The sequence below is a fragment of the Eptesicus fuscus genome, chromosome 4, assembly GCF_027574615.1.
Source record: "Eptesicus fuscus isolate TK198812 chromosome 4, DD_ASM_mEF_20220401, whole genome shotgun sequence".
Lineage (NCBI taxonomy): Eukaryota > Metazoa > Chordata > Mammalia > Chiroptera > Vespertilionidae > Eptesicus > Eptesicus fuscus.
The window spans coordinates 107,791,923-107,913,818 of NC_072476.1; the positions used below are offsets into that span (position 1 = coordinate 107,791,923).

General features: G+C 41.4%; 2 protein-coding genes across 4 annotated transcripts; both read left to right on the top strand.

Moving 5' to 3' along the window:
• The first annotated feature begins 37,783 nt into the window (after window positions 1-37,783).
• Window positions 37,784-80,192, top strand: RANBP3L (RAN binding protein 3 like). Its single transcript, XM_054714370.1, has 14 exons — window positions 37,784-37,874; window positions 54,511-54,569; window positions 55,372-55,411; window positions 56,585-56,662; window positions 59,606-59,677; window positions 59,997-60,124; window positions 64,493-64,596; window positions 65,418-65,502; window positions 70,514-70,616; window positions 70,968-71,098; window positions 72,868-72,988; window positions 75,044-75,186; window positions 79,105-79,294; window positions 80,084-80,192. Exons 1-14 carry the CDS (start codon window positions 37,784-37,786, stop codon window positions 80,125-80,127), a joined length of 1,389 nt encoding a protein of 462 aa, XP_054570345.1. The 3' UTR covers window positions 80,128-80,192.
• Window positions 80,193-85,929: 5,737 nt separating this feature from the next.
• Window positions 85,930-121,680, top strand: NADK2 (NAD kinase 2, mitochondrial). 3 transcript variants are annotated; one of them, XM_054715319.1, is made up of 13 exons: window positions 85,930-86,333; window positions 91,774-91,862; window positions 92,670-92,758; window positions 93,608-93,689; window positions 99,454-99,537; window positions 100,319-100,455; window positions 105,852-105,930; window positions 109,105-109,170; window positions 110,430-110,525; window positions 116,625-116,680; window positions 116,813-116,866; window positions 119,135-119,258; window positions 119,732-121,680. In XM_054715319.1, the coding sequence occupies exons 1-13, from the start codon at window positions 86,034-86,036 to the stop codon at window positions 119,868-119,870; spliced, it is 1,395 nt and encodes a 464-aa protein (XP_054571294.1). In that variant the 5' UTR covers window positions 85,930-86,033; the 3' UTR covers window positions 119,871-121,680. The 3 variants fall into 3 exon arrangements, with proteins under 3 accessions (XP_054571294.1, XP_054571295.1, XP_054571296.1); XM_054715321.1 differs by lacking the exon at window positions 85,930-86,333 and adding an exon at window positions 90,503-90,536; XM_054715320.1 differs by lacking the exon at window positions 109,105-109,170.
• The last annotated feature ends 216 nt before the right edge of the window (window positions 121,681-121,896 follow it).

Consider the following 121,896-nt stretch of genomic DNA (forward strand, 5'->3'; position numbering starts at 1 on the left):
TTTAGAACATTTCACCCCAAAGCCACAGAATATACATTCTTCTCAAGTGCACATGGGTCATTTTCAAAGATAGACCATATGCTGGGTCACAGGCAAAGTCTCTTCAAATTCAAGAAGATAGAAATTATATCAAGCGTCTTCTCAGATCACAGTGGCATTAAACTGGAAATCAACTACAATAAATACAATCCAAAGAAATCAAACACTTGGAGACTAAACAGCATGCTATTAAACCATGACTGGGTCACCAGAGAGATCAAGGAAGAAATAAAAAACATCATGGCAACAAATGACAATGAAAACACAACAATCCAAAATCTTTGGGATACAGCGAAAGCAGTCTTGAGAGGGAAGTTCATAGCTCTACAAGCCTATTGCAAAAAACAAGAATCAATGGTAATAAATTACTTAACCCTACAACTCAAAGAGCTAGAAAAAGAGCAGCAAGAAAAGCCCACTGTAACCAGAAGGAAGGAAATAACAAAGATCAGAGCGGAGATAAATGACATAGAGACCAAAGAAACAATACGAAAGATCAACAAAACCAAGAGCTGGTTCTTTGAAAGGATAAACAAGATTGATGGACCTCTAGCCAGGCTCACCAAGAAGCAAAGAGAGAGGACCCAAATAAACAAAATCAGAAATGAAAGAGGTGAAATAACAACAGACCCCGCTGAGATACAAAGGATTGTTACAAAATACTACGAACAACTCTATTCCAACAAACTGGACAACCTGGAGGAAATGGACATATTCCTAGAAAAATATAACCTTCCTAAAATCAATCAAGAAGAATCTAAAGAGCTCAATAGGCCAATAACTATGGACGAAATTGAAGCAGTCATCAAGAAGCTTCCGGCAAACAAAAGCCCGGGGCCTGATGGCTTCACAGGAGAGTTTTACCAAACATTCAAGGAAGAACTAAAACCTATCCTCCTCAGACTATTTCAAAAAATTCAAGAGGAAGGAACACTTCCAAGCTCCTTCTATGAAGCCAGCATCACCCTAATACCAAAACCAGATAAAGACAACACAATGAAAGAGAATTACAGGCCAATATCCCTCATGAACATAGATGCCAAAATCCTCAACAAAATTCTAGCAAATCGGCTCCAGCAGTACATCAGAAAGATCATACACCATGACCAAGTAGGATTTATCCCAGGAATGCAAGGATGGTATAATATCCGCAAATCAATAAACGTGATACATCACATAAACAAATTGAGAGATAAAAATCACATAGTCATATCAATTGATGCAGAAAAAGCATTTGACAAAATCCAACACCCTTTCTTGATAAAAACTCTCAACAAGGTGGGAATAGAAGGCTCATACCTCAACATAATAAAAGCTATATATGATAAACCCACAGCAAACATCATACTCAATGGACAAAAACTAAAAACATTTCCCCTAAGAACAGGAACAAGACAGGGATGCCCACTCTCACCACTCCTGTTTGACATAGTACTGGAAGTATTAGCCATTGCAATTAGACAAGAAGAAGAAATAAAAGGCATCCAAATTGGAAAAGAACAAGTAAAGCTGTCTTTATTTGCAGACGACATGATATTGTACATAAAAAATCCGAAAGACTCCGTCAAAAAACTAATAGACTTAATAAATGAATTTGGCAATGTAGCAGGATACAAAATTAACGCCAAGAAATCTATGGCCTTTCTATACACCAATAGTGAACTTACAGACAGAGAGACTAAAAAGGCAATTCCATTTACCATCGCACCAAAAAAATTAAGATACCTAGGAATAAACTTAACTAAGGAGGTAAAAGACCTATACACGGAAAACTACAGGACACTGAAAAAAGAGATAGAGGAAGACGTAAACAGATGGAAGAACATACCATGTTCATGGATTGGTAGAATCAACATCATTAAAATGTCCATACTACCCAAAGCAATCTATAGATTCAATGCACTCCCCATTAAAATACCAATGGCATATTTCACCGACCTTGAAAGAACTCTCCAAAAATTCATCTGGAATAAAAAAAGACCCCGAATAGCCACAGCAATCCTGCGAAAGAAGAATAAAGTAGGAGGGATCTCAATACCAGATTTCAAGCTGTATTACAAAGCCACTGTTCTCAAAACAGCCTGGTACTGGCACAAGAACAGACATATAGATCAGTGGAACAGAATAGAGAATCCAGATATTGACCCAAACCACTATGCTCAATTAATATTTGACAAAGGAGGCATGAACATACAATGGAGTCAAGACAGTCTCTTCAATAAATGGTGTTGGGAAAATTGGACAGATACATGCAAAAAAATGAAGCTTGATCACCAACTTACGCCATACACAAAAATAAACTCAAAATGGATACAGGACTTAAACATAAGACGGGAAACCATAAAAATACTAGAGGAATCCACAGGTAGCAAAATCTCAGACATATGCCAAAAGAAATTCTTCACTGACACTGCCCCTAGGGCAATGGAAGCTAAAGAGAAAATTAACAAATGGGACTACATCAAAATAAAAAGCTTTTTCACAGCAAAAGAAACCATTAACAAAACAACAAGAAGGCCTACTGCATGGGAGAACATATTTGCAAATGGCATCACTGATAAAGGTTTGATCTCCAACATCTACATGCAGCTTATACAACTTAATAAAAGGAAGATAAATGATCCAATAAAGAAATGGGCAACAGACCTAAATAGAAGCTTTTCAAAAGAAGACAGAAGGAAGGCCAAGAGACACATGAAAACATGCTCAACGTCACTAATTATCCGAGAGATGCAAATCAAAACAACAATGCGGTACCATCTCACACCTGTCAGAATGGCTATCATCAACAAATCAACAAACGACAAGTGTTGGCGAGGATGCGGAGAAAAAGGAACCCTCGTGCACTGCTGGTGGGAATGCAGACTGGTGCAGCCACTGTGGAGAACAGTATGGAGCTTCCTCAAAAAACTGAAAATGGAACTCCCATTTGACCCAGTAATCCCACTCCTGGGAATATATCCGAAGAAACTAGAAACACCAATCAGAAAGGATATATGCACCCCTATGTTCATAGCAGCACAATTCACCATAGCTAAGATTTGGAAACAGCCTAGGTGCCCGTCAGCAGATGACTGGATCAGAAAACTGTGGTACATCTACACAATGGAATACTATGCTGCCATAAAAAAGAAGGAATTCTCATCATTTGCAGCAACCTGGATGGAATTGGAGAACATTATGCTAAGTGAAATAAGCCAGTCAATGAAAGAAAAATACCACATGATCCCACTCATTTAGGGATAGTAAAGATCATTATAAAGTGATGAACAAAAAGATAGATACAGAGACAGTAAAGCATCAAACAGACTTTCAAATTACAGGGGGAAAGTTAGGGAGAGGTGGGGGAGTTATGAAATCAAATGAAGGTCTTGTATGCATGCATATAAGCATAAACAATGGACGCAAAACTCTGGGGGGGGAGGGCATGTGTGGGTGTGGGGTGGGGGGGGTAATGGTAAGATATGTACACATATAATACCTCAATAAAAAATATTTAAAAAAAAAAAAAAAAAAAAAGAAAATAAAATACTGCAAAAAAAAAAAAAAAAAAAAAAAAAAAAGAAAGAATGACCACCTCTCCAGGTTTCAGTTTGTCCTCCTGTAAATGAAGAGCAGAGAGGTGGAGTAACTCACCACATGTTATACAGCTTGAGAAGGCCCACTGAGGCCCATCCAAGGGCATTTACCCCAATAGAGACTGTCTTTAGTTAAAAGATATTTTGTTTATCGTGGATTTTTATATTAATTTTGAGTTTTAAAATATTGCATTCATTTATTATTTATCTTGATTACTGGGGCTTTTTATGGCACTTGCTCATGCTTTGCACTTGAGGCCATAGGGAAATTTCTGTAGGCTTACTTGAAATCAGCTTCCGATTCCCCTAATTCCTATTCCCATTAAAAAGCCTTTGGGATCTGTTCTTGAACCACTTCCCTTTGATGAACTGCAGGATAACCTAATGCTAAAGTGCAGATATTATGCAACCAGCCCAGGAGGTTGTGCTCTGTAACTGCGCCAGGCTCTTCCTTGAAAAACTTAGGGACTAAGTGACCTTTGACACATAGAACAAGACGTGAGCAACTACATTTGCTCTATGATTATCAAAATTTGTCTTGTGTCAAGATGAATTCCCAAACCCATATTCCTAGTGGCCTAAGGAATATGTCCTATCTGCCTCACCAATCAATCAAAGAGGACCTAGGCTATTAGCTGAGAGGTATCTATATATATAAAAGCCTAAGTGACCTTTACGCAGAATGACTGCTATGATGTAAACTGAGCAGTCAGGCAGGCAAATGTTTAGGGGAGAGTGGTCCTGGACTGTGAAAGGGGGAACCCTCCCCCCATGCATGAATTTTGTGCACCGGGCCTCTAGTCTAAAATAATAAAAGCGTAATATGCTAATTAGACCAGACATCCTTCCAGACAACCTTCCGGACGAAGCCAGGGCTGTAAGGGAAGCCCAGGTCCCGGGTTCCTACCGGTGGCTGGAGGGAAGCCCGGGTCCCGGGTTCCTTCCAGTGGCCATAGGGAAGCCTGGGTCCTGGGTGCCAGCGGCTGGAAGGAAGCCCAGGTCCCAGGTCCTGGGTGCCAGAGGGAAGCCAGTGCCAGCAGCCGGGGGAAGGAAGGCCTACTCTTGCACGAATTTTGTGCATTGGGCCTCTAATAAGGATATAGTCATTCATAGATTTTTAAAAACAAGTCTTCAGCAAGCACCTACTCCGTACAAAATATTGAAGATACAGCAATGAATAAGCCAAACCTGGGTACTGCCTTACAGAGGACTTTTAACAGCAACTTTATCAAGGTCAAGGATAATCTTAAATAACCAGAAATGAACTGATACCTAAGGTATCTTATAGGCAAAGTAAAGGGTATCTCAAATGCACAGTAAAGATAAAACTCTAGCTACTTGTCTAACGCAGAAAGATACAGAACATATGAGTGTGTTTTATATCAATTTGAGATTTTCAAGAGAGCCCTTAAATATCAATATCATTTAGGTCTGTGCAAGGAAGAGATAAAGTGTTTCCGTAACCAGGTCCTGCAGGGGACATTAGTCACCATCTGAAACAGTGCTTGCCAAGACCTGGAATGTACTCCACCACCTAGGTTAACATGGAACAGGGAAGATCTACCAAAATGTTGACTAAAGTCCATGATGAAAGCTCAATAAGTAAGATTATAGTTGCTGGAAATGACATGGAGAATGTATGACAATATGAAAACTGAAAGACAGCAAAAGGAAAAGATGTCTTCTTAAAACATCCTTTTGCATATAAAAAATGGAAAATCAAGTTTTGGATGTTAATTCTAAGAAAGAGACACTCAGACAGTACCTGCAGAGCATGTCTAATTGGTCAGAAAAGGGACACTAGTGAATCTGTTGTAAAGCTCTTTTCATTTATGCTGCAAGCTTCTAGATCTCACACTGAGATGTTGTAATAAAGTTCAGGGACAGGGGAAGAAAGGAAGAGCGTGTTAAAGGGGGACAGCACAACCTGTGGATTTTACTAAGAGCCTTTCCAGACCAATCCACATGGGCACAGTGGCTGTGTTTTAGAAAATATTTGTTGAGTACAAGAGTAGGCAATATCTGAGCCCTAAGAGATTTAGGAATCGTCCGTTCTTGTTAATAGTTAAAACAAAGAATGTGAAGGAAATAACTGGAAAATGTAACATGCGAATGGTGGGGGCCAAGCTTGAACACTTGAGTATCCCCAATGTTAAAGGTCAGGACAGAAGATAAGGAACCCATTGAAGGGGTAGAAAATGAATGGCCGAAGAGAACCAGCAGAGTGTATGGTCAGAGAAGCCAAGGAAGTAAGACTTTAGAAAAGGGATGCCTGGTTGAACACAGCTGAGAAGTGCAGCCAGCTGAGGACCATCGATTTGGCAATATTTGCTGGAGGAGTTTGGGTGGAATGGTGTGCGCATGACACAGATTGCAGGAGACTTAGGACTGACGGGGGGGAGAGGAGATGTGGACAGGATCAGTCGTTGCTTTACAGGATCTCAAAAAGGAACTCTACTCAGACATTGTTAATGAGTTTTTATTCCTGAAGAGCCTGGCTTGCTGAATGATAAAGGTTTATCTTCAGAACTGACCTGCCGGAACTGGCAGGGTAGGAAATAACCACACCTTGATTCTTTTGATTATTAAAAAACATTGTTTACTCCTTAAAGAAATAATGCCTTTAAAAATTTTCTTTATAGCAATTCTTGGCCTTCTCTATAGTGTAAAAGTTCCCCACAAGAATTCAAGGAAAATGAGTTGGCATCTCTTCCTTTGAAAAGCAAGCTTTGGGGGCAGGAAATGGTCTCTTGATCTGCTATACACAGACACTAGGTCCTATTTTACCATTGGGTAAACAGAGAAGATGACCAATGAGCTCCAGTTCTGCAGTGTGGTCAGAAGGCTTTGCCCAAAGACACACACATGAAATGTTGGAAGGCAAATCTTGCCTCTTATTAAATCAGAACCTCAAAGTTGTTCAAATAGATCAGCCATAAAAATGCCAAGAAAAATATTTCAATGATTATTGTTCTATTTCACAAAGCCCAGGGTCTTAGGCTGTCACAACATCCTAGTGTTTTCCAATGCGATCTCAGCTTCAAATCCTTTTCATGAACTAAATTGTTCACAATATAAACATATATCATGTTTTCAAAAAGCTGGACAAGAGTAGTTGAATCTGAATGAGACTGGGCCAAAGTTTCCTCCTTGCAATGCAAAATAGTTCAAAAATCCTAGCTCTAGAAAAGTGGTCCATGACCCTGGATGCATTTTAGGATCACCTGAAGACAAAGCCTAATTGCATGTAGGGATCCTGATTTAATCAGGTTAGGAGAAGAGCTCTGACATGGTATTTTTATAAGCACCCCAGATGATTCTGTTATGCAGTGAGGGCTAAGAACTGCTACCCCAGAGACTGTGAGAAGTTCCATTTTCTAAAGAAGAACCTACTTACAGCAAGATTATTGCCAAACCATCAGTCAGGGGATACTCAGCAGTTGGTTAATCAAATATCTTAGCTAATGAGGTTTGGTGAATATGGCACTCTGTGTAAGAGACTTGGAGGGATATATAAATTATTCTTCTCATCTTTGCTCTCAAAAGGCGATTAAGTCTTCCGTGGAAGGTAGAATGTATGATACAGAGCAAAATCTAAGAATCAAGAAGCCCTGGAGGATCTTACACTATCTTTTTTTTTTTTAATTGATTTTTTACAGAGAGGAAGAGAGAGGGATAGAGAGTTAGAAACATGGATGAGAGAGAAACATCGATCAGCTGCCTCTTGCACACCCCCTACTGGGGATGTGCCCGCAACCAAGGCACATGCCCTTGACCGGAATCGAACCTGGGACCCTTCAGTCCGCAGGCTGACGCTCTATCCACTGAGCCAAACCGGTTTCGGCACTTACACTATCTTGAAGTCAGTGTCATTTTTATGGATTAAAGATGACCACAAATTCTAGCCACTCCTCCCATCAAAAAGTGGTCTCTGTTTTCCTCTCCCTTTACATCTGGCCTTGTCACCTTCTTAGAACAATAAATGCAGCAGAATTGATACTGTGCTAGTTGTAGATCTAGGCTTTAAGGCCTAGATTTTAAGAAACTTGGCAGCTTCTGTCTTTGTTCCCTTGTAGTCTTCAGCCACCATGTAGAGTGTTCCAGCTACTGTGCAAAAAGAGGCCACCTGGAGAGAGAGATGCCTGGCGTTCCAGCCATTTGAACAAAGTGCTAGATACATGTTGAAATATAGCCTCGAAACCAGCATGTGAGGAAGCCCACGCTAGCCACGTGGAGAAGCCACGTGGAGAGCCAAGGCATGCTGGCCCATAGCCCCAGCTCTGTGGCCAGAGAAATACAGCCTCAGGACTAACAGGTAAAACCAGTGGAAGAATCATTCAGTCAACACAGAGCATCATGAGAAAATAAAGTTTTTAAGTCACTAAGATTTAGGGTTGTTTGTTACACAGCAATATATAACTGACACCGAAGCTGGTAACTAGAAGTGGGTTGTGGCCATAAAGAAAACCTAAAACATGTGGAGTTGGTTTTGTATCAGGTGGTAGGTTAGAAGCTGGAGGGATGGCAAGGAGACTATTGGAGGTTGGAAATTCTTGCTGTTGGAAACTGGAGAAAGCAGCATTTATATAATGTAGTGCCAAAATGTTTGATAGAAAATATTACTTCAGCTTACCGTCTATGTGTGTCACTAAATACAGTATATCCATCAGATAGGTTTATCTGATAGCTATGTACTTTCATAGAGTACGTAAAACATGCTTTCCTCATGTTCATGTGAAACCATCAAAGTACATTTAAAACAATAGCAAAACTCATAAAATATGTTGTGCACAAAAAAGTTGAACAATCAGTTCTAGCTGATATATGCCCAGTGTGCTTAGAGAAGCCAGTCGAGATGAATTAAGCAGCAACAGAAGATCAATGTTTTTTCCTGCTGCTCTAAAATTTTCCCCTAAGCAGTAGCCTCGCAGTGGAAAATCCCCAGCATGAAGGCTCATAGAGGAAGTGTGGCAAACATGTGCGGGCCACTAGATTTATCCTTAAATGGTGTGTTTCCATTAATAAATGGTTCTTGGAACAACAAAGAACCTGAGTATCCGAGCTACATAAAGAGCAAAGTATAGTTCAAAGGGATGATTGACACATTTTCTTGTATATTCTTAAGAGGCAAACAACAAACCACCCAATTGAATTTTTAAATCAAATAATTATTTTTTAGAAATGTACAGACTCCAAGAGGAAATAGACCCAGAGTGATTAAGTGATTTGCCCAAAATCACTGAGCCAGGTCCCAGCAGAGCCTGAGTTCAGACTGCCTCACCCTGTTCACCATTTAGTTAACAAATACTTACTGACTGCCTATGGTAAGTTGGAAACTGTTCTATGCAAAAGAGACAGAAATCCTTGACCCCATCAAACTGGCAAAGGCAGAGATAATGAAGGAATTAACAAAGTGAATTACGTAGTTTGATAGGTGGTGACAAAATAAAGCTAGAGCAGAGCAAGAGGAACTGGGAGGGCTGGCAGGCGTGACCGCGGAATGCAACTCTACATCGTGTGGTCAGGGCAGGCCTTGTTGAAAAGATCTGAAGGAGACAAGAAGTCAGCCATCGGGGTAGTTGTGTGGGATTCTCACTGGGTGGATTCTCTTGTTTCTAACTTGACCTTGGGAGAATTTAGTGCCTTCCTTCTTCAATAACACTGGAAGGCTCCACAAATGCCCACTTCTCCAAAGAGAGCCAGTCTCACCTCCCTCCAGACCCTCTGAATATATCCTGGTGGCAAAGGTCACAAATCAGATCTTCTGGTTTGCTCAAATCAATTTTGTCCAACACCTGAAAAGGTCCCCGCCGAGCCTGGCTGTTAATAATCTAGTGTCTCTCTTCTTGGCAGTCATAATGAAATGTCAGGGCTGGGCTTGGGGGTGATGACAACGAAGGCAAAAAGAAGATGCCATACGTTGGTCTCCTGAGGCACTGCCATGTGTAAATACTTCGTGTGCCTCTCCATTCCACACACCTGTGCTCTTCCTTTCCTCAGGACAGATAGCTGCTGTACTCATTATGGTTTTAGACCCATTTATGGTTATGGACTGGATTTAAAAAAGATTTTAGAGGTAACAGCTCCATTTCCTCAATTAGCAGATAAGGACATGGAAATCTATAGGCGTGCAAATATGAAAAATACATTCCTCCCATAGCTTGTTCCTTTGTGCCAGACAGTTTGGAGCATTTGAAGCGGAAGGAAATAGGTGGCAGCGACTTCAGTGCACCCTGCAAAGATGATCAGAATTACAGTATGAACATTTTTCAGCTCTGCGTTTAAACTGATCATTTCCAATTTCCTGAAAGAAAAACACACACCTAAAGTCAAAGGATTTTACTGACCGCCACATATCCTTTTGAGGAAAAATATAATATGGCTAATAGAAGTAGAAAAAAGTACTTGAATAGCCAGAGAGCCCCTTAGGGACACCTCAGTCCTTCTATTTGTGGAGGCCTAGAAAAGGGGGGGGGGGATTAATATGGGGTGTGACAGTTAACTTTATGTGTCAGCTTGACCCAGATAGTTGGTTAAACATCAGTCCAGAAGTTGCTGTGAAGGTATTTTTCTATGTGAGTAACATTTCAATCAGTAGACTTTGAATAAAGCAGATTATCCTCCATAATGTGACTGGACTTCATCTAATCAATAGAAGGTCTTAAGAAGAAAAGACTGAGGTCTCTCTGGGAAGAAGGAATTCGGCCTTCAGGCTGCCTACAGCCCCAAGCTGCAACATCAGTTCTCCCCTGGGTCTCCAGCCTGCCAGGCTGTCCTGAACAATGTAGATTTGCCAACTCCCACAATCACATCAACCAATTCCTTCTGTCTCTCGGTCTCGGTCTCTGTCTGTCTGTCTGTCTCTCTCTGTATATATCTATACTAATAAAAGAGTAATATGCTAATTAAGGCGGACATCTTCCAGATGTCCATCTGGACACAACCACAGCGGCTGCAAGGCCTGGGGCTCAGGCAGACGTGAGCCCCAGTGACTGCGAGGCCCAGGGCTCAGGCCTTGCAGTCGCTGTGGCCGGCAGTAGCAGCAGCAGCAGCAGCAGGGTGATTGGGGTGGTGCCTTCCCCTGATCAGCCCAGTCGCCTCCTGCAGAAGGAGGCCAGACTGCGGCTTAGGCCTGATCCTTGTGGGGAGCGGGCCTAAGCTGTCAGTAAGATATCCCCTGAGGTCTCCTGGACTGTGAGAGTGGGCAGGCTGGGCTGAGGGACCCGCCCCCCCCCCACCACCACAGTGCACAAATTTTCATGCACCAGGCCTCTAATGTGTGTGTGTGTGTGTGTGTGTGTGTGTGTGTGTGTGTGTGTGTGTGTTATTCTGCTTGATTCTGATGCTCCTTCTCCACTTCTGTCCTTGAGCTGTCATCTAGAACTGAGTACCTCCTAGGACATGGCTTCTCTTTTTCCCACCTCCAAAAATGTACTCTTAAAAGATATCCTTAGTGCCAAATTTAGCTTTCTTTCCTGGCCAGCCAAATTCTTGCTCACGTTGTAGAAGCGTGTGTGTCCATTGGCCATGCCCTCCTTGGAACCCTTTCCTGTCTACTTTCTGTACATTCTCCTGATTGTCTTTCTCTCTTTCCTTCATCAACTCTGGTTCCTCCTGTCCCCTGAAGCTAGGCAGATAGCCACAGAACCCAGCCTCTGCCCTCTGCCCTCTTCTCATACCATCTATATCTCTTTGTTTCCCTGTTTCCTCTCCCCCCGCCCTCTTCTGAGAGCTGAAGCCTCTCTCATAGATATGATTGTCATCACCTTCATGCTAATGATTCTGCCACTGCATATCCAGGTCTGTTCTCACTGCTGTCCTGTGCGCCACTCTTGGAAGTCTGGAGCTCAGCATATCTGAAATGAGGAATCACTTCCCCACTCAAAAGTGGTTTTTTCTCTCAATTTCTTCATCTCTGTAAAGAGTACATCTCTTCTAGTGACCCAGGGAGGCATTATTGAAGCCATATTTGATTCTTTGCTCTCCTTACCTTTCTCATCCCCTAAAAGAACAGTCCCTTGCCACGGGGCATGAGTAGCTTCTACCTGTGACTTGTTCTGTCCACTATTGGAGTGAAATCAACTGAGAGGGTATGACCTACCACTCCACTCTTTTCTCAGCTAGGATAAAGCTTTACTTCTTTGAAGAAAATAATTATTTTTAAAATTCCAGATGCCAACATCATCATTTTAATAAGATAAGCATCAATTTTATTTCTTTAAGCCAGGGATTTTCAACCTCTTTCCATTTCATGGCACACATAAAATAATTAGTAAAATTCAGTGGCATAACAAAAACTATAAATATTTTTGCCAATCTGACAAAAATAGGTTTAATTTTTATTTATTTACAAAAAAAACAACAGTAATTACCTACACTTTTTGCTCCAAAGTGACTTTATTAAAAAGCAGGTGTTCCACACCACCCCAGCCACTCCGGGCCTCTGGGCAGTGTGGGAAGGCGGAAAGGCGGCTAGGGGCCGGAGCGAAGGCGGTGCAGGCAGCCAGGGGAAGGAAGGCCCGTTCTTGCATGAATCTTCGTGCATTGGGCCTCTAGTACTTATATAAAGATTTCTGTTACCAAGAATTAACCAATCAGATGCAACTTTATTTTGTGATAAGAGCAATAAAATGCAACTCTGTCATATGACCTATATATTTATGGTTCAAGACAGGGCATTCACACTGGAGAACTACTGTTGTATTGGCTGTTGTAATTTTTTCATTTGACAATCTAAGGGAAAAAAGTCAGTACCCTGACTAAATCGTCAGGTATTGCATTTAAGAGTTTTAATTTTTTTTTGCTGCACACCAGTTGAAAATTGCTGCTTTAAGCCATTGTTTTCAAAATTTAAAATAATGCTGAGAGGTATTAAGCATGTAAATTATTACTTTCCATTTAAGAAATATTTGGCAATGCATCTAAAGAGTCATAAAAACATGTCTACCATTTGACATAATAATCAAAATTCTAAGAAAAGGAAAGGCTAGAATCCAAAGGTGTTCATTGTAGACCTACATAAAAATAGAAAGCAACCTGACAGTTAAATAAGAGAATGGCTTGGTAAATTATACACAGGAAATGATCAATTTCATTAGATATAATACAGCTATTAAAAGTGATCATTGGAAAAATAAGTAGCAACCTGGAAACATACAGAAAAAATCTATAAATTGTTTTTCTGCCATGATTACAACAAAGTTAAAATTAGGCATGTATTTTGCCAAGAACTGGAAATAAATGTGGAAAATAATTTATTTTAAGATGGTATAATCTGGATCATTTTTTAAATTTAGTTTTTATATTTTTATATTTCAAAAGGCATCACATAGGCAGTGGCTTTTTTACTTGTTTGACTATGACTCATGTTGAAGAATACATTTTACATCACCAATTAATGTGCCTGCCTTTACGCACGTGTGTGCGCGCGCACACGCACACACACACACACACACACACACACTCATGCAATTATGTATGTAAATTGTATTTCATTTACTATAAAATACATAATTTTTCACATTCAAACATCTGTAAAATCAGGATGTATGTTACAAGTGATGGTATCTTACACTTAAAATTGTCAGCCTTTTTCTCTTTCTTAGAGATTAATGAATGGTGTCTCTCATAATTAATGGTTTCAGATTTGATAAAACATGGCAACAAATAAGTTTCATGAAACAATTACCAAATATGACATATTGTGATATTTTCTCTTCTTTTCTGTTCTTTTTGTATCTTTAAAATTTTTTTTAATATTGGAAAAATTTTTAATGAAGTTTTACAACTCACTGATGCAGAAGTTGGCAAACTATAGTCATGAGCTAAGAGTGGTTTTTAAATACTTAGAGAAGAGAAAAATAAGAAGAATATTTTGTGATATACAACTATTCAATGACATTTTTAGTGTCATGGATTTTTCTTGGGACCCAGTCATCCATTTGTTTCTATATTGTCTATGATGATTCTTGCACAACAAAGGCAGATTTGAGTAGTTATGACAGAGACCACATGGACTTTTACAAAAAAAGTTTGCAGGCCCTGAACTAACAGGTGGCAATTCTGCACTTTAAATACTTCTGAGGTAGCAACAGGAACACAGAGGTGGAGCTCGAAATCGAATCCAAATTCTGGTTCCATCACTGTTACTCCCTTTGCATTTATAAATGTCTAAAATGCCCACCTGATAGTGCTACTGGGAGTTTTGTGCGACCATTTATCTAAAATGCTTGCCCCCTGGTAGATACCTGATAAATGTTAGATTTCCCCCTCTTTCCTTTTAAATGTTGCTTAAACTATGACCCCCACCCACCCACTCTCTCCCCATCAAGGTTGGTGATGATTACTCCCATGCCGTGACCCCCTTCCCAGGGGAGTCTTGAGGGCAAAGTCCAAAGGAGTCTTCTTTCACAAGTGTGAAATTTTTGATGTTTCACATTTTATCCTAAAAATTAAGGGGGACTTTTCCTTCCAAACCCATGCTTGTTTCAATATAGATGTAATTTTATATTGAACAAAATGGATACTCCTAGGAGATGTTCCATGTTTGCTTTGGGGCTTTGCACACATCTTGGCTCACCGCCATGCATCTATTTTCCTAGGTTTATGCAATGAGGTTTGTTATTATTTTAAGATCTTTTCCCCCCAGAACTCACCTTTGTCATTTCATCGTAGTTAAATAGACATGAAGAGAAACTGTCTTAAGGGCGGCTGTTGGAGTTGGGCCTCAGGATGGAAGGCATGAGTTTGTGGAGAGAATCATTAAAACCTAAGCTCAGTCCTGTTCTTGCAGGTGCAAAGCTGATTTTTTTCCAGAGTTCCCCGAAGCAGTTGGGATTAGCTGGACTTACTCAGCTGAGGAAGCTCACAAGAGACTCATGCTAGAGGCTAATTTAATAATTTGCAAAGAGTAATTACCAAGCACACTGGAACCGTATCATTGCTTTTTCTCCCTACAGGTAAAGTTATATGGAAAGCCAAATCATAGCCACAAGGCTGCTTGCCGAGCATGGAATCAGAGGAGTAGCTGAATGATCTTAACAGCGATTGCATCAAATTCAAAAGGCTTGGCATGCCCATCTCCCTACCAATCAATCCGAAATACTCATGTTCATCAGGCAGAGTCTCCTATACCCAGTACTACAGGTAACTGACACATCTTAATCTTTGGGGTTTTCCTCTTTCTTGATTCCATGCCAACTTGCCCCTTCTCTACCATATACATTTTTGTTTATTCATTCTTTCTTGAGATTTTAAGATAGTCTACAGTGATGTTTTTTAAAGTATAGCCCCAAGAATGACAAACTTGAAAGCTTTGGGGTTTATTCTGCACGTTGAGCATCTTTTATGTCTCAGAGCATCTCTCCGGACTAATAGAAGTAGAAAATGCTGGGCTTCCTTCTCTTCCTCTCACATTCGTTCAAGTCTTGATAACATTACAGGTTCTATTCCTACATTCAGTCTAAAGAAACACTCCTTTGTTAGAGTGACTTCTGCATGAGGATACTCTTACCTGGCTTATACTGAACCCATTTGCTTAAATTTCTTTCTTTTTTTAATTTAAATTCTTTATTGTTGAAAGTATTACATATGTCTCCTTTGTCCCCCATTGACCTCTTCCCAGCTGCTTCTGTCCCCCAGCACATGTCCCTGGCCCCCTACTGTCTGTGTCCATGGGTTATGCTTATATGCATGCATACAAGTCCTTTGGTTGATCTCTTGCCTCCCCACACCCACCACCACCCTCTCCTGCCTCCCCTCTGAGGCGTGACAGTTTGTTCGATGCTTCTATGTCTCTGGATCTATTTTGATTCATCAGTTTATGTTGTTCATTATATTCCACAAATGCATGGGATCATGTGATATTTATCTTTCCCTAACTGGCTTATTTCACTTAGCATAATGCTCTCCAGTTCCATCCATGCTGTTGCAAATGATAAGAATTCCTTCTTTTTTACAGCAGCATAGTATTCCATTATGTAGATGTACCACTGTTTTTTAATCCACTCATCTGCTGATAGGCACTTAGGCTGTTTCCGAATCTTAGCTATGGTAAATTGTGCTGCTATGAACATAGGGATGCATATATTCTTTCTGATCAGCATTTCTGATTTCTTGGGATATAGTCCTAGAAGTGGGATTACTGGGTCAAATGGGAGTTCCATTTTTTGTTTTTTGAGGAAACTCCGTACTGTTTTCCACAGTGGCTATACCAGTCTGCATTCCCATCAGCAGTGCACAAGGGTTCCTTTTTCTTCACATCCTCGCCAGCACTTGTCATTTGTTGATTTGTTGATGATAGCCATTCTGACAGGTGTGAGATGGTACCTCATTGTCATTTTGATTTGCATATCTTGGATGATTAGTAACTTTGAGCATGTTTTCATATGTCTCTTGGCCTTCTGTATATTCACTTTTGAAAAGTCTTTTTGGGTCTTTTGCCCATTTTTTGACTGGGTTGTTTATCTTCCTTTTGTTAAGTTGTATGAGTTCCCTATAAATTTTGGAGATTAAACCCTTATAGGATGTAACATTGGCAAATATGTTCTCCCATGCAGTGGGCTTTCTTGTTGTTTTCTTGATGGTTTCTTTTGCTGTGCAGAGCTTTTTATTTTGATGTAGTCCCATTTGTTTATTTTCTCCTTAGTTTCCATTGTCCTAGGAGCTGTATCAGTAAAGATATTGCTATGGACATATGTCTGAGATTTTACTGCCTATGGATTCTTCTAAGATACCTGACTGATACTGAATCCATTTGCTTAAATTTCTTTTTAAAAACAATATATTTTTATTGATTTCAGAGAGGAAGGAAGCAGGAAAAGGAGATGATAGAAACATTAATGATGAGAGAGAATCCTTGATCAGCTGCCTCCTGCATACCCCACACTGGGGATTGAGTTCACAACCCAGGCATGTGCCCTGACCGGGAATGGAACTGTGACCTCCTGGTTCATTGGTCGACGCTGAGCCATGCCAGCTGGGCCATTTGCTTAAATTTTTTAAATGTAATGGGGTCACCTAACATACTAACATTATATATATATATATAAAATGTTAGTATGTTAGGATTTTTTACTGGATTTTTTTTTAAAGAAGAGAAATATATATATGTGTGTGTATGTAATAACACATTTGAAAAATAAATTAGCTAAAGAAAGTATTACTCATATCCCACCATCCTAATTCAATCATGAGTAAAAGTCTAAGGATTTATTTGTATGCTCTTAAGATTTTTTTTTTCTCAGTAAGTTCATTTTTAAAATCTTAACTCAGTCATTTATTTAAAAATAATTAAAATCAAAAGTACTTAGTTTTTATTGTTTTGATATTCATGTCTTGCTTTAAAATCATCAATTTAGAAATAACTTCCAAGAGGTTGTCTAATCCTGTCCCATACATACACAGAATGTGGTGCTTAATCCTTCTGAAATATGGTCACCTGCTACCATTTCCAAAGACATGTCTGGGAAAGAGAAACACAGTTTACTGCCATTAGTTATTCTTTCTTGTGTCTGCCTATCTCCTCTCCACAGTGGTTACCTTCCTTCCTGAAGTGTTTGGAGAAAGGGGAGTATGTTTCAAACCTACATATCAGTGCAGCTTCTATGCTGTTCTCTGGCCCCTACCCACAGCTCCTAGGATCGCCTGGGGCCCCTGTTCGTTTCCCTATTGGTCAGTGCCTAGATTTCTAAGAAGCAGTACCAACTGACTTTTCCAGGGGGCAAGAGGTTGGTGGGGGGAGGCAGGTGGAGGAAACTATAATTTCTCTATTGTTATATAAGCAATTGAATTTTACTGGATTTTTTTTTTAAAGAAGAGAAATTTCAGTTCAGCACAAAACAATTTGAAATTTGCACATTTCCTTAGATATTACTCTCCTTATAAAACCACTGATTTCCATGTCCCTGGGAATTTCTCCAGCCAGGGCTGCTGCTATGCTGCTGGGAGCTGCCTCCCCTTTTCTTCTTTCCCTGGATGCCACCATGCTATTACCTTCTAGTGCAGAGCAGTTTATCCGTCTAAACCAGTGGTTCTCAACTGGGGACAACGTTGCCTCCCCTCTGCCAGGAGTCATTGTCAATGTCTGGAGACATTTTTGATTGTCATGGCTGAGCAGGGAGGTTCTGCTGGCATCTAGTGGGTAGAGGCCAGGGGTGCTGCTAAACACCCATGATGTACAGGACAGCCTCTCATAATAAAGGGTTATCCAGCCTAGAATGTCAGTAATGCAGGTGTTGAGAAACCCACATTGAATTCCAGCCCACCCCAACCACACTAGGACCAGGCATGTCTGCCAATCCAGATTCTGATGAAGGCCATCTGCTAATGATGGGCCATTGACGCTACGACTCCACCCGAGCACTATAACACCAGCACCATTCTTTAACATACCCTTATTCCATTTTTGAGTACAGTTACTCCGCCTACCAACTTTTAAAATGTGGAAACATTTGTACTTCTCTTCAGAAAAAGTCCCTGAAAATTGGAGACGTTTTCTTCCAGGTAGAATTCTGTCTACACTGCTCTTTTTGTATAAGGATAAACACTCCTTTTTTCTGAAGGCTTGCCCATGGATATACTGAGTTGAGGATGCTTTGGGGCAGGAAACCACAGGCCATGCCCACAGCTGGGTGCCGCTGCAGCTGCAGAAGTTGGGAGATGGGTGCTGTGGGGAGAAAAAGGCGGCGTATTTTTGTAGTTTCTTTTGCTTGGGATTGTGCACATCTCGTCACGATGCGTGCCTTATTGTATCATAGTTTCCTGGTTACCTATTTGACTCCCCAAATCCCTCTAACACACTCTCTTAGTCTGTAGGATCCTACAGGCCTTCCTAGCCCTTGGAGGACCCCCCACAGTTGTTTGCTGAATAAATACATGAATAATTGCTTGTAGAATCAGATAGAAATGACATATTATAGTCCAAGTTTAGGCTGAGGTGTAAAGAAGGACTTGCATTAACTGTGCAAACATGGGAAAGGTACACTATTGAAGTTCCAGTCGCATGAATGAGAAGTTTCACAATACTAATTTCTTTAGAGAGTAATTTTAAAAAGGTATTTCCATTTAATGTTCTTCCTCTGGTCCCATTTACTCAGAGAAACAAAACAACAAATTTTAAACACACACACACACACACACACACACACACACACACACATATATACTAGAGGCCCGGTGCATGAAAATTCAATTCATGTACTGGAGGGGGCGTCCCTCAGCCCAGCCTACCCCCTCTCACAGTCCAGGAGCCCTCAGGGGTGGGAGGCGACCCGGCAATCAGGGGAAGGCGATGCCCCATCACACCTCTGCTGCTGCCACTGCCACTGCTGGCAGCACAAGCCTCGGCCAGCCCTGGTTACCTGAGCCTCGGGTGGCCTGGGCTGATGGGCAGCCACCATCCGAGGCTTGCCTGCGCCTCGGGCCAGCCCTGAGCAGCTGTGAGGCTGAGGGGACTGGGGGACTCCAGAGGCAGGGGGGCTGAGGAGACTGGGGGACTCCTTGCTGTGCGCCTGCTGCCCCGGTGTGGCTGAGGGGACTGGGCGCTGCCATCTTGTGGCTGTGGGCACCACCATCTTTGAGGATGTGGCAGTCAATTAGCATATCCTCTCCTTATTGGCTGTGGGCGCTGCCATCTTTGCAATGGCATGAGGGTCAATTAGCATATTCCTTCATTATTAATATATATATACATACTTACATATTTGAACTGTATTTGGGACGAGTGAAGATTTCCAACTTGAGTGTGTATCAGAAATGCATGAGGAGCTATTAAAATACAGAGCTCCAGGCCCCGATGCTAGAGACTTTAAACAGTGTGATATGAGGCCCAAGAAACTGGTTATTTATTTATTTATTTAAAATATATTTTTATTCATTTCAGAGAGGAAGGGAAAGGGAGAGGGAGAGATAGAAACATCAATGATGAGAGGGAATCATTGATTGGCTGCCTCCTGCATGCCCCCTATTGGGGATTGAGCACACAGCTTGGGCATGTGCCCTGACCAGGAATTGAACCTGAGACCCTTCAGTCCGCAGGCTGACACTCTAGCCGCTGAGCAAAACCAGCCAGGGCAAAGCTGGCTTTTTAAAGAAACATCTTGTGATGCTGAAGTAGTTCGTTTCTGAAGCAGACAGTCTTTGTTCCAATAGCTCAGAAACGAAGGCATGCCTTGGCGCTACTGGAAGAGTCTTCTAAAAGAAACAACAACAACAACAACAACAACAACAACAATGCACATTCCCAGACCTCAGCCCAGCGGTGTTTGTTCTCAGTCAGCAGTAAAACATGGCTCCTAGGAGTGTGGCTGGAATTCCTCAGAGCCTTCCACCTGTGGTCTCCACCAGTCACGTTCTGGACGAGGGAGGGAGGAACTCCTTCCACAGGCTCATTCAAGTGGCTCAGAGTAGGCAAAGGGGCTGCAGAGGAGCAGTTCAGTACAATTCGATGTGAAGGCTCTCTAAGTGCCTGGCGGGCTTTGCAGAGAGGTGGCTGTCACTGCATGAATTTTACCTCATTTTATTTCAAACACAGGGCTTAATAAAATGTCCTGTTCACATTACTCTTATGTTCAAAGGCCATCGAGACGTTAAATGTAATGAAATGAAGAGGGGAGTGAAGAGTCAAAGGAAAGAGGGAAGTTTTCCTCCAGTAACGAGGCAAGGGCTGGTAGAAAGGAAGGTGCAGAGACATGGTAAAGGAAGTCCTAGAGAATGCCAGCGGGAGCCCAGATTGTCCGTGTTCTGGTCCCTCCCCCATGAGGCGTGGGCAATGCTCATCCAGCCCGAGTCCGGCTCATCCAGAGTTCACCTGCCAGACTCCTAAGAGACCTGGATCCTTCCACTTCGCAAGGTTCTCCAAGATAGGGAAGGTTAGGAACCCTTCCTAACTGAGATTCATTACTTATACTTTCTCCTCACACTCCTCTCCTAGCTTGAGCTCCAAAGAGCAGGCACTTTGTTTGGCTCACTGCTCTCCCCTCAGCTCTTTTAATTGCCCAAAGATGTAGTTCTTGATGTTTTGAATAAAAGAAGATGTAAACAAACAGCAAACCCAGCATCTCGGGTCTCACAGCCAGGAAGGAAAATGTTGTCCCAAGCAACAGGCCGTCGGTTCTCAGAGGGTCAGCTGGAAAAATAGTAGAAAGATGGTCTTCTAAGAAGCTTTTATTTTTCTTATTTCTGGTATCAACACACTTCATTTGATACAAACTGAATTCTGGTAATTATAGGTAAATTATATGAATGCATGTACAAGGTTAAAGGGACAAAAGTGGCAATACAAACCAAGGGCAGAGGAAAATAGCAAATCGCTTTATTAGAATGTCCTCATGTCTTTGAATTTGGACAAGGTAAACATCAAAATAATAATGTTATCTGAAAAGTGAACTTTATAAAATAAAAGTGAAAAAGTGATGGTTAATCCAAGTATTTTATCTTCTCACCAAAACATGGTGACTATGTGCGGTGATGGATGTGTTAATTAACTCAGTGGGAGAAATCCTTTCACAATACATCTGTATATTATGCTGTACATTTTAAGTACCTCACAATTTTATTTGTAAATTATATCTCAATAAAGCTGGAAAACAAACAAAAAACAAAGAGTTCATTTTCAGAGGTTATTATCTCTCCTAGAATGGGTTTTTAAGACTTCTTTGAGAAGGTGTGTAAGAAATTTTTTCAAATAAAATGCAAGTTTATTTGCTCAGAAATATTTTTGAGAAGACACCATTTGTGTAGCCCCCTTCTTCCAGCACTAAACATTTTCCATGCATCTCTGTATTTCCTGGTTTGGGTTAGCACCCAGAGAAAGATGAAGAAGAGGGAATGGCCCCTATCCCAAGAAGAGGGCAGCGGGCATTGCAAGCTGTGTAAAGATCCTTCTCTATTGTACAGTCTTTCTTACTTTATTATTTAGAATCCAATTCGTTACATTTTTCTGATAACAACAGCCATGCTGGAATATTATATAGGCTTGCAACATAAAACAAAGATAAAAATTGTGCTTATTTTTTCCAGGAAAAGAAAATGTCTTTAGAAAGTGCTCTTAAAGATGGTAAAGATGTAAGGAAAAACTATTAACTAAAAATGTTTGGTCATCAAAACGTAGCAGGTGGCGTATTAATGTGTGAACCACATACATTTGTGCTTTCTTTGTTAAGGAGCAAAAAGAACTTATATTTAAAAACGTATTTTTCCTGTAGAATTGACAATGTCGGTTTGTTATTGTTTTGCCATACAAATTAGTCAAAGTTAAATGCTATCCTAGACTTTGCTTCCAGAACTTTAAAGATTTCCATTCCTTCTTTTGGGAGAATTTGACCCTGGTTTGGCCAATAATGCTTCTGGATTTGAGTCCAAGAGCCAGCTAGGCCCATGAGGCTTCTGCTGAGATCCACAAGTATGATCTGTGTGAATCCCGAGGCGCTTTATCACGAGAACATTTGATGGAAGGCTTAGAACAGTTCCTGTGTCAGTTAAGAGCATAGGAGGAACGAGACCCCCAGACCACGTGGTATATTAACTGAAGACTGTAGCTCATCATGGCTGCCCTAAGCAGTCATCATTTCTGACAGAAGAATTAGATCTTGACTTCAGGTTCATAGCCTACATATAATCTCCTTAGGGATTTTAGTCTTCATAGATGTGATCATCATAAAGTAATGTAGAATGCACAGAGGGGGGACTAGGTCAAACATATTTCTCAGTATAGGTCTACCTTTGAAGCTACTGATTTTTTGGCTTTTCCATCAGATTTTACTATCTTTAGGATCTCTTAGCTTTGGTGAATACATCCTCCCCCTTCCTCCCACCAAGAGCATGAGTGAAAGAGAACATGACTCCAACAAGGATTTTTATCTCATTTCCAGATTTAGGAGGCAATTTGGAATACTAAATTTAGATATCAAAAAAGTGCAATTTTAAGAATTTCTTGTTGGCTTAAGAGAATCGGGTCAAAGTATTTTTAATTTTGATTTTCTGGTAATGTCTGCATGTATTTTATATTATCTACTACGCATATAATGGCTCCAGCCTTCTCTGTTTTCCCCATTCCCAGTGTCCAGCGCATAGTTGGTGCTCGGTTTATGCTTACTGAATGAGTGGATTTGGTGCCATAACCCAAGGACTGCTGGCCTGGCAGGTTCAGGAATTTTCCAGTGCAGTCTTCTTAATCGATTGGCTTCATTAAAGTAGAAACAGTGAGGCTAATTGGCCGTGACGCAGGCTAATTTCCCCAGGTTATTGATGTGGCTGTCACACACCCATTAGTTAGCAAGCTCTTGTGCAGGCACCTGAGGCAAAGGACCTAATCAGTTGGCAGGATTTGGACCTGGACAACACAGAGGGGAGAGAAGAAAGAAGGCAGCAGGAAGTGGTGAACCTGCCAGCATTTGGGAACACAGACATAACTGGCAAAGAATCGCTCAGGCAGACACCTGCCCTGTGGGTTACAACCCTGGCTGCTCACTAGACTCACTTGAATTGTTCTTATAACAAGTAGATGCTAAGCCCTCTCCTCAGAGATTTAGATCCAGTTGTTCTGAGGTGGGACAAGGAAATTGGAATATTTTTAAAGCTCTTAGGTAACTCCACTGCATGGTCAGGATTACAAATTATGTGTTAAGGCAAGAAATAAATAGTCCCCATCCTTCTACCTTTGCTGATCTCTCCCATTCAAAAGGTCGCTACTCTCCGGTAAGGTACTACCAGTAAGAGATCTGCATTGGAAAACTGCAAATCAGATGTCAGCAAATATGCAGCTCACTTCCTGCTGGTATTGGTGCCCTTTTACAAGCCCATATATATTCTACAGCAGGAAAATTCTCACACACAAGTTGTATTCTTGTGTCAGTAATGATTGAAAGAATTAAAAAATAAAATAATTATATTCAAAGTGTGTAAAATTTGGATGTATTTTTAAAAAATTAAATTAAAATAAATACAAACCAATATAAATAAAAATTTCCCTACATTTTTAAATAAGATTTCTCCTAAAGTATCTTGTTTATTAAAATTAAAAGGCAAACTACAAATTATAATATAAATTAATTTTTCATCAAATTTTAAATAAAAATTTTATTAAAACTAAAATTTTAATTAATTTTTAGAAAGGAGGATGGGGAGGTAGAATCAATTTTAATAATATATTTATATATTACACTTAACATGTAATATATAACAATATAAAGCATTTAATACAGCATCTTATTTAACTCACATATCCAAAATGTTATCATTTCAACACTTAATATTAATAAAATTAATGAGGATAAACTTTCCAAGGAAAATTAATCAGATAGCTAGTCTTCCTTCCTCCCTGACTTAAAAAACTATTTTTAAAAATGTATTTGGTTCTTAAAAGTTGAAAATATCTTTGCTTTGAGAAGACAGTGAAAAAGAGTGGGTAAGAGGTTCCGTCTATTTCTACTTTTTTTTTTCTCTCCTTTTAGACACTTGGAAATTTTCTCACAATATATTTGCAAATATTTACATAGGCATTGTAAATAAGCTAACCTTCTAGAAACTGCGGTCAACTGCTTATAACAGATTTGGCCCCATAAATCCTTTTGGACTCCCCCCTCCGCACCTAAGAAATGAGGTTTATAATGTGGCAATCTTTTCAGTGTAGGGAAACATACAATTTCATTCCTAAGAAACTTAAGGATCAGTATCCTAGAGGCACAGCTACCCCAAGGGTATGCAAGACCCAGACATATACTTTGTGTGGACCCTGTCCATCTAAGTAATTTGAGTCACCCAAAATTGGCATGTCAGCACAATGCCAGCAGCCCTATCTCGCACATTCTCATGTGCGAAATATGTGTTGGACGGTGTAAGCAGTCACTTAGTCTGCCACCTTCCGGAACCAGTGCCCGTAGGCCTGAGTCTAGAAGCTCCTGGAGGCATCTGGTTGAGCCACATGCCAGGCGGAGAACAGACACTAAGGTTCTGTGCTGGGTGCAGGACGCCATGCCCAGAGGACACTGCCATCCCGAGAGACCTAGACATTGTGGAGGAAGGCACTGCGAAGCGAGCCTCTCTCCCTGCGCCCCCTCAGCCAGGTCGAAGGAAGGTACTATGCCAAGGACCTAGTTAGTAAGTCCCTTTTGGTGGGGGCATCCAGGTGGATGGACAAACATCAAGGAGGACTGGCAGAAAGATCGCTGATCTTAGGTTAGAAGAGAACCCTCTGTTTTTTGTTATACTTCATTCGCCCCAACGGTATTTCTCATGCGTCATGGACCAGGCATTACAGTAGGTGCTGAGATGAGCAGTGGCGAGTGAGCGAGCTCTCAAGGAGTTTGCAGAGGGTGGGGCCAAGCATCGGAAAGCTTTAAAATTCCCCAAAGGATTCTAATGCCGCCAGGGGTGAGAACTACTGACAAGTGACCCTGGGCGAATGAACGTCTCTGCTTCTGTTCTCCACGGTCTCTCATCTACCCCGAGCCCCTGGGGCAGGCTCTGGCCCAGGAATGTTTGGTCCGTGAGTTCCTTCTGCACTGACGTGTACAGGGACTCTTACGTGCCACTACGAAACCATCCACGGACGGTCCACCAGCGGGCTGTGGGCCAGGCTGCACATCACATTGGGGGCTGTAGACGTCACTTCTTTATGACTGTTGGGACTTTTTTTTTTCTCCTACAGCATAACACCAAGTTGACTCCAAAGCCAGTGAGGCGGCTTCCCAAACCACAAAGATATTTTTTTCATAACATAATACCTCACCTGAAACTATTATACAAGCAAATCACTGGCACATTCTGTTAGAAAATTCAGCTATCTTAATTTTCTGTCAGCCTTTTGGAACTTAAGTGAATAAGTATCTTTAAACTAAAAAATACTTGCCTACTTCTAAACTCAAAATGAAGCTTATAAAGTTGGTTTCAAATGAGCTTCAAAGAGGGAAAACCATGTGTTTTTACCTACTAGTTTTTTAACAGTTCCTACCTACATACTTAACTCTAGTTCGTAATTCAAATCGCCTTAAATAAAATTATTATTTCTTATGCCAAGCCTGGCCGGCTCTCTGAAATGTACTGCAGATAATTCCACTTGATATCGGCTATGTTTGTGATTTATCAGGGCTGCCAAATGCTGACTACACAAATCGTGCTGGTTGGCTCCCCATGGGGTTCTCCTCTTGAGTTCCTACTGGGCAGCTCTCTCCATCTTTCCATCAGATTTAGTTCATGCCTTTTGTGCTTTGTGCATGCAGTTGTAAGTAGTATTTTATTTACAACTTTATAAATCATCAAATGACATAATTTTAAACACACAGTTAATAGCCCATAAAAATAAAATCAGGAAAAGAGAAAGCAAACATCTGTTTTGGGGAGTCACTATCATTTTTAATATTCTTCTCTTTCTTATTGATTGATTGGTTGATTGGTTGGTTGGTTGATTGATTGGGGTGGTTTCTAATGACGCTCTCTCATGCAGCTGGAAAATCCCCACAGCTGAACGGCTGGCTGACTCGGCCACAGAGCTGTGAAAGGCTCTGCACAGAGAGAAAAGGGGAATGTGAGGCAAGTCCAGGGAGAAGGAAGCCCTCCTTCTTTCCTGCTTGGTAGCAGCGGGTTTTAAAAGATGTCCTCAAAGGAAAGTTCTGCTGGGAGTTCTGGGCTCTGCTGTTGATGTGCATGTCAGCATTTGGCTCAGATAGGACTGTGGGTGTGTTTTCATGAATTTGTTCTTCCAATGAAGCTCATTGCTGGCAGTCTCTGTGCTCCACACTTGGACCCAGAGTTGAATGAGACATGATCCCTGTCCTCAGAAACTCCTCATGTCCTCATGTTGAGGCCCCTGCAGTCCACAGGCAAGAAGAATGAATAGGCAAGAGAAAGGCAATTTGCCCAGGAATGTTCACTCTATGGAGAGTTGGCTCAACCTACACAAATCACAACAGAGTATAAATCAGAGTATGTTCGAGCTGACACAGTACTCTTAACTCCTCTCTTCCTCACCACCCAGTATCCCCACTTCCAACTCACTATATATGTGTGCATATGTGTGTGTGTGTGTGTGTGTGTGTGTGTGTGTATGTAAAAAATATATATATTTGTTCTGAGTATATGTATACTTATATATCTAAGTATACATACAAAAGTATTATATGTGTTTATATAATGTACACCAAGTATACATATATACACTAAGTATAAGTATATATGTTAGTGGAAAGAAATATATATTCTAAGTTAGTGCTTACTATGCATGGAAAGATCTAAACATCTAAATGGCTTGTGCCCGGCATTGACCGTATCCAATGTAGACTGCATATTCATAAGAGGTATTATTGTACTCATTTTGTGTGATACAGAAACAGAAGCTGGAAGGTGGCAGGCTGCTCAAGGTCATACAGCTAGCAAGGGCGAAGCTCAGGTTCCAGCAGGCCTGCTGATTTCAGAGCTCTTCCAATTCAACCGTCTCGATCTCACCGAAATGAAATGAAAGTCTATCTTTGCTTCTTGGGTCAGTAGCATTTTTTTATTTCTCTTTATTTTAGATGTCAATCACTTATTTAAGATCATCTAGTTTACTTTTCCCAAATAATTTTTCAAAAATATTTGAATGCAATTTTTTTGCCCACTTGGAGCAGAAATTTCCCAGTTTGGGAACAATCTGCTAGGATCTAAGCATGCCACAAAAGGGTTATTTCATTACGGTCCCACTGAGAAAATAAGAAAGAAACCATAGCATTCTTCTTTCTCCCTTCCTTCCTTCCCTTTCTCCTTCTTTTCTTTTTTATTATCTCCTTTCATTTCTTTTCTTCATTCCAAATTTAAAAGCTGTATTAGGCCCAGTGTACTCAGATCTTAGTGAGAAGAAGCATGCCTATAGATAATTATCAGGAAATAGAATATGTACCATAATAGAAATATATTCAAAATACTGGGCAGTTTCCGCCCAGAAGAGGGTGTGATTAAATTTATCCTGAAGAGGGTGGGGCCAGGGAATCTTTCACACAAAAGACTCCCGACTGGATTGTTGAAGGATGAATAGGCAAGAGAAGGGGCAATGTGGGACGAGAGCACGGGATTTGAAAAGCCTGGGAGCGTCTTCATTGGCTACAGTTTCCTACATTAGTGACCGCTACATACAAAATTAGGAAGAGGAACCGAGATGTGGAAAGGTCAGAGGTGAACAAGTATTGCATTGCTATTGGCCACGTGTGTGCTGTTTCCTGAGACACGCATCCTGCTGCTCTCAGCGTTGTTGCCGTGACAGGTGGGCAGCTGCAGGGATGGTGCCTGGCCAATCGGTGCTGATGGAATGATTTCTCGCTCCTGGAAATCATGATACTCAATGCTTCATTTTTATCAGGAGCATTTCTGTTTGTTATAAAGGCCGTTCTGTGTGGTACAAATGAGAGCAAGGCTGTATGGCAGAGCGTTGGTTTTCTCACAAATATCTAGTGCAAGGAGAATGGGGTCTTCCTGGTGAGCAAGACCAATCCCTTACGATGGGGATGAAGCCCGTCTCCCCCGAAGCTCGTGGCTGCACAGATCAGTGTTCTGTCCACAAAGAAGGTGGAGTGGTTGTTGGGCAGCACTCTACAATGTCTGCTACAAAGTGAAAGAGAGTGTGAAGGGAGTATCTGATTGACATTTGCAGTTTGCACAGATGAGGCATCTGTGTACTAATGAAGTAGGAGCATTACATATTTTCTCTCTTCTTTAGCAAAAATACACATTATCATAGGTCACATATGATGCTTTGCAGAGAACTTTTTATTAGTTTTTGCTTTGTTTTACTGTATGTTTATCTATAATCTTCAAAACAGTGCTTTGTAAATATTAATGCTATTAAATTTCTACTCATCATCTACAAATTTGCCTTAATTTATTCAATATCTGAATACCTACAGAAGGCAAAATATTTATTTCCTGGTAAAGGTAGTCTTTTTTAAAAAATGGTAAATAGAAATGTTTCCTTTGGACAACAAAATAGAAGCCACCAGGGTTCTGAGATGACATCAGATAGAGCCAGCTCTCCAGTTTGGACCACTTGCTCATCTCTGGACTATTATTCGAGGAAGAAAGAAATTTCATCTCCTTTGAGGCACTGTGGTTGCATCTATTGATACAACATCCTATCCTAACTAGTAGACTTGTTGCCTTTTTTTGCAGGGAGCAGGGAGCAAATCTTTCAATCCTGTCATCAGAACCTGAAATTTAGAACTTAATATAAAATCTACAGGTCTTTTTTGTCTAGCAGTTGACCATTGTTTAGGCCAAAATCACATGTTGGCGCATTACCACTGCCCCTTTGGCATTGCTTCTGTCTCTACACTTCCTGGCTATGTGACTGGAGGCTTCTACGTCTGGGCCGCATGCTTTCCCTCCACCACAGGCACAACAGTATTCGCAGGGAGGTGGAGAGAGGACCCCTGGCCAACATTTGAAAAGAGGGGGAAAGGTAGATTGGGGGCTCTCTGTGTCATTTATTTGGTACTTTATAAAGAGACTAATTTACTGGGAGAAGATACTATAGAGCATCTAGCTTCTCAAATCAAGGAAGTAATAGATCATGGCAGATGGAAAGGTATCCTACAAATAGAGGACTGTTGAGTGGATTCGATGAATTAATATGTGTAAGTGGTAAACACACACTTAACGTTGGTACTAGCAATGCAGCTTGCTCAAGGTCACAGCTAGTAAGTGGAGGAGTAGATGAACCTCCTAGACTGACCCTTCCATGTCTCAACTTGTTCTTGCATTTTTGTCTGCCATTTTGCTCTGTATTCTTGAAATTTCCTTGATTTTACCTTCTATAGGACTAATTCTATCTTTAATCATGTTCACTATTCAGTTCAATTTTTTAATGAATTTTTTCTTTATTTGGCAATCATATTTTTACTTTCCAAATTTTTTTTCTAGTGCCCTGGTAGCTCTTTCTTATCACAGCCACCTATTCTTCTATTGTGGATGTAATATTCTTTCTGTCTCTGAGCACATTAAGATGATTATTTTTTAAAGGTTTTTGTGTTGTTGTTGTTGTGTGTTTTTTTGGTTTTCTGGTTATTTCTATTTTCTCCAGGGTCATCAGTTCTGTTTGTTCATCCTGTTCCTTTCCTTCTATTGGTCTTCCTCAAATATCTGATCATCTTGCATTTGCCATTCCTATGTATGAGTTAACATTTAGGTCGATTTGGATGAGCAGTTAGCATGAGTGCCCTCTGCAGCTGGGTGGGTCTTTCCCCCAGGAAGCAGGCTTCTCCTGATGGCTGACTGTGTGCCTTGTGTAAGTGCCCTGGCTGTGCCGACAGACTTCACTTTGGGGCTCATGGATATAGAACAGACAGGCAGCCTGAAGACAGCCTCCAGTTACCACCAAAGAGGACCTGACTTTGGCTATGGAAGGCTCTTGTGTATTTCTTTCCTGAGCATCAAGGTTCCTCTCCAGTCTCTCTCCATGTGAATTCCCATCTAGGAGGTGGGAGGGAAGTAGTCACAGGCATTGCAGCTCCCTTTTTCTTTCTCATTTCCTTTTAAAAGCCTTTCCAGGCAGATAATTCGCTTTTTTAAAGGATTCTTGTAGGGACTTATCCTGTGGATAAACACTGCTGTTCCCTAGGTGTGTTTTTTCCTTAATATCTGGTGCTTGCCCATGCTGCCTCTACTTACTGATTCCAAACTTCTTCCCTTACTATGGTTTATCTCACTCTTATTGTTCAGATTCCATCTCCTTTTTATCTTCTTGTAAGTTTTCATAAATTTTTGTCCAATGATGGTAGATACATAACTTCCTAAAGTACATTGTCCATATTTTTATTTATATCTGTACAACCTTTCATACATTTGAATAGATTTGGAAGTGTATGCTCAGCCTATTATTTTGGTTAGTCTTTCCTATAAGTAATTTAAAAATACCTTTTCTTTGTTGCCTTCTTTAAGTTTCGATTTAGGATTAACGCTTTATACAGGCTTATTTTGAAAAGCCGACAATGAAGAAGTATATGTTTGCTGATGTAGCTAATATGTGTAATATACAGAAAAAGGGAGCAGAAAAACACACTAATTAGACAAAATTAGTTTTATCTAATTGTGCCAATAACATTTAAATCTAGATGTCAGAGTTCCTGGGAGAACTTCAAGCTCTCACTAAGTGAGAAATAATTCAAAGGATCAGAAGTGGAAGGTTGATTCTTTCTGGATTTACCCTGTACCACTCTCATATGGTCACCCCGCTGGACCCCTGAGACAGTGCGAGGGACCCTGTATTCTGAGCCTTCTAGCTTCAAGCTCAGCCACTCTGAGTCCTCATGGAACAACGAGGAGTGGCTTCAATGGCCCTGCTGCTGATGCAACTGTTCAAGGAGCCCTCCGGCTGTTCCAGGATTTCCCACTGCAGCCCCCTGAGTGCTCTTGTTATTTTTTGAAGCTGAAGATCAACGTCTGAACTCCAAAATCTGATCCGCAAATGCCAGTTATGAATATCAGGGAGATCAGGTGTAGTGTAGGGGGGTAGGGGTGTGGGGTGTGGGTGGGAAGCAAGAAGTGCTCATAGATCTGTGGGTTGGGAGGCAAGAAGTGGTTGTAGTTCTGCAATAAGAAGTTAGTTGATATTTATTGAATATTGTGGGAGGCCTCTGTGGGGATACAGAGTCATACATGTGGGGATACAAAGAGCTCATCAATACTTTTTTCTTCAATGCCACATCAAGGAGCTGGATTAAAAACTCGTGTTCATCCTTGAAAATACAACCTGTTGTGGACTGAATGTTTGTGTCCCCCAAAATTCATATGTTCAAAATCTGGTGGTATTAGGAGGTGGGGCCTTTGAGAGGTGATCAGGTCACGAGGAGGGAGCCCTCATGAATGGAATTAGTGCCCTTGTAAAAGGGACCCCAGGGAGCTCCTCACCTCTTCCCGCCATGTGAGAACACAGCGAGAAGTCAGCAGCTGCAACCCAGGCGAGGAGCCTCACCAGAACCCCACCACGCTGGCCCCTGGTCTCAGATCCCCACCTCCAGGACCGTGAGGAATAAATTTCTGCTGTTGATGAGCCACTCAGCCTGTGGTACTTTGTTACAGCAGCCTAAAGGAAGACACAGCTAATTGTACGTTTAGAACTAGAAATAATAAAATAGTGATACAGTTGTAGAAATATGGTATAGAAGGGACCCTCTGTAGAGTTCAGAGGTAATAAGTAAATCGTCTGCTTGGTTCTTTCGAAAAAGTGTGCCGTCCTGACGTCAGTCCCTTCCTCATCACCACGGGTCTCGCCTAGCCGTCATGCCCACCCACAGCAGGTGTTTGAGAGCCTGCCTCCGTGCAAGTCGCTCTGTTTGTTCATACATTGTATTCAGGTACTGCCCCACACATACATTGTGACTGTTCACATTTCTCTCTTCCTCTACATGTTATAATATATGAAGTAAAAAATAATAAAATAGGGGATTTGAAGAGTTTCGCCACATCCTAATAAATCTAGCACATTGCCGATTCCTTATCTTTTCAATTAGATTCATTAAAAGTAATTATATTTCAAAACATTTTAGCATGGAAAGTTAAGTATATATGTAAAAGTAGACATGAACATATGATAAATTCCATGAACTCATCACTCAAGTTTAATAATTATTGATCTATGGTGAATCTTATTTCATCTATACCCTCTGTATCTTCCTCACTCAAATTATTTTGAAGGCAATTCCATATATAGAACAATTTCATTTTTAATGTGTAAAAATTACGTTATACTCCACCTAATTAACATAAAAGAAAATGAGAGAGAGAGAGAGAAGGAAGAAAGGAAGGAAGCGGGGGAGGGAGGGAGGAAGGGCGGAAGGAAGGAACTACTGAGAGAAGAAGATATGAGGGAGGTAGAAAAGGAGAAAAGTAGTTTGGTTATTATTTTATTCCTGCAAGTGCAAATTCAGCTCAAGTAACAAAAGTTTGATCAGGTGCAAGCTAATTTGCTTTATTTTGGAAGTGATCCCAGCTCATAAGTATTTATCTTTAGCGTTCAGTTCCGCTGCAATCCCACTGACCCCAAGGCCTGTGTACTTCCAACACTTTTCGGTGGAATTCAGGCTCTTTAGCATCATTTGATCCCACCCAGATGGTGCACATTATGGAAACAGAACCACTGAACTCTGGGTTTCCTCGCCACTTAAACAAAATCAAACACCACATTTTTCTGACCTTTGGTTTGATTTGGTCTTGTTTTCATTTTATCCAAAAGGCTTCAATAAAGATAGAAAAATGTAAAGCTGCAGAGATGAACTACCTGCGCACAGCCATGAACGAATTTTACCCGTAGGAGAATAAGCAGGTAACTTTCCTATGGTCTCAGGTACAGATAATCCTTTCCTCATATTGCAAATACAAGACCCCATTCTCCTGGGCGTTGGATGAAAAGACAAGGGTTTAACTTGCAAGGCTATTTTACTACCTGACCTTGGACTCTGCTGACCTGTGAGGGCCCTGTGGCAGGCAAACCTGAGGCTCATCTGCAAGAAAGGGCCAACGTTAGTTTGAACGGCCAGTGTTTATGGAGTGAGGCAATATTTCTGATACCCAAGACCACAATGTTGGTCTGCACCGAATTAAAGGTCAAGGGCAGCAATTCAGATAGGGAGCCCCTTTGATAAGTACGCAGTTGATGCTGTGCCGGCGCAGCCTCCTGCGTCCAGGGAGCAGGCGTTCCAGCAGAACAGTCTCTAATAGAACCATTTGCATCTCCTATGTTTTACAATCAGCAGAGAGAATGTGGGAGAGAAGGAAGCACCCTGACCAAGGAAACCAGTGCAATCTCTTTGACATCACAGAGTTGATAAGGGAAGAAGCCTGGCTTTAATAGGATGCTAATTATTTTTCAGTCAAATTGCAAGTAAAAATGCCAAAATATTACTCACTTGTTTCTTAACACAACCAGACTTCACCTTCTTTTTTTTTTTTTTTATATATATATTTTATTGATTTTTTACAGAGAGGAAGAGAGAGGGATAGAGAGCTAGAAACATCGATGAGAGAGAAACATCGATCAGCTGCCTCTTGCACACCCCCTACTGGGGATGTGCCCGCAACCAAGGTACATGCCCTTGACCGGAATCGAACCTGGGACCCTTGAGTCCGAAGGCTGACGCTCTATCCACTGAGCCAAACCGGTTTCGGCTAAACTTCACCTTCTTTAGCATCATTTGGTCCTGCCCAGATGGTGGGTTTTATTTATAAGTAAAAAGCACAGTGCACTGTGCACGCTGAGCTACTAACTTGGTGGTGTTCCTGCAAAGGCAGGGCCATGGCTTATTCTAGCTGGTACTTCCTATGGCTGATGCAGCGGATGTTATTTTATAGCTCTTATAACATACTGCCTTCAGCTACACTGGCTTATTCCCAGAGCAGAAGAGTGACTCAACATGCAAGGTAAGACCTCAGCAGTCTCCTTGATTCAAGTCGTCAGTCACAGGGCCACTGTCCAGGGATGACTCAGTGATGTACAACCGTGGCACTGGAGGGACCAGGCAGCAAGCCTGCCCCGGAAGCCTCTCTCTGCCCTGCCGTGGCGACACTGGAAACTGCTTTGGGAAGATGTAATGAATGAAATAGGGGAGCAAACCAGATCTGCTTAAGCAGGTTATGCTTGTTTACCTTGACAAGAGGACTTTCAAAATATACAGGCCCTGGCTGGTTTGACTCAGTGGATGGAGCATCGGCCTGCAGACTGCAGGGTCCCAGGTTCAATTCCAGTCAAGGGCACATGCCTGGGTTGCAGGCTCGATCCCCAGTAGGGGGCATGCAGGAGGCAGCCGATCCATGATTCTCTCTCATCATTGATGTTTCTATCTCTCTCTCCATCTCCCTTCCTTTCTGAAATCAATAAAAATATATTTAAATATATATTCCACCTAAAAAAGTCAAAATTAGAGAAACAGAGAGGAGAGTGGTGGTTACCAGGGGTTGGAAGGTGGGAGAAATGGGGAGTTATTGGCCAAAGTGTACAAACTTCCAGTTATAAGGTTAACTAATTTGGGGCTTGACTGTATAGGATGGTGTTTATAGCTAATAATGCTGTGCCATATACGCAAATGTTGCTAAAAGAGTAGATCTTAAACATTCTCATCACAAAAAAGAAATGGTAACCATGTGATGGGATGGGGAGGGTAGTGAACGCTATGGTGGTGATCATCTTGCAATGTAAATGTATCAAATCAACACTGCGCCCCTCAATTATACATCGATAAATCTTAGGGGAGGGAGAGTTAAGTTTTAAAAAGAGAGAATGTATACAGTTCAGGCCTCAGACTGTGCAGTGGGGTCTCAGGAATCTCTGTCTTGACTATGTTCCCAGCGTAAGTCCAGTACTCAGCCAGATTTGAGAATTGAGGGCCTAGATTTTCAAATACGCTCCCAAATCTTACTTAGATTTTTAGTTGTAAATCTATTTCTTTCTTCTCAGTCTCTAGTCAGTGACAAAGCAGAATAGTCTTTCCTTTCACAGGTCTTCATATTCATAGAATGAGTGTTGAGTAACTTCTCTCATTGCTTACCAAAGATGTGTTTTATTTGACAAAGGAAGACACAACCCCGAGAGATGCTAAGTACCTGGTTCCGGGTCACACAGTGCAGTGCCAGGAGTGCCAGAAAGCTGGCTGTTTTAGCCTCTGTGGCCTGTACCATTCCATTTCCTCCCTTCCCCCCACTAGCTTTACATCCATGGGTGAGAAAGAAAAGTGGGGCATCTTTGGAAAATCAGACACAAATTAGGGTACATGTAGATATTAATCCTTAAGCAACATTTTTTTTTTCCAGAGAGGAATGCACAGAGTGAAAAAGACTAAGAGATCAACCAGATACAATGTGTGGACCCTTGGATTCCAATTTGAACAAAATGTAAAAATTAAAAAAAAAATTATGAGGCATCAGAAAAATAACACCAGCTGGATATTTAATAGCATTAAGGAATCATGTTTAAGGACTTAAAAGATGACAATGTTAGCATGGTCCTGTTTTTCAAAGTCCTTGCGTTTTAGAATTACATATTGAGAATGTAATGATGTCTGGGATGCTTCACTGCCAAGGGTGAAGTGAGGGGAAAGTGACTGTGATGAAACACTGATTCAAAACCACATTGTCCCGTGAGTCTATGATGATTGAGTCCAAGTGATGGGTGCATGAGGCTTATGGTGGTATTCTCTCTACCAATTCACACACATATAAAAATTCTCATAGAACACTTTAATCCGTTTCTCTCAAGGGCTGGCTTGCAGCTTTGTGGGTTATTTGCTTTACCTGCATAGCAGTAGGCTCATTAGCGAGGCCCACAATTGAATAGAATATTGATAGCTGTGTCCCATTCGGGGAGAAAATGCCTCGGCCTTCCACCAGGACCCCTGTGAAGCAGGAGCTCAATCCCAGCCACTGAAAGCAGGAGCCGTGGTTCCCTAGTCATAGGAATCTCAAAGTAGCCACAGACTTCTATAGCCTGTTACACTGCGAGGGGCCTAAAACTGCTATAGACAGACCATTAAAATAATAAAAGCAGTTTAATAAATCATTAAAAATTTTATGAAAGAGCAATCACATATTTCTTAAGAGTTCTCATAGCTCAGAGTATACCTGGGAAATCGTTAACGCCCCAGAGTAAAGTGAGGATGCCCACATGATCAGGCTAGGAGGTACATTTCTAGTTAGGGCAGTGGTCGGCAAACCGTGGCTCGCGAGCCACATGTGGCTCTTTGGCCCCTTAAGTGGCTCTTCCACAAAATACCATGGCCTGGGTGAGTCTATTTTGAAGAAGTGGCGTTAGAAGAAGTTTAAGTTTAAAAAATTTGGCTCTCAAAAGAAATTTCAATCGTTGTGCTGTTGATATTTGGCTCTGTTGACTAATGAGTTTGCCGACCACTGAGTTAGGGTGTCAAGTGCAGCACCAATTTCCAAATATGCAGAGGAACCTGCAGGATCCAGACATTAAGGCTAAATGGTGCTGCCTTTCTCCTTTATTCTTGCCCACCACCTCCTTTCTGAATCACAAAGAGCTGTGAATCTTGAAGGGCAGGGTCTACCAGCATTTGTTAGAACTTCAGAGGTAGCAAGCTCCCAAGTTAAATGAGAGGTGTTTGGGATTATTTTAAAACATTAATGAATCCGCTATTATTTCAATGAAATATGAACTACTTTTAGCATTTCAATGAGATATACTTTTTCAGTGCGCGCGCACACACACACACACACACACACACACACACACACACTGGAAACAGCTTTGTCTTATGACCTAGAAGTAGCAATAGAGAATGTAAGGGCGAACAGAGCTAGATTTCTGGAAAGATCATGTTTTGTGTGCTTATTTTTCTTCCAGAACTCCAAATAGTTACCTTGGCAGCTGGTCTCTCTACGACTGCCCATCTCTGAAGACGGGAGGCTGTTTACAGAAAATGAGCGTCCCAGCAGTACATTTCCATGAGCTCATTCTTAGTTCCAGTTCGCCCTTCAGATCTCGGATGCACAAACGAATCTCCAGGCCGCATAAGCCCCTGCGTTGAGCTTTTGTTTTCATTACAAACAAAGCGGCAGAAGGCAGGTATGTGAGTACTGAGTGTCAGGGCATCTTTTTAGAATCCCTGCTTCGGTCACCGTTATTCACAGCAGCTCCACTGCCAGGTCTTGCCTGCGTCTTTATGCTAATCAGCCAGCCCACGGCTCCTCCCCCTCCCAGCCTCCCTTAAGAACCCTCCACTGTGCTGTCCCAGAGGGTAACTCCCGGCCCGGCCGGCTTAGAAATCACTTGACTTAACTCAGCTGCACTTTTTTCTTCTTGTGTGTAATTACTCTAGCAGCCCTCTCTAAATACTCGGGGCATTAGATTTCATGTCAGCAGAAGGAATCAAAAAGGCCCAGACTGTAATCTGTTGGAAATAGTTACTGTGTAGGATTTTACACTTTAAGGGGGAAATTTTTCAATATGCTTTGAAATCAAAGAAGAATTTTATATTTGCATCTTTTTATGTGGGAGCAGTTACAGTGGGGAATGTTTATTTTCAGAATCACGACTAGGAAACACTTGGAAATGTATTAGAGAAGTAAATGTTTTCCACGCAAGGACAGGATCCGCACGTACCTCTGTGGTTCTGGGTGTCCCGTGAAGACCAGTAGGTGACTGGCCCGGGGAAGGAGGTGCCCTAGTGACACTGGAGCATAGTGACCCCGCCAGGACCATGTCTGCCGTGCACAGAGGAGGCAGCAGCCACCTGCTCTGCGGTTTGCACACCTGCAGACTGAGGCCCCTGGAGGACCCGCAGCGGCGAGGTGAGTCCGCAGGTTAACGAGTTGTGCGTTCTGTGAGCTCCTGGCCATTTGATTCCTGAACGAGTGTGTGTGTGTGTGTGTGTGGGGGGGAAGCGGGGGGAAGGGGGGTTGGAGAAGTACCTGGGGAATCTCTGGTTGTAAAATGCTTGGCAATCTTCCATGTTTAAACTCTGAGAACAGTCCTACTAGTGATGCTAAGGGTGGGTTAACCTGGATTCACTGTTGGTTTTGAAGGGACTCTGGGACACTATAGACACGCACGCTTCTTGGAGCTGTCATTCTGGAGCTCTAAATGTCCGGCCACTGTCACTTTTCTGGAGTTTGCCTGATGTTGTGTAATTAAAAACACCCATGCGGGCGAGACTGGTTCTACTGGGGGAAGGCGGGGGGGGGGGGGGGGGGGGTGGTGGGGGGTGGTGGTGGTGGTGGTGCTGAGAGTGGCTGTGAGTTAGCCTGGGACTCTCTCCCCTGTCCTACTACTGGTCGTGCACTTCGGACTTGGAGTTTAAGCTTAATTTTGTCTGGCTCTCTGCCGTATTCCTTTGTGGGCAAAAGAAGTATATTCTTGGCTCTTTCCCTTTCACGGTCCAGGAACAGCCGGAGTTGGGCCGGGCAAAGGGTCACGTTTCACCCGTGGGCACTCGTTCAGACTAAGCCCGCTACCTCGCAGCCGTCCTCGCCCTCAGGCTTGTTAAAGTTTCAAGTCCACTGTCCAGGCAGCTGGGTCAGTCCATGGCAGGCGACTGCTGATCCCGCCAATCCATTCTGTCCGGGACAGCCAAGGACTCTGGAAAAGTCTGGGTGCTGTCACAGATGACATACCCCCCACCCTCCCCCGCAGATGAAGGATTTCCCCCAGACATTTGTAACTTCTCAATAACCTGTGATGGATCGGGCTGTGGGTCAGTCTAGGCTATAAGCTCTCTATTTATTTTCCCAAAGACACAGCTTGGGATTTCAGTGACATGGGGAGTGTTGGCTGAAGGACTGAAACCCCCCCTTCCCAAGGTGGCATCTGTGTGCTAGCATTTGTGTGACCACGTCAAGCCGCCTCCATGAATGTGGGCTGCCTGCTGTACAAGGCTTAGCATAGCGGGGGTAGGAAATACTTCCCGTTAAATGAAAACAGAGAAAACTCTTAAGGCCATTCTGTGCCATCAGGGCTCGTGTAAATTATTTTGAACCAACTGCTTTAGAACATAAAGTCCTGGTATGTGTCCGGGTTTAAGCACAGAACTAAAACCTCCTTGCTCCCCTATCAGCAGACAATCCTAATTCAGCATAGGGTTTTTTGTGTGCTGCTCATTTTGCTTGAAATATTTAAAGCTACCTTCCCCCAGCTGCTGATGGAATATTTGTTATATAAGATTTGCTGGGGGGAGCATAGAGGAGATGGTAAGAATCATCTGTGAAAATGACCACCCAAAGATGGTTGCTATTAACATTTGAATGTATAGTCTTCTAACCTTTTCTTCTATGCAGATGTACAGATTATTCTATTGTGTGATTTTTAAACAAAAATAGACTTTGTACATGGTGCTCTGTAAGCTGCTTTTTAACTTAACAATAGGTCATGAACAAATGCCCACATCTTTATATATTCTCCTACCACCTTATTTTTAATAGTTGTATACTATTCCTTCCTATGGATGGAGCAAAATTCCTTTGGGCAATTCCCTACTGTTAGACAATTCATCGATTTCTAATTTTTTTTTTACTCTTACAAACAACACTGTGTTTAATATAAACTAATAGATAAATCATTTACAGAGATAAAATTATTTTCATGGGATACATTCTTAGAGGTGAAATTGTGGGGTCAAAGAATATGCATAGTTTTAATGTGTTTTTTTTGTGTGTGTGTGTGTGATTTTTTTGGCCAAATGGCCCTCCGATCAGCTGTGTAGGAATATATTCCCAGGAAACTGGGTATTGCTTAAAAAGCTTTTTCCCGACTTTACAAGTAGAAAATAGTGTCCCACTCTTGTTTTAATTTAAGGCAGGCTCTCTTGATGGTCTCTCCCTTACTGGCCATATTCAGAGCAGCCTGAAAATATCATTATGATGGCATACTTCCCAAAATACCAACACGACTGAAAGTCTGGTCTCCTTTCTCAGACTGCAGCTTTGGCCTAGAATGTTTAAAAGCAGCCATCTTCTTCCACAGCCGAGTCTCGAAATACCTGCCCACATCAACCACAAGCCGTAGAGTTGTGAAGCACACGGATGCAATCCAGACTGACAGCTGACTGCTCCAAGAAATGCCACCCAGACATCTGAGTTGACGAGTGACTCCGGGCAGTGTTTGCTAGGCTGCTAAATAGTGTTCCAGTTACTGTCTTAGAGTTTAAAAGTATTCATTGGGTGCAGAGGCCCCGATTTTTCCTCAAAGCTATATTCGTACCTTGCTATTATGCAAAATTCAGAAAAGTCCAAGGAAGCAAAGCTATTTGTTTCAGAGTGTGGTCTAGCTATGGATTCATTCACTGAGGCTTTCTGGCCTTCCCCCAACCAGCCCAAGGTTCCAGCTCTTTTATTTAGCATACAGACCATGATTAATTGACATTTAATTCTTCAGAGGCATGACCAGGTTCAACATATGCATTCTTTCTTTTCTTTTTAAATTAAATTTTATTAAAATTTTATTGATTTTTAGAGGGAGGAGGAGGAGGAGGAGGAGGAGGTGGAGGAGGAGGAGGAGGAGAGAAAGAAACATTGATTTGTTGCTCCACTTATTTACTAGTATGCATTCATTGGTTGATTCTTGTATGTGTCCTGACCAGGGATCGAACCCGCAACCTCGGTCGGTATATCAAGACAACTCTCTAACAAACTGAGCTACCAGCCACAGCAATACATACATCTTTTCCAACCCTTCATACTTTATGCTGAAGTGTTTTATGTTAACTGAGGTATTTAATTCTTTCTACCTCATCACTCAGAAAAAAAGGATTTTTGGGTATTCCTATAGATAAAAGTCACTTATTCTGCAGCAGTTATTGGGACGATGACTGTGCAAAGCACTGTGTCAGATGCTGGGTAGGAAGGTTGAACTAAGCCACCTAAGCTGTGGTTTCTGGTACACACGGCATTACCCTCTATGGTAGTAGATGCTACATCAGTTGAGAACAGAAGTCCAGTAGATTCCTCTCCCCACTCATTGCTGTCTTATAGCTTCTTTCATGACATTTTAAATCCATTTATCTATAACATCGATCTGAGATTACATCTATAATGATCTGGCAGATATTTCAAAAAGAAGATATGCAAATGGCCTGTGAAGCACATAAAAAATGCTCAACCTAATTAGTTAGTAGAGAAATGCAAAATAAAAACTATCGTGAAATACCACTTCACATCCACTAGAATAGCTAAAATTTAAAATACCGATGATAGTGTGTGTTCTGGAACTCCTATTCATTGTTGTGAAGTGGTGTGACCACTTTGGAAAAGACCTTCACAGTTTCTTATATAGTTAAATCCATACCTACCCGATGATGTAGCAATTCCATTCTTAGGTATTTTCCCAAGAGAAGTGAAGATGATAAGTCTACAAAAAGTTGCACAAGAATGCTCACAGCAGATTTCATTCCTATGAGTGCCAACATGCAAACAACCCAAATATATGTAAGCAGGTAAAAAATGGATGAGAAAATTGTAGTCTACTCATACACTGGAAAACTACGCAGTAGTAGGAAGGAATGAATTACTAAATTACGTGACCTCATAGTTGAACTCAAATGTGTACACACTTTGGGGATAAAGACAGGAGGTTGACCCTGTGGGAAAAAGGACCAAGATCCTGGCACACGAGTAACACACCATGGGCTGGTATGCTCCAGCAATAGCATCCATGTTAGCCTTGCTGGTATGCTGTGTTATGGAAGGTCATCCATTGAGGGTGCTCTAGACAACTTTCATGGTAAGTTCCACTGGGAGACCTATAAAATCCCTTGCAGAACTATGATTCTATGATTCGCCCATAATTATTTCATTCATGTTGGTGTTGTCTCCTCCTCTGTGTTGTACAAGTTCTTCGAGAGCAGCAAACCAGGTTTATACCGTGACCACACCACAGTGCTAACATGTCACTTATAAACAAATCACATTTACAAAGCAGTTTGTCGTATGTCAGACACATAGGCACTCTTCATGTGTCAGCTCATTTTGTACACCAGCCCCATGAAGTAGATAATGTCAGTTCCTCACAGCTGAGCCAAGATCCTAACCCTAGAAACCTGACACCAGAGTCGGCACTTTTAACCCATGTTCATTCCTTCTGAAGGGGGCACAAAATACATGCCCAGCTAAGCACCTTTAAAGGGCCTGAGTGATGGCTGGTCATTGGATTTAATTTGTGCTTCAGTCATTTAAAAATGTGTTGTTACTAAAGTCACCGGTTCATTTCTATACAAACTACTAACCACATCCTACTGCCTCCCAAAAGGGTGTATTTGACCCTTAAAAAAATAGGTGCGAAAATGAACTGTCTAAGTGAAGTGCAAACATCAGCCCAGAGCAAGTGGCCTGCTTACTGGGCTAGCCGTCTTCATTGACATGTAAATAACCACCCGTCTCTATCTCTTATGCTGCATGGAGTGTGAGAGAGAGCAATGTAGCACTTTTGGAACTGGCCTGGTATGGCCTTGGAGAGATGGTTTGGGTTTTGACAAAGGAAACAAGCAGAATCCCTAACTTCAGATTCAAAAGGAGCTAAATAATAGTCATTATTATAAGTCACCTTTTCATTTAAACTAAGGGCTCTCCTTACTAAAGTGCTGGCCCTGCTATTATTTTAAATCATTAACTCCTCTTGAAATCTTAACATTTAGGCAAGGTAAGTTTCATACCTTAGTTGCTTTTTAATGTCTGCTGGCAAATCTAGTATAATATCCAAAGCCAAGATTCAACATGCGGGAAATACCTGTATTGGGTAAGAAGCTGCATTCCTTCTACCGATGACCAGATAGCTCACCCTCTGTAGATGATAGTAAACAAGCAAGATGTCATAGGGGTAAGGTCTGGACTTCCAAGAAGGGATGATAATCTGAAGATATCTTTTGATTCTAACTAAAGCAACACCAAAAGAATGTAAAATGTGCATCTGTGAGTTGAGCCAGGAGGAGGACAGGGGTTAAATTGGAGCTGATGAGATGGGACCTGACCTATACATTCAAATAGGAGGGAACAGAAGGAGATTTTGTGAGTGGCCTGTATCACTGTAGGATGGTCCTCAGGTCCTAAAAGGACTCAAGGCTCCCAGGGCACATATTTTCTTCCATCAGCAGCTCAAAAACAAACAAACAAACAAACAAACAAAAACACACCAGACCTCCAGCAACTACAGCGCAATAACTTGATCATCGCTGTGGAGTAGGGATCCACCTAGATGGAAAACCATACTTCAAACCTATGTGATGTCTGATTTCAGTCATTGGTGCCAAATCCTCTCTTGTGAGAAAAGAGATAATTCGTAACAAGGAGGGATGTTGCCATCTATAGAGAAAAGAATAAAGAGAAAGTCTTTGAATGTTGGAAAGAGACCATTTAAATCTGGGGTTGGCTGTGTGAAACTTGAGTTGTCTGCAAAGAAATTAAGTTATAGTAAAAATTCATGTGTATGTATGTGTTTGTAAGCTGGGCATGGGTCACACACATACCAGCGCTATAGATGACGAGGCTCTGTTTGATTAACAAGACCAGTTTTGTCATAAGGTGCTTCATTCTCAAGGACGGATTCCAGTTCTGGTGTTGCTATTTTTTTTCTTTCTGAAAATTGAATAAGCTAAAGTTAATCAGCAGAAGTGATTGTCTTGATAGTCGGTTGAAGCAAAATAGGTTGAGAGGGACTTGTAGAAAACAACTAGCCTTAAATTTAATGACACACACACACACACAAAAAAAACAACAGGAAAAAACACACAAATCTTCAAAAAAAAAACCCACCATAATAGAGGAGCCAAACTTCCTTCTAGCTTTGTGAACATTTCTCACATGTTGAGGCTTAAACTCGAAATATTGTTATTGCCCATTACTTTGCTCACAGCAGGCAATTAATGTTTACTAAATAAGTCAATATTTTCTTCCCCAAAAGTTCATCCAAGCGATTGTTATTCATAAGTCCCTGAATGTTAGGGCTTCAAAGATCACACAGTGCAGCTGATTTTACATATTCGAAACCTGACACAGAGGAGAGAAGTACCCTACTCGAAGTTAGTAGTAGTTCATGCAGACATCTCGGACTACACGTCCATCTACATCTACCTAAGAATTATATGACATAAGGGCCATCACGATTAAAAAAATTTTAAATGGTCTTTGAAAATTAAAACTAGGTAACTTTGAGTTTCTCCTCATTTTAAAATACTCATAAAAGAAGATTTTCTTGGTGTATAATGATCCGAATATAATCATGTAGAGAAAATGACTGGTATATAGGGGAGGGGGAGGGGAAAGGGGAAAGGGAAGAGTGGAGAGAGGAAGAATGTGTAGGGAGGCTAGAAAGGTGGTGTTAGAGAGAAATATGGGGCCAAATGGAAGCAAAGAAAGGAGGAGGAGGCAAGTGAGGAAAAGCTGATTTTTAATAAAATGTCCAACATATGGTATATACATTCAAGAGACTATTTTTCAACCTTAACAAGGAATGAAATTCTGATATATGCTACAACATGGATGAACCTTGAAAACTTTATGCTAAGTTAAATAAGTCAGACACCCAAAGACAAATATTGTATGATTCCACCCAGATGAGAGACCCAGGATTGTCAGAAAGTAGAATAGTGGACACCAAGAGCTGAGGGAGTGGCACTGGGGTTAGTAGTGTTTAATGGGCACAGGGTTTCAGTTTGGGATGATGAAAGAGTTCTCAAAATGGATGGTGGCGTTAATTAACACATCAGTGTGAATATACTAATGTCACTGAACTATACATTTAAAATGCTAGATGTTATGTTAGGTATATTTTCCCACAACAAAAACAAACTCTTTAAGAAGAAGACCTCGCATAGATACAGCATCTCCTCTCACCTTTCGTCTTGACTTGTAACACTTTAACGATTATGAAAGCTGGAAAGAAAGGTAATGGATAAACATAAGGGATTGTGTTCAGTTTTCTTGAGGATTTTTCAAGTCATCTAAAATTATACATTGGATAAGAAGTCAACGTTTTTCTCTTGCAAATTTCTTCAGCATGCTGGACAGTGTTCACGGTGAGGTGGATGAATCGCTCCCTGGCCTGGATTCTCCCAAACTGGTTCTCCATCAATGCGAATTGCTGTGGGCACAGAACCACCCGCACAGGCACACGGCGTTCCTGCTGCAGTTCTGCGCCCCGGGGCCAGCAGGGCTTCTCGGTGGAGATGAAAGCCAGGCTGCCGGCTTCTGCACCGTCCCAGGGGGAGAATGAGGCCCAGGGGCCGGCCTTGGGTGCAGCTCTCTCCTTGCTTCCTGCGTTCGCCTCCCAGGTCTTGTTCTCAGTAGAGTAGCATCCACTTATTCCCGTGGAAATGGGAAAACCAGGAGTCTTTTCTCCTGCTTGCTCAAAGGCTCAAGACAAAGGGGAACGGGTTAGAGGACACGAGATTTGGAATTGGGAGCCGCTGCAATCAAGCCTCTCCATCTGGCCCATGTCCTGGGAATCTAGGCAGGAACTGAAAAACAATGTGCTTCATGGATCTGAATTCATACACGAAGCTCTGCTTCGGCCACGCTGCCTTGGGAATAGTCTGTGTGAAGATTGGTCTAATTCTTTCTAACATGATATTTTGTGTCAAAATCGCCTCCTTAATTTTAGCAGTACGAAAACACAAAATTACTTAAAATGGACTCTGAGATACCATTTTAAACCCGTGCATGTACCTGCTCAATAGTGATCTTCAACGTGCCCTGAAACCTAGACTATGCATCCGTCTCCTCCTCCTCCAGCAAAGTGGGGAGACCCACGTCCACTATGTGGAAGCGTTTTCACATGGCCAGTTATTCTGAGGGGGAAAAGCGTGATTTATAAATGCTGGCAAATGAAATAAATGGTACCAACTCGACCAAGCACATGTTTATTACCCCGTGGGCATGCCTGAAGGAAACTGTAGAGAAAGCAAAACCACTCCTTCTGGCATCCAGGGAGCCCACAGTGCTGCCACTAACCATTGTCCAGTAATGCCAGGTGGCCGGTGACTACCACAGAAGCACACGGTGGCTGTGTTTATAGACAGACCTGGTACACCGTCAGCTTCTGGAGAAGTGGATGTGCTCTGTCCAAAGGAACACCTTCTTCTGAGCAGTTTTTGCCTGGGGCTGGACAACATTGACAAGGAGATCTTCAGTTGCTAGACTCATCATGTCACTGGCCTGCGGACATTCTCGAACAAACTTCTTTAGAGTCAGAATATGAAGAGAAAATGGCAAGAGTGAGTGAAGTACCTTGAAGTGTTTACAGATGGCAAAACAGAAGTTCAGGACGACTCCCACAGCCTGGGTCACAGCTCTACCAGGCTGGTCCAGACCATGGAATCAAAGCTAGAAATGCCTGCCCCGCCGGCGTGGCTCAGAGATTGAGCATCTACCTATGAACCAGGAGGTCTCGGCTCAATTCCCTGTCAGGGCACATTCCTGGGTTGTGGGCTTGATCCCCATTGCGGGGCATGCAGGAGGCAGTCGATCAATGATTCTCTCTCATCATTGATGTTTCTCTTTCTTCCTCTCCCTTCCTTTCTGAAATCAATGAAACTATATGTATTTTTTAAACACACACACACACACACACACACACACACACACACACACACAACGTAGAAATGCCAGATTTCTTAGAATTGGCAGTTTGTTTTATTTCTAATGAAAACTTAAAGCAGTTTGAAAAATTTAGAATTGGATTAAAAAGGTCAAGTGTTTTTCCCCTTTTACTTCACATGTGTTTTTTACAACACGCTTGTACACAAATGGCTGATCGCTGACGCGGGGATGGCCAGGACTGGAAGCAGCCCAGCAGGGGCCATCCATCTTGTGTCTCACGTTGAACGGGTGCTTTGTGAGGCGGCCCGGAAACTTCCTGTGCGGACCGCCTGCTTCCCTCCAGGGTGCTGGTTATTTTACCTGCCGGTCAGCACAGAGTGTCTCATAAGCTACCAGGGGCTTGTCCCTTCACAGTGAATCCTGTCCCTGTGTGGCCCTACCCCCTCTTTCTGTAAAGACATCCTTCTTAGATTTTGGTGGGTCGCTTGTTGTTTATTTCATTTCTTTTGCAGTTTGACAGAGTTCCTCCGTATTGGTGAGAACTGAGTGCAGAACATTTCATATTTGTGGTTCCTTCATGAATTGACCTGGATTCCTTTTATATTTTCTGGGCTACAATTTGCCCTTTCTTAAAATTGTCTTAGAACATTTCCATATAGTTTTGATATTTGTCTGTTCTTTTTTTAAAAAATCAAGACTGTGATTCAGATACTTCGTGTCTCCTCACCTCTATGATGTGTTGGTATTTTCTACAGACGATAGCATTTACAGTTGAGACTTTAGATGCTTCAAGTTCTTATTAAAGAATCTGAGTTCTACAACAAATGTTTTTGATGTAGTTTAGGTTTCCAGGCTAAGTGTTTGCTTTGCAGGAATGACCATTTGAACTAACATTTACTAGTAATAATCTCAAGCAGAGATATTTGCTAAACACTTTTGGAAAAAAAAGTCAGATTTCAGACATATTATGAAAACAAACTTTTGCATTAGAGAGGAAATCATTTATGGCTTCACAGAATATCTGAATGATTCATTTCAATACCAATTTCTACATTTCAACATCCTTCCTACAGTTATTTCTTCAGAGTAGCCCTTGACTTCACCTTTCATTGAGTCATAATAATCATAGTGTGGGGTTTGAGTAGCAACTATTTTCTCATGAATAACATCTGGAGGTTTAGTCACTAACTCCAGGAGTCTCCACTGCCATCTTCCTAATCTTGGTCTCAGTGGACAGAAACCTGGGGCTGCTCCAGGGGACTGCTTCTCAGATATGTCTGCAAGTCACCCGGGGATCCTGTAAAGGCAGCTTCTGCATCAGTGGGTCTGGGCGGGGCCTAGGAGTCTGCATTCTAACAAGCTCCCAGTCAGTGTTGCTGCTCTGTCTGGACCACAGTTTGAGAGCAAGGATCCCTACAGCTACTTATGGGCCATAGCCTGAGTTCAGAAACATCCTGATACTCAAAACAAACCAAAAGGAGAAGAGGATAGGAGCTCAGGGGAAGTGAGAAGAAAGCTAGGGGTAAGAATAGGGTGATGAGTGAAAGGAAAGAGAAAGACCTCTGAGGAGCAATAAGGCATTTCTTCCAGAGCTGACGAGAGTCACAGGGTGTCGGCCTATGACACAGGACTGGGGCGGACGAGGGAAGGGCACCTCGCTTTTATTCAGTGTCTTCTGTGCAATCTGTAGTTTGACATGGTGCTATGTGTGTGTGCATGTATGTATGTATATGTACATGTGCATGTGGGTATATATGTCTGGATAGAGAGAGAGATGTGTCTATGTGGGAGACAGATGGGTGGAGAGATAGGTATATAGATATTCCGCTTTATTCCAAAAAGGTTTGAAGAGGCAGCTCGACTAGGGGCTCTCACATGCTCACATTGTTTCAACCATAATCACCCTTTAACAAATACAGACAGAGGGATGGAAAAGGCTGAGGCCTGGTAAATTTTTTTTAGCACAGCTCTAGGACTCTGACGCCAGAGCTCCAAAAACCCATGCTTTGACCGAGAGCTGGACCCAGGTGAAGGAGGGGGAAGAGGACAGGGCATAAGGGCCGTAATGGAGCCTGGGGTGAGACGGTGCACCAGGGGAAGCAATTAGGGAAGAGGAAGTGGCAGAGACACACGGGGAGGCCCAGGGAGAGCGAGACGGGACGTGAAGGGCCGGCCAGGGCGCAGTCCAAGTGGACGAGTCCAGTGCTGGGAGCAGATTGTTATTACCTCTTCCCCGCCAAGACTGCTCCACCACCATTTTGGCTGTGGCTAGCACAGCCCGGTTCTTTCCAGTGTGGGGAACTCGGTTTTCACTTCCCCTAAACGACAAAAGCAGCGACAAGCACTTTGCAGGGCTCCAGGTCAGAGAAGCTGGGGAGCAGAAACCTGGGCCCCCGAGCTGCTCACCCCACTCCCACCGGGACTCTGAGCCAAAGGTGTCTGTTGTCTCAGCCCCGCCTCCTTTTCTGGATCTGCTTTTGGCTCAGTAGATCCTTTCAAACCTCCTCCATTGAGATGATTCCTCAAGAAAACCCTGCAGTTACTTCCTCGATGAAATTGGGTTGTTTGTCAGAGACTGAGTGCCAATGAAATAGAGGAGGGACAAGACCTTACCACCCACCCCAAATCTGGGGGCAATGGTGGAACATGTGAGAATAGGGGGGGAAAGGAAATTTATGTTTATATTCACACTTTAGAATCCTGAAGAACTAAGCTCTTACAGATCTGCATAACTTTCTAGCTGGATTCTTGTCTGGAGACTTGGAGGAGTACTTGGAATAAAGGTGAAGGGCAAGAACATAAGATGCCTCTCAAACATGCATTCCAAACTCAGTGAATCCATCTTGTTCACACCTTTATTTCCATATCAGAAGCCCAGGGTATGAATTCGTACCTGGGTGGGGTCCCTCAGCCTGGTAAATGATTGGGCGATCGGGCCATCTTGCCCAGCCTGGGGGGAGGGACTTCAGGAGGTTGGCTGGCCATGGGGGGTTGGCTGTGGGAGTGCACTGACCACCAGCATTGAGCATCTGCCCCCTGGTGGTCAGTGCACTTCATAGCAACCAGTTATTCAGTCATTCAGTCATTCTGTCACATAGGCTTTTATATAGATAGATATTTCCATCATTCTGGAATCTGCCAAGAAAGAAGATAGTGGATGCCTGCCTGCTAGGCAGTGCAACTCAATAAGAAGTGTATTTTGGGCAAGGAGCTTGAGATTGGTCCTTTAATTATGGGTGTCTGACACTATAGTAGGAAGGAATTATTTTTAAGAAGTTTAATTCTACATATTTATATGGTTTGAAGGATCAAATGGTTCTACAAGATTTTCTGGAGGAAAAAGCAGCAATCTCCTCCTTGACCCTTCCTTTGCTCTCTCTTTTCTTGGTGCCAACAGTGTACATATTTTACATTTAGAACATGATATTTTACAGGTGAAGTTCTATTGGATATCACAGTATGACAGGTGGGAGTTAATATCAATAATTTATAGGAGGAGCCTGGGTTTAATTAAAGGCTTTGTCACTTACTAGTGGCATGACTTTGAGCAAGTCTATTAGAGCCTTCATTTCCCCACCTATAAGTAAGCATCTGTAAATATGGTAGAAAGCATATTTAATCCACAAAGTGATTAATTAAAGTAGACATGATGATGGGTAAAAGCCCTTAGCCCACTGCATGCTTCCATTGTGGAGCAGAATGACAGGTGAACTGAGGTTGACTTATACCAATAGTATACTGTGTCCTTTCTTGTATATAACAGGTACTTAAATATATTTGAGGGATGAATGAACATTTTTCTTCTTGTAATGAGTAGTTTAGAAAACAACCATGAATATTGGGATTCATTAAATGTTACATGAACCTTAAAACAGGCAAAACATCAAAATTAATCCTTAAGTTTTTAAGTTTCTCCTCCCCATTCTCTCATCTTCATTCCTTTTAACAGAAGACTGTATTTTAAACTTTTAATTATTCCATTTGCCTCAAAACATCATAGATGCAAGATGATCAAAGAAGCAAAGAGCAACTAGCCAGCTCTCTCCTGGAATTTAGCCTAGCCTCTTAATTATTTCCTCTCTCTCGGTCCTTCCCCCGCCAGCCCCCTTTCCACACAGCAGGCAGAGTGATCTTAAAAAAACAAATGCAAATCCCAGTGAGTCACTCCACAGCGTAAATCTCTTACTGGCCTCCCATTTTTTCTTTGAATGAAAACAGAACTCCTGGCTCAGCCTACCAGGCTTCCCAGAGCTCCAACCTGGTCTTCAGCCTCCTCTTGTACCGCTGTCCTCTCTCTCACCTTGCAAATGATCTCATACACAGTCATCCGTCACTACATGTTTGTTAGATAAATGGCTTGAATAATAAAAACATTATAAATAATAAAGGATACAATTTAAAAAATATAATTTCAAGGACTTTGCTTTTATTTTCAAACTAGGGGCCCAGTGCATGGGTAGGGTCCCTAAGCCTGGCTAGCAATCAGGGCTGATCAGGGCCTTCCTTCCCCCAGCTGCCAGCTGTCCAGGGCCTTCCTTCATTCTGTGCTGCCCCCTGGTGGTCAGCACACATCATAGCGAGCATTTGAACTCCTGGTTGGTCAAACTCCCGAGGAGACAATTTGCATATTAACCTTTTATTATATAGGTTTTTTCCTACTGGGTCAGGTGTGAAAACTGGTGTGAACCCAAGGGCTTGATCAATGCTTACTTTGTCTTTGTCTTGGAGGCCAGAGAAATGCTTGGGAGAGAGGGAGAAACTTTAGATGGAAGTGGAGGGTAGGACATTATCTGCTTTCTAACTAATGTGCTGGGCTGTGTCAGGCAGAGCAGGCGGCTGCCTGAGGCTAATGTACCTTCAATCAGACAATGTGTGCCTGGGTCCTAATACAGTGGCTGGCACACAGAAAAGATGTGCAATAAATATTTGTTGAATTAATGAATAAAAGGGGCCTTCTTACTTTACCATATGCCTTCCAAGCTGCAAGTAACCCTTTGGGATTTCCTCCTTAATGCTGCCATTAAAGATTGCTTTTACCCGTGTTTAGCTGAATGTTTTGATAGAAGGAAAGTCATGTAGTTTGTCTTGGCTGAGGCCAAGTCATGCTATTTTAAGAATGACTATCCAAGTCCAGTTGAGAAAAGACCCATTCATTGCTGGGATTCATAAGTATTCCCCTGTACATTCACAAAGACAGTTTCCTTTCCAAGTCACTAGCGAGCTCCGTTCTTACATCTAAAGTAATTGCTGGAAAGGAGCTCGTTTGAGAAAGAACGAAGACTTGAGCTATAGTCCATTGTGGATGGGATTGCCAGTGTGCTACTGAATGTTCTGTGCTGGGGCTCACTTGGCTCCCAGGGCGGACAGGGCAGTAGCACTTGCAGAAGGAGTGAGTAGTGTATGTCATTGGGCTGAACGAAGGTATCCAGCTTCCCGTGGCCCCCGGAGCTCAGCAAAGGGTAGTCTGGCGGAGTTTATGACACTCTCTCATGGATAACATTGTGGGGAACTGGAGGACCCCTTTCTGGCATCTAAAAGGTGTGGTAGTTCCTTGAAATGCCTCGGCTAGAGATTATTTATGCAGCCTAGGGATGCCAGGTGACCTCAGCCTGTATGGCAGCACGGAATGTTGGTCCTGGCTTCTGGAAGCCTATCGTGAGCACAGGTCTGAGCTCATATGTGGGCTCCTCAAGAAAGTGTGTCATCAGTTAGTCATGTCGGTTATGAGCATTGAAATGGGGGTTGGTGGCATGCCACATACTTACTCTTCTTTTTTGAGGCTTTTTTGTTTGTTTTATTAAAATCTTATAATTAGATCTAAAAATCCATTTAATCTTCACATAAACTCTGTGAGGTAAGTACTGTCATAATCTTTCTTTTTTCAGATGAGGAAACAGGTACATATTTCGTTTCCTAAAGCCAGCTAGTGGTGAAACTTGTGTTTGAACACATGCCCACCTAATTCCAGAGCCCAAGCTCTTAAGAACCATGTAATTTTCCCTGAGAATTCTGGAGTGCTGATATTTAAAGCTGTGATCACCCATTTATACCCTAGAGTCAATGAGTTTCTCTCCATTGTCCTACCTAAGATAGGAAATTATAAAAGACTAGAGGCCCGGTGCACGAAATTCGTGCACAGGGCAGGGGGGGCGGGCAGTGTCCCTCAGCCCAGCCTGCACCCTCTCCAATCTGGGACTCCTCGAGGGATGTCCGACTGCCCATTTAGACCCTATCCCGATCAGGCCTAAACGGGCAGCTGGACATCCCTCTCACAATGCAGGACTGCTGGCTCCCAACTGCTCGCCTGACTGCCTTCCTGATTGCCCCTAACTGCTTCTGCCTACCAGCCTGATAACCCCCTAACCACTCCCCTGCCAGCCTGATTGATGTCTAACTGCTCCCCTGCCAGCCTGTTTGCCCCCAACTTCCCTCCTCTGCCAGCCTGGTCACCCCTAACTGCCTTCCCCTGCAGGCTTGATCGCCCCCAACTGCCCTCCCTTGCAGGCCTGGTCCCTCCCAGCTGCCCTCCCCTGCTGGCCTGATCGCCCACAACTGCCCTCCCTTACAGGCCTGGTCCCTCCCAACTGCCCTCCCCTGATGGCCATCTTGTGGTGGCCATCTTGTGTCCACATGGGGGCAGGATCTTTGACCACATGGTGGCAGCCATCTTGTGTTGGAGTGATGGTCAATTTGCATATTACTCTTTTATTAGATAGGATAGAGGCCTGGTGCACAGGTGGGGGCCAGCTGGTTTGCCCTGAAGGGTGTCCTGGATCAGGGTGGGGGTCCCTTGGGCCATGGGGTGGCCTGGGCAAGGGGCCTGTGGTGGTTTGCAGGTCGGCCATGCCCCCCGATGACCCAAGTGGAGGCCCTGGTATCTGGGATTTATTTATCTTCTACAATTGAAACTTTGTAGCGGAGCCAAGCCTTCTGCTCGGTCCGTGGCAGCAGCCATTTCTGTTGGGATTTTTTTATCTTCTATAATTGAAACTTTGTAGCCTTAAGTGGAGGCCAAAGCAGGCCAGGGCTGCAGAAGCTTGGCTTCCTCCATCACCGGGGCAACCCTAGCCTCCTGCTCTCTCCAGCTCCGTGGCTGCCGCCATTTTTGTTGGGGTTTATTTATCTTCTATAATTGAAACTTTGGCCAGGGTGAGCGGAAAGCTTGGCTTCCTCCATCGCCGGGGAAACCCGAGCCTCCTGCTCACTCAGTGGCTGCAGCCATCTTGGTTGGGTTATTTTGCATACTCACTCCTGATTGGCTAGTGGGTGTGGCTTGTGGGTGTAGTGGAGTGATGGTTAATTTGCATATTACTACTTTATTAGATAGGATTCGTAAGGTTGATATGGCTAGGACAAATTTTAGCTACTTTATAACACTAACACTGATTCTTAGTCTAAATATTGAAAACATTTCTTAGTATATGACTACTCTAGTCAAGGAAATACGGATTATTTCTAGATCATTTTTAAAGCTGGAATGCAGTACATCTATACCTTCAGATCTGATCCAAGTAGGAGTACTATTATCAAATGAGATTTTTCACCCCTTGAAACTTTTTATTCTAAAAATATAGATGTTAATCACTCTATCTTGGTGGGATTCTGAAGGCAGGGAATTATATTTTGTTTTTCTTAAACCCTTAACACATGTTCTTTTAATGGCATGATCACTCTATTTGTGGAAATATATTTACTATCACTTTCCCCCAAGTATTTATTTCTGTAATTAACTATTAAAATTACTTGTAAATATTTCATTTATAGCATCTATGTAAAACAGTTTGGATTTTACCCAAAGGCAGTAAAAAAAATACAAATAAATAAGCAAAATCTTCAAATATTTTTAGTTGGTATTAGAAATGTCAGAATATGGTTTTATTTCTTTCCTGTTCTTTTTATTTTACAGAAAAATCTGTCATTGCTCAACCAATATTTGTTTTTGAAAAGAGAGAGCAAGCTTTTAAGGTAAGATCAAGTGACTTTTTTTGTTTAATTTTTACTTTGAAAAAGAAAATTGTATTGAAATAAGCTAGCTACTAAGTGATAGTCCTGCTGAGTAAGCTTATTTTCTTCTTCTTCACTTAGCAGAGCAGCGCCTCCGGAATATTGATATAGTAGGGATTTACCGACAGCAATTGAGCTGAAATGGGAAGCCAGTGACCTTGTCTTGAATTTCCCCTAAATTACACTTTTGTTGGAGTGACTTGGGTGGGAGGGACTGAAAGAGATCAGAATGACTAAGGCTCCTCCAATCCAGCCTAACACTGAGTATTAAATAAGTTGTAAACTGCGATATTTGATTTTAAAAGGGGTCTGAAGGACCCTATTTTTTATCAACATCATACTTGCTTCAAAAGACAAACAATAAGATTACTAGTAGCATTCTCACTTTATCTTAGTTAGTATTTCCTTGTTATTCATTCTTGCTTACACAGGTAATGTACATCACTACCCCCAAAGTTAACTAACTAAAGAAATCTTAACCCCCAAGCTATAGTTGAAAAACCAGATTCATGGGCCCCAGCCCAGGTCAGCCACTCAGAATCCTGGGTCGGAGTTTCAGAAGCTCCCACAGGGTTCTGCAGTCACTGGAATGTGGACCCGCTCTGCCAGACTTGGCTTGTTCTTGAATGCATGCTGGTGAGTCACTGTGAGTAGCTGTGTCCTGGCCTCACTGAAGAGACCTGGCTGTGGAGAATTCTCTTAGAAAGCGACAGGGTGGAAGTCTGGTCTGAAAACTCTCACTGGCAGCTTCGTTTCCTTCCAGAGACCTGCGGAAGAAACCCTGCACGAAGCAGCAGAACCTGGTAATGATTTAAATCTTTTATTTCAAAATCAACCTTTAGACAAAGAACATAAGCAGGCACAAGCATTTTGGCATGTGGCACAGACTACGTAAAACTTGATGGTTTTTCTTGTGTTTAAACATGAAACTGTTATGTGTTCACACAGAATAGGGTATACAGACGTCGTAGTATAAAATGCACACTGGAAATTTATATAATGTTATTAACTGATGCTATCCCAATAAATTTAATTTAAAAAGAATTCAACAGGAAAATGTAGTTCAAACTGCATTAAAAACTCATAATGAAAAAATATTTTATTAAAACATGAGGACTAAATTCTTCAAAACAAAGAAAGCCTGAGGAGAAAATCCAGATTAAAGGAGACAAAAGACTTGTGACAATCAAATGCTATATATGATTCTGGGCTGCATCCTGGACTGGATGGAAAATGTTATAAAGGACATTATTAATCAATGGACAAAATTATGGTTGGTGGGTTAGTTAAGAATATTGTATGTTATGTTAAATTTCTTGAAGTTGATCATCATACTGGGATAATATGAGAGATTTTCTTATTCTTAGGTAATGAACATTGAAATATTTAGGTGTAAGGAACATAAAACACATAGTTTAATCTGAAGTGATTCAGCAAAATATGTATGTAAATCGAGAATGATAAATCAAATGAGGCAAAATGTTAACAATTGCTGAATCTGGTTGAAGGGCATATGAGAATACTTTGTACTATTTTTACAACTTTTCTGTAAAAATATTTTCAAATTAAAGTAAAATTAAAAACAAAGAAACAAACAAGAAAGTAGACTGGCTGTTGTTTTGAGAGATGACATGAGGGTCCCTGAAATCAGTGATGTTAGCAACTCTAAAATCCCATGATTCTCTACTGCCTTTGTTTCAATGTACCAAAAACATTCTCAATACAATCTCAGAATTCATATACAATTTCTTGCTGAAACTACTTGTGTCTGATAGTTTCACAACTGATGATATGACTATCAGTTCCTAATCCCCAAGCTATTAACCCCAATATTTAAAATTGTGCTTCATGAGTTAACATGTTATCCAATGATAATTTGTATAGACAAAAGAAAATTCTATTTGTCCCCCATATCATCAGTTGAAGATAATTTGTTATTGCAAGCAATTTTACCCTTCACATTGAATTTCTTGCAGAATGTAATGGCTTTTCAAGAAAGCGCATACGGTCTTCATCTTTTTCTTTGGAAACTACAGATTCTGAGTCCCAAGGAGGTAGGTATAGTGTAGACTGTGAGTTTCTGTTATGTTTACTCTGAGTATAAAATTTCTAAGAAACTTTTCAAGTGGATAATTTTTAAACGTCTACCCACTGGATAGTGCTTATAATATATGGTTATATAAAAATAGCAGATTGTTTTCATAAAACCATACAGTGAGTACATTCAATTGGTCAACATTGAAAAAAGACTGAAAGGATGTAAGCCACAATGTTAGGAATGGTTATTTCAGGTAATGGGATTATGAGTGATTTGGTGTATTTTGCTATGTTTACAAAGTTTCTGCATTAAGTATGTATTAGTTTTGTAGGGAAAACAGCCATCCTAATATATAAAGATCCAGGTGCTGTCACGACCAAACTGACGACCGGTCACCCTGAAGTGCATGGAGCACCTCTCGGTCCCCCCCACTCCCCCGGCCCCCGAGCCGCTCACCATGAAGGGGGTGTGTGGCCGTGGGCAGGGCTGGGGACTGTTGAGTGGTGGTGGTGACTGCAGGCTGCTTCATGGGGCAGCAGCGAGCTTAGCAGAGCAGTCACCAGGTGGTAGCGAGTTTCACGGAGCAGTCGTGGGGCAGGGGGAGTTTTGCAAAGCGTCCAGTGGCGAGCTTCGCGGGGTGGCAACAAGCTTCACGGAGCAGTCAAGGAGCAGGGGGAGCCTCATGGAGCAGTGGAGGGGCTGCGAGCATTGCGAAGCATCCTGGAGTAGGGAACTTCACATAGCATCACAGGGCAGCAGAGGCTAGCGATGGAGGCCAGGCTAGGCCTAGGGACCTTAACTGTGCACGATTTCGTGCACACTGGGCCTCTAGTTTTCTCATAAGTAACCACCTACTTAAATAAATAGATGTCCACCTTTTAAAAAGACATTTTGTTCTAAGAACATCATTATATAGTACTGTATTCTGAATAATCAGTGAGTTAGTTTGCCTCTCTTCTACACTCAAAGCACTCCGGTGATTCCTTTTAGAGTTGATTGCATTGCTCTCCACCTTGTCATACAGCTCTTTATGCTACATCTGTCTCCTCCACTGTAAGTTCCTTGAGATCATTTTCATGCCTGATAGAGTATCTTAACACATTGTGGACGGATCACGAGAATTCTCCACTTCATATTACACAGTGTTTTACAAAGTATCATACTTTAAAAAGATATTAGCTTGTAAGAGCATGCAATAAATAACTTCAAAATGCAATGGGTATTTAATTTTAAAGCGTGCCTTTAACATTTATGTAAAACATTTTTTGTACTCATTCAATAGAAACTTATCTGGCCACTAGGTAAAGCTAGCCATAAAACTACTAGTCCACAATGTGTTAAACATGGTGAGCACTCAAAGAGCTTCTAGAACCTTTAGCTTGTCACTCTGACCTTCCCAAATCCATTCTCATTAATGATGATCTTTCTCAGTTGCTATAAAATACTGACATTTTAGTGGCAAACATAGTAGAGGTCTTAACAAAGTATGAACAGAAGAATACCTTAAGAACTTTACAGATCCAGACCATACATCTGTTTATTTTTGGAAGAAAGTTTGAACTTGATGATTATTTTAGGATTTCATGTTTATGATAGCAATGTACTGTATAAGGCAGCCCTATGAAAGAACTTGCTTTATTTTACTTATTATTGTCCATGTACATGGTTTATAATACATATAGTTGTATAAACAAGATATACAACTATACTTTAGATTCTTATTCTAAAGTTTATGCTTTAGATTTATATTTTAAAGTTTAGAATATTAATCCTTTTGTACTTTTCATTAATTAAAACATTACTTCCTTTTATTTGAAATTTATAATGCTTTGCTAAGCATTATAAAAACTATTTTATTTTAATTAAAGATTTGAAATGGTTGGAACATTTTCTACATTAAAATTATGATTTATATTCTTGGGTGTTTTTGTTTCTACTGAACAACCAACTGCCTTTTCCAAGTTAAGCTTGCCACTAGAAATAAAAACCCCCCACAAACTACTCACTTTTTTTCACTGATCCTCATGTACCTGGGAACCACCGCATATTCAAATTAGTGAATTTATATTCTTATTAAGAATTCCAAGCATGACTGAGCAACAGTATGTCAGATACCTTTCAGATACAGAAGAGATGCTTCTAGCTCAGTAGGCCCCTCTAAGCCTCACTGACACGTTACAGACATTAAGAGGAACGGGGTCCTAATCCCAGCGGATTTGTTTACTGTGTTTGTGCATAAAGCAAAGGGATGGCTTTGAGTTATCGAGAAAACTGCTTTAATTTTCCTTATTTTAATCAGACCAAAAAGGTCAGATATACAAAAAGGAAAGAATGAATAAAGAAACCTTCATATCAGTAAGCACCATTCCTTTGTATGTAGTACAGAATATTGGTCGTATTACAACCGAGAAAAATTGCATAATTTTATATGATCAATTCATTGTTGCTTTTCAAGAATGAAGATGATAAATATCATTTAATTGAATTTTGAATTATAGAAGCAGTTCTACCCCCAAATTTGTAGCAGGCTATAATACTTTGAAAAAGCAATTCTTATTCTTTTCTCATCTCCGTTACTCAAATGCTCCCAGGCTTCTGTTTCTGTAACCAGGAGGTGATCACTTTGAAATAAATGTATAATAATTCTGTGCTTGTAGCCACCACCACAGTCTTAGCCCACAGTGCCTCAGTATTCCATTTCATGATTCTAAAGACGGCCTATTCTGTTAATGACCTAATTTTCACTTACATTTATGAGAGGAAACAGAACTATGTAGCAAAACTCATCCTGCCACCGCGCATTTTTAGCAGTCAGCGCTCTCCTGTGCACTGCCTCCTACTCTAGTAGTGCGGACACTGACATCTACTGGTGAGTTCCATGCGAGACTGTTAGAACCCAAATCATAAACGGACCCACTCTCCTAGACTTAAATTTTTCTAAATATTTTTTTTCTTACAGTGAAGAAAAACAATGTTTTTATGACACCAACTCTTGTGCAAAGGAATGTTGGCATGAACAGTGCAGAACAAAGTATGTAGTTTCTCTATTATGAAAACCTCAGAAATTACATTTTACCATCTATATTTTAATCTGTGTGTGTGTGTGCGTGTGTGTTGGTGGGGATGGAGGTAAGGCTGAGTGACAAAACATGAAAGAAGGTATTTGATAAGCCCAGTCCCATGGCCAAAATAAATACTTATTGGGTAAAATCTTGGCTGGAATTATGTAGTAAGCAATTCACTGGCTATTTTGACTGTGAATAATCATAATCATTAAATTAGTCAAAAAAATATGGAGAAAGAAGTATTTCACTTAAGATATATTGACTCTTTAATTCTGTTCCATTAAGGTCCTTTGAAACATTCTGAACATGTTCTAAGACCTGCTATTTTGCAGCCACCTCGAGCTCAAAGGCGTGAAAAAGTAAGACACAATGCATTGGAACACTGCAAGACTAAAGAAAAAACAAAAAATAAGGTAAGAAAACTCTGCCATGGTAGGACTGACCTCAGTCCCTCATCTGTCCATTAGTAGGTTGCTGTGGGCCCCACACCAGTCATGAGCATTAGGAGTCATTAGGGGTCGTCTGAGCTTTCTGTGGTTGCAGAATCAGCTGCACAGCTGGAGAACAGCTGGACTAGATAGCAAAGAGCCCTCAGTGACCTTATTCCTCATGCCCTCTTAAGTTGGAGAGCTGTTCCCAAGAACACGTTTTGTGATCTCTCCGAAGCTGCAAAACTGAGTCCTACAGGACAGAAACCTTGTGGACTTGTTCCAGTGCCCTGATCCCATGTGCGAATAGGGAACGCAATGAGGTGCCAGGGGCTGGGAGTCGGAAGTCAAACGTAGGGCAGGGATTTCTGCATCTCCAACAGCTTTGCATCCTAGCGTGGCTTTGCTGGTTTAGGTCACACCAGGGATCCACCCAGACCCCTTTCCATGGATAACAGGAGAGGGAACCACCTGCACAGTGTAACTGGGAGGGGTTGGGAAGCCTCTGGAGATGATAAGAGTTCTCTCTTCCGTTGTGATACGTTATTTTCCTAGGAAGTGCGCTTGTGGGCTAAGGACTGCTGTGGGTGGCTGAATCAGGCTTCGTGGACCTTTTAAAGGACATACTCATTTTGCTCAGGCCATGTAGATATGGGTTTGGGATATTCTCTTGCTATAGTTCTAGCTGTTTCCTCCAGAAGTGGGCACTTCAGAGGAATGAGACACAACATCAGTTAGTTGGAATTTAAGAGTTAATTCCATCAGTCATTTATTTCCAGCTAAACTATTGAGGGTTGGTCCACCTCATTTTGTTTTGTTTTTCCGTACTGAACATAAGGATAGCAACACATGGAGCGTTAAAAAAATACCAGTGATTTCATCAATTCAATGAAAAGAAATCCAGTTGGTAGTAATCCTACCTCTGCTACTATGTATGTTTGCATTCTTTTTTTTTTATATATATATTTTTATTGATTTCAGAGAGGAAGGGGCAGAGAGGGAGAGAGAGAGAGAGATAGAAACATCAATGATGAGAGAGAATCATTGATAGCAGCTGCCTCCTGCACACCCCCAATGGGGATCGAGCCAGCAACCCGGGCATGTGCCCTTGACTGGAATCGAACCTGGGACCCCCCAGTTCCCAGGCCGACGCTCTACTCACTGAGCCAAACCAGCCAGGGCTATGTTTGCATTCTTGGAAAAAAGCACCCAACCTTTTCTTTCTATTAGTGAAGTGAGGGAGTTGAACTTAGTCAACATTTGCCAACATTTTTATATTTCTAAATCTTTATTTTTGGTAAAATATGATTTCATGAGACCCATTGTAAGTTAAAAAAACATTTTATTATTTATGCATGGTTTATGATGTGATTTTTAAGTAACACATGTTTTAAATTTTAAATCAGTATATTATTAAAAGTTTTCATTTCTAATAATCATCACATATTACTTAAAAGCTTTTATTTATTTACGAAGTGATACATGTTAATTTTTTAAAAGTTTATAAGAAAAAGTATGTGTTGACTAATTCTAAAATGTTATTATATTGCATTTGATTTTGTAACAGTATTACCATAAATTATAGATTAAAATTTTTATTACATGTTATGAAATCAAAAGTAGATCAATATTTCTTCTTTGGCATGTTTTTTAAAATCTTAATTGCATATTTAAATAGTAAAATATATTTCTTTCATTTTCTTTCTAAGTGATTAAGCATAAGGGAAATTTTCAGGCTATTGTCTGTAAGCATTTCTTCTTGAACAACTCATGAAGGTTATGAATAGAACTTACTCTTCATTAGTGAAAAGCCTAATTGGATATGCCCATCATTTTCTATTTAATGATGATCTTTGGACATCTAAAGAAAAGCTAAATGCTATGTAAGAATTCTGACAAAATAGATGTAATTTATAGATCTAGTGAAAATTATTTCTAGGTGAATTTTATAGAATCACTAGAGGCCCGGCGCATGAAAATTCATGCACTGGAGGGGAGGGTCCCTCAGCCCAGCCTGCCCCCTCTAACAGCCTGGGAGCCCTCAGGGGTAGGAGGCGACCTGGTGATCAGGGGAAGGTGACGCCCCATCACACCTCTGCTGCTGCCACTGCCGGCAGCGCAAGCCTTGGCCGGCCCTGGTTACCTGAGCCTCGGGCAGCTCTGGGCAGCTGGGCAGCCGCCATCTGAGGCTTGTCTGCACCTTGGGCCGGCCCTGGGCAGCTGGGCAGCTGCTATCCAAGGCTTGCCTGCGCCTCGGGCCGGCCCTGGGCGTCTGGGGGGCTGAGGGGACTGGGGGACTCCAGAGGCAGGCGCACGGAACAGCTGGGCCCGCCTGGGGGTGGGTCCGGCCTTGCTGTGCGCCTGCCTCCCTGGTGCAGCTGAGGGGACTGGGCACCACCATCTTGTGGCTGTGGGCGCTGCCATCTTTGAGGGCATGGCAGTCAATTAGCATATTCCCTCCTTATTGGCTATGGGCACCACCATCTTTGAGGGCATGGCAGTCAATTAGCATATTCCCTCCTTATTGGCTATGGGCACCACCATCTTTGAGGGTGGGGCAGTCAATTAGCATATTCCCTCCTTATTGGCTGTAGGCACTGCCATCGTTGAGGGCAGGGCAGTCAATTAGCATATTCCCTCCTTATTGGCTGTGGGTGCTGCCATCTTTGAGGGTAGGGCAGTCAATTAGCATATTCCCTCCTTATTGGCTGTGGGTGCTGCCATCTTTGAGGGCAGGGCAGTCAATTAGCATATTCCCTCTTTATTAGATAGGATTATTTTCATGTTCCTTATTAACTTGTTAAAATCAGAAGATTTTTATACATCTTGTCATTAATCAGTGGTCACTTATTGTGCATAATTTAAACCATATATGCCTAATAAAAACTATTTTAAGCAAAGTAATAGTAAAATCTCTGATTTTGGCTGAGTGATGAATCCTCTGTGTGACTGAGTCATGAACATATATTTTGATTGTTGCTAACCAATGACACATATTCTCTTGATATATATTTCTCATCTCTCAAATTCTGTTATAATGGGGGAACTACTCAAAATTATTTCTATTGGTTGATATAAGATTAAAGTAGAAACAGACCCATCTGTCTTTATTTTATTTATTTATTTATTTGATGGAAATATTTATTTTTTTATTTTTATTTATTTCAGAGAGTAAGGGAGAGGGAGAGAGAGATAGAAACATCAATGATGAGAGAGAATCGTTGATTGGCTGCCTCCTGCACACCCCACACAGGGGATTTATTTTTTAATATATTTTTACTAGATGCCCGATGCATGAAATTTGTGTAAGAGTAGGCCTTCCTTCCCCCAGCTGCCAGCACCAGCTTCCCTCTGGCACCCGGGACCTGAGCTTTCCTCACAGCCCAGCTTCATTGGGAAGGTCCTCTGGAAGGACATCTGGTCTAATTAGCATATTATGCTTTTATTATTATAGATTATTATTTATTTATTATAAATTATTATTATAGATTTCCGAGAGGAAGGGAGAGGTAGAAACATCAATGATGAGAGAATCATTGATCGGCTGCCTCCTGCATGCCCCACACTAGGGATTGAGCCTGCAACCCGGGCATGTGCACCGACCGGGACTCGAACCATGGTTCATAAGTCAAAGCTCAACTATTGATCCATGCTGGCCAGGCCCACCTGCCTTTAAAGACATGAACTCCCTACCACATCTCTGGTAGGGGAAGGAAGGTGTCCACAAAACATTGGAGACACTAGATCTGATCTTTCTAGGGTTCCTTCCAGTTCTAAAAGTGCCCACTGCTTCATTTATACATTAACACATATGTACATGTGCACATTACTAATTGATTAAGTTACCAGTCCAATGTTCCCAGGTGAAGAGATGGAGTTTCCTCCCACATTGATTGGATGGTGGTGATGGTGAAGCTCTTAGTTGCTTCCAGGGATTAAATAAACCTGAAAGCTAGATTTACTAACCTAGAAATGGGAATTAACTCCACTTGGCTAAAAAAGGAACAAAAGGAGTGGGATTTCTGAAATATTAGGACCAAGTGTATATTCTCTGGTGTCAGACAGACCCAGGCTCAAACATCAGCCCCATTCCCGGTTGTCCAGGCCTAGCCTAGCCAAGTTATTTGAACTCGTTGGGTTAGTTCACACATCTGGGAAATGTGGATAATAAATAATAGGTGTACAAAGTGTATAGAGTTGCTGTGAACAGAGAATGAGATACATATAATGCTCAGGGAAGTACTTGAATACAGTAGATTTTTAATACATTTAACTATAACTATTATTTCCTTGTCTGATGCCGCCATAGGAAGCAATTTAAATGAACTTCTTGATGGATTTCTTTTCATTCAGATTTCTGAGAAGAACTCCTGTTTGCTAAATGAAAATTTGCCAAGTGCCGGAATTTCAATCCAGCTGTCTACCAACCAGATTCTTTTGGGTGCTGCATCAGTAGGGTGAGTGCTGTTCCTTCATTGTTGCTTTCTTTTATCGTTATAACCATTTACAGAAAATAATTTTCTGACATCATAGAGATAAATTGTCAATATTTCTGTTTGAAAGAAGATTTTATAAAGAACACAGTTTAAAATGCTTTTCAAAATGTCTCTAATATTGCAATATCATTAATATTGGATTGTATCATATATATATGATGGAATATTTATATATATATGATAGAATATTACTAGACCATAAAAAAAGAACGAAATCTTACTATTTGTGAAGCATGGATGAACCTAAAGGGTATTATGCTAAATGAAATAAGCCAGTCAGAAAAAGACAAATACCATATGATTTCACTTATGTGTGGAATCTAAAGAACAATATAAATGAATAAACAAAACAGAAACAGATTCATAGTTATAGAGAACAGACCGATGGCTGCCAGAGGGGAGGGGAATTGGGGGTTGGGGTGAAAAAGGGGAAGGGATTGAGAAGTACAGATTGGTAATTACAGATTAGTCAAGGGGATGTAAAGCACAGCATAGGGAATATAGTCAGTAATACTGTAATAACTATGCATGGTGCCAGGTGGGTACTGGAAGTATCAGGAGGAGTACTTTGTAAAGTATATTATTGTCTAATTACTATGCTTTACATCTGACAATAATACAAAATAATATTAAATGTAAACTATAATTGAAAAAATTTTTTAATTAAAAAATAAGTCAATCATTGATGAAAGGAGGAAAAAGCAATAGTTATAGCAAAAAGAAGCTATTAAACACCAACACACATATAAATAAAATAGCAAATGCTTATTTCTTTTTTTTAGATGTCAACCGAATGAAGATAAGTATTCTTTTAAAAGCTGCAGTTCTGACTTCGTTTTTGGAGAAAACATGGTAGAAAGAGTTTTGGTAAGATTTTGGCAAATGTTTCTCTTATTATGTAGGGAGCTGTCACTTCAAATTTCTGAAGACAAATTAATTAAAACAATGTTACATTGGAGCATAGTCTTTCACTCCTGGGTTCAAAGGCACGTTTTCTTTCTTCAACTGGGAAGAGTCTCCTGGGAAGCTAGTTTTCGATGTTAGAATAATAGACAGGAACCCACAGAGGAAGAGAATTGTGTAATTATAACATTATTACTGATGAGTAATATTAAAATAGTTCTTGACCCGTGTTAACCTAAAGGTACCCAAGGAAATCCCAGAATTACCTGTAATAGTTACTAGGTGTACCAGTTAATAATGCAGATATTTTTTCAATAGATGGAGTTACCCATATGTTGATATATATGCGATTTGATATGTATGGTATTTTGTTGTATTGACAGCAAGCTTCAAAACTTCTTATATCAAATTTGCTGAAGGTGTTAACATCATAGATATTTTTACGCTTAAAAATGTTGAATTTCGTGCCAAAAAAAAGAGCATTTGTGGGACATTTTAATTCATTACTTTATTTTGAAGAAAAGTGCTGCTGAAAGTTATCATATACTTAGGGAAGCTTATGGTGAACATGCTCCATCTCAAGATACTTGTGAACACTGGTTTAAAGGCTTTAAAAGTTTTGATGTGAATGACAAAGAACGTCCAGGTCAACCGAAAAAGTTTGAAGACCAACAATTACAAGCATTATTGGATGAAGATGCGTGTCAAACTCAAAACAACTTGCAGAAAGATTAAATGTTGTTCAGCAAACAATTTCCAATCGTTTACAAGTAATGGGAAAGATTTTAAAGGAAGGAAAAATGGGTGCCACATCAACTGAATGAAAGACAAATGGAAAACCGAAAAGTCATCAGTAAAATGTTGCTTCAACGACATGAAAGAAAGTCTTCTTTGCATCGAATTGTGACTGGTGATGAAAAGTGGCTTTATTTTGAGAATCCCAAATGCACAAAATCATGGGTTGATCCAGGTCAACCATCAACATTGACTGCAAGGCCAAATCGCTTTGGAAAGAAGACAATGCTCTGCATTTGGTGGGATCAGGAAGGTGGGACCAGGAGCTTCTACAACCAGGTAAAACCATACTGATACTGATCGCTACCAACAACAAATAATCAATTTGAACCACGCTTTGATCTGAAACGACCAGAATGTGCCAGAAGACAAGGCAAAGTAATTTTGCTTCATGATAATGCACCATCACACACTTCAAAACCAGTTAAAGACACGTTAAAAGATCTTGCCTGGGAAGTATTAACCCACCCTCTATATTCACCAGACCTTGCTCCTTCAGATGACCACTTGTTTCGATCAACGGCACACGCACTTTCTGAGCAGCACTTCAAAACGTACGAAGAAGTGGAAAGTTGGGTCTCTGAATGGTTTGCCTCAAAACAAGAAAAGTTCTATTGGGACGGTATCCACAAATTACCTAGAGATTGGGGAAATGTGTAGCTAGGACATTACTTTGAATAAAGGACTTTTGATGTTTCTCTTGAAATTATCGTGTTTTCTTTGATTACAATATCTGCATTATTAACCAGTACACCTAGTAGATAAGCTCAACTGGTAATGACATCTTAATATCGTTTTTCAATAGCATTTTTTTGGTAATAAGATGTATTTAAAATTGTTTGCCAATTTTTTTCTCATTAGCCTTAACCTTTCCCTTCAAGGTCTTACTTTGAAAACTGTTACTGTAACTTATTTGGGTCTAGCTTTAAGAGGAAAATCACTTGCCTGGGGGAATATACTTGCCAAGTGGTGACCCTGAACTGTCATTACTGCCCTCTTTATTCACTGTTGAGTATCCTGCATGAGGCAGTTGCTGCTCTGTCCTCCTTAGGGGATGTCTCTAAGACAGCATCATCTGGGGGAGGGGGGGTGTTATAGCAAAGTGAAAGCTATGGAGCAGGTGTGCCTGTGCTTTAATCTAGTCCATCACATCTGTGTACTCTTCCCAGCTTTTACCCAGACAAGAATCTTGGCTAAGATGGGCCTCGGTGGCTAGCTTGCCTTATGGGCTGCTAGTTACAGGGAGGACCCAAGGAGGCTGTAGAGATTTAAAAACCCATGAAAGGGCTCAGATTAATAGAAGGACTAACTCATGAGGCCAAGTTTATTCCAAGATTTTTAGGGCTTCCACAAATCAGTCACATTTATGATCTCCTTTATTCCATACCTCAGGCTAAATCCCAATCCCAAGAGCAGTTAGCATAGCTTTCTAGTTTAGAGGTGCTCTTTGGTCCCTCTCAAAATGAAGGTCAACACCTGCGTTCCCAGAGCTGGTGACCCACACCTTTGCATCTGAACCAGAATGGACCAACTTCCAGAGTGAAGTTCCAGGCAATATATTTAGGGATATTTACTCCATAACATTTAGTCCTAAATTTGACACCAGATTAGCTTCTATAAGATGTCACTGACAAAAATAAAGTATTTTATTAGCATTCAACTCAATGTAACAAAGGTATTGTGTTCTTATGCTATATAAAGCATTGGCATCGGTCTTCAGTTTGCCTGCATATTAGCTGTCTGGTGAGCCTTTCCAGTATTTTTATGCCTGGACATCTCCCTAAACCAACCGTATCAGAATATTTTGGTTGCGGCCAGGTGTCAGGCGATTCTAATATACAGCCAGGCTTGAAAACTGCGTGAGACAGACAGGTACCTACACCAAGGACCTAATCAGGACTACAGATTTACTTTGAGGAGGCACCTGTGCACTCTCCTAGGGGCATTTTACATTTGGATTACAAAAGAATCTGCACTTCCTATGTTATTTATTTATTTTTTAATTTCTTTATTGATTAAGGTGTCACATATTTGTCCTCATCCCCCCATTCTCATCCCACACCCCTCCCCACGGATGCCCCAACCCCCTGTTGACCTTAACCATTGGTTAGGCTCGTATGCATGCACACAAGTCCTTTGGTTGATCTCTCCCCCCTACCCCCACCCTCTCCTACCCTCCCTCTGAGGCCCGATAGTCCGATTGATGCCTCCTTGTTTCTGGTTCTGTTCTTGTTCATCAGTCTATGTTGTTCATCATTTCCCCTAGATGAGCGAGATCATGTGTCACTGGAGATATACTTATAAGAACTGAATGTGAGACGAGCAATAATAGTTATGCTGACAGGCAAATGAATCAGTCTGTAGTGAGTTTCTTTCTGGACCAACAGTTCTTTTGAGACCCACTATCAATGTCCACCAGTTCCTTATGTGTACATGTCGGCACTGACTTTTCAGCTCTGGATGGTGGACAAATGGTGGTAATGCAGGTCCGACTCCCTCTGGTTTGGTCTCGGCCGGACCCAGGGGCATGGCTTCACCCGGACTCAGGGGCACGTGGCCTCACCCGGATCCAGGGGGCGCGTGGCCTCACCTGGACCCAGGTGTGCGCGGCCTCACCTGGACCCGGGACCCAGCCTCACCCGGATCCAGGGGCACACGGCCTCACCCGGACCCAGGATCCAGCTTCACCTGGACCCAGGGGCGCGTGGCCTCTCCCAGACCCAGGGGCGCATGGCCTCACCTGGACCCAGGTGCGCGTGGCCTCACCCGGACCCGGGACCCAGCCTCACCTGGATCCAGGGGCACACGGCCTCACCCGGACCCGGGATCCAGCTTCACCTGGACCCAGGGGCGCGAGGCCTCACCTGGACCCAGGGGTGCGTGGCCTCTCCCAGACCCAGGGGCGCGTGGCCTCACCCGGGCCTGGCACCCAGCCTCACCCGGATCCAGGGGCATGTGGCCTCTCCTGGACCCAGGGGCGTGGCCTCACCTGGACCCAGGGGCGCGACCTCACCTGGGCCCGGGACCCAGCCTCACCCGGACCCAGGGGCGCAGCCTCACCCGGACCCGGGACCACTTCCTATGTTATTGATAACATCCTACAGATAGGAGCAACAGAGAAAACTTGTATTTGTCTTCTGGTTAATCCTGTAATCCCATGGCCTAGTGATTTGGGGCTAGTATATCCTTCTGACTGGATAGCTGACCATGTGCTCTTAGAGGTAGTCATTAAGCTTTCTGTGCCTTAAATTTTCTTGAAATAATTATACCCGTCTCTACCAGTTTTAACAGATATCTTGACGTCCAGTTAAATAATGTGAACGAATCTTGAGTTTCAAAGGGAAATGACATAAACCTGAGTATCATTTCAGTTTTCCCTCTTCTGCAGGGGGCTATACAGGATCATAAATGGCAGGGAACTACTCAGTCCTTTTCACACAGGCCTTGGTTACAACACAGGTGCAAACACCCATTGTTGGCAAAAGCTGATGGGAGGAAAATGAAGATTGTTTCTATGAAGATGATCTCTGAGACAGCTCAGTGGGTTCTCTGGATAATTTTATCATCATTATTATTATTATTTTAATCCTTACCACAGGATATGTTCATGATTTTAGAAAGGAAGGAGGAGAGCGGGGAGGGGAGGCACATCAATGTGAGAGAAAAACATTGATCATTTGCCTCCCATACGTGCCCCTACAGGGGATTGAACCTGCAACCTAAGTATGTGCCCTGACTAGGAATTGAACAACTGAGCCACCCAGACAGGGCTATTATTATTATTATTATTATTATGTTTTAATGCTGTGGACAGAGACAGCGAATTGCTGGGCATACTGAAACACCTTGAAAGAGGTAATAGTTGCACCTCCTTGTAGGTATCAGGTTAGTCTGGCGGTAGCATGGAACAGCTGTTACCTCCTTTGGGGTCTCTAAAACTTCTCACATTGTCCCTGGAGCCAGATCCCACCCTAGTAGGCTGGTGGTCACTGGGCTATGCTTCCTGGGGATCAGGACCAAGGTCCTGCAGGGATAGGGAAGAACTTCCTGTTCAGCACAGAGGGAGCCCAAACGAAAACACAGCAGCTGGTTTTGTTTAAAACAGAAGAACAAAGATATCTTTTGGCTTCCTGCAAATATAAGAGGGTAAAATTAAGTAATGCATCTTTTCCCCTCCCAGGGTATGCAAAAACTCACCCAGCCTCAACATGAAAATGATTCCCATGCCAAGGAAAAGCCATTCAAATACACTCTAAAATTTCCTATCAACTCTCCAAACTCAAGTAAGAATTCTTTCACTTGTAAAACATTTAGTTTGACTCGTTTATTTCCTGTTTCCCCGTGTCATTTGTTTAACATCTATAAAATACAAAAACAATAGTCCAGTATTTTCAAATTTGTTGGTAAAGAATAAAGCATGTACATATAGTTACATGATATAGAAGCTTTTTAAAGTTTTTGACTTAATGACATAGCAAATCATTAAAGAGATTTACTTAACCTGAAGAACTTGGGTTTTTTGGAAACACTCGTTTTATAAAAAGTGGAAGAGATGCATTTAATAGGGGCAACAAAGAATGTTCACACTAGAAAAAACGGGGCCTTTTATGTGTTCCTCCCCTATTTTCACTTAGGAACAGACGCTATCAAGAATATATCCCTGATGGAATCAGCCGCTGCTCTCTCTTCCAAATCATCACCAAAATGCTTGCTGAAGAAAATTGATGTAATAACAGGGGAGGAAGCAGAATATAATGTGTTAAAGGTCTGTATATCATATATTGCTCTTTACAGATATAAAGTAGCCCTTACAGGTATAAAGTTATCATCCACAGGGACATGTTTTTTAAAAAGGCAGAAGTATACTTTTCAAGAAAACTGAGCTGCTTCAATAAAAAATGTTGGACACTTCCAAAAATTAAACCACTATTTTGTTGTATTCTTACGTTTGTGCGTATAACTTGCAGAAAAATGGGTTATTGGGTTTACAACTATTCACATTAGGAAGCAGACAGCTCAGGACCCTTTCTTAATCTGACTTCAACCTAAGTTGTGCCCTGCTCAACCTCCTTGTCCAATCGGTGCCGTTATCATAGGGTTTAAAATTTTAACTTACACAGAAGGCTTTCAAGTGCTGATAAGATGAATTTATTTTAGTTCAAGAGAGTAAAAGAGTTTTGTTTTCCTTTAGAAAGTTTGCAAGTTCTGAATTTCATATAAATCAGAACTTTCACAGATGCGTCTACAGTATCACCATCAGGTTTGAATGTGGAGAGGTCTAGGTATCAGCCCAGGCCTATGAAGTGTAATTACTACAACTTGATCGTTTTTCAACAAGGCACGGGTTTCCCTTAGTCTGTCTACATCTGCTCTTCCTTCTTTCCTCTTCTCCCCCACAGTCTGCTAATACGTTTACTATACAAGTGTGTCCCAAAGCGTAACCTCAGATCAGCTTAACCCTAGACCAGGCGTCCTCAAACTACGGCCCGCGGGCCACATGCGGGTGTTTTTGCCATTTTGTTTTTTTACTTCAAAATAAGATGTGTGCAGTGTGCATAGGAATTTGTTCATAGTTTTTTTTTAAACTATAGTCTGGCCCTCCAGCGGTCTGAGGGACAGTGAACTGGCCCCCTGTTTAAAAAGTTTGAGGACCCCTGCCCTAGACTATGGAAGTAATTGTGACGGGTGAGACCCTGGCCTGCTGTATTTTCAACAAGTCGTCCAGGTGACTCACGAACACAGTGACCTTTGAGAGCCACTGGTATTTTAAATTACAGTAGGGTACTCTGGTCTCACATCTTAGTTCTCATGCTCTGTTCTTTAAAATATTTAAAGCATACAAATATTTCCATGATTGCTTTACCTTCAAATAAATTACATAGCTCAAATAGCATTGTTTACTTTAAAAGTTGGTGTTTATATAGTATAGAGGTGGGGCAAAAGTCGGTTTACAATAGTTCAAATGCAAAATAATACAATAATTAATAAGTAATAATTTAAGAATAAACTCTATTTCATGTATGTACTCACAACTATAAACCTACTTTTACCACATCATGTATTGTTAAGTGAAAACGCAAGATACAGAAAGGAGTATGCTATTCTACCATTTACAGGAAAAAAAGGGGAACATATAATGTATTGTCATATATACATATACACTTATATATGGAGAATTAACAAACTATTAGCAATAGTGATTACTGTTACAGGAGGTAGAAAGTACAAATGGGAAGCTAGGTTTGGGGAGGGACTTCTCACTTTGTACATCTTGCTTTTTAAAAAATCTTTATTGTTGAAAGTATTACATAAGTCCTCTCTTTTCTCCCATCTTCTTGCTTTGTGATGTTTGAACTATTAAAAAACTTGTATGTTTGTAAAGTTAAATAATATTTAAGTTTAAATAATATTTTAAAACTGATGTGTAAATCCTTAACAAAGGTTATTCTGGTAAAAGATCAAACAAATAAAAGTATAGGGAGGGATTTGAAGAAACTTTCTGTATGTTTGACATTTTAAAATATTGCCCTTCAGATCAACTGCAAGCTTTTTGTGTTCAACAAAACCACCCCGTCCTGGACTGAAAGGGGCCGGGGAGCTCTGAGACTGAACGACACAGCTGGCAGTGACCGTGGGGCCTTCCAGTCAAGACTAAGTAAGGGGTCCTCTGGGAAAGCAGGATGCTATGTCTCAGGGTAAAATCTCCAATATAGGTGCAAATCGTTGTCTGGAGATGTGTCATAAAGTACGTCAAGAAATCAGACTGTTGAAAACAAGGTTGTTTCCAATGTGCCATAGGAGCTTCCTGGTTAGAGCAGGCTCTTCTGTCAGAGGACACCGATTCCAGTTCTGGCCCTGCCACTGACTAACTGGTGACCTTAGACAAGTTAGTTAACCACTCTGCCCAGTGGTATCATTTTAGAAGGGGGATAATGGCCCCGGCCAGGTAGCTCAATTGGTAAGACTGGTGTCCCCATACATCAAGGTTGCAGGTTTGATCCTTGGTCAAGGCACATAGAAGAAGCAACCAATGAATGAATAAATAAGTGGAACAACAAATTGATGTTTCTTGTTCTCTCTCTTCCTTTTTCCCTCTTTCCCTCTCTCCCTCTCTCTCAAAATCAATAAATGAAAATTTAATAATAGCCCATAACCTGATTGTGAGAATTCAGTGAGATGATGTATGTAAAGTACCCATGAAGGAGCCCACCACATACCTAAATAGCAATCCATTATTATTTAAAGAGATATGATACAAATTATTTAAAAAGTGAAAATAGTTTTCCTAAAAAAGAATATTTGCCCTATAATTTACAATGCCATTCATAGCATGGTGTGTGGGTTGGGATGAAGGGTCAGTGTCCAAGGAATAAAGGTGTGTGGTTATTGAATCCTGCAGACAGAGTAATGGTTGGAATCTGGAGTCAGTCACACTGAAAGACTCAGGAGGTTTTGGCATCTGAGAGGCACATTGGCCCTCATTCAGAGGCCCAGACTTAAAGTGAGCCCACACGGAGATCTGGGTAGGGAGGATAGGTTTGGTTGACTGGTCAATACTAGCCAGTAAGAGCTGTGGAGGAGACCACAGATTGAAGTCGGATCTAAGTGTATGCATGTTTGTTGAGTTTCAGATATCGAGCTCAACAAATGGGTAGGGAATAGCATTCAGACTAAGAGAATAGAAACAGTGTCTTCAGTTCTGTAATTGGCAAACAGGTTTCTAGGTATTATTCCCAAGGCAGGTGATGGTTGTTTTTCTACTTTGGTTTAATTTCACTCCTTCCACTGCCTGCCAAAAGAACCACAAAACAACCTTTTATTTTTTTAAAAAAAATTATACAGGGCATACAAGTTCATTCTAGAAGACAGAAAATATGGAAGAACAGAAAGAAAGAAAATCACTCATAGGTCTATCTTCCTGTGATAGCTTCTGTTTATAATACATATTCTTCTAGACTTTGTTCTCTATCTACATAAATGTATACATATATTGAAAAAGGCGTGTTTCATGGTGTTTATATTGCTTTGCAACTGGATTTCTTCTTGTTTACATAGTATATACCATGATCACTTTTCTACATCAATAATTCTCTTTTCTTCAGTCTTTTTTTAAAAACATATATATTTCAGAGAGGAAGGAGAGGAAAGGAGATAGAAACATCAATGATGAGAGAGAATCATTGATTGGCTGCCTCCTGCATGCTCCACTGAGGATGGAGCCTGCAACCTGGGCATGTGAATCAAACTGTGACCTCCTGGTTCATAGGTCCAAGCTCAATCACTGAGCCACGCCAGCTGAGCCTCTTCAGTCTACTTAATGGGTTTATAATACCTTGAATAGCTGTACCATCATTTATTTAACTCATTCTACTTTTTAATTCCATTTCAGTTTTCTCTATTTTAAACAATTTTTGGGTAAATTCTTCAGAACACTAGGTCCTCAAAGGAGTTCTAAAATTTTAATCATTTTTAATATTATAGTAAAAAAATATATATATAATTCCAGCATTTTAACCAAAAAAAAAGAAAAAATTCTTTAACATAATAAAGTTCAATTTGAAAACCAAATTATAATCTAGTCAAACTTAATATGAAAATACAATCTGAAAAATAAGTATAAGATTTACTTTGCTTTCAATATGGGGAATTCCCCTGGAAGGATAAGAAATCAACTCTTCTGTAGTCTGATGTATTCACCTTCCTGTTTTAGTTATGCGCAATCAAGGCAGCCTGAGGCTGATTCTCAATAGCAAACTCTGGACTCAAATGGAGATTCAAAGAGCGAACCACCGAAATTTACGAGTAACAGCTACTGATTTAGAAGACTATAGCATCAAAGTGTTTTTAATTCAGGTAAGTAATAAATTTTAGTGTTAGAGGATTACCCACCCTACTATATTTATAGATCTCTGCAATTACTCATTTGTGTTGTGTGGGTTTTTTTCCATTTTATTTATTTATTTATTTTTAAATATATTTTATTGATTTTTTACAGAGAGGAAGGGAGAGGGATAGAGAGTTAGAAACATCGATCAGCTGCCTCCTGCACACTCCCTACTGGGGATGTGCCCACAACCAAGATACATGCCCATGACCAGAATCGAACCTGGGAGCCTTCAGTCCGCAGGCCGATGCTCTATCCACTGAGCCAAACCGGTTAGGGCTTTTTTTCCATTTTATTGTGTAATCTGTACCATTGGCAAAAAAATCAGCCATTCACTTTGGTTGTTTATAGTCTAATATAAGACCTACATTTTACATGGAATTTAGAAATTAACACCTAAATCTAGAGTAACCAACTGGTACCTGTCCCAAGATATTTTTATTGATATAAGCTATCGAACCTCTATATTTTTCTTTACTATTGAAATTACCTCAACAATCTTACTAAGTTACCACTTGACAACTACTATTGTCAAGAAGCTAGCAAAATCCACAGCTTGATGCTCATACTGAATGCTGAAATGGAGAAGGCTTTGAGATCACAGGAAAGGAATAAGGGAGAAATGGAAAAACACAGGGCTAGCGAGTTAGCCAGTCCAACAGCAAATTCCAGTTCTGGACATGAGTCAGTCTCCAAGGTAACAGGATGGAGAACAGCTTCAGCTCTTTTTCCTGCAAAAGGAATGCTTGACCTTAAATAGAAGATATCCAGGCACAAGAGAGAGAGCTGGCAGGAATCAGGTCAGAAAAAAGGCTGGGTCTCCCCTCTGGGCTGGGACCCAGGAGAAAGCTGAGGACCCAGGTGACTCAGGCAGAAGCAGCAGTACAAGTGGCTTGGCTTCCACAGACCCATGGAAGAAATGTTGGCAAGTGACCATTGGTGAAAAACCACAGGTTTTATTAATGAACAGTAAGTACAATGTTAGGTGTAAGTGATGTAGAGTATTAAGATGCTAGAGTAAGATGATGCCCAACCCTGTTCACCATGGAGGTAGATGACACTCTGCCAGGCCAGATCATTGGCTTTGAATGGTCCAAGCAGCCGGCCTGAGACTGTCAACTAGGATTGGATTCTGCTGCTCAGTACTGAGCTCATGCTGTCTTTTTAAATTGTAGGATATTTTTTTTAGAGGTAAGCAAACAAAATGCAAATAAAAATCCCTCCAAATTCCACTCCCAGAAATGGTCACTATTAATAATTTGGTCTTACCCTGTATTTTAATATATAAACATATGTACAAACATATATAATACACTAGAGGCCCGAAGCACGAAATTTGTGCAAGAGGCTCGGCCCTCGCAGCCCCTTGCAGCCCCTTGAAGCCCTGGCTTCATCCAGAAGGTCGTCCGGATAGTCATTCTGCTGTTTGGTCTAATTAGCATATTAGCTCTTTATTATATAGGATATGTGCCATACTGTACATACTGTATGACCTTCAGGCAAGTTATCTAGCCTCCCTTAACCTGATTTTACTCACCTGATAAATGAAGAGAATAATAATATACTTCATAAAATGGGTGAGAAGATTAGATAGCTAATATTTTATTGTAAAATATATACAGGTAACCTTCTTTTCACTTATCAATGAAAATGAGTGTTTTTGTGACATTAAACAGTTCATTCTTCAAAAATTATTTTAACAGGTGAAAAGAATTCTATTGTATTATGCATCATAGTTTATTCCATTAATTCCACATTGTTAAATACTTAGGTAATTTACTGTTTCACTATTATAAACTAGAGGCCTGGTGCACGAATTCATGCACAGGTGAGGTCCCTTGGCCTGCCCGGCAATCGGGCTGATCGGGGCCATCATGCCCAGTCCAGGGGGAGGGGCCACGGGAGGTTGGTCGGCCACAGGAGGTTGGCTGTGGTAGCGCACTAATCACCAGGGGGCAGCTCCTGTTGAGTGTCTGCCCCCTAGTGGTCAGTGTGCATCATAGCTACCCGTCTTAATGGTTGCTTAGGCTTTTATATACATAGACTAGAGGCCCGTTGCAGGAAGATTCCAGCAAGAATAGGGTTTCCTCGGGCCTATTCCAGCAAGAGTAGGGCTTCCTGCGGCCGTCTCCGCCACCCAGTCTGCTTCCCTCCAGTCTCCGCAGCTCCGCTTGCTTCTCCGCAGCTTCGCTCCCTTCTGTAGCACTTGGCTTCCTTCTACACTGTCTTCAGTCTTGCTCTGCGCCTGGATATGCAAATTAACCGCCAGCTTGGTTGGGTTAATTTGCATACTTGCTCCTGATTGGCTGGTGGGCGTGGCTTGTGGGCATAGCAGAGGTACGGTCAATTTGCATGTTTCTCTTTTATTAGATAGGATTCTTTAAGGAGGCTGCAGGAAACTCTGTGTACATACATGTTAATTTTCTTGGGAACAAGTTTTGACTTGTCTTGACAAATTTCTCTCCAGAAAGACTGAACAGTTTTCATTCTCAACAGCATTTTTTATGGTACTTCCTCAGAGTTATAATTTTTTTAAGCTTTGCAAATTTGTTATTCAAAACTATATCATGTTGTTTTATTTTTAACTTCGTAATTTCTTAAATGAAAACATCTGAATGAATTTGTCCATAGGAAATAGATATATTGGCTAGTGAAAGGCATTACAAATTTAATGTAAGAATGTCAAGGAAGCAGAATAGCATTTATATTTCAATTACAAATACTCTCAATATTTGTTATTAATTAGCTTACTAAATAAAATTACACCTTTGCACATGATATAAAAAATTAAAGTAGTCAAGTCAACAAATATTTATTCAACAACTACTCTGTAATATCAAATACAATATGAGAACCAAAAATATTTTATTGCATTTATATTTAAATTTTTCCACCCACAAGTATTTAAGGCAACTTAAATACATGCATATGATAAAAAAAAATACTTTAAAACCCTTCTCCCAAGAGTTGGCATGTAGTTGGTTCAACCCTCAGTTCTGAGTTTTAAAATGTTTGGTAACTCTCTGAAAGGTTAGCAAAGAGAAATAATGTCCCAGATTTTCTTTGAAATTGTGAAAAGATACAAACATATAAACTACTGCCATGTTACCTTAAAGAACACAGAGTTAGATGACAAAAACCTGGGATTCAAGTGCCAGACAGTTTGTCAACTAGCTGTGTAAATTCAGACAAGTCATTGCACCTTTCTGAGCCGTCCTCTCCTCACCTATCAAAGGGAGAGAGGAATAAGAGTATGTTGAATACCTGTGCTATGTGCTTTGTTAATACTAATGGATAAATAACCACAGTTTTATTGTAAAAAATGGGTAACAACAGAATAACAATAACTGTTATACAAACGGTATTGTTACTCTCCTTTTGATATTTATAGCAACCATAAAAATAGCACAGAAAAATAGTCCTGAAAACAAGTACTTCTGATGGGTTTTGGGTACAACACCATAGACTGCTCTAGTGAGCTCTGCTCCTCCACAGAGCTCTGCGGCTTGCAGGGGGTGTCCAAGCAAAGTGATGTAAAGGAAATGAAGTCTCCCCTCCTGCTCCCCCCTAATTCTACAATTTCCTACAGGGTAAAATATTGGAGGAAGGATGGTCTTTACAAAGTTAAATTCAAATAGAAATTTCCAATCACAAAATTTCATTTTCTCCATTTAAAATGCACAAACTGGGACCTCTTACAAAACTATCTGCCTTAGGATTCAGTTTGGTTCAAGATAAATGGACTTATTACCCTTTAGTGTTTAGGGTTGTTTACATTCTAGATTTATGCCATGTAGTTCCTTCCTTGTTAACAGTGAAAGATTAAAAATCCTTAAAATGTGGCTATTATTATTTCTGTTCTTAACCCCGGAATTTCCCCTATGCAGGCCAGTGCCAAAGACACAGAATCTCTGTATGCAGCCATACATCACCGTCTTGTTGCTCTTCGAAGCTTCGAGAAGCAGAAAGACGTCAGTCAAGCTGAGAGCCAGGCAGAAGCAGCCCTCCCACAACTAAACTGCGACAGCTGTGATGAGGATGAGGATGGCTTCACCCAAGGCACTAAAAATAGATCAGGTAAAGGACTTTCCTTCTGGTAGGTCAGTGGCTTGAGAAAGGAACCTCAAGCACCATCCTAATGTATGAACCAGTTTTTAAAAAGTGGAACTTACTGATTTGTTTACAGTGGGTCAGGATGAGAGCCCTTGCTGTTTGGATCAGGAGTGGGTTTGAAAATCTGTCTTCTAAATGGGCCTTCATTGGGATTTTACCCAAGTCAGCCTCATCATGATGCTGCATATCATCCTATTAATAAAAGAGAAATATGCAAATTGACCATACCTCTGCTACACCCACAAGCCACGCCCATGAGCCAATCAGGAGCAAGTATGCAAATTAGCCCAATAAATATGGCGGCGGCCACGGAGCTGGAGCAAGCAGGAGACTTGGGTTGCTCCCAGCAGTGGAGGAAGCCAAGCTTCCAGCCCACGCTGGCCAGCCCTGGCCTCTGCTCAAGGCTACAAAGTTTCAATTATAGAAGATAAATAAATCCCAGATACCTGCTTCCAGCTGGCCCTGGCCTCCACTCAAGGAGGCGCTGAAAAAAAAAAAAAAAAAAGGAAGGGCTGGGAGCTTGGGTCGCCGGGGGGTGTGGCCAGCCTGCAAACAGCCATCAGTCCCTCACCCAGGCTGGCCACACCCCCATGGCCCGATCCCTGTAAACGGGCAGTCGAACATCCCTCGAGGGGTCCCAGATTGGAGAGAATACAGGCTGGGCTGAGGGACACCCCCCCCCCCCCGCCATGCACGAATTTCATGCACCAGGCCTCTAGTTGTATAATAAAATATTTTAAATTTATATCACAGATCCTTCTAGGTGGACCCACCGACAGTCAGTTGCCTGTTCATGAGTGCCACCCACCATAACATAATGACATCTACACAAAGATTGGTTACCAACGGAAAATACGAAGCCAGTGGTCAGCAAACTCATTAGTCCACAGAGCCAAATATCAACAGTGCAACAATTGAAATTTCTTTTGAGAGCCACATTTTTTAAACTTAAACTTCTTCTAATGCCACTTCTTCAAAATAGACTCACCCAGGCCATGGTATTTTGTGGAAGAGCCACACTCAAGGGGCCAAAGAGCCACATGTGGCTCGCGAGCTGCAGTTTGCCGACCACGGTACTAAGCCATCCTAACTAAACGAGAAGATCCTATTCATCCCTTGAAGAGTTTTAATAGAAAAGTTCATGAAATATAATTTGTTGCAATTGAAGTTTTTCTCTTATGTAGACTGATAATTCTGAGGCTTTACATTTTGATTATTGTGGAGAAAATGACAGAATTTAAGAAATACATGGACTTTAGAAGTTCAAAATTTGTCATTTTTGAAGAAGTTAACTTAGAATAGGATTTGATAACTAATTTGGACTATTCATCACATTGATGGATATAATAGTTAAAATGATAAATTGCTGGATTTGATAAATAGCTAAGTAAAATCTTTATTTTTTCAGTCATGCATTGTGTGGCCATAAAACAAATATTTTATAATATTTCCAGTCATTTCTTTGAAAACCACTCTAACTGCATAACATTTCATTAAAACATGTTTTTCTTCTGAGACACGTGTATTTTCATTTAGCCTTTGGATTTCCTATTACTGTAAGATTATGTACTCATGTATTCCTTTAAAGAGAGTATTTGTTCTTAGACGCGTATCCACTGTACCTTGTATATTCTTGACTGACAGTCAGCCTCCAATAGTTGTTGAAGGAATGTATAAAATACATTACCTATGTATCAAAACAGTAAGTATACAAAAACTGAAATAATTTAACTTGTCCTTTGCTTTATTTATGTAATTAAATTGTCATTAATATTTGAGTAGGTGTGGCTGTATAGAGACCTTTTTAAAACAAATACTGTATATCACATATAGCCAAATGAAATTTTCTTAAAAATTCAACAGTATGCCGAAACCAGTTTGGCTCAGTGGATAGAGTGTCGGACTGCGGACTGAAAGGTCCCAGGTTTGATTCCGGTCAAGGGCATGTACCTTGGTTATGGGCACATCCCCAGTAGGGGGTGTGCAGGAGGCAGCTGATCGATGTTTCTCTCTCATCGATGTTTCTAACTCTCTATCCCTCTCTCTTCCTCTCTGTAAAAAATCAATAAAATATATTTTTAAAAAATTCAACAGTAATTTCAACAATCATGCCAGTGAGTTTTGATGCCCCTCTTTCGATTTTTGTTTCAGAGACACTTAGTGTGTTACACAAGAAAATCAGAATCAGTACTTAGAGCTATATTTCCTTTTCCAATCCAGTTTGATCATCCCTTGGCTTAAAAATGCCTTTTGACTGTGACCCCTAAACAATTCCCTTGTTAGCGGCATCTTCGTCTGCTCCGTCTGCCATAACAAAATACCACACTCTGGGTGGCTTAAACAACAGAACTTCGTTATTTCTCACAGTTCTGGAGGCTGGCAAGGGGGTTTCATTCTGAGGCTCTTCTCTGGGTTTGTGGGGGCCACCCTCTCACTGTGTGCTCCAGTGATCTCTTCTGTGGGAGCATGGCAGAGAGAGTGAAAGTTCTGGGGGTCTTTCTATAATCCCATCAGACCAGGCTCCCCCTGCATGCCCTCATCTAACCCTAATTACCTCCCAAAGCCCCATCTCCAAATACTATCATGTCGGGGGTGGAAGGGGTAGAGCTTCAACATATAAATTTTTTGAGAACATAAACATTCAGTGTATAACAAGGGAATAAGAGTTACAATTCCAAAATGATTTCTGAACATGTGTTGATATTTGAAAACTATGACATTGGAGGAGTTATTGTAATAACTGGTAGATGTTTAGCCTAATAAAGACTTGGTGTATAATAGTTTTCAAAAATTAGAAGTTTACCAGGATTTACTAATTTTTGCCAATTTAGTGGACATAAAAGGCTATTTCATTATTACCTTAATTTGTATTTTTCTAATTTTTAATAAGGTTCAATATCTTTCAGGTATTTATTCCCTGCTTGTGTTTCTTTCAAGAAATTCCTCTTCATAATCTTTGCAAAGCTAAGTGTATCATTTTCTCCTTTTGGTGGCTTCCTAGCACGTATGGGATAAAAGCCAAGTTCCTAAGCATGGATGTAATACTTTCGATGTCTTTTCCCCTGTCTACCTCTCTAGCCTCACCTCCCACTGTTCCTGTCTCCTTCTCTAGGGACTCAAAGCTGCTATTTCATTGCTCCATACCTTTGTGGAATTCCTTTCTCACCCTTGCTCATTCTAGCAAATACTAACCCATTCTTTAAGACTTGGCTCATGGCATTTACAGAAAACTTTCCCTAACTCCTCTTAGGCTGAGTTAAGACCTTCCAGATTCTTTAGAATTCTGTGTATAAACTTTATGCTCCTTTGGGGGTCGGGGGGAGTGAGATACCTTTTATTTATCATTTTATTTACCCTAGTAGGGTTCCTGGCCCATAGCAGGTGGTCAAATATAATTTGATCTCCACTGACATGTGTCGTATGCGTAAGTCTCAACAGAAAGTTAGAAAAAAGGATCTGAAGCTCATGAGGCAGTCTGTGCTAAAGATACTAGTAGTAGCTAAAGTCATGTAAGGGGCAAGGGGCTTAATATTTACCAAGTAGCTAAAGTCATGTAAGGGGCAAGGGGCTTAATATTTACCATTATAATGGGCACATGTTTAGGCATTTGTACATATATTTACAACTTTACAAGGTAGCTAACATCCTATATAATAAAAGCCTAATATGCTAAGTGTCCAGTCGTCCGGTCATCCGTTCAACCAATAATGCATAATATGCTAATGACATGCTAAGGCCACTTAACCGCTCGCTATGATGTGTACTGACCACCAGGGGGCAGATGCTCCAACTGGTAGGTTAGCTTGCTGCTGGGGTCCAGCTGATTGGGACTGAGTGAGATGGGCCAGACACGCCCTGGAGCCCTCCCTTGGTCCCTGGCTGGTCAACCTCCCGCATCCCTCCCTGGCCTGATCCTGTGGCATGGCCTGCACCCTCTCGCAATCTGAGACCCCTCGGGGGATGTCGGAGAGCCAGTTTCGGCCTGATCACGCAGGTCAGGCCGAGGGACCCCACTGATGTATGAATTCGTGCACCGGGCCTCTAGTATTTTATAAATGAAAAAGTAGAATTAGAAAGGTTACAGAACTAGTCCCAGGTTGACAAAGCTAATAAATGGTGAAGCTGGGGTTTGAACCAAGGTCTTTTTAAATCCAAAGTCCAAGCTCTTTTTATTACACAATACTGGATGAACTCATGAAGAAGAATGGAGAGAAAGAGAGAAGGGAAGTGAAGGGATGGACAGATCCTGAAAACAAGCTTAGGAAGAACCCAAAAAGGGGACAGAGACATGGGAGGAACACCATTGGAGACTGGTTTGCTGGAAGCCAAAGTAAAAAATTTCAGGAGTAAATGATAAGCATTTCAAATGTTGCATAAAGATCAAGTCATGTAAGGGCTGAAAAAAATATCAAGATGTTATAGATATGAACATGTTTAAATAATGAAGAGGAAAATCCGGTAGAGTGAGAATTTGAGGGGGTAGGAGGGATGGGATCCAAAAATACCAGAGAACAAAGGGATATCCTAACTGAGAAGATGTCAATGTGGGTAAGTTTGTATGTGGAAATGGGGAGATCCAAAAATTTGAGTTCTTATCTGTGAAACGGGAAGGAAAGAGGTCTGAAATTTCACATATACAAGACCAAACTCATAGACTTTGATCCCAAACTGGTTCTCTAGACTCATTTTTCAGTCAAGTGGATCATTGACACTCCACTATTCATCTAAGCTTCAAACCTCTGTTATCTGTGACTTCTTCCTTTTCTTCTTTCCTAATATCTAATGAGTTACAAAGTGTTAGAACAGCAAAAATTAGAAAGGACCTTGAGGCTGTTCAAGTTATAACATTCCACAGAAATGAAAAGCTATGCTTAAGCTTCTTCTGTAGGTCACTATTAGCAGCTGCTGTAAGGCAAAGTTCCTGGCCAGAAGGGATCAGCGACTACTAAAAGTAGACATCTATCAGACTCCATGGTGTATCTCCCTGCCACACAGTAGGGACTCAGTAAATATTCAGCGAACCCATGAATGAATGTTGGAGGTAGGTGCTAGGTTAAAAGTAAGAGTCACAGATTCAGAATCAAGTTGGGCTTGATAGAACCTTGGTATCGCTGCAGTCCAGCTCCCTCATTTACAGGTGGGGAATCGGGAGCCAGGAAAGATGAAGTAACCTGCCCAAAGTCCAAAAGCCAGTTACTGATAGCGCTAGGACTAGAGAGGATCAAAGAGGGGGCCAGAGCAAGTGGATCTAAGGAGCAGGATGGATAAACACTAGGGTGTGCACTGCCATTTGAGTCTCCTCTTATAATAGGAGCATTTTCTTCCATTTCTCTAACTACTTCCCCAGCCCAGGTCCACCTGCAACTGTTGCCAACAGCACCCAAGTCTCCCTTCTTCCTCTTGCCCTCCGATGTGCTCAACATGACAAAGCCAGATCAATAGTCATCAAACATTGCTTTCAGGACCCACTTTGCAGTTAAAAAGCCTTCAAAGGCTAACCACTACCTATACATAGGATAAAGTCCAAATTACTAACATTCTTAACCCTTTGGTCTTGTCCTACTTTTTCAACCTTATCTGGAAATGCTGCGTTTGGCCAGACTCCTTCACCCATTAACTAACTTTCTCAAAGGCTACCCACCTCTTTCTTCCTCTGAGCTAAGTTTTTTGTTTGGTGGTCAGCAGGGACTGTGACAGGGCCCTAGCTTAGATGGGCTCAGCGCTCGGCTGACTGCTCTTTCAATTCTGAACCAATTCTAAAAAAGGGGCTTTGCATTTTCCTTTTGCACTAGGCCCTGCAAATGATGCAGCTGGTCCTGGGAAGGTCTCCTCAGCCCCTAGACCAGCCTTGTAAATATCAGCCATGCAACAAGTGTTGGTTGAATGAATAAAAAAAAGGTCTAGTCCTATGAGCAATAATGAACAGGTCTACATTTATGTGGTTAAAAAAATTAAATTGATTTTAGGGAGAGGGAGAGAAACATCCACAGGCTGCTTCCTGCACGCACCCCACTGGGGTTCGAGCCCGGAACCTGGACCTGTGCCCTGACCAGGTATCCAACCGTACCTTTTGGTGCATGGGACCAAGCTCAACCCACTGAGCCACACCGGGCCAGGCCTGTGGCCTAGTCTTATGTGCAGTTATGAAAAGGGGCAGAACCGCTGCAAGATGCCCACCGCCCGCAGCCCCGACCAGGAGGCCTCCGACCGGTTCCAGCTGGATTCTTCAGGGCAGCTCCAACGCCAAATGGAATCCCAGCCCTTCCCCCGGCCGCAGCCAATCCCCGCGGTTCCTCGGGCGCAGCGCGTCCCGATTGGCTGAGAGAGTTGGCAGGGGCCTGATTGGCGGAGAGAGTTGGCTCGGGCGGGAGAGCGCCCGCAGGAAAGGGGGCGGAGCGAGGAGCTGGCCCGCGGGTGGCCAGGCGGCGTCTGCGCAGGCGCGGATGGAAACGCCACCCCCACACAAACAAAACCCACCACCCCGAGCGCGGCGGCTCGTCCCGCCCACCTTTCCCGCGCGTGGGCTCTGCCCCTTCCAATCGCCCGGCTGTCCCCGCCCCCGCCAACGTCCGGGCGCGTCCCCCTCCGGCGCGGGCCGCGCAGGGCCCGGCACTTAACCTCTGGCCGCCCGGCGCCGAGTTAGAGGCTGGGGCGGCGGGCGCGGAGGCGGGCGCGCGGGCCGGGACCCTCCGCCGGGCGGACGATGACTTGCTACCGGGGCTTCCTGCTGGGCAGCTGTCGTCGCGTCGCGGGCGGCCGGGCGGCGGCGCTGCGGGTTCCGGGCGCGGGAGGCCCCGCCGCGCGGCCGCGGCTCGGCGGCGACGGGGGCGGCGGGCGGCGCCTGGGGCAGGGGCAGGCGCGCGAGCTGGCGGGCTGCGGCAGTCGCCCCGACGGCGGCTTCCGCCCGTCCCGGGTGGTGGTGGTGGCCAAAACCACCCGCTACGAGTTCGAGCAGCAGCGGTACCGCTACGCGGAGCTCTCGGAGGAGGACCTCAAGCAATTGGTGGGTCCCGCCGGCCCGCGCCCCGTGCCTGGGCCGGGACCCCCTTCCCGGGGCGCTCTGGACGCTTCGCCTGCCCAGCTCGCGTCCCCCTCTCGCCCTGGCTTCGCTCGGAGGGCCCCCCTCGCCTCTGGGGGGCGGGGAGGGGAAGGGAGGGGAAGAGAGAGAGGGGGTCACTGTTCGTGCAGAGACCCCCGGCGCGGGACGTCTCCGGGAAGCCTGCGATGGGGGCCGAGGGGCTCCCACAGCGGAGGGTTTAGGGGTTCATGTGGACTCTCCCACCCCACCCCTTCATTGGGAGCGGCAGCAGCAGCCCCCCAGGAAGGTCTGGCTTGCGCCTGACGTCTGGACGCTCTGCAGGGAGCCCCCCAGGCCTCCCCCGAGAAAGCGGGGCCCCGGCCGCCGCGAGGGGAAGGCGCCGCGGACACACCCCCTCGGGCTCGGCGGGACCGGCCCGGGCGCTCCGGGCCCGTCTGGGGGAGCCCTGTCCTCGCTGCAGCGTGGTGGTCACCCCAGGTTCTAGCAGTTTGTCTTAAAGGCGCACGTGTCTTTGTTGCTGGGAAGAGCAAGGGAGAAAAGCCGACTTGGACTAGACGTTATTAAGTAGGAAGGTCAAGGCAAAGGGCAGGCAGACCTGGCAATGCCGCGCTCAGGAGCCCACGTCTGCAGTACAGCAGGACCTCCACAATAGACTGTATTGGGTGTAGGTATTTATTAATATTTTTGCAAGGTATATAAATCCACCCAAGGAAGAAACCCTGCATACTTATACTCCTTTTGAAAGTTGTGACCCCGGGTTCCCATCCGCCCATTTTAGGAAAAGGAGAGCGAGGATGCTTCCGTGAACAGTTTGTCTGCAAAAAAGCTCCATTGCACATCTCTTAACTGTTGACACTGCAGCGAAAGGCTTTGGAATGAATTGCCTGTAACCCTAATCTTGTAGAATTCTGTGCAAGCGTAGACGGCCCGTTCTGAACGTCTGGTTTGTAATCTTCAGCAAATTTTTTGGTAATATTTTGTGGAGGTATCCAAGTGAAACTGTAAATTACCTTTGCTTAAGGCCTGAATCCACGTTCAGCCGTCAAGTTCCTGACTCTTGGATGAGCTCATTGGACAGGGGCCGTGCATTCACCTGTTGGCGTGCTGGGTGCAGATTTTGTTTTCTCTCCTTTCCATGAGTGGTTGAATAGGAAACAGTTGCAGTTAATAGAAAACAGTAGCAATTGATGGAAACAGGTGCCTCCTTTAAAAGAGGTGATCAACAAACCGGTGGAGCAGGAGATCGGAGTCAAGTTTGTGTTAGGGCGTGAAATTGGGGGTGAGGCAAGGGGGGTACCGTCAGAAGCAGGTGTTTCTGTTTGGGGAAAAGGGTATGTCCCTCGGGCGGTACTCCTAATTTCACCAGATCTACCTCTTAGAAATGTGAAATGCCCGAAGAACACCCATAAGTATGTTCTTCCTACAATTTTGTGGAAACCTCCCACATCAATTTTAAAATAGTACACGTGCCCTAGCCGGTTTGGCTCAGTGGATAGCGCTTCATCCTGCGGACAGAAGGGTCCCAGGTTTGATTCCGGTTGTGGGCTTGATCCCCAGTAAGGGGGTGTGCAGGAGGCAGCTGATCGATGATTCTCATCATTGGTGTTTCTATCTCTTTCTCCCTCTCCCTTCCTCTCTGAAATCAATAAATATATTTAAAAATAAAATAAAATAAAATACACTTGATTGGGGTGTTCAGAGTGTGGGGTTGAGGGTTAGGAGATTGGAGTAATCAGGCCCAGGTTGTGTGGTTAACTTCCTTCCGATGAGTCTTTAGCTTAGCTGGGACCCATGGGTGGACAGTACTTTCTGTGCAGTGCTGGCAGTTTCCAAAGTGCGGTTCCCTGATTCAGCATGTGAAATACTGGGGTTGGATTGGAGAGCCTCCAGTACCCTAAAAAGACGGGCATGTTGAACCTGGTTAGCTTTCTCAAGGCCTCAGGAAGATGGGTGGCATCCGAATTAGATTAACTATTGGACCTCTGACCTAGATTGCCACTTATCAAAACTTTTTAAATGGAGGCAAATCGGTAAAATCGAACTGCCTAGTGTCCCCACACGGTATCTGAAGAGAAATCTCTAATAGGTAAATATTTGTCTATCACTGGGTAATGCTGTTTGGAATAAGAAAACTTTGAAGTAAAACTTGTGGACTATAGAACACAGTTTTGAAATAGTTGTTTTTATTTCAATTAAGTATTATTGGGTTAGTTTTCTCATTTCTACTAAGGCCATTATTCAGAATGGAATAGCATTAGGTGGCTCCTAGATCAGAGGTCAGGAAGAGGCCAAAGAATACTAGACGGGGTGAAGTTCTGAAATGGGATTCTGTATTAGAAATGGGAAAATGATTAACATTTCTTGCTATTTTGTTGGGGGTAAAAGATACTAAGGTTTACAAGTCATGTGAATTGGGTATAAAAGAAAGTAGCCAAGTGCTTAGTTGAGTCTTTGAGCACCATGTTGCTGTCTGTAGTCTCATGGTAACCTGGATTTGTATCAGAGGGTTCTCTCTATGGTGGTGGTGGTGGTGGTTTTGTTGCAAATAGATCTCAGGTTACTTAGGTTACCTGTAAAAATGCAAAGGGAAGATGAGGGTGGAATACCAGTACAATTTTCTATCCGGAAGCCTCATGGTTTTCTAACTTTGTAGAGACATAAGCAACTAGAGGAAATACTTTTTAATTAATAAAGCATGTACAAAATAGGTTTATATCCTTAAAATTTCATCAGTGACTCTTTTATACTGGTTACATTGCTTAATTTTTAATGCTCCCCCCCTCCCAACTGATCAATGACTTTTCCTGTGAGTTGAGGATTTCTAGTCAAGGATCTTCTCTACTGGCTCATGATCTTGCAAGGTTTAATTAAACTATTATTACAATTTACATCATGAGATGTAACTGTTGGCAAATGTGGAACTTTTAGTAACAGAGCCCAAGAATCTCACAAATTAGATGAATCAAAGCTGATTGGAAAGGTTTTTGACATAAACATGTCTCGGTGGTCAAAAAAGAAGGTTTTATTGAAAAATATTTTGATCTATATCAAATTAAAAATGAGCAGTTTCCACTCGCCTCTCCCCCAACTGCAGGTGTTAACAATCCCAGATGCAATCCCCTTTAATGGTTCTCATTTATAGTATTAAAATATATTTTCCAAACGGGATAGAATAATTGCATTTAGCAGCCCCTCTATGATAGGATTAAACTGTTCCTAGATGTTGCCTTGTTAATAGGTTTGGGACATGTAGTGCCTTGGATTTTGTTTGCCTTACTCTGTTTTCTGAAAACAATGGTATAGCTTAGGTTGTAGCTTGGGCACATAATACTTTTGCCACATGGTGTGCAATGAGTATAGTGTATGCAATATGTGTATTTGTCAAATTAAAGAATGTGATCTGGAATACTGCCAGAGCCCCCTAACGGAAACCCCACTCCTCTCAATCTCCCAGACACGGGCACCAGCGTGGCCTATCTGACATGAACATCTGGCCACTTCACTCTCTGCTTAGAACTCCTCCAAAGCGCCCCATACCCTGTGGAGTCAGCTAGGGACTTTGCTAAAATGAAGATGCCTGGACCTTAGTCTCCCCAACGCCTCCACGATTCTGATTTACTTTGTGGAGAGCTCCCAGACTCTGCCTTTCTGAATCACACCCTTAAGCTGCCAACTCAGCATTTTAAAAACAAGCTCTCCAGGTTTGCAAGTGATCCCGGGATCACACTTGGAGAAACTGCGATAGATGAACCTTCGTGATCTTTAGTGTGCCCAACAAGTCCCTTCAAGAAGTGGCTCCTCTCCGCCTGTTGAACTTCATTTCTGATTGATCCTTGTCTTAAGTGTGCTTCCAGAAATAATCTATACATACAAATCAGCACAGTGAGACATCTTTTTGTCTCATCTCTTTGTTCAGTGATAACACATTTAAGCTATTCTGCACCTGTTCTTTTCATTGATTTTAGAGAGAGAGATGTGAGTGATAAACATTGATTGGCTGCCTCTCATAGATGCTACCAACCAGGGATCAAACCTGCAATCTAGGTATGTGCCCTGACCTGGAATCGAACCCACAACCTTTTGGATTGACACTCCAACCAACTGAGCCACCCAGCCAAGGCTATTTTAAAACTCTTAACTCAGTACTTTCAACAAAAGATTGGGAAGGTTGGTGTTAAAATGTAATTAATACAAATCAGTCTGGAGTAATACGATTATATTGAATTAAGATTTTTTTATATATGCATCTTTCATGTTGTACATACATCTTTCATTTTATAACCTTTTAAAAAAGTAAAAAACATTAAAAAATTCTACCTAAAATTGGTTTTACTTTATAATCTGTAAGTAATGATTTAAAACAAAAATATATTTAAAATTGCATTTTAGACAGGTACTTAAAACTGATTTTGTGCCATAAAGAGGCAAGGTATAAGGGAATTTGTAGAAGGAAAGAAAATAATAATGCTTTGTTGTTGTTGTTAATCCTCACCTGAGGATATTTTTCTCCATTGATTTTTTTTTTTTTAGAGAGAGTGGATGGGAGGGGGAGAGATAGAGAAACATTGATGTGAGAGAGACACATCTATTGGCTGCCTCCCACATGTGCCCCGACCTGGCCCAGGATGGAGCCTTGTAACCCAGGTCTGTGCCCTGGACTGGAATCGAACCTGCGACTCTTCAGTCCTCGGACCGACACTGCAATCACTGAGCGAAACCGGCCTTGGCTAACCATGCTTTTAATTCTAGCATTTATTCTAGTAGATAAATTTCCTGCTTGATTAAATGGACGTTTATTGAGGATATTTCTAAACTTCTAACATTTTATTTTATGGGTTATTTAGAAGACATGCTTTAAAGGGAGAGTATTAAATGGTAAGATAGTAACATAATAGAATGTCATAATGGACTGGGAGAGAGAGTTCTTGAAAGATACATATCTTTATATCTATAAATTATCTGTTCTGAGAGCTAAGCAGCCTTTGTTTGGATTAAGGTAAATACCAAATAGAATTCATAAATGTAAATATAAAAGAGCTGCGAATCCAAATGGAAGAAAGTCAACTGCCTGCTAAAATAGTAGTTTATCCTTGATCTTCAATTAGCCATACGCAATATATTATAAGCCCATTAAAAAATAAAACGCTCAAGCTGTAAAATAGGCAAATGATGAGATCCTATTGACTAGATGATTCAGGAAACTTAATGATGTATTTGGTATTAAAACCAAATTGTGATTTTTCTGTAATCAGACTTCCTAGTTCAGTTTAGACTTGTTTCACAGGTAGTGATTAAAATGTGCCTTCAAATAAAAACCCCATTCTGTTTCTGTAGGGCTTATAAAGAAATGTAATATGTACTTTATATCATGTAATAAGACAACACTTGTTTTGTCTTTATGTAGCTTGCATTGAAAGGCTCTAGCTACAGTGGACTGCTTGAACGACATCATATTCACACCAAAAATGTAGAGCATATTCTAGATAGTTTACGGTAAGTCTGTGATTGGATTTTGGGCGGGCTTTTGTATTCAGGAATTCCAATTTTTCTCTACCTAGCAGCTAATCATTAGAATTTAAAATAAAGATGGCCATTATAAAATCACTTTCAGAAAATTATATTGTGGTTAATGGACCTGATATTGTAGTATTCCTAAGGAAATTTTTATTATACTCTGAAAATTTCCCAGATTTTCAGTTATTATTTGGTCTGCCCGAGAAATGCCTTTTCTACAAAGGGTTAACTCTGCACACAGCAGGCTTCAACTGTATGTGTAATGTTTTATTTCTTAAACAAAATACTGGAGTGGTTATATGGGTGTTCACTGTGATATTCTTTGAATGTCTAAAAATAATCATTCTAGAAGCCTGTTAATTTGGGGCAAATCTAGTCAGTGATTATGTTGATGTGTATACAGGAGAATCAGTGTAAGAACATGCAAATTAGAAAGTCACTATTTCAGGGTCTGGCACTCAAATGAGTATTTATTGGATTTAAAATAATGGCTATTCAGTTTTATAATTTAAAAATGGTCTTTCCTTTGTCAGTAGCTATAAAAGATGTTTTTAAAGAGATATGGGATAGTCATTAACTTTCAGTTTATTCATATGCTTCATGACTTATAGTTAATTGGCTGTTGCAATTAAAAGAAAATGAAGCTAACCTTACAAAGCTAAACATAAATTTGTTTATAAAACAAAATAGTTTATTTTACATCTTCATTGTAATGATCTGCCTCAGAAAACATCCTTGTGATGCTATTAGTGGAACTTTTATGTAACCTTTACTTTTTTATCTCAGGAATGAGGGCATTGAGGTTCGTCTAGTGAAGAGGAGAGAATATGATGAAGAAACTGTTCGATGGGCCGATGCCGTCATAGCTGCAGGAGGTAATGGCTTTACAGATACAGACGGGGGATGCGGAGATGCTCGTGAATACTCATGCTTCTCAGTAGCCGGTGGTTGAAGCCTACCCTAAGATAAGGTTTTGGATTTGTAGGATCTGTCTTACATAGCATGTTCCTTTTGTAGTGAATGATGTTACTTTGAGGTTCCATGCATATATTTGTGTGTGTCTACTCAAGGTGTGTATTTAACTTCAAGTATGATTCAGAGGATTAGTTGTTACTGTATTTTGGTTTAGTTATGGCCATCTTGGAAAAAAAATTAAAGTTGTTTAAGAGCTTAATGAGATTAGATAAATTCCATCCCTCTCTGGCCCCAATTTATATACACTTATTTCCCCCTAAGCTTTATTACTAAGTTAGTGAACATTCTTTCTAAAGCTTTAAGTTGACAGCATTTGTCGGAGAGAAAATTCTGAAATTGGACACTTTGTTGGACATATTCTAATTAAAATAATTTGTGAATTTGGACTGATGTTATGAGAGAAAGAAAGAGGATCAGCCAGTAGAAGTGATAAGATTAGAGCAGGGTTCCCAGTTAGGGAGTGCATCTAGTGGGTGGAGGCCAGGGCTACTGCTAACATCCTACAATGCACAGGACAGCTCCCCATGACAAAGAATTATCTGGATTAAGACGTCAGTCCTGCCACTGTTGAGGAATCCTAAGTTAGAGTGCGAGAGAGAATGCAAAGGGCCGGTGGGTAGAGAGGAAGTGGAATGACTGTGACAGTCAGCAGATGGGATGGCGGCGGTGTGATTGTTAAAAGTACTGGAGTTCAAATGATGTTAGAAACCAGTTTTATAACGAGTCTGGGTCTGTCTGCTGGCTTTTAGGTGACGGCACAATGCTTCTGGCAGCAAGTAAAGTGTTGGACAGACTTAAACCAGTGATTGGAGTGAACACTGATCCAGAACGGTGAGGAAAAACATGCTTTTGTTTGGCTCTTTTTTTTAGTGCAATACAAAAAACATTTATGCTTTCTTTGCATAGTATCTGTGTATGAAAATCTTCACCTTTGGAAGCTCCTCTTAATTGTCTGTAGCCTGGTCTGTTGCTGGGCGTGCTGCTGCAAGGAGTGATGAGTTAACATTCCCTCTTCTGTCTTTTCTAATGGTTCTCGTTGACATTCCTGGTTATGCTTCCACTGATGTTTCTGGTGACTTCATTGACTTGGTGAATAGACCAAATCCTGTTATCATTTTTTCCCTTCTTTCCTCAGCTCTCCTGACATTCACCCTCATTCTGTTCCAGCTGCCCATAGCCATGATTATACCTGGGCTTTATGATCACCTAGAATTTTCCCATCTCTCAAGTCTGCCCTTTGACTTTTACCGGGCACTTTCTTGACAAATTTCTTAATTATTTTGTATTGTTATCTTTCTACTTAATCCTAGATCAGTTTGTTATCTTCTCTATTCCTGTATCACCACTGTTGAGACCATCTGGGGAAAAAAAAAAAATCATAGACACTTGGGCTTGGTGGCCCATATTTACTTTCCATTTGTAGTTTCTAGCACTTAGAACTGGACTCTCAGTTGTTGGATAAACTTCCTATTTGGCCCAAGTCATCTCTCTTCCCCATTTCCTGGGGCAGCTCCTTCAAGAGTGGCTCTTCAACTTCGTGTCCTCCCTAGTCTCCTTCAACACACTCTTCTCTTCTCTCACAAAGGAAATGGAAGTCACTGGATAAGAACTTCAGCTTTTCTCATGCTTAAAAAATATCTTGTTCTGTTCCCTTTTTCCCTCTCTCCCTTCACACATTATTTCCTTTTAGGCTAAACACTTAAGACTCCCAACTTTCAATAAATTTTAATAAATTCTTTACCCTGTGTCACACTCTTGGTTATTTCCCTTGCCTTTCCTCTATCCCAAAGCTGGGTAGCTCCACTTTCTTACTTCACAGTTATTTTCTAAACCTCACTCTTCTCTGGATTTGCCCCCAACCAGTTCATTGATGTTGCCTTTGTCTCACAAAGTGGTGATATCCTGGTTACCGAACCCACTGGACACTTAGCTCTTGTTTTACTTGATTTCCGGGAAATTTCTGGTGCTAACTGCCCCCTTGTTGCATCTATGCGTCTTTGGCATTATGATGCCCCTTTCTTTCTACCTCTATGGCTGTGTCTTTTCACTATCTCTTGATGGATCTTATTTTTTGGTCACTGCTTATATATTGGTGTTTTCACATATTATCCTCTGGGCTATACTGTCTCTAGAATAACTGATTAATATCTATGGTTTTAACTTAGATCCTGGTGACTTGAAAATCCTTATATCCAACATTGACTGTTTCCATTCTTACTCTTTATATTTCTCCTCCCCACTGCAGCCAGAGTGATCATTTTATGAAAGTTTGATACTATTTTGTGACTTCTCTGCTCAGAATCTTACGGTGATTGCCATTATCTCAGAATAAAATCTAATTCTTTACTAAACTGGGGTGACCAACTCACCCTGTTTTGTCAGGGACTGTTTGTAAAGGCTGTTCTTAAGTGCACATGTAATGTCTGAGCATCTGCTAACACCATGGGTGGAGGCTCAGATGTGGAGGCCTTTGCTAGTGAGGAGCTCTGTTGGTATTTGCAGTAGCAGGACCTGAAAGAATAATTAGTTTTCCCACAAGGCTGTGTTCTTTTCATGCCATTGTGTGCTTTTGCCTAAAGTGCCTTATACTGCTTTCTCATTGGAGTAGTTCTTGTTCATTCCAGACTGTGCCTCTCCTGGGCTCTGACTGTAAGTCCCTGGACAGGCAGTACTTATCTCTCTGTTATTTCTGCGTGATTCTTTCTTCCATTTGACTGATTTCCCTGAGTACAGGACTTTGTGCTTTACTTTCTCTATCACTATTATAGTATTACCAGAGGCCCAGCACACGAAATTCCTGCATGGATAGGGTCCCTAGGCCTGGCCTGCAATCAGGGCCGATCTTCCCCGGCTGCCTGCAGCCGGACCTCCCCAACCCCTGCTGCTGCTGCCGGTCGCCCTCTGTGTGTGGGGCGATCGGGGCCCTGGTGTGGCCCGTGTCTGCCACCACCCACCTTCGTTCCCCATCAGGCGATCGGAGCCTGCTGGCTGTGGGGAGGGACCGAGAGGTTGGCTGGCAGGCCTGTGGGCTGGGGGCAGCTCCTGCATTGGTAGTCTGCCCCCTGGTGATCAGTGTGCGTCATAGCCGACCAGTCGTTCTGCTGTCCGGTCGATTTGCAGGTTACGCTTTTATATATATAGATATATAGTCAGTAGGCAATAAGCATTGAAATGAATGCTTAATTAAATGATCTCAGGGAGCAGGGCTAGGCCCCCATCCTAGTTAATATTCTCTGAGCATAAGGAATTGAGATCATTGGTTCTGTGATTATTTTTTTATTAACTTTATTGTTAATGTATATGTATTTTAGAACTTTTAATGAACTATTTTTATATCTTTAAAGAGATTCTAGATACTTTATACAGTTTATTAAAATATATTTAAACAGATGACTTAATGCTCATAATCTTATGGGGATTTTGAAACTATAAGTAGATGGTGTTGCCTCTAATTTTACCTAGAATAATGGGTTTTAGAAGGCCGTTGTTTCTCTCCTTGCCTTCAGGCAGAAGGGGATTAAGCCTGTGGGCTTGTTCAGTTATTCAGGTTGCCTGACTTCTTTTTTTAAAGCACTGTGGTCCCTCATAACCTTAAGTAAGCCCAGAAGTTATTGTTCAACTTAAGTTTCTTTTTCTCTGTATTAGTTATCAAATGCTTGATAACAAATCACCCCAAAACTTAGAGGCGTTAAACAACAATAATCACTGGTTATCTCTCAGGGTTTCTGTGTGTCAGGAATTCAGGACAGCTCAGCTGGGTGGGTTTGGCTTGGGATCTGATGAATTTATAGTCAGATGCACTTGGACTTCAGGCCATCTGAAGCCTTGCCTTAGGTCGTAGGATCCACTTCTAAGATGGCTCACTTATATGGGCTCATCTAAATGAAATACATAATTTCTGTTTGTGTCTTTTGTATTCTGCACCCATTCTATTAAGACTGGTAAACACGACATTTTTCAATGCGTAATAATTAGAATGTGATAGAGGGCATGTGGTAGCCAGCCTCCAAGTTAGCAGCTTCCTAGTATTTACACCTTTATGTGGTTCCCTACCTGCTTCTGTATTCAGTCAGGACTGGCCTCTGACCAGTAGAATGTGGTATGCCAGTGTATACCACAGGCTTCCAAGGCTAGGCTGTCCCTGGTATTGCAGCTTCTATTGCAGCTTCTTGGATCGCTCATTCTGGGGTAAGTCAGCCACCGTGGTGTGAGATACCTAAGCAGCCCCAGGAAGAGGCTCCCTGGAGAGGAATCGAGGCCTCTTGCCAACAGCTGGCACCAGTGTGCCAGGCATGTGAGTGAGCCACATTGAAAGTGAATCCTCCAGGCTAAGTCAAGCTTTCTGATGCTTATATTGCTAGCTGATAATCTGACTAACCTCGTGAGGGATCTCCTCTCTTGAGTGTTTTAGACCTGCAGTTGACCCCAGCAGGTATTTTCTATCAAATGACTGTTAATACCTTTTATATACTTAGCACTATGTAAAGTATTGCAGTGAACATGAAGTTTTTTAACCTCAGTGTTGACCTCTCAGATAAAGAAATTGACTAGTCACAACTTCATGAAAACCTTGTTTTCTGCTCTTCACACTTACACGTTAACTTACAGTATTACCAAGAGTTTGTTTTGCCAAGCCTAGTCCCAACCTTTCCTTCAAGATTAAAGCCACCTTTCCTTCGAGACTGATAATCATTGAGCTTCCTGGACACCTTTCATCATGTTAGGTGCTACATTCTCTTATCTTTCTGTAGCAGCCTATAGGCAATCTTAACACTTTGCAGTTTGCAATAAAAAAATTCTGTCTTCTACATCATGCTGTTTACTCCTTGAAGGAGTTCATCCTGATACGGTTTTTGAGAAAATTAAACGGTACATTGCATTAAACTTTCTGAGTTTTAGTAACTTGGAATATCCTACCTAGTAATAGACAAATATGCAAATTGACCATATCTCTGACACACCCACAAACCACGCCCACCATCCAATCAGAGCGAGTATGCAAATTAACCCAAACCAAGATGGCTACAGCCACAGAGAGCAAGGTTTCCTAGGTAACAGGAAGCCAAGCTTTCCGCCTGCCCTTGCCAGGCCTAAGCCTCCACTCAAGCTACAAAGTTTCAATTATAGAAGGTAAACAAATTCAAACAGAAATGGCGGCAGAATGGAGCTTGAGAGAGCAGGCCAGGGTTGTCCCCGGCAACGGGAAGCAAAGCTTTCCGAACACCCTGGCCAGGCTCACCCGCTTAGGGCTACAAAGTTTCAATTATAACCCCAACACAAATGGCTGCTGGCCTTGGAGGGAGCCCCAGGCTTGGCTCTGCTCCAGGCTACAAAGTTTCAATTGTAGAAGGAAAATAAATTCCAGATACCAGGGCCTCCGCTTGTGTTGCCAGGGGGCGTGGCCGGCCTGCAAACCACCACAGGCCCCTCGCTCAGGCCACCCCACACCCCAAAGGAACCCCACCCTGATCAGGGACACCCTTCAGGGCAAACCAGCTGGCCCCCACCCCTGTACCAGGCCTCTATCCTATCTAATAAAAGAGTACTATGCAGATTGATCATCACTGCAACACACAATATAGCTGCCCCCATGTGGACACAAGATGGCCACCACAAGATGGCCAGCAGGGGAGGGCAGTTGGGAGGCACCCAGCCTGCAAGGGAGGCAGTTGAGAAGGATCAGGCCTGCAAGGGAGGGCAGTTGAGAGGGACCAGGCCTGCAAGGGAAGGCAGTTGGAGGTGATCAAACCTGCAGGAGAGGGCAGTTAGGGGTGACCAGGCTGGCAGAGGAGGGAAGTTGGGGGCAAACAGGCTGGCAGCTGAGTGGTTAGGGGGTGATTAGGCTGGCAGGCAGAAGCGGTTAGGGGCAATCAGGAAGGCAGGCAGGCAAGCAGTTGGGAGCCAGCAGTCCTGGATTGTGAGAGGGATGTTCGACTGCCCATTTAGGCCTGATCCTGGTGGAAGGAAAATAAATTCCAGATACCAGGGCCTCCGCTTGGGTTGCCAGGGGGCGTGGCCGGTGGGATGGGGCCTAAACGGGCAGTCGGACATCCCTCGAGGGATCCCAGATTGATGAGGGTACAGGCTGGGCTGCGGGACAAACCCCCCTCCATGCATGAATTTTGTGCACTGGGCCTCTAGTTTTAAATGATGTTTAATTTAAAAGGTATTTATAGTTCAAAACACTTTCACATAAATACTTTGATTCCTCAGAATAACCTTTGGAGATTGGTGGGTTTATAGCATAGAGATGAAGAAGCTGGTGACTTGCCCAAAATTAATAGATAATTTCAGGGTAAGATGCAGACACCACTGTACCATTAGACAATTTTGCAGGGTGGTCAGTCTGTGGCAAATTTGCTGTTATTTTCAGTTTCACTATAATGTGGAAATTAAGTAGTATTGTGTATTATGGCAGTAAAGCTGGATTTAAACTATGTCTATTTGTTCTTTTTTTTGTTTTTGGTGAAAATAGACAATTTTGTGGCAAAACAAATTAAGTATAGAGTTGAAATTTAAAAAAATCATATCTGATTTTTAATTAAGTTTTTTTCTTCTTCCTTTTGCACCACCCCTAACCCCTTTTCAAATGAAGGTCTGAGGGTCATTTGTGTCTTCCTGTTCGCTATACACATTCCTTCCCAGAAGCCTTACAGAAGTTCTATCGTGGTGAGTTCAGGTAGGAATTTCTTTCTGTTGTTATATAAATATCTTAATAAATGTGTATCATTAAAATACTGTTAAACAGAATTAGATAATATTTGGATTAGTCCATAATTATAACAGTAGCCATAAAATGTAATATATTAGCTGAGTCACAAACACATCTAACTTATCTTATTCTAGTCCAATCAGAACTGTATAGAGAATCCCTGACAAATGCCACTTGGCCTATACTAGTATGAAATCGTTAATAGAGGTTTTTTTCCCTTCGGTGAGATAGAAGCCATGACTGTACTTTCTTAGCCTTGTTACATTATCTTAGAAAGATACTAAAAACTGTTGGCTAAAACTGAGTGTTCAAACTTGTTGAGATTTTATGTTTTTTGTCCTCATCTTCTCCCGTCCAGAATGACTGAGAGTTCTCTCTTGCTGAGATTGTTGGTATCCCTGTCTCACAGATTAAAGTGTTTCTTAAGCAATGGGATTTTTTCCCCATGTTTCTTTCACTGAATTTGTTCAGTGGTCAGACTACCTTGATAAAGAATTTGTCTTTAATTCAATTTATTTGGGACATTTTGTACACATACATTAGATATTTCCATTATGATCCAACAAAGAAATAAACTTATAAATCTCTTTTAGCAGGAACCTGTGAATTTTAGGTGTTTCTAGTATAATTTGTTCCTGGAACAAGTAGGTTTTTTAAATGAATTTTTAATTTGGTGAAATTATAATGTCCATTTCTTAGTTTAATTTATTCTGTCTTAACATAACTTGCTTTCATTCACTCCTCCCAGGTGGTTGTGGAGGCAGCGTATCAGGTTATATCTTGAAGGGACTGGCATTAACCCCATTCCTGTGGACCTTCACGAACAGCAGCTGAGTTTGAATCAACACAGTAGAGCCTTCAATATTGACAGAGTTCATGATGACAGTAAGTGGATTGGGGGTTAGATGTGTTTGGGTCAATATTTAACTTATAGTTCTTTTGATGTCTAATTTCTAAAAGTAATACTTTATAACTAACTTCAGTGCCACTGACAATACTTAAGGAAGTACAGTGAACTATTTCAGGTGTAAAACTTATTATGATTAGACACTGAAGTAAGAAATACAGCATATTTCTAAGAGAAATACTTTCTAGGATGGGTTTGAAAATGTCCAAGGGGGTAGATGATATTTAAGGAAAGAGTCTTGGCCTTAATCTTTGAAAGGTCAAAAAGGAAAAATAAAGCAGAAGAACTAAAATGGACTAATCTGTGGAAGATTTCATAATAATTATCTACACCAGGTGTCCTCAAACTACGGCCCGCGGGCCACATGCGGGTGTTTTTGCCGTTTTGTTTTTTGACTTCAAAATAAGATATGTGCAGTATGCATAGGAATTTGTTCATAGTTTTTTTTAAACTATAGTCCGGCCCTCCAACGGTCTGAGGGACAGTGAGCTGGCCCCCTGTTTAAAAAGTTTGAGGACCCCTGATCTACACTAATAAAAGAGAAACATGCAAATTGACTGTACCTCTGCTACACCCACAAGCCACGCCCACCAGCCAATCAGGAGCGAGTATGCAAATTACCCCAACCAAGATGGCTGTGGCCACAGAGCAAGCAGGAGGCTTGGGTTTCCCTGGCAATGGAGGAAGCCAAGCTTCACGCAGCCCTGGCCTGCCGTGGCCTCCGCTCAAGGCTACAAAGTTTCAATTAAAGAAGATAAATAAATCCCAGATACCAGGGCCTCCGCAAGATAAATTATCCGAGGGCCGATGGGGATGTGGCTGGCCTGCAAAGACCACAGGCCCCTCGCCCAGACTGCCCCATGCCCCAAGGGAACCCCCACCCTGATCCAGGTCACCCATCAGGGCAAACCAGCCAGCCCCACCTGTGCACCAGGCCTCTATCCTCTCTAATAAAAGAGTAATATGCAAATTGACTGTCACTCCAACACACAATATAGCTGCCCCCATGTGGTCAAAGATGGCTTCTCCCATGTGTACACAAGATGGCCACCACAAGATGGTCAGCAGGGGAGGGCAGTTGGGAGGGACCAGGCCTGCAAGGGAGGGCAGTTGGGGGCAATCAAGCCTGCAAGAGAGGGCAGTTAGGGGCGACCAGGCCGGCAGAGGAGGGAAGTTAGGGGAGACCGGGCCTGTAGGGAAGGGCAGTTGGGGGAGACCCAGGCCTGCAGGGGAGGGGCAGTTAGGGGTGACCAGGCCTGTAGGGGAGGGCAGTTAAGGGCAATTAGGCTGGCAGGGGAGTGGGAGTGGTTAGAGGGTGATCAGGCTGGCAGGTAGAAGCAGTTGGGGGCAATCAAGAAGGCAGGCAAGCCAGCAGTCCTGGATTGTGAGGGGGATCCCAGATTGGAGAGGGTGCAGGCTGGGCTGAGGGACAACCCCCCTTACCTCCCCCTCCCCCGTGCACGAATTTCGTGCACCGGGCCTCTAGTATATTTATATAGTTATATTTAAACATATTTACTATAGTTATAGTTACTGATTAAAACATTTATGTTGGGAAATTTTGCATTCCAGCCTTCACATTTGTGTTTCAAATATTTGTGTAAGGTACTAAGAGAATTTTAGCATAGGGTAATATGCACCTTTTTGTTATAAGTAGTTAAGGTGAATTCTCATTTTTGAGCCTATTTTGGATTATATTTTCCTACTTTTCTCCTAGCTCTAAGACTTTCATGGTGCAAGAAGATCCTAGATGTCCTACCTAAATACTTAGATATTTTTTCTCCTGTGTTTCACTTCTTGACTAAACTTACCAGGAAGAGCTACCTTACACATCTGCTTTCTGTCTGTCTCTGTCTTGTTGTGGTACCTAATGTTCACCCACCCTCCCGCTCTACGAGTTTTCATGGTGATTATAGCTTTAGAGGTTAGCATGTTCCTAACTTGTGTGTGTGTGTGTTCATGTCATGTTTTAAACATGTTCCTTCTCTTCCCCAAACAAACAAAAAAAATCATTTGATTTTAGAAATCTTTTAAGTAATTACATGCAATAAATTCCCATTACTGATTTTGAAAGACTGCAACAACTGTTCAGTAAGATTTAAAAATCTTAGCTAGAAATTTTACTTTGTCCCACACCACAAGTTACTGCTCCCACCAGAAGATGGTCAGGTTCGGCTCTTTTCACCCAGTCTTATAGGAAAGAGGTCGATTGGTATTCAGAGGTTCATTGCTCAAACTCCTATCTCAGGTTCACTGTTTTAACTCATAATCTAAGTTAATGTATTATATAGAGAAGCAAAATCCTATATAATAAAGATGGAATATGCAAATTGACCATCATGCTGTCACAAAGATGGAGGCGCCCAGTCCCCTCAGCCCTGCTAGGCTTGGGGGGGGGGGGGGAGTGGCAGGCGCATGGTGCAGCCAGACCTGCCTTCAGCCCCCCAGCTTCCCAGGGCTGATACGAGGTGCAGGCAAGCCTTGGATGGCAGCTGCCCAGCTGCCCAGGGCCGCCCGAGGCTAAGGTAACCAGGGCCGGCCAAGGCTTGCGCTGCTGGCAGTGGCAGCAGCAGAGGTGTGATGGGGGCATTGTCTTCCCCTGATCGCTGGGTCACCTCCCGCCCCTGAGGGCTCCCCAATTATGAGATGGGGCAGGGCGGGCTGAGGGACCCTCCCTCCAGTGCATGAATTTTCATGCACTGGGCCTTTAATTACATATAAATTGAGTAGTACCCAGGGCGTTCATATATAAAAAAAATTTTCAAAACTTAGACATCAATCTTTGAATTAAAAGGACCCACAAACCACTTCAGTAATTATGTTAAAAGGTCCCCACAAGGTATGTCAGATTGCAGGGATAAAACAAACTCCTGCATGTTTCCAGGCTTATGGTGATTGTGATGGGAGTAGGTTATTACATTGTAAAGAATTTGGAATCAGAATAGTTTCAGATTTTTAATGTTAATATGGGAGATTGTTATAATTATTGAGGTAGTTATTAATATTGTTATCATTAACAATTATGTGATATTTACCATGTTTAGGAACTAGTTTGGAATTTTTTATTTATTTATGTATTTATTTTTAAATATAATTTTTATTGATTTCAGAGAGGGAGAGAGATAGGAATATTAATGATGAGAAAGAGAGAATAATTGATTGGCTGCCTCATGCACACCCCCTACTGGGGATTGAGCCCGCAACCTGGGCATGTGCCCTTGACCAGAATTGAACCCAGGACCTTTCAGTCTGTAGGCCGACGCTCTATCTACTGAGCCAAACCGGCTAGGACTGGAGATTTTTGATAGCTTTATTTTCTGAGACAAAATTGAGGAAGAGTTCAAGCTATAGCTCATATTTCCTATTTAAATTCTTTTCATGTTGGCAGGAAACATTTCCTAGTAAGCTGCCACTTGGGGTTTTGAATATAGGTATAAGTTTGTGATTATAAATATATCACCATGTCAATCCTTTATTTAGCTTTCTAATTTAGAACAAAAGATTACAGAGGTAAAAAAACAAAACAAAAAAAAAAACCTCTTTTTTGACTTTTCAGTTTAAAAAGGGATGATGTAACTTTAAAAACAAATAAAAATTTTCATTGTATGTAGTATATTCTGCCCTTAGCTAGATTGTATTTGTATAAAAATTAATGAAGAATTCATTTTTGTTACCTGTATACCTTCAAGGGAACATAGAGTTAATTAATTATTTTTAAACATTTTTTATCATGTAAAACTAGTAATTTTCTTATTTTCAAGGCTGGTTATATTAATTTGGATAAGTGAATGGGTATGCTAAACAATCCCAGAATTTCAGTGGCTTAACTTAAGGCTTAATTCTAGCTCCTCTCACTGTCCAAGGTGTGTTCAAGCAACTTCCAATAGTAGTTCCTATCATCTAGGGCCTCTAAGCCTTCTATTGGATCCAGGTAGGAGAACTCAGGGAAAAAGCGAGGAGAGCCTTAAGAGAAGTTTTAGGAGCAGGCCTTTGTACTATTTTTGCTCATATTCCATAGGCTGTTGCTAGTCCCACGTGTATATCCAGTGTGAGTTGGCCTGAAAACATAGTCTACCAGGATGGCAGTGTGAGAGAATTGCACAGTGTAGCAGTCCCTGTCTCTATTACAGTATAAAAATTCTATATTTAAAAATACAAATTTTAATAAATTTTGTAACCCATTCTTTTGTATAGAAAAGTGTTAGTTGGTATTGAGTCCATATTTTTAGTTAAATTTATTGGGGTGACATTGGTCAATAAGATTATATAAGTTTCAAGTGTACATTTCTATGATACATAATCTGTATATTGCATTGTGTGCCCATCACCTAAAATCAAATCACCTTCATCACCATATATTTGACCCTAAAATAAGACAGAAAAAGTTAAGAACCATATAATTTCACTCATATGTGGAATGTAAAACTGAAAGCAACAAATGAATAAACAAGAAAAACAAAAACTTAAACAGATCTGATTTCTACCAACTGATTTGGTTTCCAGCATGAGCCAGGCATGTAATTTGCTGTTTAAATCCAAAATGTCTCTCCTTTGGAGGTATTTGATCATTTCACTTCTGAAGTTTCCAGAGTAAAACCTAGTTAAGTGTGACAATAAGAATCTTTTGTGGTGGATAAGTATATTTTAACCACTCTTGAGAAATTGTTTCCAGAAGAATTAAGGTTTATTTTGGACAGTCAGAAGGTTCATTGCAGCTGTAATGTAAAATGACTTTGAGGTTTATATTATGAAATAGAGGCCTGGTGCACAAAAATTTGTGCACTCAGGGAGGGTCCCTCACCGGCCTGCACCCTCTTGCAGGCTGGGACCCTTTGTGGGATGTCCACCTGCTGGCTTAGGCCCGCTCCCAGGGGGATCGGGCCTAAGCTGGCAGTCAGACATCCCTCTGACAGCCTGGGAGCCCTCGGAGGATGTCCGACTAATGACTTAGGCCTGCTGGGAGTGGGGCCTAAGCCGTTAGTCGGACATCCTTAGCGCTGCTGCAGAGGTGGGAGAGGCTCCCGCCACCACTGCTGTGCTGGCCAGCCATGAGCTGGCTTCTGGCTGAGCAGTGCTCCCCCTGTGGAAGTGCACTGACAACCAGGGGGAACTCCTGCATTGAGCATCTGCCCCCTGGTGGTCAGTGCACGTCATAGCAACTGGTCGTTCCCTGTCTTTCCGCCATTAGGGTCAATTTGCATATTACCCTTTTATTATATAGGATACTTTGAGTTACTTACTGTATATGTTAATACTGTTAAAGTATAGATTCTATTACAACAAAATATGAATATTTTAACTTTATAAAATTTATGTCATAACATTGCTAAAATTTTTAAGAGCTATCTTGGATTTTTTTCTTCATTACCTGCAGGGCCCGAGGCTTCAGGACCCCAGCTTTTGCCAGTGAGAGCACTAAATGAAGTCTTCATTGGGGAGAGTCTATCATCCAGGTACTTTTAAACCTGTGAGCTTGAGTTTGGAATTTAACATGTTAGTATTTTTTAGATATTTATTGAATTTCTACAACCTAAGATTTGTTAATAATTAATACTGTCTAAATAATAGAAATGAATTATTTAATGAAATATTTCTGAAACCTTTATACACGTTAATACATTTTAAAGAGGAAAGAAGATTCTATGACCCAAAAAGTTTGTGAAACCCTAGGCCAGTGATGGCGAACCTATGACACGCGTGTCAGCACTGACACGTGTAGCCATTTCTGATGACACGCGGCAGCTAAGGCGGCCGCATGCCGAGGATGAAACATTTGCGAAATAATGTTTTTTCCTCAAAGTGACACACTACCTGAGTTATGCTCAGTTTTTTTGCGAAGTTTGACACACCAAGCTCAAAAGGTTGCCCATCACTACCCTAGGCTAAACAAAGTTTTTCAGGTTCTTTACTGCAGTATTTCCCAGAACCTTCCATCTGTCATACAGGTGCATTATATTGATCATCAATGCCTGCTTAAGAGAATAGTATACTTACTCGGCATACATCGGCATATACAACTTGATATACAACTTCTATAGACAGCATAGTAAAACTTACCTAATTGTCTTAATGATGTTCTTTAAAGCTGATTTGTTTGTTTGCTTGTTTTTATCCAGGATCCAATTAAGGATCTCGCCTTGCATGTGGCCATCATGGCCCTTTTGAATTAACTAAGAACAGGTCCTTAGCCTCACTCCTGTTTGTCATTCATATTAATATTTTGAATGGTCTAAGCCAATTGGTTTGCAGAATAGCTCTTATTTTAGGTTTGTGTGATTTTTTTTTTTTCCTCTGCATGATTAGATTTAGACTAAACATTTTTGGCAGGAATACTACATAAGTGATAATTGCGTTCAACATCATAAGGCAAGTATATTGCCAGGTTAAGATTTGTAACAATTATTAGCAAAAAATTAAGATTAAGAGTTTTATTACAGATGAAATCTGTTTTGTGGGTGTTGAATATAACTTACGCTTAAATTGTCAGTTGAATTATTTTTGCAAAACTTTGTGTTCGTTACCAGTTATGACATTAGTTACTAGTTATAAAATGACTGCTATAATAGAAAGTTAATTTATCTCTTGGTAGTACTTTAGAGCGTGGCTTCTCCGTTTTGTGTATGTAAGTTAGGGCTGAAGGTTAGAGATGGGTCTCAGTCCCACTTTCCTGTTACCTTTTGCAAGCATTGTGGTTGATTGCCTAGTTTACTGAGAGCCGTTCCACACATTCTGAAATTCTGTTTGTTGTAAGTCACATTCTTTCGTAAGTTTAATTATGATTAGAAAAATTTGTCCTAATTCAAAAAACTACCCATGTTTTAGCCAGTGATTTCACTTAGGTAGTACTGGAAAGAAAGAGCCTGATTCAACAGGATGACTTGAACAATTGTTCTGAGTAGTTGTACTTACTTGGATTAATGTAACTTTAAATTTATTCAACAAAAATATATTTTGCATTGCTGTGTATATTATGAGAGCCACTAGGAATATAAAGATGAATAAGAGAAAGGTTGTGGTATCTTTATTTTTTGGAAGGTGGTGGTAAAATACATAACTTAAAAAATTATTAAAAGTAAAATTTATTCTTTAAAGTAATAAAAATATATTCTTTAAAAACTTAATATTAAGTGTAAAAATATTTATTTTAACATAGTAAGACATGCTGTATATAAAGTTTTTTTCTTTTGTATATCAAGTCTGAAGTAATATGGACATGAATAATGGGTATATTTATGTAATAGGAGGGAGAAGGAAGAAAATGTAACTAATTAGTGATATAATCTGGTATTATTGCTAAGGACATAAGAGAGCCACAACTTTAAATGAGATTGGAGAAAGGCTATTAAAATGAATAGATGACAAAGGCAAAATGTTTTGTGAGTTTATGCTTTTACCCTAGGGAAGCCATTTAATGGCTTATATTATTACTGGAGGCCCAGTGCATGATTGAATCATGCACGTGTAGGGTCCCCTACACACTTTTGCTTTTCGCGGTGGAGCTGGGTGCCTGTCCGCTGGTGCACCAGGCCTTTGGGAAGCCTCCGGCCCGGCTAGAGGCTTCTGAAAGGCCTGGTGCCGGAGCAGACAGGCACCCAGCTCCCCCACTTTTGATGGTCCGCGGCCACTGAGGGGGGCTACCGCGGACACCTGGCTACCCTGCTGTTGAGAGGCGCAGCTGGGTGTCCGCGGCAGGCCCCCTTAGCGGCCGCGGATTTGGCCGTTGAGAGGCGCAGGGGGCGGGAGTCCCGCCCCCTGCGCCTCTCAACAGAAGGGTAGCCCCCCTCAGTGGCAGCGGATCTGTGCCTCTCAATGGCTGGATAGGCCACCCCGAGTCCTGCCCCCCAGTCTCCTACCGCCCAATCGTGGGCGTAGCGGAGTGATGGTAATTTATATGTTACTCTATTATTAGATAGGATGTTTGTATATTTTAAAGGTGGTAACTTCTGAGAGCTTCTGCTAGCATTGCTTTATAATTTGTACTTACTAAAAATCAAATAACGTATAAAAGGAGGGAAACTGGGATAAACTGATAGACTTGGGGCATTGGGTGAAGTCCCAGGAGGAGATTTTGGTCGGATGCTGTCATTCTCTGGCAGTAGTGATTTGGTTGGTTTATCTCCAGATAATGTCTGACGCTGCTGCTTTTTGTGCTCTTTGATGCCTCACCTTATACCCTTACTGAGATGAGGACGGCAGGGTTGTCTGGTGCTGTTGAAAGAGGTTTCACTGCTGAAGGCATTAGAGGGTACTTTCAAAGATTCTACGACAGACCCTCAGGCAGAAAGGAAGTGACGACCACTTACTAGCCGCCTGCGATGTGTCGATGTGTCGGGCACTGTGCATCTTGTGCCTGCTATCTCATTTAATGCTCTTAGCAACCCTGCGGGGAGAACATTGAGATTGAGATTTGGAGAGTTCATGTAACTTGTCCGAGGCCACGGAACTAGTCCGCATCAGAACGGATTCCAGGTCCTGCGCTAGGCTTCCCTGTGCCCTGAGAACTTATGTGCCTTGCTTGAAAAATACAAAGTGCAGCAATATTATTCCTGCCTCATTTATAATGTTCTTAAATTTAAGAACATTTTAAAAGCCCATTTTTTTCTTTTCTCCTATTTGTTCTAACCTAGAATGTCATATTCTTGGGCTGTAGCAGTGGACAGTTTAAGAAGAAGTATACCCACTCTAAAGGGACTGTGAGTTTTATTGCTGCTTTAAAAAAATAATTCCCTGAAACAAAAATTCTATGAGTTGACTAATCTGTATGAAATGATAAACCTGTATGAAAGAATGACACTAAATTTGCTCATTATCTCTCACCTGACTATCACTTTTCTTCCTTCGCACCTCCGCTTCTCTCCCCACTCACCTCTAATCTCTTGTCTCCATGTGATTCTGGCATAGTAGCAACCATTGCAGTGATTTGGCTGGCTTGTCTGTACATAACAGGCTCCTAATGAGACTAAAATCCCTAATTTTCTAAGAAGATATAATAAAGCAATGAAGGTAGATTAAATGTGAATATTAAGTGTGTTATCTTTTACTTTTATGAAGAATGCTGAGTTCAGAGAAAAAATGAAAAGGAGTTATATCATATAAAACCTTCACAAATCCAAAACTTGGTCAGAGAAATTAAAAGGGTTAGAGCAAAAGTTAAATTATCCCTTGAGTGTTAGTGTTTGCAAGTATGTCTAATAATTCATTAATTTTGAAAAGCTGTGTTTTATTAAGGGTTTATTTTAACTTTTTAATTTGCTAAAGAAAAATAATCCAGTGTTGATTAGTGACAATATTATTTTAAGATATAGTTTACAAAATAGACTTTTACATGTTTAAAAAGTTCTTTGAATAGTTGCAAATCACTTATACTTTCATGCAGTTAAAGAATAGTATCATTTTTGCTACTGTCCAGAAAACCCATTTGATGAAATACTGTAAGAAATATAAATCTCTAGTTCTGCCCAATAGTTCAGTGCTGGTTGAGAATTTTCTTTAGAACTTGTTAGCTTACTATCAACTTAAAAGGCACAATAGTATAACTCAACAAAAATTTATCAGAAACTCTTGGTAACTCGAAGGATTAGAAATAGACTTAAATATATCAAGGACTAGCTACCAAGAAAGAAACTCACCAAAGAATGGTTTTTCTTTTTGAATTCTGAAATAAGGCTCTGTGTATGTTTGCATAAAAGCAGCAGCAGCAGCTATGCTAGGTAAAAACTTTAGAAGAGGCCCTGTTTGGAATGTGAAAGTATTGATAGAAAGGAGCACATAGATCAGAGAGGGATGTAGACTTTTTTTAACTTTTTCACTTAATATTAGCATTAGCATCATGATGTGTGTGCCTACTAAGTCAGGCTGGCCTACATAGATTTCATCAGTTCTGAAAAGACTGTGTCTTATTTACTGTGAGCCTTAAGTTCAGCAAATCCAGTTTTATATTCTTAATTCATAGGGCTTCCTACTATGAGATTTCAATTGATGATGGTCCCTGGGAAAAACAGAAGAGTTCAGGGCTCAATTTGTGCACTGGAACAGGATCAAAGGCCTGGTGAGTAACTCTGGATGCTGCTTATCAAGTTTTGTGAAATATTTTAAGTAACATGATGTACTCGTTATCTCCGATCGGCACATCTAAGGCCTCTGCTCCACAGGAGGCAGCCTGGCGGGGTGTGTTGGTGGCTCGGTTTCTGCCTCACTCATGGGTTGGGTCTAGAAGTCTTGCATTGACTTCTTAGACCACAGTGCAGCCTAGCTCTGGTCAGTTTGGCCCATCTCCCTAGATTTGTAAAGAGGAAAAAGAAGATGAGCAAAAACAAAGTCCATTACAAAAACCATGTGCTGGAGGTGTATGCCTGGAAGGTCTGATCAGAGCTAACCTGGGCTCCGGCGTCTTGTTTAGCCTGGAACCTCTTTCTGGGAAGTCTCTCTGCTTCGTACGTAGCACACACGCCGTCCTCCCCGACTTCTCCCTGTGGCAGCCTTCCCCTCCTGAGTACAGACTCGTGCTCTAAAATGACCTTGTGGGCAGAGGGGTAGTAGCTTTTCAAATTCAGTGCGTTTAAAATGGAATTTATTGTCTTTGGTTTTTCTGCCTGTGTTCCTTGCATTGCTTAATAGTATCACTGCTTACCCTGAGTTAATGCTCTAGAGAAAAACATTTTTCCTCCAAACCTTGCGTGCACCTTTGAGTCTCCCACAAACCAGTCTCTAAATCCAGTCAGTAGCACTTCTGAGATCCTCCCCCCCCCACCCCCTTTCATTGTCTACTGCCATTTCTTTGGCCTGGGACCCACTTTTTAGAGAATAGTCTTGTACCTGGCCCTTTATTCTTCAGGCTGTCATTCACCCTACCAACAAAGTATCATTTCTAAAATGTAGATAAAATATGACTGTACCCCTTCTGTGCTTTAAAACTTTCCTCAGCTCCTGACTGTGTTCAGATTACTCGGTCTGCCGTACAAGGCCCTTTAAGGATGACCTGAGGCTCCTTGCCAGCCTGCCACTGCTCTGCCCTCACCCTCCGCACAGGGCACAGTCTGCAGGCTCCTTGGAATTCTCAGCACAAGCCAGGTTCTCTCTGGGCTTTTGTTTTCACTCAATGCAACTTCTTTCTGCATTGAATACTTGAATGCTCTCCATTTTCCATCCACTGGCTGAAAAATCCAGTCTTCAAACGTCATTCTCTCTGTAGGAAAACTATTAGGACTTAGATTTTTTTTTCATGAGCACAATTAACCCCTTTTTTGTCCTCTCTAGCACTTTTTCTCTTGGCACTTACCACATTACTAGTTATCTAGTACAGCGGTCTCCAACGGGTGGTCCGCAGACCACTGGTGGTCGGTGAGGTCCTAAAGGTTGGCGACCACTGATCTAGGAAGCTCACACCCAGCTAGTTTGAACTACTTGAGGCATTTAGGATGGGGTCTAGTGTCGTTTTTCCCCCTGCTTAATTTTTTGTGGGCATATCATAGTCCCTAGCACATATTCATGCAGATATATTTTTAAAAAATATATTTTATTGATTTTTTACAGAGAGGAAGAGAGAGGGATAGAGAGTTAGAAACATCGATGAGAGAGAAACATCGATCAGCTGCCTCTTGCACACCTCCCACTGGGGATGTGCCTGCAACCAAGGTACATGCCGTTGACTGGAATCGAACCTGGGACCCTTGAGTCCGCAGGCCGACGCTCTATCCACTGAGCCAAACCGGCTCCGGCGATGCAGATATTTTTTGAATAAAGACTACATGCTCACAAATAGTGCTTTTGAAACTATGATCTTAAGTTTGGGTCGTTTAAAATGGAGTTTTAGTTCCTATTTTTCAGCATTACTTTTTAAAACCTTTTATTGTGAAAAATTTAAATATATACAAGAATAGGAAAAATAGTATAATGAATCCCCATGTCCAATCTTGTGTTTTCTCTGTTCCCCTATATATTCTTTCATCCTATAAAGATCTTTTGTTGTTGTTTTTGTTGTTAACCCTCACTCAAGGGTATTTTTCCATTGATTTTTTTTAGAGAGTGTGGAAGGGAAGGGGATAGGCAGAGAGAGAGAAACATCAATGTGAGAGAGACACTTCGACTGGTTGCCTCCTGCACGCACCTGACTGAGGTGGGGATTGAGCCTGCAACCGAGGCATGTGCTCTTCACTGGAATCGAACCCAGGACCCTCAGTACGTGGGCCAATGCTTTATCCACTGAGCCAAACCAGTTAGGGTTATAAAGACCTATTTGGAAGCAAATTTTCTGACATCATATCACTTGCTTCATAAGTAGTCAGTAACTTAACATATTTTTAAAAAATCCCAGACTTAGTCAAATAAATGAACCTTTAGGGGAAAAATGAGAAGTATCATTTTAAAACATTGGTTGCCTTGGCCAGTGTGGCTCAGTTGATTTGGTGTCATCTCGTGCAGAAAGGTTGCCAGTTCAATTCCTGGTCAGGGCACATACCTGGATTGTGGACTTGATCCCCAGTAGGGGTATGCAGGTGTCTCTGAATCGTTGCATTATCATCTTGGTTCCCTTCCCATTGGGGGACATGATTTGCTACATACACGGGGAGATGCACTACACAGTGGGATCCTACGTTTCTGTTAGTTCTTAAGACTGTCTCCATCCTCCACACATTCTGTCGTAGCGGACGTCAGGGTGAGGGTGCTCGTAAGTGAAGAAAGTTTTGCTAGCCAGTGAAGATCTGAGACCCAAGGTATGTCTGATTTCCCATGGGAATTTAATACGGTAAAGGAGCTAGAAAAAAAAAGTGATCATGTGCTAGCTAACACTTGCTTAGTCATGTAGTTTGTTTTGATGTAGAATATGAACCACTTCTAAAGGTAGGATGAATTGGCTGAGATCCAGGTCCTAACCACAGGAAATTAGTCTTAATTTAATCCTAATTCAGAGGACTTAGTTTGGGTTGGTTTTAATAGGAAAGTGGTATTCCTAATAATAGGAATCTAGGAATATTACAGCAAATCTTCTTAGCCCTTTGTTTTTCTAAGTTAAATCTTAACTATGGTCAGGAGATATTACTTACTAAAATATTTTGTCCTCTATATATATTTAATTCAATGGAACCCTACTAAACATAGCTCATTTTTATGTGACTTTTAGATTTAAAATAGAATTCTAAAACAGTATCTTCCAAAAATGTGATATTCACAGGAATCAGAATATAACATACATATCCCTTGCATTTGGCATTTTCATTTAGTGCTGAGTTCTTGCCATGAGCCAGGTGGTGCCCTAAGTGCTCTATGGCTCATAGCATGTGAGAGATAGGTATTGGGAACTTACACTAAAGAATAAGACAGTCAGGACACTTGAACTATTTTGTTTTATTACCAGACTAGTACCCGGGTGCCCAGATTTGTGCACATTGACAGGAAATTAATTAGAAGGTGGCCGGTGGGGCAGGACTAGGCAAGATGGGCCAGACACGCCCTGGAGCCAACTCCCACAGTCCCTCCCCTGCCGGCTGCACCTTCGGCTTGGCTCAAAGGGTGTCTGCCGAGTGAGCGGGGTCCCTCGGCCTGGCCTCCAGGGATCCGGCTGAAACCGGCTCCGACATCCCCCGAGGGGTCCCGGATTGCAAGAGGACGGTTCTAGGGTGACGCATCCCAGAATCAGGCTCCCTCCTCTGGTTCCAGGGTGTATCACCCGAGAGCCACCACTGCCAAGTCTCTGTAGCTTGGCAGTTCCTGCATCGAGCGCCTTCCCCTTGGTGGTCAGTGTGCATCATACCTACTGGATGGTCGGATGGTCGTTTAGCCTTTTATATATATAGATCAGTGGTCACCAACCTTTCGGACCTCATGGACCACCAGTGGTCCACAGACCAGCAGTTGGCGACCACTGATAAAGATAGCAGGTATGAGCAAAGGCACACAGGTGAGAATGAGCTTGGTGTGTCAGAGTGTGAAATCGGACAGGTGATAGTGAAGAAGAGGCCGGGGCCAGATTTTAGATTTTTTTTTAAAATATGTATTTTATTGATTTTTTTACAGAGAGGAAGGGAGAGGGATAGAAACATCGATGAGAGAGACATTGATCAGCTGCCTCCTGCACACCTCCTACTGGGTATGTGCCCGCAACCAAGGTATATGCCCTTGACTGGAATTGAACCTGGGACCTTTCAGTCCGCAGGCCAACGCTCTATCCACTGAACCAAACTGGTTAGGGCCAGATTTTAGATTTTTATAGCAGAGGGATTTGGTTTGTGAATGACCCCAAATTTTTAATTAAAAAGTTTGTGTATATGCATTTTTCTTAAAAGATTTCAAAATGGTTTCACATTTTTTAAAATGTATAGAAGATAGGGTTAGAATGGTATATGTATTTATTATCCCCCCTCAAAAAAGTTAAGAGTCACTGGATTAGGTTAGAGTTGTATGACTCTTTATGTTATTCCTTTTCATTAGGATTGTTTGCTGATGCCATGTGAGAAGAGTATGAAGCAGTGGAATAATTCTAAGAGTTCTAGAACAATTGTTTTGTTTTTAAACTTGCTTTAATCTTTAAAGACCCTAGGACAGTGGTCGGCAAACTCATTAGTCAACAGAGCCAAATATCAACAGTACAACGATTGAAAATTTTTTTGAGAGCCACATTTTTTAAACTTAAACTTCTTCTAACGCCACTTCTTCAAAATAGACTCGCCCAGGCCGTGGTTTTTTGTGGAAGAGCCACACTCAAGGGGCCAAAGAGACGCATGTGGCTCGCGAGCCGCCGTTTGCCGACCACTGCCCTAGGACAGAGCTACTTTTAAAAGTTATTCTTGTTTGTGTTAACATTTGTTTGTAAGTGGTTAAGTTAGGTATCATACTAGCAAAGGATTTCTCACCTTTAAGGAAACTATTTTATGACTTAATACTTAACGTTAAAAATATGTTAAATAGTACAAAAGAGTGTACAATGAAAAGCTAGTCTCTTTAATTTCAAATTTCTAGTACTAATCTCCAGGCACAATCATCAAATATATGTATAATTGTTTTTTTAATATAAATAAAACAGGAAAGTAACATATGGCTGCCGGCCTCGGAGGGAGCCCCAGGCTTGGCTCCGCTCCAGGCTACAAAGTTTCAATTGTAAAGGAAAATAAATTCCAGATACCAGGGCCTCCGCTTGGGTTGCCTGGGGGCGTGGCCGGCCTGCAAACCACCACAGGCCCCTCGCTCAGGCCGACTCACACCCCAAGGGAACCCCCATCCTCATCCGGGACACCCTTCAGGGCAAACAGCTGGCCCCCACCCCTGTACCAGGCCTCTATCTATCTAATAAAAGAGTAATCTGCAGATTGATCATCACTGCAACACACAATATGGCTGCCCCCATGTGGTCAAAGATCCTGCCCCCATTGGACACAAGATGGCCACCACAAGATGGCCAGCAGAAGAGGGCAGTTGGGAGGCACCCAGCCTGCAAGGGAGGGCAGTTGAAGGGACCAGGCCTGCAAGGGCGGGCAGTTGGAGGTGATCAACCCTGCAGGAGAGGGCAGTTAGGGGTGACTCTATATAATGCCTTCAGTTTTTTAACTTAACATATTGGTTATCTCTACATATCAGCACATTTAGTTCTATTTTATTCTTTAATATCTACATAGTACTCCGCTGAATAGCTAGAATTTATTTAACCAGCTTCCTATTGCTACATATATTTGAGTTTTGCTACATAGTTGTTTTGCTATAAACAATGCCTCTGTAAAATTCTTGTGTGTCCTTGTGTACTATATATGAAAGTATCTCTTACAATAAATTATTAGATCGAAGAATATATTCTATTTAAATTTTAATAGTGCAGAATTGCTCTTTGATGGCAACTCCTATACTTCTTTTCCCATACCCATGCCAATACATTATCAGTTTTTAATTCTTGCACATCTGAGAAAAACCTTGTTTTAATTGTATGTTTTAATTTGTATTAAGTATGAGTAAGAATGAGCATTTTTTTTTTCATATTGGTCTATCAACTGGCCATGTACTTGGCCCACTTTTTAAAACTGGGTGAAGTGGATGTTGTCTTTGGTTGTTTTCCTGATAATTTCTAAAAGTTCATTGTATGTTAAGTAGATTATTCCTTTTTCATTTATAGTATGTTTTTAGAATTAAAACAAGAAAGAATTTATGTGGTGTTTGTTTCTAGGTCATTCAATATTAACAGGGTTGCAACTCAGGCTGTGGAAGATGTTTTAAATATTGGTGAGTACCAAAATAGCTATTATGTATTATAATTACAATATACCATAGAATGTATATGTTTTATGCTGTGTTAGCTATTACATGATACAAAACATTTAATTAATATATTTTCCCTCTTTCCTTTTTCAATAGCAAAACGACAAGGAAGTTTAAGTCTTCCATTGAACAGAGAACTGGTAGAGAAAGGTCAGTGACAAATGATCTTAATTACTAAGTTTCATTTAAATTCTGTATTGACTTTAGGATGTTATTGTGATGTGTTACTTGTCTATTTAGCAAAGCACAGTCCTTTTTTGTCTCAAACATGCTTTAATATCCCTTTAAATATATGTAAACAATAAAAATTTAAAACGACAAAAGTCATAATATAAATGTGTTACATTATGATTTTTGTCAACCATAAAACATAACCTTTGTGTCAGAAACAGCATAACTGCAGCTATGTCTGGGGGAATAGGAAAATACAGAAAACACACATGTGGCAAATAGGAAATGCACACCTAAATCCGGGTGCCGTTCATGTCCTCTGGAGGAGGGGGAGTCCACCGAGCTGTGAGTGCTTATCTTCCCATTCACTGGAGTGTTCTGCTTGACCCTCACCTGCCTACTCCTGCCCAGTTACCTCAGGGTCCCTTTAAGAGAACTAGTCCTGTGGAGAGAAAGGATACTGGTCAGGGAATGGAAAGATCTGGGTTCCAATCCCAGGCCAACCGGTGCCTGACTGAAGCCTGGGCAGGGCTGTGATTCTCTCCTCCACTCCCTCTGCTGTAAAATGAGGAGGGCAGGTCGATCACTGGTGCCTGGGGACTCTTCAGCTTTGTTCTTTAAATTTTATTTTAAAAAATATTTAAATCTTAAATTCTGAAAAACAATGTTCCTTCGATTTACATATGAAATTTTAATACACTGAAGTCCACTCATTTACCAGGATCAATGTTGTAGACCTCAAACTAAAGCTTTTCTTACTGTGAGTTTAATTGAAGAGTATCCTTTGATATGAAGGTGTAAATTCCTTTAAAAAACAACAAAAAGCCCAAACATATTTATAGTTACATCTACCTTCTTTTGTAAGGATTTCTTAACATATAAACCCCAAGTAAAATACTGACACAAAATGGATATCAACGCATATAGGATTAAAACTGTCATTCATCCATAAACACAAACACTTGAATTGAGAGTTATTAGAGTAACTTCATTCTTGTTGGTTGCCTTTAAAATGATTTAGCAATACATGGTAAAGTGTCAGTTCATATATTTGTATATCTGGATTTCTACATAAGAATTCCTTCATTGGGCAGATGATTTGCCTTTAAGTTAGTTTGAAAACAGGACTAAATCTCTGAATTCCCTTTCATTTCTCTAAATTGGACTCTATTTCTTCCTCTCAATTTGAGATCTGACAGATTATTTTAATCATGGTGTATGAGCTAGCATTAGCATTAAATCTATATAAAAGAAAAAAATTAGGCATTTATAGTAATTGAGTCTTTATTATGTAATTTAACTTAAAACATAATGTATATAGATCAACTGACATTTTATCAGGTATGTAAATTAATTTAAGGGTACATACAAAATAAAGTGGTTGGTTTTTCCCTTAATAAACAAACTGTTTTGTGAATGAACGTTATTCCTTTGAAGATCTGTCTTCGGAAGCAGTAGTGAGTGCCAGGGCCGTGGTCACAGACACTCTGGACCTACTTTCTTCAGAGCCAGCACGTACTTTATGTGTGTGTTCCCAGAGAGGCAAATTCTTTTTTTAAAAAAATAGATTTTTAAAAGAACCCAAAAATTCAAATGAAATTTTGGAAAATACAGATTATCTGATGGTTTTATAATGTCTTTTAATGTGCTACTAAACTGATCATTCTGTCAGCCTGAGTTCGTCGTGCCGTTGTCTTGACCCAGATTGTGCGTTGCCTGCCAACTGTGATGTGCCTCTTGACGGAGATCGCAGGTCCCAACCTGTCTTGAATGATGGCATTTTCAGAAGTGAAAGCACATTGCTGGTCATTTTTGAGATTGCATTTTATATCAAGACTTTAACTTATACTTATGAACTCTTTGACATGATCTTTTGGAAAAGAACTTGGCAGGGGAAATATGGCAACTCAAGTTCCATTTTTATGTGCCATAAACTAGTTCCTCTATTTTTGTTTAATTACTAGCTTTGAATTCCACCCCCCCCCCCCAAAAAAAAAAGTACCTATTTCCTTTATATTGTGAGTGATGTACGGTTCTGTGGACTAATCTTGGAACCTAATCCTCATTTATGAAGTTGTTGTTGTTTTTTAATGGAACTTGTAGTGAGTTCCAAGGCACTTGATACCAAACAGAGCTGTGGAACAGAACTGCTTCTAAGTTGGGGATAGCATCCATTTTTCATTTTGCACTTCTCAGGTGACCATCTGTTATTGAATGTGCTAACACTGGCTTCTTCTTTCCTCATAGTAACAAACGAATATAATGAATCGCTGCTCTATAGTCCGGAAGAACCAAAAATCCTTTTCAGTATTCGAGAACCAATAGCAAACAGAGTCTTCTCCAGCAGTCGCCAGCGCTGTTTCACCTCAAAGTAAGCAAGCTACCGGAGTCTGAGTGTGAGGCTTTCCTCCCTGTAATTACCCTTATTTTAAGGTATTTCAACTGAGTCTGGTGGGGCAACAACTGAGCTGTGGGACTCATGAGCTGTGATGCTGACCTGGCTTAAATGACATTCTTTCTAACCGAATGTGCCGTTTTAGCAACACAAAAATGTAAATGAATAGAAGGGGCATAGTTACTTACTTGGGTGATGCAGATTTTTTTTTCTAAAGTATTTAGACCACAAGATTATATTATCATTTTAAAAGAAACTGACTGGAAAGTAACCTTTTTTCATGTGCTGTGGAATAAAAGCAGGACAGACACTTCTAAAACCTACCCTGTATAGCAGTATACCTTTAGAGTAGGACTCGTGTCTTTTCCCTCCCACTTTAAAAATTATGGGTTTTAAAGAAACCTTATAGTTAAGAAAACTTATTTCATGAGATGTTGCTTTCTGCTTAGGGTCTGTGTCCGTTCTCGTTGTTGGGATGCCTGTATGGTTGTGGATGGAGGCACTTCTTTTGAGTTTAATGATGGAGCAATTGCTTCAATGATGATCAATAAAGAAGATGAGCTTCGAACTGTGCTTCTAGAACAGTGAAGGATTTCCTCAGACGAGACTTTGACTACCAGGAAAATACTTGCACTGCTGAGACAGACTACCGGTCAGAAAGCTCCTCTTGGGTTATTGTTGAGTCTGGTCGGCCCTGGGCTCAAAGGTGACTAAGAAAGTGAGATCTGTCTTATTCTTCTGTTGGGTTCTGATGGAAAAGATGTTCACTGTGTAAGAAAGTAGATGGACTAAACTTTAGAATTGATACCAGTGACATTTCTATATTACTTAGGAGTGGTATTCAAGAGTACTTGGTATGGTTTAAATTTAGAGGTGGGTTCCAAATAAAGGATTAAATGTTTCCTTCCTTTTCCTCCTAACTGTGTGGAATTGGTCAGAACAACACCTATCATTAGTATATCACCTTCAAAGTATATATTTTTATAGCACCTAAAAATCAAGATTTAAAGAAATTTTTGATGGAGAATTTTGATAAATCCTGACATTGACCTAATTGAAGTAGGTAAACGTGTTTTTCTATGTGCTAAGAATTTTCTAATTTCAGAACACAATGATATTATTATGACTCTATTGATTTAAGAAGTTCAAACAATCATTTTTTAAAGATTATTTATAGTTTTCATTTGCCTTTCAGGTTAATTTTGACAATGCAGGGTGAATTGAAGTACATATATATAACTGGACAGAATCATGATGATGTTACAAATTAATTATCCCATAGCTATTTTAGGTGATAGGCAATTTTTTAAAAATGACTTGAATCTAATAGATTTCTTCCATATTTAAAACTCTTTAACATGGATTCAAAGACTAAAAGGATGAACTGATTAAGCCATATTCTGCTAGGAGTTTGGTCAAACCTTTCAAAACTATTTTTATTTACTTTTAATACCACGGTAGTTTTCACCTAGCTCATATTCCGTTTTCACATTAGCTTTGGAGGATAAAATGTTATGGCCTTTTGTTCCCCCATGAGAATTTATTTTTTTTCTAATTCTTGACCTACTTATATGTAACCCTACATTTTTCACAAAAAGCACCTATTGCTGCATCTTGAAATCATTGGTAGTCTCATGCCATTTATTCAATCATTGAAATATTTATTGAATACCCATTCTGTGCCATGTACTGGTTCAGTTGCCGGGTATTCAGTGATGAATGGAATGGACTATCCTGATAGAACGTGAGTCAAATGAGCTCAGAAATAAATTCTGTAAAAGCGAGGACGGATAATCAAATTGAGTACTCCTAGTTTTGCCAACATTTAACATGTTCTTGTCAAACTTTTAATATAAATGTTACTACACAAAAGTAATCTAGGCTTTGATGTATATCCAGAACAAGAATCTGTTTTTCTTTTCCTAGTTAAGAGTATCTGTATACTCATTAGCAAACAGTTAACACGATGCATTCAGTAAATATTAGCGTTTTCCCAGAGCTGGTCTAGTTTCTGGTTTGATTTACAAGTGATATATTAAGATCTACTTTACAAAGTGAAATTCCACAGTATAGAAACGCCCTGAATAAGTTTAAAATGCCTTCTTGACAAAAATGCTAACTCCATCTTTAATATCCAGGTAATCTGTCCATGTGGTACCATAGATCTGTAACATATTAATAGGTAACCTGCTGTGTAAAATTGTTCGTAAGCCATATTTCAAAGGTTTAAAAATTGCTTAATGTTCTCCATTTGCAATATAACTCCTAATATTTCTGCTATGTGGTGGGGATTTATTTGTAAGAGATGATGAGAAGCAAAGGATGTTAGAATAGCAAAAATGTTTTTTGAATTAACCTTTAATGGCAACAAGATGTGAATAAAAGTAAACTATTGTTATCTCTTCCTTTTTATTTCATTTACTTCCTTAATTCTCTTGGAGTCGTTATTTGAAAACCTGGCTTTCCCAAAATGTGATGTTTCAGAAGTCTTTTCCCCCACTGGTATGCATTACTCTTTGCCCTGTTGACTTCATTCACTGCTAATCTGACAGAGAACCATGATTTGTTATATAATTGAGGATAAATGCTTGCCCTGAAGTGTAGAGACTCTTCA

What these genes read in the sequence shown, in the direction of transcription:
- RANBP3L (XM_054714370.1), top strand. Translation starts at nt 37,784, where the DNA reads ATGTCTGCCGTGCACAGAGGAGGCAGCAGCCACCTGCTCTGCGGTTTG. An exon ending in ACATGGTAGAAAGAGTTTTG is followed by an intron (nt 65,503 to 70,513) that starts GTAAGATTTTGG and finishes TTCCCCTCCCAG; the next exon opens with GGTATGCAAAAACTCACCCA. An exon ending in GGCCTTCCAGTCAAGACTAA is followed by an intron (nt 72,989 to 75,043) that starts GTAAGGGGTCCT and finishes TTCCTGTTTTAG; the next exon opens with TTATGCGCAATCAAGGCAGC.
- NADK2 (XM_054715319.1), top strand. Translation starts at nt 86,034, where the DNA reads ATGACTTGCTACCGGGGCTTCCTGCTGGGCAGCTGTCGTCGCGTCGCG. An exon ending in TGCCGTCATAGCTGCAGGAG is followed by an intron (nt 92,759 to 93,607) that starts GTAATGGCTTTA and finishes GCTGGCTTTTAG; the next exon opens with GTGACGGCACAATGCTTCTG. An exon ending in ATACCCACTCTAAAGGGACT is followed by an intron (nt 109,171 to 110,429) that starts GTGAGTTTTATT and finishes CTTAATTCATAG; the next exon opens with GGCTTCCTACTATGAGATTT.